The following is a 141734-nucleotide window of genomic DNA, read 5'->3' as shown; positions in this document are numbered from 1 at the left end:
CCTGTTCCTAAACTCCCCGAGACAAACGGGAAGGGCTGGAGGGATAGCCACCGTATACAAGCAGTCCTTGAACTGCCGCCAACTGTCCACCAGGGGGTACTCCAGCTTTGAGCTCCAAATGTTTGTATTGACTCTGCCCTGTCCCATTCTGTGTGCTGTCATTTATCGGCCACCTAAACTGAAAAAGGATTTCCTGAGTGAGTTTTCCGAGTTTCTAGCAGAGTTTATGCCAAAGTTTGATAACATCCTAATCTGTGGGGACTTTAACATCCATGTCTGCTGCCCCTCAGATGAGTTGGCCAATAACTTTAAATCTCTCCTAAACTCTCTGGATCTCACACAGTCTATATCTGGTCCCACTCACAGGTTAGGTCATACATTGGACTTAATTATCTCTCGGGGGATCACAGTATCAATCTGTGAGTTGTCAGCTCTTCCCATCACCGATCACTCTCTTATACAGTTTGGCATCTGCGCTGTTCCACCTGCGCCCACGCCAACTGCCCCCCAACGCCGCCGCATCTTTACCTCATCTGCTGTAAAGGACTTTTCGGCTGCCTTTTCTGCATCTGGCCTTTGCTCTGCTCCTGAACTGACATCTCCTTTATGTCCAGACCGCTTCCTTTCCGCCTTCCACTCCACCTGCTCCCAGATCCTGGACTCTGTAGCACCTTTTAAGACTGTGACTACTAGATCTACCTCTGTCCCCTGGCTCAATGACACAACTCGAGCCCTGAGGCGTCGGTGCAGACAAGCGGAGCGCAAATGGAAGAAAGACAGGTTACAGGTGTCACTGGACATTTTTAGGGACAGCCTCACCGCCTTTCAGAGGGCAGTAGGGGATTCTAAAAGGCAGTACCTCTCCAATCTCATCAGGAGCAATAGCCACCGCCCTGGAGTACTGTTCAAAACCATTAATTCTGTAATTAACCCTGTGTCTGTTGCTCTGAATGACGTTTCTGAACAAACCTGCAATGCTTTTAAGCAATATTTTTTGGACAAAGTTATGTCTATTAGGCAAGCGATTACACCTGTTCCTACAGCCTTCACATCCATTTCTGCTGCACAATGTGTGTTTGAGAGTTTTGACCCTGTTACTCTTGTGGACTTAAAAATAGCTGTCCAGGGGTTGAAGTCGACAACTTGTGCACTAGACACTGTCCCTACTCATATTATGAAGGAAGCTGTTGACATCTTAGGCCCATGCCTTGTTTCCTTCATAAACAGCTGTTTTAGTTTGGGCATTGTGCCAGCTGCTCTCAAGCACGCCATCGTAAAACCATTGCTTAAAAAACCCGGTCTGGATCCCTCCCTCTTATCTAACTTCCGTCCTATCTCTCACCTGCCTTTTTTGTCCAAACTGATGGAGAAGCTTGTTTTTTCGCAGCTTCTCTCTCACCTTAATTCTAATGGCATTGCGGACAAATTTCAATCAGGCTTCAGGTCGAGACATAGCACCGAGTCTGCGTTGTTGAGGGTCCATAATGATATATTGACAGCTCTAGACAACAGAAGTTCTGTTGTCTTGGTGTTATTAGATCTTACCGCTGCCTTTGATACCGTGGATCATTCCATCCTCATTTCCAGACTTCAACACACTGTAGGCCTGCAGGGTGCGGTTCTCAAGTGGTTTTCCTCCTATCTCTCAAACAGATCCTTCACGGTACATATAAATGAGTTTGCGTCTTCTGCTGCTCCTCTCTCGTCTGGAGTGCCTCAAGGCTCTATTCTTGGTCCCATTCTGTTTTCATTATATATGCTACCGCTTGGTCGACTTATCTCCAGTCACAACATCCAATTTCACTTTTATGCAGACGATCTCCAGATTTATCTTCCAGTTATCTATAATGATCGCTCTGCGTTAGATCCCCTCAATAACTGTCTCCACACCATCAAACAGTGGTTGTCACAGAATTTCCTTCATTTGAATGGGGAAAAGACTGAATATATCCACTTCAGTTCTGACCCAACCCACAGTTCCCCAGATTTTGGTTCATCCACCCCACAATTTGCTTCTGCTGTGAGGAATCTGGGTGTGATTTTTGACAATGAACTTAACTTTGAAAAGCAAATCAGTTCTGTTGTGAGGGCGGGCTTTTTCCAACTAAGGCTTCTGAGCAGAGTTAAGCCATTCTTGTCTCGGGCAGATTTAGAGAAGGCCGCTCATGCTCTCATCAGCTCAAGACTTGACTATTGTAACACCCTTTACGCTGGACTGAATCTCTCACTCCTCCATAAACTTCAGTTGGTTCAGAACGCAGCAGCTCGTCTCATCTCCAACTCCTCAAAATACTCACACATTACTCCGGTCCTTCAAGCTCTCCACTGGCTTCCGGTGCGGTTCCGAGTCCAGTACAAGATTCTGGTGTTTGTGTTTATGGCTACTAATGGGTATGCCCCCCCTTACATCTCAGAGCTGTTGCAAATTTATCAACCTGCCAGGACTCTACGCTCGTCAAGCCACACCTCCTTGGTTGTCCCCAGGGCGAGATATAGAAAGTTTGGTGACCGCTCTTTTGCTGTTCTTGGCCCGAAGCTCTGGAACTCTCTTCCTCTGGATTTAAAGTCTATCACTGCACTTAATGTTTTTAAATGTCATCTGAAAACGCACCTTTTTCATTTAGCGTTTGATGTTTAGCCCCTTTTAGTACTTTGTGTCTTAAAGTGTTTTTACTTATTTATTTTGTTTTACTCTGTTAAGCGCCTTGTGCTCCGTTTGGCAGTTGGAAGGCGCTTTAGAAATAAAATTTGATTGATTGATTGAAGCGTTTTACTTTTAGAGACTATGGATCAGCCTGTCTCCTGATCTCCTCCCATTGGAGGTTCACCAAACACGGATGGATGGAGAAATAGACTGATGGAGGGATGATGGAGGGACGGATTAATGACCACTGGACCAAACCACCACTCAGGACTCCTATAAATGGTTTGGACAGTTTCCTTAGGTTGATCAGGCAGAGTTTCTCCCAGTGAGATCAATCTGTAGCCAAAAGTGAAAATTATTAATATTTAAGATAATGGCTCATCAGACATCAGTCAGTAAATAGAGGGTTCAAAGATATATTAAAAGGCTGATTTAAATACGTATTTTTTGAGTTGTTCTCAACGTGTGTCTGAAAGTTCATGAGAATTTTTTTAAAATGCTTGAATGTGTTTTATTCCATTGATTCTGTGAAAGAAAAGTCCTTGAGACTCTCCTGGGGAAATGCAGGCGGTTTCATGTTAATTGGTTCAGGTGTGCGTGCACGCTGTGATTGCACGTGCTGATCTGGTGTGTGTGTGTGTGTGTGTGTGTGTGTGTGGGTGTGTGTGTGCGAGAGAGACACAGAGGATGGCGGAAGTTTTAATCTGAGCAGAGTGTGAGAACTGTGCCCTCACGTGTCTGAATTTACTGGTTTTAGAGGATGTGAACGAAGAGGTGACCGGTTAGCTGGTCAACCGCTCGTCCAGACTGTGTCATGCAAAATTCACTTTTTGTATGTTTTAACCTTGTTATATAGTTATATACTCACCAAAAACACCCCCAAAGCGTGTCTTCCCCCCCCCGGCAGGCCCTCGGAAATCAGCGTTGCCGCTCTTTCTAACTCCGATTACGGAGATAAACTTTAACCATCATCTGAAACAACAATCAAGCAAGAGCAAGAGTCTGAAGGGTCTGAAGAGTCTGAAGGGTCTGAAGGGTCTGCGCTTGGTGAGTTTCAAACAGGAAAAGACGTTTTTGCGTGTCTTTATGTGTAGAGAAGCTAGAGCTAAAGAGCTAAAGCTAGCTAGCGTATTTGTTTTGAAGCTCTGATTGGCTGAAGTCCACTGTCAGTCAAAGTCCACAGGGGGAGAGGTGGGATTTTCAGTGAAACAGAGCGTTTTCTCTTCCGGGTTTCAGAATTAGCCCCAGAAAATCTTTTATTTCACACAAAATGACTTTAACTTAGCGCCAAAAATAAACTATTATCATGTTAATGCCATTTCTAGGGTTTGGACTAGCTAAAAAAGCAGGACACAGCCCCTTTAACGTTTCCAACCTGAAAACAAGAAGCGTCCTGCAGATGGCGCTATGAGCCGCCGTGGATGATCAGACTCCTGCTGGACCTTCGCTCTCCACCTGCTGGGTGTCGCCGCTCCTCCTGCCTCCTGCTTCACCTCCAGCTCCAGCTCGATGGAGGAGTCGTCTCTTTCAACCACACGTCTCTGAAAAGGTACGGCCTGGATTTTAATTTGGAGAACGAGTGAATTTTGATGCTCTGAAGTCAACGTTCCTGAAACAGGGTCATTTAATTTAGAGAGCTTTATTAATTTTTCTTGTTAAAGTAGAAAATACTTGTTTGATCCAGTTTCTGTGTTAGTATTTGCAGAGGGATTTTACCAGGTTTAAAGGTCCGTATTCATATTAATCTTTCAGAAAATGCAGATAAAACAGTTTCCTGGTGTTTTCAGTTCATTTACATAATATTGCACTGAATTAATCTACCAAAATAAATCTGATAAAGAGCTCGGAGCCTTTTCTTCTCAGTCAGGTGGTAGATAGACTACTGAAGAAATCTGGGGTCAGGAAGAGGTCAGGGGCCAGGAGAGACAAACGACAGAAGGAGCCAGCTGAAAACAAAGAGACGAGACGGAGGACGGCTCATTCCATCACACGGTGCTAATCCAGAGGAAACACAAAGGGCGACAGACTGACGGAGTCGGACGGCTTCCTCTTATTGAGCAACACGTCTTCTGATAACGTTCTTGAGAAGTGGCTGCGCTCACTGATGGGTTTGTCCCGAATTGTTCCCGGGTGTTCGTCTCGGGTCACATCGACCTCTGAAATCTCCGCGGTGAGACCGAGCGTCTGTCTGGTCATATCAAACGACAGGCTTCAGGAACATGAATCCTGCAACATTATTCAACAGAGTATTTGTACTCTGAGCATCAGTGGCTTCAGTTATGTAAGATTTATGAATGTCAATATGTTTTTTTATTCAATAAAAAGGGACTGGAGAGTGCTCTGAACAAATGGAAGAAGAAAACTCGACTGCTGTGAAACGCTGATGCTTCGTTTACCCGGCGCTCCGTCCTCGATGGAGCCGGTGATGAATAAACTCTCTTCTCCGTGGCAGAGACGGATTTGTTCCTGCTTCCTATCTTCCTCCGCTCCTTCCTTTCCTCTTCACGTTGCTCTCGTCCCGCCGCGGTGTTTTGCTTGTCGTGGTCTTGAACGAGCGTTTCCCCATGATACCGGCAGTGACCCTGCGCCCTGCGTCACCTTCAGACTCCGTCGGTTTAGCTCCATTATGCTCAGAGTTGGCGTCAGTCCGGTAATGTTGGTCAGTATAAACTAATTCTTGACCCGGTGAGACAAACAGCCTGCTTGGGTCTAACTTCTTCCGTCCTTCCATTCTTTTCATTATATTCATTTGATACCATGAACAGCCTCGACTCGAGTCCAACGCTTTCGGGCGGCCATCTTGGAATACGTGCGTCATCATCACGATCAGACAAGAGAGCGAGATCGAGCTGAACAACCGAATGAATTTAAAGCGGCGTGAAGGTCTGCATGATGGACGACTCATAAACTGGGCTTTAAAATCAGAGGCTGTTCCCACTGAAGCGCAGGAAGAACCTGGAGACTCCGCATAGACGGGACCGCACGCCGCCTCGTGCGTCTGTAAAGAAAAGCCTGCCGGCCCTGTGAGCTCGGCTCGGCTCCGTCAGCAGGTTGAACTGAAGCAGGACTCTGAGGACAGAGAGAGACCGGAGGAGACGACAGGCAGACGGAGGGACGCCGGCCCGGGTATGGATGGGCGGAGGGCTGCGGAGCTGAGGTTATCTCAGTCTGTTATAAATCCAGGCAAGCTGTAGAAATCCAACACACGGACGTTCCTCCACTCTCATCAGTTCAGAGCCGCTCTCTCTGAGGGATGGAATTACAGCCAGATCTGATCCAAAGAGGAACAAGGCTGTTAGATCAACTTCAGTCGAGCTTTAAAACTAACAGCGAAGGTCGCAGAGCTCCTCAGTGACCGATACATTGAAGTCAGACGCTCTTCAGAGCATTATTATACTTGGATCGTGGATTTCAGTCGTTTGTCTGCACTGTGACTGTGACGTTAGAGACGGAGTGTTTCTCCCTGTCCAGAGTGGAACCGACATCAGAGGAAGTTTTGGTTTGCTTCTTTCACCCTGGAAGCTCCACAATAAAGCATCTTTATGTAGTGGCTCCAGAAATCTCACTTTTTGCACACAAGTGGAAAAGTCGGAATTGTCCAGCTTAACTTCAATCTTATTGAATTAACAAGTAATCCTTTTAAAAACACATTTAGGTGTAGCTCAGATATGCTCTTCGAGGCCTGATTCTGACTGCTCCTGACTCATAGTGTGAAGATTATGGCTTCAAACCCAGACCAGGCCTGAGTTTGCATGTTCATCGTGTTTATTCCGGTTGAGCAGATGATCTAAATCTATTTCCCAGGAAAGAATGACTTTGAATGCAGCTGGTCCATCCTCAAGTATGTCTGTTCGCTCTGATCGGCTCCAACCCGAACAAACGGGAAGGCCTGGAGCAAACCTGCCAAGGGAAAACATGCAAACTCCACACAGAAAGTCCCCGAAGCCCGGATTCAGCGAGCGGCAACAGCCTTCACATCGCAACACGAAGTTCAGTCGCCTGACGGCACTGAACTGCAAAGAGAGCAGGGAGCAGCTCATTAGGATTATTCATGAGGCGGTTTGGTGTTTGGTGTTTGGAGGTCGGCAGAAACACAACAAGAAAACAAACATTTCTTCTGGTCAATAAAGGAGGAAAGAAACCTAACCATGGAGGAGATAATAAAATCAGGGAAACTTCTGCAAAATGAGGAAAAGCAGAGAGAAACGCTCGCGAAGCAGAAGAGAAGTGTGATAAATTAGGGAAAACTCCTCCAGTTGTTTGAACACGGCAGCAGGACGCTGCTTTCCGAGGGGAAAGCGCTTCAGGCAACCCGGTAAACAATGGATGGCAGTGCTGCGCCGTGCACAGAAACATCCGGCCTGCATGTAGCAGGATTAGCTTTCATTCATATTCAGGTTGGCTTAAGCCCGAGCACAACGCCGCCTCAGCCTGTTAGCAATTTCAGAGAGAAACACTCGGTGTGGAGAAGATGCAAATTCAACTACAAAGTTTCTTCTGTCTTTTGTCAGGTGCTGAGAAAGTTGGAGCATAAACTTGTCTCGTATTTATGTTAATGTATCATTTAAGGGACATACGTTTGTGGGATGAACATGTTCAGCTGGTTTTCTCTGCAGATTTCCTACATTTTCTTCCAAGATGTTGTGTGTTTATGAAGATGACGCCAGACTCTTCAGTCACATTCGATCCGGATCAAGCTGACGAGATACCAGCGGCCACCAGAGGGCACCGCGTCATGGATTTCAGTAACGATTTCACCAATCACTGAAGAACAATATGATGAATGACGTGAAATTAAACCATCCGACGCCGTTTAATGGCTGCGGCGTTGCTATCCAGAATACTGGCTGAAACTGAGTGAAGAACCCCGCCTGAGAAATTTACCACCAGCTGGTGTTTCTGGTGTCTCTGCTGCTCCAGATGTGCTGCCACCTGAAAAACACACACTAACATTTCCAGTGGTGTCACATTCAGTAGTTAAAATGGACAATCGTCCAGAAAACACACTCCTGTGTCGTATGTGAGGGATTTTAGTAAACTACACACACACACACACACACACACACACACACACACACACACACACACACACACACACACACACACACACACACACAGAGTGGAAACAATTTGAAGACTCGCACCACAAACCTCATTTCACATCGCAGACTTTTTTTTCTCACCAAAATGTAAAACACTGAAAATCCCTGACAGACTTCTTCCTTTTCCTAATTAGCCTCGGCTTGTAGTTCTGCTTCCTCTCCTGTTGCTGTGGAGCAGATGAGGCAGTGGAAACCTGCATATTGGTAGTCTTATTCCTGTTCATATTCACTGTGCTGCGCGACTCACCGGAGCTGAAACCCGGAAGCTTGAGAGCAAAACAAAAGTCAGAAAAGTTCATTTTCATCGACGTGAAAAAGAGATTTTTCACGCCTGAGCCGAGTCGTCTGAAGTGAAAACTCATCGTTCGGGAATGTTTTGCGTTTACACAGCAAAGTTTGGAAACTGATGTCTGTTTCCATGGCAGCAGCAGAAACATTGAAAACCATGTAGTTTTTAGCATTTTGGGATATTTTCAAAAAGTTGCATTTTCACGGACTCTGAACAGCCTCGTCATGTTTCTGTTTCCGTCCCGCACCTGAATCGGTACCTTGGCATCCAGACTCGTCTCGTCTCTTTTCTTGTCATGCTGGACGTTTTGTTCTTGTGTCGTTGAGAGATTCTGACTCCGCCTCCAGCTTCAGACGCCTTGACTCCCCTCCTCCCGTCTGATCGCTGCTCTGAAGCTTCACCCCTCCGGAGTGTGTGATCGAAAGCAGCTCCCCAGGTGGAACTTCTTAAAACAGCTCAGCTCAGTCACAGTGTTAAAGGGTGAAAACGACACTTTCTGGAAACACTCGGCCTGTTGTCATGGAAACAGGGTCTCACGTTCACAGGACACTCAAACCACTGCACCACAGTGCGTCGCCGCGCACGACCACGGCCTTCACCTCCATGTTTATCCTCGTACCAAACCCAGGGAGAACATGCAAGCTGGCCCGGAATCAGACCAAGTGCTGTCATTGTGAGGCGAGCATTGCAAACCGCTGTAGCACCGTGCCGACCCAGTGACGCTGCAGTTTGAGGAGCAAGCAGGTTGGTATCATATCAGTTCAGCCGAGCCGATGAGGGCAAACGTTTCCCATAAAACATGAGCCGCTCTCCCAATGATGGTTTTTATCGCTCGCACAACGTTTGTGGATTAGAAGCCCTTTTGAAATGTTAATAATCCAGTCAAATGTCGGCGTAGCGCCCCGCCAGAGATGAAAACCTGATTAGCATCCCGGCGGCGGCGGGCTGGCGTGCCATGTGGCGGCAGTCAGGCGTGTGTTTCAGACAGGAGCTGCTTGACTCTGGATCGCTGCTCCCTCCACGCTCGGCCCGTCCTCATTGGCATGCGGCGGCGCTCCTCCCCCTCCAGAACCCCCGCCGACGTCCCGGCGAGGCCGCGCGGTCAAGTCATCGTTATGGAAACCGTGACAACGCCGATAACGGCGAGCCGGAGTGATCCGTCTGCTCGTTCAGCTTGAGTGAGATATTTCCACGGCGTTCAGATCGGAGGCAAAAAAGCTCGTTTGCACGGAGGAATGACTTCCTTCACCTTCTCCTCCCGCGGCCGCTTTGAGTGACGGATGGCGGCGAGACAATGTCACTTTTCAAACACGGCTCAACCGACAGGAAGTGAATTATCACTCCTGTTTCCCTCCGTCTGAGTCCAGACCCGATCACATGACGTTTTCAAGTGAAAAGAGAAAAGTTTTATTCTGTTTCCACCACAGTCGGACGACCAGAATCACTGAAAACACAACTTCTTTCAACTTTTGGAAAACGTTGCTGTGAAAACAAGTGAAAAAGTCAAAAATCTTCTGCACATCCAGATCCTGGTATCGGATCCGGAGCTTCCTCCTGAATCTCCTGAAACAACAGGGTAAGCTTTCCATGCTGTTTTCTGTCAGCGGCAGGTAGAGAAGAGACGACGGACCGTCTGCAGATTCTTTAATATTAATGAGACTGACTGAAGTCGGTCAGACTGGAAGTGATGTTCTGAGGAGAACGACGGTTGGTTCAACACCAGAAACTGACCCAGCAGAGACATTTGGAGCAGCGGAGCGAGAACGGTGCTAACTCCGAGCCGTGCTACATGCTACATGCTAAAGACTGTCGGGCTCACACACCAGCGATGCTTCATGCTAAACAGGATTCGAGTCTGGCTGATTCACTCGGTCTACAACACACTCGGCTGTTGGAGGTGACGTAGCGTCGCCTAGCGGCGGCTTGCTGTAGCGCACGGCCTTGACATGTCGCTTTATAGCATTAATAAGTACTCAGATCGTCTCGGTGCATCATGATGACAAACGGCTTTAATGGGAGCTGAAACCACTCAGGTGAGCTGTTCTCCGTCCAGAAGGTCCTCGGGTATTTTTAATGACTGAAGTAGTTCAGTGGAGCCGTGACAGCAGTACAAACCCTCCCTCTCTCACCCCCTCTCTCCTCTCTCACGTCACTCTCCTCTTCTCTCCTCTCTCTCCCCTCTCTGTCTCTCGCCCTCGCCTCTCTCTCCTCACTCGGCAGACTGCAGCTGAACAGGAAGCAGCTCCTGGATTCATCTCCGAGGAGTCGGGCTGATGTCGGCGAGCGCTGCGGTCGGACGAGAGCAGAATTCATCAGGATACCTGTGAGGGAGCGGAGGAGGAAGAGGAGGAGGAGGAAGAGGCAGACCTTCTCCCCTCCTTCAGGTGGCTTTTCCACAGCGTCGCTCACCTCATCATGGATCTCTGGAGTTTTAAAGTCCGGCGGATCACTGTCCAGGTCGCCCTGCTCGTCCTCGTCTCCTCGTGTTGGGAAACGGCGGCCGGTGAGTTGATCCCGTCCTAACGGTCTGGAGGGAAACCTTCCTCTTCTCGCGACAGACGGTGTTGAAGTTTCTCACCTCTTACAGGTTATTTCCAGTCGAAGATCATCTTTTGAAATGGTTTGTTTCATGTGGACGTTATTTCTCTGCCTGCTTCAGAAACGAGTCGCTGCAGGAGGTGTTTCTCACTGAAGGTTATTTTCAGTCAAACTTTTAACAGAGAAAATGAGCAGAACCCTATAAGACCCTCATTACCCCAACCGGACCGCTTTGTCAAACCACAACCCCAATTCCAGCCAGCTTCACACAAATGCAGCATTTAGTTACAGTGACGACTCGGAGCAGAATGTGAGCGAGACAGAAAAACAAACTGAAGATCCGGTAACCTGCGGGTTTAAACCAAAACTCCTCCTGTACTGGGAGGGAAGCTGGGGATGACCTGTGAACCTCCGGCTCGCTCACACAGAGCAGAAACCGTTAAACGAGGTTGAAAGCTGGATCTGACTGTAACTGTAACCCGAGGAAACTTTTGGCTCTCTGGTGTGTGAGATCTCCAACACACACTGAAATCAAACTGTCCTTCAGATCTGACTTCAGTTCAGTCTTTTCAGTTGGTTTAGGTTGATGTGTGAACCAGACAGAGCCCGTCTCCATCCGCAGAGCTCACAGCTGATAAAAGAACACCACGTTCAGTCCTTTCAGTCCTGTTTGAGCCATAATGAGAAAATGATTAAATTGAATGTGATATTACGTAAATGTAAAGTGGACAAGAAAAATGAAGGAAAATATCAACACAACACAAGTATTTACAGTAGTCCAAATCAAAACCTGATTGGACACGTGACAGAGTCCAGTTGGGCGACAGCCATCAAGGATGCAGTGGCTCGGCTCTTCACTCCTCCATCACAGACGTTCCTGCTCATTTACTTATTCGATCGCTTCGTTATTCTGACTCCGAGCAGCTCCTCCACCTGGTACACTGGTGTGTTCGTCTTCATGCGGTGTTGATGCCACGTGACTCGGCACTTTACACATCTGGTGATAATCAGGAACTGCTGCGCAATCTGGGGATCAAAAAACCACGTGTTTGTGCAGTAACTTTTTGAAAATGATATGTGTTTCTATGGAAACCACAAACACTGAAAACAATGTAGTTTTCATGTTGAGCCACTTGTTGGAGCTGTTGGTTGTTTTTGTAATGAAAACACACAATTCATGCAGACAAGAAATCACTCTAAACTCTAAACTACGGAGAACTCAGACATTCATATGGACAGACCTTCAAGCTGGATTGTTATTACGGTGACTGTCAACTCTAAAACTACCAAGTCCAGGAGATTCTAGACCAGGACCAGGAGAATCTGACCTGGGAGTCAAGACACTGGAGGAAGACGTTCTTGCTGTCCCTCTACTGAGCATGTCCAGAACTACTGTTCTCTGTGGTTGTAGGAATCATCAGGAGCAGCGCTTAAGGGAAGTTTTATTTTCCCACATTTTTCCAGACTAAGAGCATTTTCCAAAAGTTCCACCATCAGTTTGTAGAGAATTGGTTTTTCAGTTTCCAGCCCTGTTGCTCCTGATCTAAACTCTCCACTTCTACAGTGAAATATCAGAGAATGGAGGCTGGACTGAAGTGATTTGCATATTTCCACGGAAGAGTTCAATTGTTTTCAACAATCTGTGTTGCCACTTTTGCATTGCACTCCGGAGATGAAAACCCTGGCTTTCATTACACCGCAGGGACCCTGATTGCAGATTGTGTTGATGGAAATGCCCACAGACGGATCGTCTTACAGAGGAGCCGTTTGCATCCTCTGCACTCTCGGCTAAAGGGAAAGAAAAAAGTGGGTGTCGGAGGGTAAAGTTTGGTCTCAGAGGAGAGATGCTGTATTAAACCGCGGTTGGAGCTGACATGTCAGAGCAAACACGATAAACAAGACATTTCAGGAAACCAAGCGGCGTCCGGGGACGGCGTGGGGGCAGCGTGGAGCAGACAGATAAACGGCAGACATCACAGCGCCGGCTTTATTCTCCCCTCGACAGACAGCAGAGACAATCTGACATTATAGACTCTGAAGGAGCGAAATAAAAACAGATAAAAGATCTCTGCGGCCCGGAGGGATCGCTCAGGATTCCACACAAACGGGCACAAAAAGAGAAGAGAATGCAGCAGTCACTCTGGAATCAATACCTGGTTCTCGCAGCTCTTTTCCTCCCAGTTCATCATCCAGTGAAAACCCGGCTGCTGGGCCGCCGCTGCTCGTTGTGGAGCTTTGTGTTGATGCAGCAGAGCGGAGGGGAAAGATGACCCCAGACTCTCCAGGACCTCGAAACCCTTCAGGACCACACAATCCTGCATTAGAGCCTGCAGGACCGCGAGACCCTTTTGGACCCCACCTGGCACCCATCACAGTTTTCTTCGCTCCCATGGAGACGAAGTTGGAGAGTTTTCAGTGACTTTGGCTTCAGAAACATGACGAAAGTTTTCTGTTTTCTGATGAAAACACTCTCATATTGAACCGTTCTGAGACGACTGGAGTCTTTTCCTCTGAGAGCTTTTTAGAGTCAGTTGTTCTGGTTCAGGTTGTTTCTGGTTGTCGATCGGCTGCATCTCTTTAATGTTATAAGGGCTGAAAAAACTGTACAGCCTCAAACTTCTCCACTTTAAGTGTTTTCTAGCTTTTAATGCAGCAGGATTTCCAGAGAAAACCTTCAATATATTATATGTTTGACCTGTCAGGAGTGTTTGCAGCAGAAATACAGCTTGAGAGCTTTAAACACACTAATGGAGGGGATGTTGGTCACCTTTAGCTGCAGCGCTGAGAGAAGTAGTTTCTCGAGCACTTTGCTCTCAGACAGACTGAAGAACTCCGCAGCTTCTCTCTCTGAACCGTATGAAATGTAAAGTTCTCCTTCTGGATCGACACTCGCTCTGTGCGTCTCATTCGATTTGTGTAATTCGCCTCCGACACACTGAAGCAGCTGCTCATTTGAAGCCGGTGATTGCCTCTACGTGTGCTCCGGACGGCGGCGGCTTAGCGGCGGGATTTGTCGGGGATCTCCAGGGAATATTAGCCGCATAACGACGATCCTTAATGAAGCCGCGGAGCCGACATGGAAACCATCAACAGAGTAATGAGAAAGGCCCGCTGCGACTCTACGGCACAAACAGAGTGATCTGGTCTCACTCCACTCTGAGGATTCTTCCTATTTCCAATTTGCATGTTCTCCCTGTGCACAGGTAGCTTCTTCCCACAGTCCAGAATCTCTGAAGTTAAATCCTGAGCACACTGGATCGCTCAGACATGTGATCATCATGTTCAAACTTTGCTTTTGTGTCTTTATGTCAATTCATTCATTCATTTTCAGATGTGCGAGTGACTGCTCAGTCATATTTCCTTCTTCATGCCTTTAGTTTTTGGAGGAGTGAACTACAGTTTTGAGTTCACTTCAAACCCCGTCTGCACGACGTTTGAAGTGAAAACTCACTGGTTTGTTTCTGAAAAGTTTCCCGTTTACACAGCGACGTTTTGAAAAGAATATCAGTTTCTACAGAAACTAAAAAAAACACAAATGTAGTTTTCATGTCGGTCCACTGTGGTGCTGTTGCTTTTTTTGTAATGAAACCACACACACACACACACACACACACACACACACACACACACACACACACACACACTGATGCACACACCAGATTTTTCACGTCGGCCCATTTTTCTCCGCTTGCTTTACGATCATAACTTCCATTTGCAGCTTCAACACAGCAACTTTTCCACTTTTCTCTGATGACTCCAGCCAGACGCACAAAGCTCTTTATCTGCTCCAGTTATCTGCTCTGTTCTGGAGATAAGGAGGGCCGGTCTGTGGCGAGCTGAAGTCAGCTTCCAGCCTGCAGTGGCTTCACCCGCCGGAACCAGCCGTCTGATGGCAGGCCAAGCCGCTGTTCTGCTAACCTGTGTGTGTGTGTGTGTGTGTGTGTGTGTGTGTGTGTGTGTGTGTGTGTGTGTGTGTGTGTGTGTGTGTGTGTGTGTGTGTGTGTGTGTGACGATGGGAATGCCAAGCCCTTCTCTCCCTGCCTCCTCTCCGGTTGACCCGCTCATCCTTCGCTACGTCCGTCCGTCTCCTCTGAGGTCTTCCTCTCCTCCATCTCCAGAGTCCTTCATCTTCATCAGAAATCCCCCGTCTCTCCTCGCCTCGCGTCCAAATCGTCTCAACCTGGATCCTCTCCGGTCCAGCTCAGTGTTTTCAGGTGAAAAGTGAAATTCTTCATGACGTCGACGGACGGTCGAAGAGACGGAAAACACAACTTTTGGAAAATGTTGCGCCAGCATCAACTTGTGGAACAACATGAAAACTGCATTGTTAACAGTGTTTCTATCATTTCCATGGAAACGGACATGCAGTGCCTGGGACGTTTTATTCCCATTTTTAAATCTGAACAAATCTTAATTCTGCTCTAAAACGACCGGCTAAACGCCTGAAAACTTTGTTCAGAATTAAGTTTAAATCTGAATGATCCAGCCAGTTTATTCCCCTTCAGGAGCAGAATTATATGTAAATTAGCTTTGTTAGACTTTATTTCGTTTGTTCTGCTCTTCCGCCATGATGATGAAATATTCCAAAATGGCGGCCCGCAGTTCAACTCGTACGGAGGCGTTTGGATGTAATGAAAAGAGCAGAACAATGAGGACATTTTCAAAGCTGCAGCATCAAAGTTCATCCAGAAAGAAAGAGAGAAAAATGGCTGCTAACACGCTTTGTTTACTTCCTGAAGACGTCACTACATCCAATCGGAACACTCCACAGCCACCAGAGTTAAAGAGGATTTAATCCTTCATGTAAACACCAAGATCCAGAAGAGAATTAAACCAATTCTGAATTAGGAACACATTATTTTCAAAATGTCTAAATGTGAAAATGCAGAAACAAAGTTTTTACTTGAATCGTCGAGTCAAAAGTAATGGAAGTGAAAATGTGTGTTTCTGTTTCATGGTCCATTCAGACGGTTTTTCTGTGTTTCTGTGTCGTTCTACACCGTGAGACGGGGATCGAGCCGGGAGTTCGGTCTCGTCAGCAGGGACGTGCTGCCGGTTCTCCTCCGTCCTTGACGTGGCGACGATGAATGATTCATGAGACATCAGAGGAAGCGGAGACAGCCTCTTCTCCCCGCCGTATTTCCTCTTAGTGTCATTTATGAAAATATGTGTTCAGAGACGGGGGGGAGCCGCGAATGAGAGCCGATGGAGTCAAGGCTGCGCCGCGGCTCCGGCGGCCCGTCGGGGTAAACTTTGGGCCGTCGGCCGGGAATCTTGATTTATTAACCCGGAGACGAGTAGTTAAGTGATAAAACCGACGGCGGCCGCAGTCCATCCATCTAAAGTTGTGAGGCGCCGGTATTTCCCGGAGGCCGCTGGCTCCCCAAACACACACTCGTTCATCTCACGGTCCCGTCATCGCCTCGGACGCCTCGCGGGCCCGCAGGGACCCCGGCTCGTCAGGCCACTCTCAGGCTCCGGTGGCGGAGAGCGATCTCCGCACGACGGAAACGACAGGAGCGCTAAAGGCGAGCCGACAGGCAGGAAATCAGAGCGACGCAGAAATCACAGCCCGGCGCCTCCCTCTGTCAGCCGCAGGAAATACGCCCACTGTGCCAGGTAGTACTGCACAGACGAGTGTGTGTGTGTGTGTGTGTGTGTGTGTGGTAACCTTGTACCATCCAGGTAGACCCCACCCCCAAGTTCTTCCAGAAGATGAACAGTGATTGATTTACAATTTCTAACAATTTAAGAGGAAAACTGAAATCCTTCTTACGTTTGATTCATAATTTATTCAGTTCAGCTTTATTCACAGCTCCGGTTTCAACACAGTCACTTCTGGACACTTTTACGGAGAAAACGTTCAGATTCACCGACATTATTTCTTCACAGAACGATTCAAACTGAAGGTCATGAACTAAACAGAACTCCCCAGACACTCAGTCCAATCTGTTCCAATCCCGGATTCATAAATCTGCAAACTGTTGGTTAACCTCCACAGAACCGCTCCGCTCCCAGACACCTTCAGCTCTCCTGCCGGTCTTATCTTCCACGCCGGACGCCGGTCCTCCAGACGTCCATCCCGTCCCCTGAAAACAGTCTCACACATAGATCCTCACAGACAGCAGAGCTCTCACTCTCTCACAGATCTAGAAAGAGCAGAACAACGCCTCGGGCCGGGCGATGCGGCGCCGTCGGGAGTCTGGGTGTAAATCAGTTCCGCTGTGTGAGGATGTTCCGCCGCCTCCTCGCTCCTCCAGACTGTAAACGGCCATCTGTTCCCTCTCACGCCGCAGGACGCCACCAGGGAAGCTGTAATTAGATCAGATGCCACGTCTGGGCGAGTGTGAGCGCGGCCCAAAAGGCATCGGATTTAAAGACCGGAGCCGACATTGAACACTGCAGGACGCCGCCGAGGAGAACCCAGAACTTTGGGAGGCAGAGTGTCTGACGAGCGACTTAATGACGGAGTAAATGAGGCGGGGGAGGGGCGGGGGAGGGGCGGGCGCTCCCGCAGCTTGACGGAGAGAGCTTCCTGCTCGCCGGCTCAGGGTCAGTTTCAGAGCTGAATAACCAGCAGCTCAAACCTCTCATTTCAGTGGGGAAAACGGACGATTCGCGACAGTTTCCCTTTGCAGTTCCGTGTGTGTGTGTGTGTGTGTGTGTGTGTGTGTGTGTGTCTGGACCTCGCAGCAAAATCTGGGTTATGATTTAGATGCATGTCACACAAAACTCCTCTGACGGTGAAATGATTCAGGTTCAGAATTCACACCACATTTACTCGCCGTTCTGGTCATATTTACTCGACATTAGCAGGACACCGTCTCAACATTCCTCAGACAAGTCTTCTGTTTTATCCGTGCTCCTCGTGTCTGTGATGTTGTCTGCACATTCACGTGACATGCAGTAGAAAATTAACCAACACTTTGCTGAGATTTGGACTATTTTCCCTCCCAGTGTGAGCGGTGTGTGTTTATCGTGTGTTCAGTGCTCCTCCAGAAACACACAATTACATCACATTTGCACAATATCGGCTGTTAGTCCGGCGGTTAAAGCCTGGGACTGTCCCTCATGAGTCAGGAGGGGGAACCTTCCAGGACTGCAGCTTTGAGGGTTTCATTCCTCTGTCGGTGAAGAAGTGATGAAAGTTAAACCTGTGAAGGGGTTTGCAGCAGCGGCTCCTTTACTTTCGGTTATGAGAAGAAGATGTGATGATCTGAACAGTCCTGAGCTTCTTCTGTTTTCATTCCACTGCTGAGCTTTTCATTGTCGGCGTTTCCCAACAGCACAGATTCATGTCACTGATGGCTCTGGGTCTTGCAGTGCTCTGGTCTGGACTCGGTCTCAGCCCCTTAACATTTCATTCGCCAGGGTTCTGCATCCCCAGCCTTTCGTTTGGAGGTCCTGAAACCTTGAAGCCCCCCTCAGACTGGGCAGCTGCAGTTCTTGTTTCTGAACCAGCTCTTAATCTAAAATCCAGTAATTGTTTCTTTCTTTTTGCGAAACGTTGGCGCTGAAGAGAGCACTTGTCTGGCAGCAGGCTGTAAATGAGGAGAGACTCTCACCTGAGCGAGCGTCCCGAGGTGCTGCTCGTCTGTTTCCTCGTCCTTGTCCCAAATTTAATGTGTGTGAGGCAGCGGGTGCAGTAAAGCCATGCATCAGTGAGCGTCGGATCTGCATCAGGAAGAGCACCTCCACTGTCCTGCCGACTCAGGAGTGGCTTTAAAATTCTCCTCCCTGCTCGGGGTCAGGCCGTCCCAGCAGGGCGGCAGGCAGGACTCTCAATCGGAGGATTCTGTACCTGCACCTCACGGCCAGGAGCCTGGATAGAAACCTTCCCCTCTTCTCTAGCTGGGTTTTATGTGTTAACGCTTATTCATTCATCTCCTTTCCCTTTCATCCCACGTTGAGTCGTGTTGGGAATATGGAAAGCAGAGCAGAGCCGCTGCTGACGCCGTCATCTCGTTTCACTGTTCCAGTAGTGAGAAAAGAAGAAGAAGAAATATAATCTGCACATAACTTCTTTAGAGAGTTCCTTAGGTGAGGACCAGGAGATGCTGTGTGGTTCCCTGGTTTAGGAAAATGTTCTACATCGCTGAGGAAAGGTTCAGTTCAGGAAGTATCTTCATCTGAAAGCAGACAGCACTTGTTAAAATGTCGAACTCTGAGGAAAATGTTTTCGCTCAAATAAAACAACAGTGTGGGGATTAATTTAACACACACACATACACACACACACACGCACACACTCTCTCGCTCACAGATAAAATCAAAGTCCCATGAAAGAGAGACCAAAGTCAAACTCTCTCATTAAGTTCTCTTAACGGACAGAAATCCAATATGAAAGCACACAAAGGCCGAGTCTGATTAGATCCTGACTAAACAAAGCCAGGCAGCTGAAGATTCTTCATTAATATAATCTCACTCAGAGATATGTCTCCTACACACACACACACACACACACACACACACACACACACACACACACACACACACACACACACACACACACACAGCCCTGTGAGTTATTCAGCAGGTCGCTTAAGTTTGTTGAACCACCAAACTTTTTTTCACCAACCTAATAAATCATGAAATGGTCACATATTGAACACTGTGAGCGTGGAGCTCCGGGGGCGGGGGGAGGGGGGAGGGGGGAGGGGGTGGTATCTGTCCTGAAGTGAGTCTCTTCACAGCTGTGGGTGAAGAGTGAGAGCAGCAGTGGTCCCAGCACGCCGCCCTGGGGTGCGCCTGAAGCTCTGGGTTCTTTCACTTCCTGTTTACACCACGGCGTTTTCAAGTGAAAACCAGAAACTTCCATATTGTCTTGGGGTTCGTTCACACCAGTGGTGCCCAACTACCGGGCCGCGGACCGTCACCAGGCCGCAAAGACAGAACAAATTTTTATTTTGAAAGTCTACAGTTAACTTTTCGTTAGTCTGCGTTGAGCTTTGTTTTGACAAACGCTTCCGTTTCGCCACTGCCATGAGAAACGTTTTCAAAGCAGTGTCGGTGTGAAACTCTTCTCAGATAATAACACAAAAGCGATTTGTTTTCACGTGATTTGCTGTTAGCTGAACGGGAGCGCAGCGAGTTCGGTGCAGCTGGGTGCGGTGGAGCCGTCCTCCGGTCTCCGGTCCAGGCGATCAGCAGGCGGCTGGAGCTCACCTGGTCTTCCTTTCTGCCTCTCAGAGACGTGCCACGGCCCGCTGGTCTCCGCCTTACCGCCGTCGTCCTTCAGGAGCTCCTCCCAGCTGTCCAGCAGCCACGCGCCGGCCTTCGCCAAGCTCAACCGCAGAGAGGGTGAGTCTCGGTCCGCGGCTTCTCCAGACGGTCCTCTTCCAGTTCAAACTGTTGAAATGTGGAATTTCCCTCTCGAGGTCTCTGTCATGAGACCATTTGGCTTAAAGCTAATTTTTCTGCTTCACGATACCTTTTCTTATCAGACATCGTCCAGTTCTGATAAGTTTTGATGAGAAGATGAAAAGTTTGTCTGGTTAAAGTAAGATATGAGTAAGAGGTTGAGGCGGGGCCCAAATTATCTTAAAGGGGCTGTATTCTGCTTTTTTAGCTCGTCCAAACCCTAGAAATGGCATTAATATGGTAATAGTTTATTTTTGGTGCTAAGGAAAAGTAATTTTGTGTGAAATGAAAGATTTTCTGGGGCTAATTCTGAAGAGAAAACGCTCCGTTTCACTGAAATCCCGCCTCTCCCCCTGTGGACTTTGACTGACAGCTACTTCAACCAATCAGAGCTTCAAAACAAATACGCTGGCTAGCTTTAGCTCTTTAGCTCTAGCTTCTCTACACACAAAGACACGCGAAAACGTCTTTTCCTGTGAGAAACTCACCAAGCGCAGACCCTTCAGACCCTCCAGACCCTTCAGACCCTTCAGACCCTTCAGACCCTCCAGACCCTCCAGACCCTTCAGACCCTCCAGACCCTTCAGACTGTTCAGACCCTTCAGACTCTTGCTCTTGCTTGATTGTTGCTTTCAGACGATGGTCAAAGTTTATCCTCGAAATCGGAGTTACAAAAAGCAGCAACGCTGATTTCCGAGGGCCTGCGGGGGGGGGGGGGGGGGCGCTCAGGGGAGCCATCTTCTCCGTGTGACGTGAACGAGGGAAACAGAGTGTTTTCACGGTGCGGGAGGGGCTGCCTCTCTGAGCAGCAGAAAAGCGAGGAAAGCTCAAACACGCAGGCAAGAAGGAAAAAAATGCTTTGGGGTGTTTTTGGTGAGTACATAACTATATAACAAGGTTAAAACATACAAAAAGCGAATTTTGCATGATACAGCCCCTTTAAGGGGCCGCAGACAGTCCAGTTTGACTGTGAAACGTAAAATGACGGCTTAATAATCTATAATTTAATGCAGAACAGTCCAAACTGAATTTTGAAAAGTCACCATTTATTTCAGTAAGTTTTCAAAACACCTGAACAAATTTGAATGATTATAATTACATATAAGAGCACCTTTACAAATCTAATTGGATTTATTTTCTCTCAGCCAGCTCCTCCCACTGTGTGGACTGGACGGCCAGTTTTGGCTGACAGGCCTTATTTTTGACACCAGCGGGTTCAAAGTCTTTTTAAAGTTAATGTTCTGAAGGAAATGAAGCAGCGAGTTGACCTCTCTCAAGCTGCTGCTCAGGCCCCGCCCCCTTTCCCCCCATCAACCAGTCCCTGCAACGCCCAGGAAGATCCAGCTCTTTTAGGAGTCGGTTCTTCTCTCTGTTCACTGAAATCAATCGAATCCTTCTGCTCACAAGTTTTCTTGTCGGTTGAATTAATAATGTAAAATAATGTGTGGAAGGAAATAGTAAGATACGAAACTCAAAACCCTCATTTTAACATTATCAACTGAAAAAATGTCCACAGGAAGTTAAGGCTGTAATACGGCTCTGGGACTGTTTAAACACATTTCTATTAAAGTAACTTTCACCACCCTGCAGTTTAATTCAGTCCATCAAATCACATAACTTCACCTTGTGATATCTGAGCAGAGGAAACAGACCGGATGTGACTGGAAGTCACCGAGGCCATTTTTAACTCTGCTCCCCCAGCGGCTCTCCCCGTTTTCACATATAATATTCAGCAGACGAGCATCAATAAGTCATGGCTGCTCGCCTCCTTTACTTCTTTGTCTCCGGTGTTTTCAGTGTTGAAGGATTCTCCGTCTCTCAACGCCGCGTTAGAAGGGATATTCTGACTGCTGTCACATGTACATCACTTTATGGACGGGCTTTATATGTGCCGCGCGGTGGAGGAGTGGTGTGCACTGTCACCTCACCGAGTCACCATCTCCAGTTTGATTCCAGATGTTCTCTAGTTTGTCACATACTTTGAAGTTGCTGGTTGGATTTTGACACACTGCAGACGAGCACAAAGAAAGAGAAAAGTTTGCTACTTAGATATGTGTAGAATGGATATGGGTTTACATGTTTCTATAGATTCATACTCATGAATACACACACACACACCTCCTCCCAGCTCAGCTGCAGGACGGCTTCAGCTCGGTGTTTGGTGGTAAAACAGCCGCTGAGCTGGTCTCGCTGTCTGAGACCAGTTTGAAATGAAGGAACCAGGAAGTCTCCCTCAAACGCTGCTCAGCGCCAAAACACACTTTCTTTTTAACGGCTGATGAGAGGAGGAGCTGGAGCGGAACAACATGAGACTCGTTGATTAACAGATACTTAAAAGCTTTACAATTTAATTCAGGCATCATGTCATGGTGCTAGATTTTAAAGCCCCGTTTTCACAACGCTTACAGTGAAAACACCGTTTGTTTGAAAAACGATGTTCACTTCCGCCGAAAGAGCAGATATTCCAAAAAGAACCATGCAGTTAGTATACCGGGCCTGCTGTGAAGCAGCACAGTCCAGAAAATAAATAGGAAATTACCTAAGAGAAGTTTCTTGAAACTAAAAAAATGGCTTTTAATGTATTTAGGAGATATGTTTCCTTAGATTATACTGAAAAGTAGATAAAGATTAATTATATTTAGCCTTTACTCAAAGTTCAGATGAAGACGCACTGAAACAAAAGCATCATATCGTATTAAAACTTTTCTGCTTTGTGCTGTACTTGTGTTCAGTGTATTGATATTGGCTATTTAACGTTTCCACACGTTTGTCTCTCTGTGCTGAACTGCAGCACGTTTTAAATCCTGTTTTCTCAGCTCTGCTCCATGTTGGAGTTTACTGATCAGCTCTGAGTCGAACAGTGAAGCTTCACTTCATCTCTCACTGCTGAGTGTCATTAACACACACAGAGACGCTGGTGGGATTTTTATTTGAAAGTTATTTGACAGACTTGGTTCATTACAAAAACAAAAATCTTGTTTCTGTGATTCTTCATTACTGTAATTATAATGAATGCCTGAAGATTTGCTTCTTTATCATTTCAGATGGCCGCGTTTTTATGCTATAGCATCCAATAGAAAGCCAATATATTGTTAATTTAAATTTTAATTGATAAAGAAAATGAAAATGTCCTTAATCCTGAGCATTTTTATTCTGTGACCCTTTTTATTTAACTTAAAGGGAAAAAATACAGAATATGCTGAAATATTTCAAACTGCAAAAACAAAACACAGAAATCTGTGTCATAAAGAAAACTAGCTTAAATAACTGTTTCATTTATATGAAACGTGAGTTTAAGTTACTTCAAAGTGTATTTTCAAAAACTAAAACGTGGACTTGAAGTGTATAAATAATAATAAGCGCACTTTTCCCACTGATGTAGTACTTCTGATCAGCTAAGCGTGGGTCGACGCAGTCCCCAGTGTACTACCCCTATGTTGGTGTTGGTATCACTTATATATGAAGTATATTTGATAAAAAGGAACTTGTCTTGGAGTTGACTTCTTTCTTTATAAAAGCTTGTTCTCTACCAGGAAGACACCAAACTATTTCCTCTAAATGTCATTAGATCCCAAAGAGGAACGTGATGTTGCATTAACTTTGAAACATTAAAGGATCGTGAGCAGCTTTTTCCACTCATACTGTGTTTCTAAAGGACGAGTCAGCATGAATACGTCCACCTCCTCCATCGGCCGGTCGGTCTCCGGTACTCAGCGCCGTCGGTTCGTCCCGAGCTTGATCCGTCCCTGCATTGATTTTCTCCCACACTCCAGAAACAGTTTTAGACCGATTCCTCTCTAAACGTCCCGCGGATGAACGTTACCTCCGACTCCGTTAGATAAATGGATGCATAAGATGAACCGATGCTCTTTTTAGTCTGCACACAAAGATGCAGCTGATTTAAATTCAGAGTGTATAAATGAATTCAGGGTGTATAAATAATGAGAGAGCGGCGGTACGGAGGGAGGCCGCGGAGCGGCGCCCTCCGGACCGCTGCTCCTCTTCATTTCAGCACCGCGGACAGCTCCTCCTCACAGCAGCACGATGGGGCCTCTCCTCTGGATCTGGACTGGATGAAGCCCTGGAAACCTCAGCAGAGGAAGGGATTCTGTTCTGAAAAACGGCCCCGGCTTTCCAAATCCCAGCCGCTCCTCCAGAGAGCTCTGAATAAATTAACGGCCGGCGCTCGTTTACCTCCCCTCCAGCTGCCGCCGACACTCCTCACACCGTACGGCCGTCCTCCGAGGAGCGGCCCCGTTCAGAGCTCATTTACCACACACACACACACACACACGCACACACACCCCGCCGTTGTCCTCCTGCTCTCATGACCTGCACATGCACCTTTCAGAGCGCTTTGCTAAACATGCAGATTAATCCATCAGTGGGTTCTTATTAAAAACAGACCCGGAGCGCCGCCGTCTTTCAGTGAGATCCCGACAAGGTTTCGAGTGGAGACGCATCGCTTGTGTGCTTTTTGTTTCAGAAAACTTTTGTGTTTACATGTCGACACTTTGACAAACAGTGTCCGTTTCCATGGAAACAGCAGGAGCGCTGAAAACAATCGAAATGTTTCTTTTAGTAATGAAACCATAACTGCTGAGAACAACACACTGGAACATTAACAATGGAGAACACGGAGAACAATACACTCCAAGCATCGTTTCCACCAGTATTAATGTCGTCAGCAAAGAGAAAGACTGATGTAATACAACTTAAACCAGAGTTCTGCAGCCGCTATGACCAAAAGAGCCTTTTTAGTGACTTTCTGTCAAGTCAAGTAGCTCTGGAGCTAAAGAACATTTAGCCTTCAGAACGAGGCGAATGCAGCTCAGGAAGCTTCAGTCTTGGTTTTGATGAACCAACAAAAACAAGATCTTATGATGCGTTCAGGAAGTTTTAACTACAGTTCAGAACAGAGAACATTTTATTACACTGAACTTATTTTTGGACCTGATTTTAAGAGTTTTGTTCTTCTCAAACTTTTTTGACTGTTTTGAAATTTTAACTGTTTTATCCATTTTACCTCTTTTCAAAAAGTTTCCTCTGCTTTTTTTCTGCCATATTTCATTTTTTTCCCCCATTTCTTGTGGTTTTTACTATTTTTCCCAATTTTACTTTAACTTTTTTTTAACCCTTTTGAACGAAGAGTGACGAATCATATAATAATTTAAAAACAAGTTAAATCTTTATTCAGGTATCATGTGGTGAGGGCTTCATGGAGCCGCTACAGAGGGACTGAAGAGCCACATGTGGCTCCAGAGCCGCAGGATGAACACCCCTGACTTAAAGGTCCTGTAGGCAGGATTCGGCATCTCCGCCATCTTGCTTAGGTTTACCCTAGCAAGGATACTAAAGGATTATCAATGGATACGCTAACATTTAATCCAAAGAAAACACAGAAACATTAGCACTGACGAGCAAAATCCTGCCTACAGCAGCTTAGGGTTACCTAAGCAAGATGGCGATTTGACCCATCTAAGATGGCGATTTGAAACCCAGCACAGCCAATCCTGTCCTGTTTTCTCTGACATCACGCCTTTATGCAAATTAAGCCCCTCCCACAAGAACGTGCGACAAACGCCCCTCGACCAATCATGGTTAGAGCCTCAGGGGCTCTTCTGATTGGTCAAAGATACCTGGAGCTGTGGAGATTCCTTTTCAGCTCAGAACAGAGACAGATGGAAACGCTGCACCTTCACGGTAGTGCAATTATGCTACACTCCTAAAGGATTATCAATGGATACTCTAACAATTAATCCAAAGAAAACACAAAAAACTTAGCATTGACTAGCAAAATCCTGCCTACAGCAGCTTTAAATCAACAGATTAAAATAAGATAACAATATTAGGGTGGCATTTCTTTCCTCCATTTGCCCCACTCTAACATTTTTGTTTAACAAATGTTTTTTTGTAATAATCTTAAAAGAATTTCAATTTCCAAAAAGCTTTAAATACTTAAACAAACTGCTCACATGAAAAAGGTAATGTCTTCATTAAAATATGCTATAAAGTCTAACATAACTGCTTCTGGAATTATTGAACAGGTGTAATAAATGTGCAGCTCCAGTGTTTTATCAGAGTAATATTCGTATTCTGTCCTGCTCAAATCTACTGGAAGGCTAGAAAATTCAATACCCTTATTAAGAAAGAGGCTTAATCTGTTTTCGGTAAACATCTCGTTGGTTCACCAAGTGTCAAAAATGTTAATTAAAGAAAATGTCCTCGTTCTGTTACCAGAAGATTCTGAACTCTGAATAAAATACGGTTTCTCTGAGTCAGGGTCTGTGTGGTCGCCTGTGAGCTGCTCCAACAAAAACCAATCAATGAAAGCATTTCTGCTTCAGTCCTCGAGTTACAGAGGTCACCAAAAGAATTTAATTAACTTCAGAAATACATAAAAACAGCCAGAAAACTGTGATCAGTTGGAAAGAAAGTCCAAGAAGCAGGTGGTTTTCTAACAAGACATTGAGACTGAAAGCACAAACATGAGACATTAAAGCTACATTAAAGAGAAAAAACAAGGAGTAAAACATTCAAACATGTTACAAACATAATTGAAAAAGATGGTGTGGTAAACGGTGTAGTTAGCATGTTAGCGTGTAATGAAACGGTTTTCACTTCAAACAGGGTCTGAGTGCAGCTGTTTGTTCCTCTCAGGTTAAATATCCGAATCCTGCAGTCGTTCACAGCCAGACCCGGTGGAATCATGTCTTTTGGAAGCAGCCGTGAACAGAAAAATTGAACCTTAGTGCTTTAAGAGACTCATTTTTAGCTACTAATTGTGTGTATCCGTCCAGGCCTCATTGATTTTTGGGACGGCGGTGTGAGAGGACCTGATGGCGGGACTGGATGGTTCCTGCACTATAAGGAGGGCTAATGGCGTCCTAATGACCGCCATATGTTTGCTGTGGCAAAGGGAAACGGGTTTCCTGTTGTAAAGCGATAAAGTTATCAACAGACTAATGCCGTGTCTGTCGTCTTCCCGATATTCTCCCGAAAGTGTCCTGGAATAGTCCGAGCTCCTGACTCTGGTGGATTTCATGAAGAAGCTTGCGAGGGGGTCATGTGAGGTGTGTGTGTGTGTGTGTGTGTGTGTGTGTCTCGGTAGGGGCTGGAGGCTGGTCTCCTCTGACCTCGGACCAGTTCCAGTGGCTGGAGGTCGACCTGGCGGAGCGGACTCGGGTCACGGCGGTGGCGACGCAAGGCCGCTACGGCAGCTCGGACTGGCAGAGCAGCTACCTGCTGAGGTTCAGCGACACGGGACACAACTGGAGGCAGTACCGCCAGGAGGGCAGCACCGGGGTGAGCCACGCAGGTCAAAGGTCAAGTCCTGACTCTGATGAGTTCAGGGTTTAATGAGCAAATGCTGCGAAGCAGAGGAAGTGAGAGGTCACTGAACCAGGAAGAGGAAGTGTTGCTGAGGCAAAGAAAGACCTTTTACTTTGAGACCTGTGTTGGAAAAGTAGATTTTGAACAAATAAACATTAAAGAGTACAGGTGAAGAGTAAAAACTCAAACTTCCTGTTAATTCATCTGACTGTTCTTTGGCATCTTTCTGATCACAGATGTGAATCGTTCATGTTTCAGCCTCACATCAACCAAAAATCACCGTTGCTTGAACTAAGTCACTCTCCCCGAGTGAAACATCCACTTTACCTTCTCTGTTCTTTTTTTAATCCGAGCTGTGATTCCTCTTTCAATATTTTCCATTTGTCATCACATCAATTATTTCATTTCCCCTAAGACAGCACATGGTTTTTGCAGGCTGTTCACATCGAGTGAAGCTGTGAAATTCAGTGTAACACGTCGTTTAATGAGATTAGAGCTCTGCTGTTGCCTGTGGGATCTCCATTTTAATATGCTGTTTGATTTCTGATCACAGATTCATTCTCAACAGCAGGACAGAGCCCCGCATTCACACAAATCCACCAAACATAGTGATGCACTGATGCCGTGTTTTTAAAGGACGTGTACGTGTTGCAACCTTCAGCTATTTACCAATGCTGCGTTCTGACACAGGCGCTGATTAAATACCATTAAGCCTCTTTAATACTCCAAACACATTCCATGTTTGAAACCACCTCTGCTATGAATACTGGAGACCGAGAGACTGAGCTCGCTGCAGTACCAGGCCTGATCCCTGACTCTGGTATCGGAGCATCACCAGCAGATCTGATGGAATTAGCATCTCATTAGCATAGCTCTTCTATTTGTTTCTGTGTTAACAGCATCACACCTATCAGGTGAGGAAGAGAGAATCAGCTGGCAGCACCTGGTGCTCTCGGTACTGTGACGCTCTGACAAACAACCTTGTCTTAAAACGTCCACGTCGGTTCAGAGGCTCCTTCCGAACGAGAACACAAACGGCTGAAAAGCTTGTTCGCTTCACACTGAGGAGAAATCCTCAGCTTTCCTGGAAAGTGCCTGTAAAGCTGCTGCCGTTAGTCAGCCGGGTTTGTTCAGGCCTCCGGGGAGTCGGCAGCGGAGCCGCTTCATCAGCCGCTGTTCCTCCAGGACCAGGTTTCCTTTAAGCTCAGAGGACGGAGACAGCGAGGCCGAGGACGAGGACGGAGTGGACGCTCGCCTGCAGCTGCAGAGCTGCAGACCAGCCGCTGCTGCTGGATCCACGCTCCTCTGATCGGGAAATCCAGCGTCCTCAGGAGGGAATCCTGAACCGTCAGGACCGAGGAGTCCTCCAGGGAGAGGCGGACGGAAAGCTCTGCCGCAGGCGGCGTTAAACCCGCCACTCATCACAACTAAACTGAGAAACCTCGGCTGAAAGCTGACTGGAGCCATTCTGAACGGTCCGAACGCCAACCCTACAGCACGTCAGTTCCCATGTCTCGGTTCAGACGGCGTCGTTTCATCAAGTCGCTCACCTCCGTTTGGAAAAGTCACGCAGCGACTCGATTTTCTCCTCTTACTGCAGCCGACACACCAGGAAGTGGAGGAAGATCACTGAAAACATCCAAACTTTCACAACTAAAGCAGGTCCTCAGGTCTGTGACCCACATGGTTCAGTCACGGACTGCCGTCCAGAACAGGGCTGCGCATCATTAAAAACACTTTGTGAAAAGAAAAATATGCAACTAGTTCCCTACTGACCTATGACTTCCCTGAATGCTGCCGTGCAAACATGAAAATTTAATGAAAGGGAGTCGCTGAAACAATGCGTTTTCACTTGAAATGATGCCGTTCACCTTGGCTTTAGAGCGGAGGAAGAGGCCAGTTGAAGCTGGAGCTTTGTCCTTATTTTACACATTTTTATGAACACAAAACACCTTGATGTGCTGAAATACTGAGAGGCAATCAGAACGACTCCAAACGATCCAGCTTTATTCCAGAAACATCCAGTTTCACCACTGCTCTTTGTATTTCTGATAATTTCACGACTGTTTTCGCTGAAAACGTTTGTTAAAAGTCGCCTTCAAATTGGCATTTTCATTTTTTCCCTCGCTCTGGAATTGAAGTCTCGTTTGGGAGGGTTTTCTCCCTGGACACTGGTCGCACATCGCTCTGCACAGCAGGAAACAGTCGCACAGCGAGCTGGTGAGGCTGTTTCAAAGTAGTGAAACCACAGAGAATATAATAAACATGATCAACATTTCCATTCTTAAAACTGCTTTCAGTCACAAAGTGCTGCTGGAATTTATTTAGAGAGAAAAACACAGCATGAAAAAAATGGATGAGTAAAGCATGAAAGACTAAAATGAAAGAAGAATCATCATTAAATGGACGAACCAAATTAAAGAAGTGACATGAAGGCCAACAAACCACCACCCTCCAGTCCTCATGATCCCAGGTTTCTGGGAGGGTTTTTTAAACCAGGCTTTCAGAAAAAGCAGCTTCTGGGACCAGAAATAAAGGTTCCTCCAGACCACCTGGGAGGGGCTTGATGTCCCAGAGGAGCATTAACGTGTCCCGGCTGTAAATCATTCAAACCTTTCAGACTGGTCAGTTCTCCAGAAGCCAGGATGGGAACCTGCCACCTGGAGCCAGGTGTTTGGGAGACATCAGGACTTGAATGTGTCTGATGTTCTTCAGACGATTAGTCTGTTATTGTCTCAACTTCTAGTTTTAATACCACGGACGGCGAACATGTCCGTCCAGAAGTGTCAGTAGAGGACTGATAAAGCCTCCTGGCCGTGCAGCACTCGGCACGTCAGGAATGAGAGTGAAGTCAAACCTGAACTGGAGATCCTGTTTTCACCTCTTGTCCTCTGCTGGACTCGGATCCCCTCTGAGCGGCTGAGATCCGCTTCGCGTTTCCAGTGAAGGAAACAAAGATAAGCAGAACCAAATGGAGAAACGGTTGAGTTTTTATGACCTTTCAGATGAAGTCCAGACTCTGCAGAGGAACGCAGAGGTTAATAAACGCTCCTCTCTGAGGACGGGCTGTTTACCAAAGCGCCTCATACACGGAAAACTACAACTACTGCTTCACAAATCTAATTTTCTACCTGATTGAGAAGCCGTTCAGCGGGAACGGGACTCTGTCTCCGCCGCTCTCCCTTCATTAGGGGGGAAAATCAAACATATCACTTGGCTCTGACGCCGTGGGGATTTCAGTTCAGCCTCAGTGGAGAGATGAAGGAGCTGGTGAACTGCCTGCATGACTCAGAAACACTCCAGCTCGGCTCAATAGCAGGATTCTGATATTTTCTTTTTCTTTTTTCACCTTCTGTGTCTGAAGTCCTCGCCTTTCAGAAACACTAATGTTGCATTTTTTGCTCATTTTTCCTTAATGCAGGCCTCCAGGTTGGAATAATTACAGCTGTCAACAAGTTAGAATGGTTAAATTAGTTAATATCATAATATTACTGAATTAATTGGATTTTCTTCTCCCAAATTGAAAATCTGTTCTTTGTTTTCTTGAGGAGCCGTGAACAGAAACATCACCGATATTCTCATGAAGATAAATCGGCAAAATGCAGAAAACTGAAACTGCAGAATTAACCATCCAAGTCAAACCCAGCTGCTCTCAGAGAGAACATGCAGACTCCACAGCGGCGGCTTGGGTCACTCACGTTAGAAGCAAGTCCACATCCCGGTTTTAGCTTTGTTTCGGCTTCGTTTGCGGCCCGGCTGTAAATCAGGAGGGCTGATCCCTGTGAGAAGCGGGTCTGATGGTTGTCATTCTGTTTGTTTTTTCCAGGGTTTTCCAGGAAACAGCAATGCCGACGGCGTGGTGCAGCACCGGCTGCAGCACCCGGTCGTCGCCCGCTACGTCCGCCTCGTCCCGCTGGACTGGAATCCGTCCGGGAGGATCGGGCTCCGGCTGGAGGTCTACGGCTGCCCTTACAGTCAGTGCTGGTTTCTCTTTTCCTGAGTTTTAAAGTGAGATCAGTCTGTGGCCGACAACTAGAACTGCAACTGGACTCAACATGCAACATGAGCAGGAGACTGATTCACAGCAAACCGGCGTCTGTTTCAAGGTTAATGCCTGATAAACAGAGCGTGAGCGACCTGCTCCCGCTTCAGAGGGTGTGTGTGAAATATCACCTTTTTATTCTGTTTGCCTCAATAAACATCTGCATCTCATCAACGCAGGGGAAAATCTATTCAAGCAGAAAAGTAATAAATCCAAAAACGATGTAACATTTTCATCGACTCAGCTGGCCGAGCAATAAAAACACCCGATAGCAGCGCTTCGTGTTTTCAGCTCAGAGACGATTCAGATTTACACATCAGCGTTTTCAAAATGACGAAACAAGAGAAACGCTGAAAACGATGCAGGCAACGCGCCAGAAAAGATGGAAAACACAACTTATTAAAACAGTATGACTCCGTCTCCGTGGAAACGGGCGAAAATGCCACTTTTCAGAAACCCTGGTCCTGGTCCAGATTCTCCTTGTCCTGTTATGAGAGCTTAGTCTTGTTTAAATACCATCCGTGACCACTAGATGTCCCTATATGGCCACTGAAAGCAGCTACAGGATCACCTGAAAAAAAAAAACCTCCTATGTTAACATATTTCACTGAAAGAGCAAGAAAAAGGAGGAATGTCATACGTGTGCTTTTTCCTGGCAGACGGTCTGGAGTCTGTGGTAACCGGGATCAATCAGATACGCTGGTGAACTTTATTTTATTTCACACACCGGGGGTTTCATGTTGACTCTTTATTCATCTGGAATGTGTGTTTGTGGCATCCGCAGCCTCTCCTGGCAGCTCCGGAGGTTTCCACACACTGGGTGGAGGAACTGATTCCTCCAAGCCGACACGTCTAATTTGATGCTTCAGTAACGCCGCCGCCAGCCGGAGACGCGTCGGTGTCGGCTCCAGACTGAAAAGACGACAAAACGCTCGCATGTGGCGACATAAAAACTGGTGTCTGGGCTTTAATCTGCCTCCTGCAGTCATAAAAGGGACTGAAATGCTGGATTTAGTTTTTCGTGTTGCCTGTGCAGACGTTGAGCAGATGTGCAGAAACAGGATCGGTCTAGTTATTTTGAAGACGTCGGATCGGTCGATCGATACAAACGATCAGGGCTGAACTGCAGTCTGGCTCTAAACTTAAGGAAAAGCTTTGTTTGGGTTAAAATGTGACTTCTGCAGCCTCCCTGTTTCAGCGTTTTCAGATTCCAAATTTCATTTTCAACTTCCTGGATTTTCGCTCTACTTTCCCCCAACAGCCGATGAGAATTTTGCCTTCCAATTTTTGCCGATCAAAAAGGCTTGATTTAAAAAGTATGCACTTTTATTTTGAAAAACTAGGAGCACGTTGGGAAATAAACCGGGAACACAGATTCTGGGATTGTGCTGCGAATGGGAAACGGCCTACTTCCTGCTCCTCTCTGATCTCTGCCACACTTGGTACGTTCCGTTCAGATCAGCGTGAACAGACCGAGGAGCTGCTGCTTCCTGTTTGCTGGTCTGATCTTCATGTTCTTCCAACAGTTCCCACAAAAAATGATAATTTCATCTAATATCTGAACAGATATTTCCAATAATCTGAATATTTGGCAGAGTTCCGTTGGGATTCGTCCTTCGGTCGTTGCATTCAGAAGGTAAACGGCTCCCGTCTCGGTTGTCCAGGTTTGACCCTGTGTTGTTTTCCCTCGTTTTTTTTTTTTTTTTTTTTTTTTTCTAGATTCTAACGTGCTGAGCTTCAGCGGCCACAGCAGCCTCCTCTACAGGCTGAGTCCTCGGCCGAGGCTGACGCCCAGCGAGAGCTTCGGTCTGAATTTCAAGGCTCTGAGGAACTCCGGGATCCTGCTTCAGGCCGAGGGAGCGAGCGGCCACAGCCTCACTCTGCAGCTGGAGAGGGGGAAGCTGCTGCTGCTGCTCCGCAAAGGTACAGGCAAATACTCTTATTGATGTGACTTCTTGTAATTACAGCACAACATTACACAACATGTGCACAATAGTCGTACAAGACGGGGCAGTTTGGTGCAACAGCTGAAACATTTGTGCAAAAACGATGCAACATTGGTCTAACATGGTGCAACATGAGACCGAATCTGTTCTGTACCGGTGCAACTTGGTGCAAAAGTGGTCTTAACAGAAATGCAACAGTGGTGCAGCTCGGGGGAAATGTTGCTTGCAATGTTGGTGCAGCTTTTTCAACCCCAGCTCAACACTGTGGAGCATCGGTGCAACATTTGGTGAAACTCGAGTGGAACTCTGTTCTGACGCTCAGTGCCAGTGCAGCCAGTTTAGCATCAGGTTGATTAGGGTGACTTGGTGCAACAGCAGGGCAACTTGCTCCAAAACAGGGTGGAATGTTGGAGCAACCTTGTTGCAGCACTGGTATTAATTTGTTGCATTTTGTGCAACTTGGTGCAACTTTTGAGCAGTACTGGTACAGCATAGTTGAATTATTTGAAATTTGATTTACCTGTGGTTTGGCCGGATTGGAGCTTCTTACGGCCCATTTTTGGCTGACGGGCCTCATGTTTGAACTATTGGAAGCGACTTTCAGTCGACCTTTTGTTTCAGGTTTTTTTTTTTCACTCTCAACACTTTGTTCTTGACCCTCAGTTGAACTTTTGTTTTACAGTGTTTTTTAACAGCTTTTTAAAGTGGTTTTAATCCTCTTAATGACTTTATAGTGAATTATTTAATCTCTTTTGTTTGTTTTCATGTTCACATGCCAGTCAGTGAGCAGAATTCCAGAAAGCTCTGGAGAAAAGCATTATTTTCAGTGTGTCACATCCGAACTGTCACCCGGAGCACACCAGAGTGAAGTTTGTCTTTGACAGATTTCATTTTTACAGCGGGAACAGCCTCATCCTGGAGCGGCGGCGGCGAGGTTAATTACGCACCGTCATCATCATCATCATCATCTCCTCTGTCTTCGCCGTGACTCAGAAATGAGACTTTGCGTCTCTCCGGATCGGAGGAGTCGTGTCTGAAGCGCTCTCTCGTGATTTGTTTCTGAATTGTGGCCTGAAGCGAGTTTTGTTACAGAAAGTGTTTTTCTCTTGCTGCATCGCGTCGGATGGAGGAGTGCATGTAAATGCCACGTTCAGTCATTCAGCGTCATTCATCTTCCAGGGAGCATGAATAAACATCCGAGGCTCCCGGAGAAGCAGGTTTGGTTAAAGACGACGCTCCGGCTCCGATTGATCGACTTAGAGACGTCAGGAAACAATCAGAGGAGGCAGAGTTTGAAACGACAGAACTTTTTCAAGGTTTCTAAAATGCTGCTCTTCAGCAGCGCTTCTTCGGATTACATTTACTACGCCATCGTCTGGATCACATGCGGAGAAATATATTTAGTTTTGACGAACAGAAGCTGAGAGGATCGTGGTCCTCCCGCTGTCCTTCCTGCTCATGTAAACACAGATGATATTATAAAGAACCAGTCAAGCGTCAGATTGGAATATTTTGTCTCTTTATATTCAAAGTTCAAACATTCAAAGCTGTCAACATTAGTCATGAATAGGATGTTATTGGAATTTTCAGTGAGAACGAGGTCTGGGGAGTGAGTGGGTGGAGGGTGTGGCTGGGTGGAGAGTTGGTTTCAGTGTTGAATTCTATTGGGTAGAGGGCAGAACTGGGTGGAGGGTTTGGGGGGTCAGGTTGTCTGCATCGTCCCTGTTCCAGGCCGGACTTGTTCCAGCAGGGTCAGATCAACAGTCAGTCTCCTGGAAGCAGGATCCATACATCATAACCTCCTTTGTCATATAAAATACCCACAATCCCTTGAGGCGACGGTAACGTCTCATAATCTGTCTGGAGTTGGTTTCATGTTCAGTTCCAGTCTTTTCTCATCCAAGCTGCTGCTGCTCCGTTAAAATCCTCAGAAAGCCGAACCTTGATAACGACAGCAGAGTGAATCAGTAAATGAAGACCTGAATCCTGGTTCACTTCACTCTGTCCAGCGCTCACGCCGCTCAGCCTTCAGAGGACATTCCGCTCCGCTCCAGCCCTTCTGAATAAATACTCCGCCTTATTAAAACACGTGTTCGTCAGAAGCACTCCGCTGCCCTTTACCGCTGTACATTCATCAGAATGAGGGGTTCGGGCTCGGACTCGGTATCATCGCTCACTGACTGTTTGCCTTCTGGTCCGTCTTTTGTGAGCTGATGATTGAAGTCACAGTCAGAACAGCGGTTTGGAGGAAACTTTGCGTTTTCTCTCATGAAATCCAGAGACACAGCTCGCCAGATGTACTTCATGAACCACGGCGTGCTGATGGAGGCCGACGGCAGCGCAGCGGCGTCTCGTCTGGACAGAGACGCTTCGCTTCCTGCATCTGTGCTCATGTAGAGACGAACTCGAGCCTTTCAATGCACTCATTTCTATACTTACATTTACAAGGAGCGTCTCACTCTATCAAAATTAATGAGGGTTTTTTACACATTTGACAGATTTATGAATATTTATGCTGTTGTCGTGTGTTGACCGGGAACAACGGGCCTCAACTCAAGATCAATAATTTAGAAAAAGAGTCTTCAGTGTGAGCGTACGACACACGGTGTGTCTGACTCAGTTGTTTTCATGTGTGTGTGATGTTTTCAATTGAATTCAGTAGGTAAAGAGACATCCTCCACCTAAACAGGCTTCTGGTAAGAAGACGATTCTGTGTCAGGAGCGTCGAACACTGTTCAGGTCAGCGGGGAACAAACGCCACGGTGGGCCGGACCGGTAAAATAACCATACTAACCTTTAAATGTGAACTTTAACGTTATTTGTTGCAGTAGAGAGTAGACATGGTGAGAATGTTGATATTTTCACAAAATTAAACAATCACTTGTTTTATTAATGAACCATTCAGGCAGCGAGCACTCATGGCAGCATCACTGATCTCTCAGCTTGACTCTGTGTCCAGCTGTGTCGCTACGCTGAAGAAATTTGTATTTAGCAATCCTTTTTTTTTTTTTGAGATTTTGACAGTTTACTTGGAGGTTTGGCCAGACTGGCGCCTCCTGCAGGCCATTTTTGGCCCACGGGCCTTAAAGCAGACTTATTATGCTATTTTTCAGTCACGTCATGTAGGTCTCAGAAGCCCAAAAACATAATATATAAGTTTGTTTGCCCCAAATTCATCCTATGTTCGGCGTTTGAGCGGTCTAAAAAGTGGCTCTGAGGAGCCCTCCTCCGAGCAGCCTGATATTCACAGCCTACTTTACGGGATGCACTTGAACACATCTGGCCACGCCCACTCTCTCCCACATGGTGGGGGCACAGTCAGAGGCACGTCTCCTCGACCGTTTCAGCTTAAAGGAATACTCCGAAGATTTTGGACCCACGCCCTATCCCGATCATTTACAGAGTGACATAAACTCATAAATACCTTTTTGTGTCCGTTCGTCCAGTGCCTGGCTAACAGCTGTTAGCATCGTAGTTAGCTTAGCTCAACTACTGCAGGTGAAGAGGAGACAGAGCCAGACTGAGAAAGTGGACAAAATACTCCTTCCAGTGGTCCAGGAGACGGCGTATTAGCACGTGAAGTAAATCCGAATGGTTATAAAGCATTTTAAAAGACTTTTTTTTTTCAATCCGTTAAAATGATGTTTTGATCCACACAGACCTGCGCGTGCGCAGTGCTCCGCGGAAGGATATATCGGAGCACAGCAGTAGAAGCATAGACTCAGCCGTTGTGCGCCTGGTATATCCTTCCGCAGCACACTATGCTTGTTCAGTTTTGTGTGTATCAAAACGCTATTTTCAGGGATTGAAAAGAAAACACGTCTTTTAAAAAGTTTTATAACCATTCGGATTTACTTCGCCATTCCCTGGACCACTGGAAGGAGGATTTTGTCCACTTTCTCAGTCTGGCTCTGTTTCCTCTTCACCTGCCTTAGTTGAGCTAAGCTAACTACGATGCTAACAGCTGTTAGCCAGACACTGGACTAACGGACACAAAAAAAAAGGTATTTATGAGCTTATCTCACTTTGTAAACGATAGGGATAGGGCGTGGGTTCAAAATCTTCGGAGTATTCTTTTAAGTTTCAGTTTCATTTTCAAAAATGTGGTGTAGCAAGACAAGGAGGAAAAACACAATTTTCAAATGTGAACGTCTTAATGAGGCTACGGCAGCACATACTACTATAACCACCTATCCGGGCCCCCCGGAGGCTGGGTCCTCTTCCGGGGCGGGGAGTGGTGTTCCTCTTGTTGATGGAGACAAAAGTAAGATTTCAGAATCGCGTGTTTGAATGTATATTTCCTTAAAAGTGCAGTGCGCAATTGAGGGAGGTGACTGAATTTTTCACTCCTGGGGGATCAGAGGATACAGAGGCTCTGGGAGGCGATATGACTGTAAAGACACCTTTTTAAAGTGAATTTTGCATAATATGACTCCTTTAAATTTGACACCCGTGTTCGCTGCAGGACTGTTATGGACTCAAAAACAGCCTGAAAACTCCTTTAAGTACTGATTTCATCAGAGCTGTCACACATATTCCACTGGCGAAGCGGCAGTTTTTCAGATGAACAGTGTTGAGTGTCGGATGAACTCGGTGACCCCAAACAAAAAACAAAAACAAAAAAAAAAACGAAAAACAAAGAGCGTGAAGGAAATCCTGAGGACAAGGGACCATGCATAGAGAGGCACCAGTATCAGGTCTGAGTCATTCCTGGAAATGAGCAGGACTGTGCTGGACTGCAGGAGTCTGAAGGGCTGAATGGCTGAGCGATTAAATAATCATTCAGTTTCCGGTGTGTTGATTAAAAACATAGTTAAAAATGGCCGCTGGATTCCTGGTTGGCTGAGCGATAAGGGCTGTGATCTGCTCCCTGGTTCAGATGAAGAAGTGGAAGAAGTTCTTGAGGAACGAAGAAAACAAGACAATTTGAGTATCTCTGGATGTTTTGTGTCCAAAGTGGTGAAAGCAGAGGACCCAGGACGGAGCCCTGAGGCACACCACAGCCTCCTGATCCTCCTCCAACAGGCCGGCTGTGACGATGCCTGATCACACAGCATCTTTAATTCTCTCTCCCTCTCTTTTCCTCCTATAGAGACACAGAAGCATGTTTTCCAACAATATCTAATCCATATTTAATGAGTGAGCGCATTTACCTCCGTCTCTCTGAAAAAACTCTGCGCTGCGCCGACGCTTTGGGATCACAGAGAAGCGAGCTGTATTTCCCTCCTCATTTATTCATGGCGTCTTCCTCCCTTCTCACGGTTAATTACTGCTCCTGGTGTCACCTGCTCTCCGACTGCTGCTTCCCTCTCAGCCGCCGATCGATTCTGCGTCTGACAACGGGAGAAGGTTGTGTTTACACCACAGCGGAGCTCGGAGCCTCTGGAAACACGTCTTTGAAAACGCTCCGTCCTCACAGAAAGTTTCCCTGCATGGTTTTCAACCCTCACAGCGTGGAACGTGATCTGCTCCGTCTCCGGAGCAGATAACGTTATGATGTAAACATGACTTCGTCAAGCCGATTAAAAGGAAGTGTCGAGTTCGTTCATGTTCTTGGTTTGAAACCTGTTGCTGCAGCAGGTCCTCGGCGGAGGGAATGAAGTGAAAACACGAAAATGCAAAACCGGGCAAGGCTGTTGGAATTAGAATAAATAAAACATTTGTGCAAAGAGAAATGCTCTAATTAATGTAACAAAGGCAACAAGAACTGCTGTTAAAATGAAGATTAAACAGATTTAGAAGAGAAAACAAACATAACGGTAATGGGACAATGTAGCTGCTAATTAATGGGATAAAATGTTGAATTAAAATGCATCAAATTGTTTTCTTTTAAATGATAAAGAATTAAAGTGTGTTGCAGGTGGTTTTGTGAATAAAGCAGTGATTTTCGATGAGAGACAGCGTTACAGCTTTAAAAATCAATTCTCTAATGTTAGTTTTGACAAAAGAATCTGATTGAACCAGTGAAATACTTCATAAAAATAAAACCAGTGTTATAAAGCCACGATTCCTGTTAACCCTTTGATTCACTGACTGTCTGGTCATGATGGGTCACGACTGCTTTCTGACTGTTTTCTTCAGCCGTGAGCTTGTATGGATCCGACTGTTGGATGAATCTTGTTGCAGATAGAAATCGATCATCTCGTTTCACAGTCGGAGTGTTTAAAGTGAAATAAAGAGGAACCCGGCTTCTCCTCTGGCTGGACCTCACAGAGGACGGCGGTGAAACCTCCGGTCCCCGGCCCCCTGCAGCGCCGCTCCAGGTCTGACTCGGGATTTCACGCCTCCCCTCCTGCTGCTGGCCTCGGGCGGGTTCCTGCTCACACGGAGCACGCCATGCAGAAGGAGGCGTCGGCGAGCCCGGAGAGCACGGACTGCTCCTTCCCTCCACGGCGTCTCGCAGACTCCTCAGCTCGTTCATATGGACAGACCACCGCCTGGACCGGTATTACTGCCCACTCTAAAACCAAACCAGGAGAACATGGACCGGGACCAGGAAGATATGAACCGGGACCGGGACCAGGAGAATTTGGATTCGGCTTCCTGACCGTCGCCCTGGATCGTCGGTTGCAGGGAGGCTGTGCTGAACTCGTCTCTCGGTCCCGAGCTCGGCGCTTCAGTCTTTCACAGTCCGGGTGTCAGACTGACTTAGTGAAGCCTAAACGTGGTCGACCTCTCGCACCGGTGAGTGAGTCGCTGTAACGCGCTCACTTCGCCAAGAATTAAAGTCTAAATGAATTCAGAACGACTCGTCAGTCGTCTGGATCGACGCTTCATAAATCACAGCAGCACATCTTCAGGGTGGAGGAAGACTCGGAACAGGCCACTCCACTCACCCGCCTCCTCCTCCTCCTCCTCTCCAGGCAGGAGTGCGTCCGCCGCCGCCGCCCGGCTGGCGCTGTCCGTGGGGAGCCTGTTAGATGACCAGCACTGGCATCATGTGGCCCTGGAGCATCATGGGAGTCACCTCAACCTCACCGTGGACAAGAGCACCCTATGGGAGCAGATCCCGGCCGGCCTGAGCCGCTGGCAGCACCACACGGTGTGTGTGTGTGTGTGTGTGTGTGTGTGTGTGTGTGTGTGTGTGTGTGTGTGTGTGTGTGTGTGTGTGTGTGTGTGTGTGTCATGACTACATGTGTCTGGGTTGTTCTATGTTTAAATTCTCCTGCTCTGCTCCGTCTCTCCATGTCTTCCCTGATCCGTCTCGGCGCCGCCGCCACAGCTGAGCGTGGGATCGGACTCGTCCTCGGACCCCCTCACACATTTCCACGGCTGCCTGGAGAACCTGGTCTATAACGGCCTGAACCTGGTGGAGCTGGCGGAGCAGGGAGACCAGCGGGTTTCTGTCAAGGTGAGAGCTCTGCTCTCCCTGCAGTCCGGCTTCTCTCTGACCCTCTCCGTCTCCAGATTCCCTCTGTGACCTTCCGAAGCGTCTTCCTGACTCTTCTCCCTCAGTTTGACGCTCGCTCTGCTCATTATCGTTAGGGCGAGGCTCTCAGACTCGCTGATGGAAGCTTCCTCGCGCTGCGTCCTTGGCAGGCGGTGGCGTTTTCGCTGTAATCGCTGTTTCCTCCGTCTGTCTCGTCGCAGGGAGACGTGACCTTTTCGTGCACCGAGCCGGTCTCCGTCGCTCTGACGTTCCACAGCGCGCAGAGCTTCCTGCGGCTGCCGGTAGAGGCCGACATGGCGGCGGCGGCGGCGGGCCTCTCGGTGGGGCTGCAGTTTCGGACGTGGAACGAGGCGGGGCTCCTGCTGACCTTCGACCTGCGGGATGGGGGCGGCGCGGCCTGGCTGTACCTGGACGGAGCCAGGCTCCACCTCCAGGTCCACAAGCCTGGCAGGGCGCCGCTGGAGCTCAGCGCAGGTGAGTGCGACCCCTGACCCCTCCACACCCACCTCAGTCCGCTCCAGTAGACCCATCGAGGTCTGGAGGAACATCTGGAAGTTGAACAACATGAGAGACACAGTGGCTGTTTCCAGGATCCGACCTCTGAGTCCGGAGGGCGTCGCAGAGGTTTGATTAAAACAATGTCGGAACGGGACGAGGCCAGGCTGGAATGAACGCTTTCAAATCCAAGTGAAACTTGGATTTCACCGTGAATCATGAGTTTCAGACCGAAGAGTTAGAAAGTACCTCGGTTACACATTTTGAAGTGAAAATGGAAAACTTCTGTAGAGTTCTGGGTGTTTTTCCACCACCACATCGGTTGGAGCCACTAAAAACGCAACTTATTAAAAACACTCGGTTACCATGGAAACAGTTTCCCTCTCTCAGATCTAGACCTCATAGACCAAGAACAGACGGGAGCCAAAAGAAGAATGTTTTTTCCTGCCACTGCCGGGTCTCGTCTCTTGTTGATTGTTGAACTTTAGATGAAACGGTAACAAGAATCGAGACAAGATAAAAGAAACACAACCAACAGCTTCTACAATCAGAGGGAAGGCTGTCAGTGAGCTGTCAATGCCATGTAAACTAGGGGTGGAATGAGTTCATTATGATTAATTACAAAGCCTATTATTAATTAGATTAAGATTTTTATTGCATACCACCATTCATATGAATATCTGATTATACATAAAGGTTATGGATGTAGGTCACCGTGGTAAAGCAGATTCTCCCCCCAGGTTTGGCTGTGAATGACGGCCAGTGGCACTCTGTGGACCTGATCTCAGCACGGGGACGTCTGTCCATCGCTGTGGACGGAGAAGACGGAGGCAGCGCTCACGCCAGTCCCTCGTTTCCGATCACCGCAGGAGGCCAACTCTTCTTCGGTGGTAAGACAGTGATCCAATGAAGCTTTAAGCCGGTTTAAGTTTACGCTTCTGTTTTTGGCAGAAGGTAATATTCTGTCGGATAGAAGCGACGCAATACAATGAAAAGCTGTGGTCCACGATCCAAGCCGTGTGGAACACCAGAGGACATTTTGTCTATGAGAATGTGTGTTAGGTTAGAAAATATCAAGAAGAAGCAATGAAAAAGCAGGAACTTCCAGGGACTCGTCCGGTCTTTGACCTCGTGTTGACCCACCGTGTGACTTGCCCAGGAAGTCCGACCGGCTGCTTCCTGGTGTGCAGGTTGTCCTCCGGAGCAGAACCGTCAGGACTGCCTCAACCCTTTCCCGGCCTTCCGGGGCTGCATGCGTCTGCTGGCCGTGGCCGACCGGACCGTGGACCTCATCGCGGTGCAGCAGAGGATTCTGGGAAACTACAGTCACCTGCAGATCGACATGTGTGGCATCATTGACAGGTCAGACCCGAGGACGCGTTGCACCGCCGCCGTGTTTTAGATCTGCAGCGAGGTCGAGCGCTTGGAGCCGTGAACCTGAGTTTGACTCAATCAGAATCATCTTTTCTTAGAAATGTTTGTTTTTTGACACGATTGTTGAGCGACGGTCGCACTGCCTCGTTAAATGTGCGCCTCCAAATTAAAACTTTTTCTTCTGTCCTTCCGACCCTGTTTACTCTCACAGGCAGCGGCTGTTCAGTGTGATCGCCGCCACATTATTAATTAAAGGGATTTCCACAAAAGATTGATCATTTTTTATATTTTCGAAGCATGTTATCATGAAAAACCAAAAAGGAAGTCGTGATGAGAACACCGTTAGAGTGACGGATCAATAAACAGTGTTGAAAGAAATAGTAGCGCCGATAAACTCTGACCGATACCGATCCCTGTCAAGGAGCGACACTGAACAGTGATGTGGAAAATGTGACTGATGGAACAGGGTTTGGTTTAACCCTGGGGTCAGGGTTAAGGTTAGGGTCAGGGGTCAGGGTTAGGATTAGCCGTAAATCACATTTCCTCAGTAACTCATTACTTTCTGTTGTTGTAACATATAAAAAAGCTTCACTCACTCTCCTAATGCAGGATATTTTACTCTGAAATATCCATTATTGCCATCAGACCGGATCAATATCTCCTGATCAGAGAGCCGGTCGCCTCCTTTCTTTTTCCATCTGGCAGCGAAATGTCAGGTCAGCTCTGCTCAGCGGCTTTCAGGCAGCGTTGAGTCTGAGCAGCAACGCATCGATCCAGAACACGACTTCAGACCTTTCGCCCAATCATTAGAGGCCGCCGGTAAACACCACACCCGTTCTCCGCCCCCAGGGTTTGGTTTCAGTGAAATGTCGCCGTGGAGAACTGACTCCCATCCGTCCGACCCTTCCTCTCCGGCGCTCCGTCCATCACGTTTACCGCTGCGCTCCTGGAAAAGATGGCCGCAGGTTCCTTTCAGGAGACGAGCCGTTCATCGAGCATGAAGTGGTGTGGGAGCTTCTCTCAGCGGACAGAAGAGGGCGGGGCTTGTTTGACGGAGCAGGGATGGTATTGTGAAGAATTCACGTTCTCTCCGTTCTCGTCCTCCTCTCAGGTGTTCTCCGAGTCACTGTGAGCACGGCGGCCGCTGCGCTCAGTCCTGGAGCAGCTTCCACTGCAACTGCTCCCACACCGGCTACAGCGGCGCCACCTGCCACAGCCGTAAGCACAACACGCCACGCCCACGCTACAGCCACGCCCACACTCACTCCACGCTGCACTCATGCCCGTGCCACACCACACCACTCCACGCCACGCCGTTTAGAGGGAGTCAGAGAGGAACGTGGGCCTTTGAAGAAAGAAAAAAACTAATTCAAAACTAGGAAGTCAGTGCGATGTTTGGACTGAAGACTGTCAGGCTGTTGGAGGGGATTCTCTGCACTGCATAACCTTTCTGTATGGAGTATAGATCAGGCTACTCGTTAATGATAAGACATTAATGATTAGTTTAGTTAAACCAAAACGTCAGAAAAGTAACCAAATTTGATTTGATCAGTCCTTTATTCTGAAGTGCTGCTGGTCTTGCTGTTCGGTGGCTTCGGTCCTTCAGGACCACTGAAGAAGAAGAACTGCCCCCCCCCACCCCCCCAGTGCTCACCTGCACGGCTGCCCTGCATCTGTAATGAAGGTTAAGTAGGTTGGGTCAAATGCAGAGGAACCGTCTCCCCACGGGGATCAATAAAGAAACTTCCATTTTTAACCAGCGCCATCAATTAGCCATCAAGGTTAACCTGCAGGAAGTGAAGGAGACTGAAGCTAAATGAGGAGGAGCCGCTGCAGCCGGAGGCGGCGAGAACGGCTTGAGGAGCGAGTGCAGTGATGATAATGATGATGATGATGATGATGATGATGATGATGATGGCGGTGTTTTCTCTCAGCGATATATGAGCAGTCCTGTGAAGCGTACAAACACAAAGGCAACACGTCGGGCTTCTACCACGTTGACGTAGACGGGAGCGGCGCCATCAGACCACTGCTGGTGTACTGCAACATGACAGGTAACACACACACACACACACACACACACACACACACACACACACACACACACACCACCTCTCTCACTGGGACTGACGCTTCGTTACTCGTCAACTCAAAACTTTCACTGCGTTTTGTGTCTGTTTACACGACGATGATGCCCAGAGCCAATGGCTCAGAGCCAATGGCCAATGGAAATGTGGGAAAGAGAACTTTCCTGAGACTCTGCTCCGGGACCTGGACCTGGACCTGGACCTGGTCCTGGTCCTGGACCTGGACCTGCACTCCACAGCTGTAATATGCAGTAGTTCTGCACATGCTCAGTAAAGGGACAATAAGAACAAAGCTTTCCTCCAGAGAATCATGACTCCCAGTCCAGATCCCCCTGGTTCCAGTCCAGATCCTCGTGGTTCTGATCCAGATTTTCCTGGTCCACAACAACAGTCCTAACTGGTGTTCTGTCCACCTGAATGTCCTGTTCTCCCATTGCAGCACCACCTAGTGGCCCAAAAATGTACTGAAAACTACATGGTTTTCAGTGTTTGTTATTTCGGTGTCGTAGAACTTCGTCTTCTAATCATCGCCGTGTAAACATAAAAACTTTTCTGAAATGAAAACGCACTTGAACCGTTGTGGTGTGAATGGATCCTCACTGGGCAGGACCCGGGTCTCGTCCCTCCTCCAACAGAAGGCGGGACCTGGACGGTGATCCGGCACAGCGGCCCGGAGCTGACCAGAGTCCCGTCGTCTCCCGGAAGCTTCCGGCACCAGGCTCACTTCCAGTACGCGTCTGACGAGGAGCAGCTGGCCGCAATCATCGGCCAGTCGGAGCACTGCCAACAGGAAGTGGCGTACCACTGCCGGAAGTCCCGCCTCCTCAGCGCGGCGGGTGAGGCCGGACGGACGCGCCGCGATCCGGGAGCCGGACTGGGTGTTGGGATCACGGTGGGCTGATGTGTGTGTTCCAGACGGCTCCCTGCTCAGCTGGTGGGTCGGAGGTCCGGGTTCGGGCCAGATCCAGACTTTCTGGGGTGGGGCCGATCCAGGAAGTCAGCGGTGTGGCTGCAGCGTCGAGGGGAACTGCGTGGATCAGCGACACCACTGCAACTGTGACGCCGACCGGCCCGAGTGGTGAGAGAGGGGCGAGCAGCAGGAACCGCTCTTCATGTCGGATCTTCTGTTCGTTTTTAACAGTGGAAATCAGTCCTGTCTCACTTTGATCAGCTCCTTCTCCTCCTCTTCTCTCTGCTCTGTGATCTGATCCGTCCAGGCTGACGGACTCAGGCCTGCTGACCCATAAGGAGACGCTTCCCGTCCGGTCTCTGGTTCTGGGCGACGCCCAGCGGCCCGGCTCGGAGAGCGCCTACAGGGTGGGGCCTCTGCTCTGCCACGGAGACAGTGAGTCCCGGCCTGTCGGGGGTGTGTGTGTGTCTGTGTGTCTGTGTGTATGTATGTGTGTGTGTCCTGATGGCGGAGCTCCTCCGCATCACGCAGGAAACATCTGGAACTCGGCCTTCTTCCACAAGGAGACGTCGTACCTGCACTTCCCCACCTTCCAGGCGGAGCTGAGCGCCGACATCTCCTTCCTCTTCAAGACCGGCTCGTCGTCCGGCGTCTTCCTGGAGAACCTGGGCGTCAGGGACTTCATCCGGATCGAGCTCAGCTGTACGTGAAGCCGGTGCGATCACGCGGTGATCCAACCACAACGCTGAATCTTTCTTTTAAAGTTAAACTGGAAATACATCTGTGACGACATGTTTGACATCCGTCACCTTTCACTGGTCCACACTTCGTTATCTGTCTGCTTTTACAGGAGTGAAAACATGGAGGAGTTGTTCCACCCAGTCCTGACTTTCTCCTCTGCCTTCCACAGCTCCCACCGAGGTGGTCTTCTCCTTCGACGTGGGCAACGGTCCGCTGGAGGTCCGGGTCAAGGCCGACCTGCCGCTGAACGACGAGCGCTGGCACCGGGTCCGGGCGGAGCGCAACGTGAAGGAGGCCTCGCTCCGCCTGGACGGGCTGCACTCCGCCTCGCTGGAGGCTCCGGCCGAGGGACACATCCACCTGCAGCTCAACAGCCAGCTCTTCATCGGTCTGTGTGTGTGTGTGTGTGTGTGTGTCTGTGTGCGCGCGCACTGCACACCTTGAGCTTTACACACCATCAGAACAATAAGTTCATAGATAATCTGATCTGTCACAGCTTTAAACAGGGTGGAGGCAGACGCCGTCCTCACACACACCGACGCCTACAGGCGCTTTAAAGTCACCATTTAACCTTGTGAGCCGAAGATTAAAACCATGCAGGCTCAGGAAGAACATGCAAACTGCACCGGATTCAAATCAAAGGCCCCGTTTCCATGAGTCGTTCTTGGGTTTTCGTTTCGGTTAAGTTTTACATAGCGAGGTTTTAGAACCGATCTGTTTCCATGGAAACGACAGAAATGCTGTAAACGGTGGTAGTCGGCATGCTGGCCCGCCCGCTGGTGGACATTGCTGGATGTTTTTGCTCTGTTGTCATGGAAACAGAAACCCAAAACATAAAGATTTTCAGTTTTCACTTGAAAACCTGCATCTCTGTTTATGTTGACGACTCACCGCTCTCCTTGTTTCATACATGTATAGATATGAAAGAATACAGCTGAAAAATGTGTGCTGAGGAGGAATCAAAGCACGTTTCTGTGATTGTCTGATCAGATTCAGTCAGAATTATCAGACACATTTTAGTTTAGTTTAGTTTAATTTAGTTTAGTTTAGTTTAGTTTAGTTTAGTTTGTTTCTTTCATTTAAAGCAACAAAACAAAAACAAAAAATGATGAAAATAAATCAATGTCATCAGTTTGGACACAAAACAAACGAAAGAAAAGGAGCAGAAAGAAGAGCAATCTTATTATATCTGCCCCTTTACATACAAATTATTTAAACTGAAACAATTGACAATACTCAAAAACTCATTTTCGCTGAATCAAATAATTTTCTATTTCAATTTTCAAAATAATTTTAATTCAGTCTTTTTGTCTTGACTGGGCAGAATCGGTTAAACAGTGCCGTGATAAGGTTTCACTTTAATCTTTAAAGGTTTCCTCTGTTGTGGTGCGGAGTGTTGGTGATGAAAATGTCCATATTTTCACAAACTCAAATAACTCGAAACAGTACGAAACAGAACGGTGAAATATTGAGAACAAAAACCTTCTGACAGGATGGAGACTGGATCAGAGCCTCCAGCGGGTCAGATTTGGCCCACGCTCCTTATGTCCTGGTTTACATGATTAGTTGACTAATCTGACCCTGCTGAACCTGTAATAATCCAGTTTTTAGTGTGTGTGTGTGTGTGTGTGTGTGTGTGTGTGTGTGTGTAAGTGTTTGTGATGCTGCGAGCAGAAAGTCGCCTTAATTTAATGAAGCTTCAGTGGGAAAGCTGCTGCTTCCAGTCACCTTCAGTCACCTTGGCAGCGTTCGGGATGTTCAGGAAGTGGCTTCCCTGACAGTTCCTCATGGCTCTCTGCACCCCGATATGAGCATCATCCACTCTGCAGGGCTGGAAAGCTGTTTATCTGCTCATCAGAGGCTCCGGGCTGCAGCCAAACTGGCAGCCGCAGACAATTATAATGTTTCAGAGACTGAGCTCCGAGGACAGGCAGGCAGGCGGTGAGACTGCAGGAAGTTAGAAAACAATAACTTTTGGAGTTAAACCGGTGTCCTTCAGAGGAAACGTTTCCCCGTCACCGGACGGGACGAGCCGGCTGTCAGAGGGACTGACAGCCGTCCGACTGACGGCGCGGCGCGGCAGACAGCCAGACAGCCAGTCAGTCAGACGTCGACGCCAGCGACGCTTCTCCACCTGCCAGCCTGCGTTGCGTCACCTTTCATCACCGCGTCGTTTCAGAAATTCAGCCGGTGACAACTTCTTTGTTTCCGGCGGTGCGGAGCATGTCCGGCATTAGTAATGAAACCAGAGGTCAGTCAGTCCAGAGTCGGAGGCGTCGGTGAGTTCATGAAGGACGCCACAAAAACACCAGCCTCAGAAATACTGATGCGGTCAACACCTTTCATCCTGTGAACCGGAAATTCCTCTGGATCGTCAGTTTGTTGAGGCTCATTCCTCCATCTGATCACTCCGTCCAGCAAACAAGATTCTCTATAATCTGGATGTCGGAGGAGGAAGATGCTCTATAATGTATATAATCTAATAATTTCATTATTAATCTTATTAATTGGTTTCTGGCAGATCGCTGTCAGAAGTCGCAATGTGGGACTTTTGAACGATAGCTTTAACATATTCCTGGTTTTTCTGTCATCTGGAGTATTTCATGCAGAGACAGGATTTTAATAAAAGCCTCCGTCTGACTGCAGGAGGCACGGCGTCGCGGCAGCGGGGCTTCCGGGGCTGCCTGCGCTCCCTGCAGCTGAACGGCGTGACCCTCGACCTGGAGGAGCGGGCCCGGGTCACCCCGGGCGTGGAGGCCGGGTGTCCGGGCCACTGCAGCAGCTACGGCTCGCTGTGCCGGAACCGGGGCCGCTGCGTGGAGGCGGCCGGCGGCTTCTCCTGCGACTGCGGCCCGTCCGCCTTCACCGGCGCCTTCTGCGAGCGAGGTACACCTCACACTCCGACCACACACACCGCGTGTCGGAGGAAAGCTGCCGACTGTCCCTCTGGACGGAGCCGTTGCATTCTCAGATCTTCTCATGTTAATGGTGTTTTCTCGCTGACGTCGACGAAAAGAAAGATGGAAAAACTGACGGGCTGACTTCCCCGAAACACACGTTCCTCTGGGTGCCTTCAGAAAGAGAATCCACACAGAACCTGAGCAGTGAAACCCTCCGGGTCTCTGAGGACAGTGCAGTTTTAAAGATCCTCGTCCAAACGGTTTTCCAGCTAACTAACTACCCATTAAATGTCCATGGTGACTAGTTAGTAGCTCCACTGTCCAGAAGATGGAATAACGCAGGGCTCTAAGTTCAGCACCTTTCAAAGCACGTTAGGAGGAAGATGCTCTATAATCTGGGTGTTAGGTGGAAGATGCTCTATAATCTGGGTGTTAGGTGGAAGATGCTCTATAATCTGGGTTTTCGATGGTGGATTTTCATGCGTTCCCAGGTTCCAGTTTGTAATCTCCGTCATTTCCTGGCAGGAGTTTTTGCTCCATGTTTCTTCTTGACAGCTTCTCTGTCTTTTTGCTCAAACCGATATTCAATCCTCAAACTGCTGATCCTGAATGAGACTTACAGGCAGAGTGTGTTAAAGGGAGGGATGGTGAGTGTGTTTGCTCTGAGAGACATTTTGTGGCTCCGCTCGGAGACTTGTTGTCGTTATCGCAGGAGTGTTTCCTCGGCTCGGAAGCACGCCTTGCATGTCTTCAGTAATTACCGACCCCGGCTGAGAGTCGGCGACGCTCCGCGGCTTCGTTTGCTGCTCCAGTAACGAGACATTCAGATTCCTGTTGTGTTCCCTCACCTGTCAGCCAGTTTTGTTGTTTTTTGTCGACGAGCTCACTAATTAACCGTTGTCAGAGAAGCACATACGAGTGTGTGACTCATTGAGAACCCCCCCCCCAGTGAAACTAGACCCCCCCCAGTGAGAGCCTGGACTCCAGCAAAAGCTCCAGGACTCATTAAAATACAGATACAAACGAAAAACAACTGGAATGTGGGAAACGGAAATCAAGTTTCTTCACCCGTCTGAGTTCAGACGACGGCGTATAAACGTGAAACATTTCAGGAACCAGAACGCCAAACCGATGAGTTTATTTAACGCCGTGTTAAGAGGAGCCTTCACGTTCCAGAGGATTTGTGGATCACTGCTCAGTTCAGCTGTAAAACCAGCCCAGAAAACCAGTCTAACTCAGATCTTCACCTGGTTCAGTTGTTTTCACAGCACTTTGTTTTTGGTTGTATCCGGTGTTCCCCAGGGTTCTCTTCTGGGTCCTCTGTTATTTTCTCTACATTTGATTCTACTTTGTTGTATAAGTGTAAATATAAAGTCTTTTCACGAAACTTCTCTGGAATCTGGAAGCTCCTGAAGTTAAAGCAAAGTGTTGACCTGAAGAACCGAGTCCTGCTGTAACCTGAGACTAAACCCTGTGACTCTGCAGAGGTTTCAGTCAGCCTGAAGTCGGGGTCATCGATCAGCTACACCCTGGAGGAGCAGCAGGTGGATGAGATGAACCACAGCACCACCTCCTCCTCCTCCTCCTCCACCCTCAGAGCGGAAAACGTCTCCCTGAGCTTCAGCACCGGACAGAGTCCGGCTCTGCTCGTCTTCATCAGCTCCCACCGAGGACAGTACCTGGCTCTGCTGCTCAACAAGCGAGGTGAGCTCCGTCACACCTCCACCGGGGTCACTCGCTCCGTCACACCTCCACCGGGGTCACTCGCTCCGTCACACCTCCACCGGGGTCACTCGCTCCGTCACACCTCCACCCGGGGTCACTTGCTCCGTCACACCTCCACCGGGGTCACTCGCCCCATCACACCTCCACCCGGGGTCACTCGCCCCATCACACCTCCACCCGGGTCACTCACTCCGTCACACCTCCACCCGGGGTCACTCGCTCCATCACAAATCCACCGGGGTCACTCGTTCCATCACACCTCCACCGGGGTCACTCGCTCCGTCACACCTCCACCCGGGGTCACTCGCCCCATCACACCTCCACCCGGGGTCACTCGCTCCGTCACACCTCCACCGGGGTCACTCGCCCCATCACACCTCCACCCGGGTCACTCACTCCGTCACACCTCCACCCGGGGTCACTCGCTCCATCACAAATCCACCGGGGTCACTCGTTCCATCACACCTCCACCGGGGTCACTCGCTCCGTCACACCTCCACCGGGGTCACTCGCTCCGTCACACCTGCACCGGGGTCACTCGCTCCATCACACCTCCACCGGGGTCACTCGCTCCGTCACACCTCCACCGGGGTCACTCGCTCCATCACACCTCCACCGGGGTCACTCGTTCCACTACACCTCCACCGGGGTCACTCGTTCCATCACACCTCCACCCGGGGTCACTCGCTCCCTCACACCTCCACCGGGGTCACTCGCTCCCTCACACCTCCATCGGGGTCACTCGCTCCAAGATTTATCAGGAGCGTTTTTCCTTCCTTCCTTCCTCATAACCTGAAAGACAGACGTCACTCGGCTCTTTGTTTCAGTAGATTCCAGCAGATTCCAGTAGATTCAAGTAGATTTCAGTAGATCCATCAGATCAGGCTAAATCTGTCACAAATATCTGAACTGAAGAACATTAAACCACCATATGGGGAGAAGAAGCTTCTTCTCTGGATCCTCTGACCGGAACACTCCTTCATCCTGGGGGTGTAGTGGTTGGTTCCCTCACCTCACGGAGAGTCCAGGCTTCTTCCATGTGGAGTTTGCATGTTCTCCCAGCGTGAAACCAAACAGCTGGTTGGAGACTCATTGACACAATGACATTTCAAGTGAAACACATCGTTTTTGAGTTTCCATTTCAGAACAGTGTTGCATTTACACAGCAGCCATCCATCATCACCCCTCCATCCTCCTGTCCATCCATCCATTCATCCACCCATCCATCCATTCATCCACCCATCCATCGAGACAAGAGTATGAGAGAGAAAATGCCTTGGATTACAGCTTTTCTTAATTGTCTTTGTTTTTCTTGTCTTCTCTTGGTGTTTTCTTTATTTTCTTGGTGTTTTCTTTGTTTTTCCTGTCTTTTCTTTGTGTGCAGAGGAGCTGGAGGTCAGATACAGACTGGACGTTAACAAAGAAGCAGAAATACTGAAGAGTGAAGTGAAGAACCTCTCCGACCAGCAGCTGCACGCTGTTACTGTCAGCAGACTGGCAGACGCTGTGTCTGTGCAGGTAACACACACACACACACACACACACACACACACACACACACACACACACACACACCTGCCTGTCATCTCCATGATGTGTTTGCTGATTCTGTTTCATCATTGTCTTCCAGATCGACCAGAACCCCAGAGAGGGCCTGAACCTGACGTGTGATCTGGACTTTCTGGACTTCAGTGGTGTGAAGTCTCTGGTCCTCGGCCGGCTGCAGCGTGAGTCAGCCCAACATCCAGATATATATTAAAAAAAAAAACTAAACCAGAACAAACGAGGGCTCTCAGCCTTCACGGCTCTCAGACTGTCTTCACAGATGGTTTTTTTTTGGCGCGGATGTGACGGATTTCTGAGGCTTTGACACATTTCTGTCAGATCTGAGGTGTTAATCATGAGGCCTGTGGTTCTAAAGCGAAACACTAGAGGCTCCGATCCTGCAGAACCACCAAGAAGAAACCGAAAGTTTAGAAAGATCAGACTCTCAAAGAGCCGTCTGCGGACTGACTCCGGGGGTTTGATCGCCTTGGTGTTGTTCCCCTGCAGATTGGGGCGAGTTGGACCCCGGTCTGGCTCGTGTCGCCGCTCTGGGTTTCTCCGGCTGCCTCTCGGCTGTGCTCTTCAACTCCGTCAGCCCCCTGAAAGCCGCCCTGCTCCACCCGAACCCGCCCTCCGTCACCGTGACCGGACCCCTGCTCCGGTCCGCCTGCGGCTCCTCGGCTCCGAACGCCGACTCGCCGGAGACCGGGCACCACCCGTCAGGTCGGTCCTCCACCGCCGGCGCCACGCTCCACTCCGCCTCCGCCCGTTTCCCTCCACCCTCACCTGACTCTGTTCCTGCAGGTCAGTCCGGATCGGCGGAAACCGGCCGGCCTCTGGCGAACGCCGGGCGGCGGGACTCGGCTCTCATCGGAGGTACCGAACTCCTCTTCACCTCCGTTTTTCACCGTTTTCCACCAAACTGAGATTTATCTGCAGCCGCAAAACATTTTGATGATCTGAAACCAACAAAAAACATCCGAAACAAAAACACTGAGGATGTGTTCTTGAATTGTTGTTGCGACAGTTTGGACATATCTAAATATGTTTTTAGTTTTTGGAGTACTTTCACTTTAATTCAGTTTGTAGACCAGCAGATGGTCCACTCTGTTCGGATTATTGATCTACTGTCTTCTTCTACTAATGCTTCAATAGAGAATTTCTTCTCTGTTGCTGAAACTCAAGAAAAGTGTTTGATTTTTCTTAATTCCTGGATTTATCGTCCCGTCTTTTCACCAGTCCAGTCCTTCTCAGATCTAATGTGTTCTCTGAACTAACATGAATCATTTTGTTTGTTTCTCATGTTTTCCTCTTGTAATGCAGCTCCACTCAGAAAACTGAAGGCTAAATTCCAGCTAATGAATGCTCCAGTGTGTCTTTTCACACACAAGAACACACAGCTAATTAGAAAACAAATGGCTTCTCGCTCCGAACACAGAACCTGCCAGTTTTCAGTTTTTTTTTTTTAGATTGCTAACGTGTCTGTGGAGACCTTCTAATAGCTGAAATTGCCCGGGAGCCTGGAGAGAATTAGCGGCGCTCCGCAGCGCTAATGACGGAGCCGAAGCGGCCGGATGTTTCCTCCGAGCCCGCCGGACCCCTGACCGGCCGAGTTTCCATCTCCAGCTCGGTTCTTCGCTCCTAATTAGCCCCAACCCTGTGATTTTCTACCTTCATGTGAAAACCGACATTTAAAATTCAAGTTTTAACAAAGGCAAAAAAAAAAAAAAAAAATCCCAACAACAACAAGCACTCGACCGACCCATTTTACCACTAAAACGATGTAGGATCTGTCCTTTTCAACGTGTTCTGCGGTTGCTGTTACCTTTCAGTCTTCAGAGGAGAACCTGAGCTCCACATGGTCGTTAGCTTAGCTGCTAACAGCCTGAATGCAGCTACTGGCGTGAAATCACCTCAGATTAATGTTTGGGAAGGAGGCGGTTTTAGATATTCGGTAGTTTGGTAACTGGCACTGACTCACTGCTGGGTTAGCTAGTTTGGAAAACTAGTCAAACCCAAGCCCGGTTCCAGACAGTCGAGATTAGTCCCATATAAAGTCTAGATTAGATCCTGGGTCTTTCCAGTGTAGGTCCTTTTTGGGCCAAATTAGGTCCAGATTGAGTCTAGATGGATCCAGATTGAGTCCATATGAGATCCACATTAGATCTGGATTAGAGCCAGATTCAGGTTCAAATTAGATCCAGGTATAGATCCAGATTAGATCCAGATTTATGTCCACATTAGATCCAGATTGAGTCCAAAATGAATCCAGATTTCGGTCCAGATTAGATCCAGGTGAGATCCAGATTTAGGTTGAGATTTAGGTCCGGGGGTAAATGATTCAAAACTACTTGCTACAGCTGCAGCCCTTCTTCTGAGTGACTCTAAACACCATCTAGTGGTGAAAGCTGGTACTGCAGGACTCAATGAGCTGCAAAATTCAAGGTTGAGTTTGCATGTTTTCCCTGAGCGTTGCTGAGTTTTCCCCCTCAGTGTGAAGTGAACCGGCGTTTCAATTCAGCCTGACGGTTTGACCCAGTTATCCTATGTTCCAGTTCAATTCCTGAGTAAAAAGCATGGAAACGTTTTTCAGTGTGGACTTGGCGCCGGTTCCCTCCCGACCTGCTCCAACGGGATACAGTCGGGTCGGCACCAATCCAAGTCGGCCCTGGCCAACTCGGCACTGCCCCCGGGATACAGTCAAGTCGGCATCAAGCCAAGTCGGCCTCGTTGGGGGGGGGCACTCTCAAGTGGCCGAGTTGGTCGGTGCCGACTTGACTGTAAGCTGCTTACCAACTCGGCCAAAAGCCTCTTTTTTTTTTCAATCACGATGCGGCTGCGGCGCAACGATTTGCACAGTTTTTTGACGATCTCTTTGAACCGAGTAGCTTAGCTACGAGCGCTTAGCGGCTGTCTGGTCATGTGACCGGTCCCCACGGCATTCTGGGAATCGTAGTGCTACAATGCCGGCTGCAGCGCGACGATTTGCACAGTTTTTTTCGTGCCAGCTACGCCACTTCTCCTCATGTAGCAGGCGGGAGACTGGAGCACAAACTGTGATGATGGTGACTGACAGGTTAGAGGTGGATAATGTACCTGGAGCTTAATGTTTGACGTCTTGTTTGAACCGAGTAGCTTAGCTACGAGCACGCAGCGCGAGCGGCTGTCTGGTCATGTGACCACATCATGTGACCAGGCGGCGTTTGATCAAACCAGTCGCCTGCATTATAATTATAAAACTGTGCAAATCGTCGCACCACAGCTGCATTGTGATTAAAAAAAAAAAAGGCTTTAGGCCAAGCTGGTAAGCAGCTTACAGTCAAGTCGGCACCGACCAGCTCGGCCACTTGAGAGCCCCCCCGCCGCGAGGCCGACTTGGCTTGATGCCGACTTGACTGTATCTCGGGGGCGGTGCCGAGTTGGCCAGGGCCGACTTGGATTGGTGTAGACCCGACTGTAATCCGCTCCAACGCAGGTTCTTCTTCCGGGTGTCAGGTGTGGTTGCATGAGGTTCTCGCCGCTGTGACTCTGTCCTCCGTCCTCCTCCGTAGGTCTGATCGCCGTGGCGATCTTCCTCGCCGTGTCTGCGCTGGCCGTCCCAGCTCGATTGCTCTACCGGAGGAAAGGGACGAGCCGGAGCCCGGAGCTGAAGACGGCCAAACCGGAAGACGGACCGGAGCGGAACGGAACCACGGAGAACCAGAGGGAGTGTTTCATTTGAGAGGACGAGAGACGGAGACGGACAGGACAGGACTCCCTCCGGTCTCACGCTGGACTCAGACGGGGCTCGAACATGAGGTCCAGACAGGAGGCCTTGGTGGTTGACTCTTCTCCAGGAAGTGTGACGAGTGTCGGTGCAGGCTCTGCTCCGTCACTTCCTGTTTCCGCCTCTTGGTTCTTCTCTGCCAGACGTTTACCAAACACACTGATGCTTCCAGTCGTCCATCGTCTGAGGCTCCGTTCGCACGACGACGACGTTTTCAAGTGGAGACTGAAAACCTTTGTAGCATTTTGGACTCTGGAGTCACTGAAAACGCAACTTTTTGAAAACGTTCCGGCTCGGTCTGTGTGGAAACGGGAGGAAAACACAAACTGTCCAAGCTGTGGAGGACCGACCGCTCCACTGCACCACAGTCCCAAAGCCGCCAGAGAGAGAAGCCGTTTCTTTCTGTAAATAAATCAAATGTAAATATATCGTTTCTTTTCTTTTTTTTTTTTTTTAATGTCCAGTTTGACGCTGCCTCCATGGATTTTGGGAAAACTTGATCATAAACTGTATTTCTCATTTGGGGCCGGTAGCTGCCAGTTACACTGGAATAATTTGGCCCATTTTAAATGTACTAGAATAAAAAAAAAAAAAGTGTAATGACATATTTGAGCCCATCATTACCAGAATACCATTTTGATTATGTTACTAGAGTGGGATTTAAAATCCTGACGGGGATATAAAAAATGTACCAGTAAATCAAAGATAAAGAGTTTCTGGAAATCCAAGATCACTTTGTAGTGTTTGTGCAGTTTTGTTTGTTGTTTTTTTAATATAACACACACAGTTTTCAGGTTCAGGTCCAGACTGAGTCCAAATTAAAGCAATTTGGATCCAAATTACGTCCAGTTCAGTTTCGGTCCACTTGTTGAGGAAATAAAGTGGACAAGATTCTTTCATAATCATGAGAACTGATTTATTGTTTTAATGGTTTCATTACATCAAAAACGACCCTGTTTACAACACTGTTGATCGTTTGAAGAATCTTTCCCACCTTCCCAGTTCCTCATGACGGCACCAGAAGCCGTACTGTTAAAACTGCAATGTTTACAAACGTTGGTGGGGTGGGGTGGGGTTGGGGAAGGGGGGGGGGGGGGCATGTCGGAGCTGTCTGGAGGACGTTTCTCTTTCTTTGGACAAACCGCAGCCCAGTGATCTTCAGTTACGTCAACCGAACCGACTGAACTGCTGAGTCTCTGCAGTATTTTAGTTAAAAAAAAAAGAAAAATTTGTTCTGTCAAAATCAAAGTCTTTTCTGATGACGTGTGCTGATCAGTCTGATGCTGCTTCAGAGTCAATAATTTACCAAAACAGTGGAAGAAATGCGAGTTTCATCAGTGAACAGTTTTTTTTCTTCCAATCAAAGTAAATATATTTTCTGCTTTTTAATTGTTTTTCCACATTATTGATATAATTTGATAGTAAGACAGCAGACAACAACAGAAAACAGCTGATTGGGTGTCCGTTTCCATGACAACGGTCTCGGAGCCCGCTAGCACCCAACATGCTAACTACGTCATTTTCTGCCTTTTCCATGGAAACAGAAATGCAAAACCTTTCTGAAAATACATCTCCTTTTCTCCTGAAATGCCATCGTTAATGGTGAAGACTGCGGCGCCCTCGGTGGCGATCTGACGGCCTGCAGACGGGGAAGCCTTAAGAGGTCGGAGGTCATCAGGACGCCGGTTGGATTAAAACAAACTCCCACCGAGTTTCTCCCTGCAGAAGGAAGGTTACATCCCATCAGTCGCTGTTCAACCCCAGGAATGTTTCAAGCAGCTCGTTTTGTTTTTTTAATGTAATGCAGCCGTCTGCCACTAGTCGGAGCTGCAGAGTCGAACTACAGGAGTTCCAAAGTTAACGTCTAACAAGCTGGATTATAATAAGTCTACCGGAGAGAAGAAGAACTACCGTCTGAGTGTTTGGAAATGAATCTGCTGCTCCCCAATTTCTGTCTTGTGTCAGTCAGTCTGTCCCAACAGGTCGTCCCCCGGCTGCTGATAGGCCTCGATGTGTCTCCGAAGGGTCCAGAAGACGTTCAGATAATTGGTGAGTTCTTAAGAACCGTTCCGAAGGACTTTTTCTTTCCCAGAATTCCCTGAAGATGAGATTAACTCCATCTCTTTCTGTTTTTGAAAAACACCCTGTTGTGTTTCCATCTGTAACGAGGAACAAATAATTTCATCTGGATGAAGTTTCCTCTAATGAATCAAAAGAGACACTTCACCTGGAGAACCGTCCGCTGCCCTGCTTTGGTTCCGTCTTCCACTGTTTAGCTTCACTTTGAGCAAAGTGGAGACCGGAGGAGGTTCTCAGCTGTTCTTTAAAAATGTCCGAGAACCAAGTAGCCGAGGAGGATCTGTCCTCCAGATCCAGACCACTGTGGCCCGTCACTGGTTCAGGGCTCCGGTTTACAGCTCTATATATTTTGGACATTTTCCCTGTACATGAAGATCAAAGGAGGAAGTCATTGGCAGATTCTAGATTGAGGGGGTTCAGGGTTCAGGCTAGGATTGACAGGGCTAATTCTAAAGTTGGGGTTAGGGTTTAGGGCTATGGTTAATGCTTGGGTTGAAATTCAAATTAGATTTGGGTTTAGAGTCGGAACTGGGTTAATGCTGGGATTAAAGATGGGATTAGGAATGAGGTTAGGGTCAGGACTGGGTTCATCCTGAGGCTGGGTTTGGGTTTGGGTCTGGCTTCAGGGTCAGCACTAATCCTAACCCCTGACCTTAATCCACTGACTGCCACTGCTGGAAAGTGTGAGTCCGGCTCTGCTGCTGCTGCTGCTGCTGCTGCTCGGACGCTGCAGGTATTTCACTTCTCTCTCTGGTCAAACAGCCAGAAAAGGAAGCGAAGACATTTTTCTGGCAGTGGAAAACTGTATCGATTCAGAGTTATAGCAAATCTAATCCAGGGTTTGCATTGCTGCACTCAAAAAGCTGACAGCTGTTTTACTCCGACTGACATTTAAAATCCATTTTCTCCTCCGTGGTTTAACCCCGACACTGCTGAACTGTGAAAGAAGCACTTTTTTAAAAAAGGAGGGACGGAAGCTTCACACAAACAAACCTTTTGTTTTCATCCACAAAGACTTTCTGACAAATGAATTGATTGTTGAACAATGTTTTAAACAGATGAACATATAAGAAGTCACTTGTAAATTAGTCTGTTTGAAATTAATTTTATGAATTTGTGTCTGAAAATGACAACAGTGGAAGAACACAGAGTGAAACTGTTCATTTATTTCAGTGTTAGATGTGAAGAAAAACAATAATCTGTCTCAGGACCAACTCCTAGATTTAACATCCAGATTATAGAGCATCTTCTTCCTCTAACATCCAGATTATAGAGCATCTTCCTCCTATAATATCCAGATTGTCTTCCATTTCAGTTTCACTTTCCTTGTGTCATCCTAATATTTTGTTTTGTGTAATTGTCTTTTATGGTCTGGTCTCAGTATGGGTCGTCCCTGGTCGTCAGGCTAATGAAGTGTGTATCACACCCCGGGTCTGAGCTTCCGTCCCTCCTCGCCGTCACCCTCCCAGCTCTGTGTTTTCATTAAACTGTGTCTGGGAGTCCTGCCGCTGCCGCTCCACCTCGATCACCGCCCACACGCCGCTCCTCGCTCTGCATATAATCACGTTTGCCGCCGAAATCGCGCCTCTCCGTTCCATATTTATGGCGGTGGGGCGGCCGGCCGGGCCGTGCCGAGGCGTCCGCCGCCGCTCGCTGTGATTATTCCGTCTGAGTCGCTGTAATACATCAGTAATGCTGTTTACGGCTCAAGGTCAGCGCCAGACGTCCAGAGCGCCGAGGCGGTGATGGATCACCGGTTCCCGGAGTCTTGAACTCTGCAGGACAGTGACAGATCTCAGCAAATCAAGATGTTTTTTTTTCTTCTTCTTTTTTTGACAAGTGAGTTTTATTGACACCTCAGAGCTGCAGGAAGAGAAGCAGGGTTTCCCTGACGGGCCTCTTCCTGTCAGAGCTGGAATCTCTGAGGATCCACAGGAAGCTTCTCTCTCTGAGTCAAACGGCTTCGGCTCTCTGGCTTCATTTCATCCTGGTTCATACAGTAAACACACACTTCTTTCATCCACTCTCAATTTCAGTTCACTTTGGTGAGCTGCAGATTTGAGGATAAAGCTCTCACAGAACAAAACAGACAACTTTTTAAACGGAGATTTCACAAAAACGTTTGTTATTATTAAAGGAGAACTATGCAACTTCTGCTCTCGTGCCCCCCCTATTTTTGGTTCTGCCATCCGTGAGCACCTAAGGGTGGCGTTGCTAACGCTAGCGAGGGTTTAATGTTTGTTTTACCCGCTTTTATACTTGTCCTCCCGTATGAGCGCCGTAAAGCAGGTTTGTTCTCACCAGATGTAGTCGGGTTGGATCCTCTGAAAGTTGCCAGCACTGTTTTCAGGACACAGACCCCGGGGGGAGTGGAGGAAACGGCGAATCACCGTGACAAGTCTTTGTTTACCCCCACGGGGATTCTGAAAAACATTTATTGAGGTAAAAAAGTTGCATAGTTCTGCTTTAAAGGATAAATGAAATAACAGATTATTAAATTACCTCACATACAATTAGTACCAGTCCTTCCATCCAGATTACAAAGCATCTTCCTCCTCTGACATCCAGATTACAAAGCATCTTCCTCCTCTGACATCCAGATCATAGAGCATCTTCCTCCGTCTGATACCCAGATTATAGAGCATATTTAGTCAGCAGTCATTTTCTGAATGAATAATCCAATCAACCAATCGGTTATTCTTACATTGTTCCCATATGGTTCTCTCTCTCTCTCTCTCTCTCTCTCACTCTCTCTCTCTCTCTCTCTCTCTGCCTTACAGAGACAAACATAAAACCACTGATGATAATTACTTCGAGACATCTTCATTTCTTCAGTATTTAACAGTAAAACTTTTTTAAAAAAGCTCCTCTGTTCCCATTAAACAGCCTCAGTAAGCGTCTCCGGATAACGGATTGTTTTGGAGGAGCAGTGAGCGCTCTCTTTAATATATTCCTGTTTTTCTGAGAATGTCATTTGTTGCTTTTCACTTTGTTGTTCCTGCACTGATAAGAGGGACGAGTTCTGGATTCCTTCCAAGTTCTCTGCTGCCTGGCTTTAAAAATCCTGTCCTCACTTTCCTCTGAAGACTCCTGGACTTCCAGGACTTTTTTTTAACTGTCAGAACTAAAGCAAATTTGTTTTCACCTTTTCATTTATTTATTTTTTCAGTTATAGAAAAGCGGAATATGATTTTAACAAACCTAAAAATAATACCGAGCTTTGTAAATGATTGGATTTTAGTTGAATTCCAGCCAGTATTTCACACAGAAAATGAAAATTTTTTGGTTCAATTTTTGTATTTCAGTCAATGGATGTTGGATGTCGGCCATATTGGATGAGGATCCGTTTCATTTCAGTCAATGAAAACAGTCAGAACTGTGAATTTTGAGCTCATTTTTACAAGAGTTGGATTGTTAGGAATGACAGACATGAATTCAACCTGAAATATAAAATGAAGATAAATAACCCGGTCTGGTTATTTAATTTCCACAGACACACAGTGTCCAAGCCCCAGTCCTAATATTTAATAAAAATACACTTTTTAAATAATTCCAATAGTAATATTGAAATATCCAGTGGTTTTTAGGCTCTAAAAAGAAGTGTTTCAGGTTTCTAAAAGATGTTCTGGTGAAAGACTGAAGGAAAGAAACTCAGGTTTCAGTTGCATGTCGACCAGATTCCAAGTGACTGAAGGAAAGATGGCTTTACGAGGCTCTTCTGTCATGTCCTCCGCCTCAGCCATCACATAGGCGCAGCATTGCACTGTTTCTCCTCCCCCCCTCTTCTGTTCCTCAGGTGGGCGTGTCTTGGTGTGTGTGGGCAGGAGCGACTGGGCCAGTGCAATCAGCGGATGAGCTTCACCTGTGGCCTGATCACCTGCACCTGGTCTTCCCCCTATTTAACCTGGCGGGTGGTGCCACTCGATGCCGGACTGTCTTTTCACCGCAGTTAGTCGCTGTCCAGAGAACATGTTCAGCTCCTGTTTTTTTGCTGCCTTTTTGCACTTCACTAACTCCGCTCTCCCCTTCTCCAGTCTCAGCCAGCCTCTCTAGACCGCTTCCGAGACCCACCTTGACCGCCCACCGCTCCGCTCGACGCCTCGTTGGGAACCTTCCTCCCCGCTGCCGCTTTACTGCGAACTCTGAAGCTCTTCAGCTGGATTACTCCTGTTGCAGTGGAACTGCTACCCTCAAGATTTCTGTAAATAAACTTCATCCTAATCTGCCAACCTGCTTCTGCTTGCTTTCCTGCAGTTGAGCCTCAGATCCACGCCCCGTGACATCTTCAGACGGACGTTGACTTGGTTTCATTCATCACAGATTAGACATTTTCTCTGCAGGTAATCAGATCTGTCTTTGATGAGTTCCTCAATAGCTGATCAAAAACTGCAGTCATGTCAGATTTTTCATCCATCTGCAATGTTTTAAAGCCCTCCAGATTCAGCAATCAGGACGTGAAAGACTCATTAGAGACCCGAGGCATGGCCGCCTTCACGTTCCCACCATTCACATCCGCTCCGCTGAAGTAGAGAACAGATGTCTGAATACCAGTCGTTCATCTGATCACTCCTTCCTCACTCTGCTTCTGGCAGCTGTTATATTATTGCTCCTAATTCCTTCGTCTGTCGTTACAACCTGTTAACATCGTGTGACGGTTGTAGCCGGTCAGTTTATTGAGTGTGATTGGTCAGATTTCGGCACACTTTATCAGACGTCCTCTCAGAAATAACACAGTCCCACTTGACCGAAGATGAAATGAATCATTATCAGATGCCCTGACGTGACTTTCTCTTTCTACGGATATATTCTGAGGCAAGTTTGACACTAAAAACATACAAAGTGTCTGATCAGCAAACAAACAGCCTCCCGCCACGCCGGTCGTCAACAGTCCGCTCGAAGGGGAAAAGTTCAGACGTTCTTCAAAGGTTGAGGTGAAGCATCTGAAGGAAACTGAGATCTGCGTCTTTGTTCCACTTCCAGAGAGTTTCTGCTTCCGCTGGTTTTCTGTTCACGACCGAGGAAACAGAGTGTTGCTTTTGGCTCGGAGCCAATCACAGCTGTGATTACAGCCTGAGAACGAGGAGCGTTTCACTCCTCGGCTGATGAGAGAGACCTGGTGTTTTCGTGATGGGTCCCATTACCCACAATCCCCCTGACCGCCAGAGCGGCCGCAGCAGCAGAGCAGTCTGAACTTGGCGGCGGTGGCGGCAAAGCGTCCGACGGGACTCTGAGCCCTGAACCTCCGTCCAGGTCCAACATCTCACACCGCAGCCGTCTGCATCGAGGTGTGTGAGTCTTGGTCAACGGCTCCCAATGTGGAACTTTTTGAAAATGTTCCGACTCCGTCTCCATGGAAACGGGTACAAATCCTACTGTTCTTCAGTGTTTCTGCCATTTCTGTCATTTCCATGGAAACAGGCATCATTTTGAAAAACATCTGAACATGAAAATGGTCTAAAATGAAAATGTGAAAATGTTGAGACTCATCTGAAAATTACCACCGGTACCTTTACCGTACTCGTGGTCTTGGACGTGGACGTGGTCTTTATTATCCAAATCAGAATTTTCTGGTTTTAACATGAGTTTCTACAGCGATTGAGATCTGGGCTGGTTTTTGTTGAGTTGGGCTGGAAACGGTGAGTCCGATCTGGCAACCCTGATCACTGGTGTATGAGCCATGAAACATTAGCATTTAGCATGTAGCACGGCTCGGAGCAGGTAACGTGACGCTGCTGGACTGAAGCTGAGCCCGTATAGAAACACTCAGACTTCAGCGTGTCGGTTGGCGCTAACATGAGTCACTGGGTTTGATTTGTCTTCGATCGCGTCTGTTTTTGACGTGTTTGTAGAAGACAGAGACGTTTCCTCTCCTGGCCCCCCACAGCTTTTAGGCCCCATTTACACCATGTTGTTCTCAAGTGAAAACGGGAAAATGTCTGTTTCCAAGACAACGGTGCTCTGAGTCTCTGAAAATACAGTTTTTTGAAAACGTCTGCCAAGGTGGAACTTTTTGAAAATGCTCGGGCTCAAGCAGAGTGTTTGAATGGAGCATCAAGCTAGCACTGAAATAAATATAACTGATGTTGTCAAACGTATCAGACCATTACAGGAAATCAATCCACATGGAAGGTATGGCGTTTTAAAGTCTGCAAATAGTTATACGTTCACAACACAACATTTTGAAAATGATGGTGTGCCTGGCATTGTTTTAATATGAAGATCCGCCTATAAGCGTCGTCCGTCCCTGCGCTCCTGTTTGTTCATGAGAAGCATCGTGTTAACGGGTCTCAGTCTTGTGCCTGTTTTCACATCAAGATGTCATCGGCGTCTTTTTCCACGTTCTGTTGTGAAATCAGGAGCTCGAGTCCCAGCAGCTGTCTGAACGCTCCACTTTACCTCCGGACTGGAAAACTCCTCCTGTCGGTGTTTGTGGAAACTTTTCGGAAAGGGGAACGAGAGCAGGAGCCCTGCTGCGTCCAGCAGGTGAGGGGCGGCGGCCGCAGCCGGGAGTCGAGCCGGGCTCCTTTTGATGTGAGGCCGCGCCGCTCGGTGTTTCCCTCATTGTTTTGGTTTGGGAGCAGCTGGGTTTCTGTGTTTGATGCCTGCTGCTCCGCCCGCCGCCCCGCCCGCCAGGCCTCCTCCGCCCGACGCTCTTTAATGAACGGCCTGATGGCGGCGGAGGTGGTGGGAGCGGCGGCGCTTTGGGCGGGATCGCTCTCCACCTGCTCCGCCATATGCTGTGTTTGCTCTCAGTCGCTGGCCTGCTTTCTCTGCTTTCCATCTGTCTCAGGGTTTCACACACACACACACACACACACACACACACACACACACAGTGTGTCCAATGAGACTCCGTTTATTTATTTATCTTATTGTATTTAACCAGGGAAATAAAATCCCTGCTGAGACCTGAAGCTCTTTTCCAGGAAGAACCTGGTCCGCCGCTCGCCGCACAGCGCGTTTAAAAACCAACACATTTAGCAGGAAATGAGAGTTAAACTGATCAAATGCAGATTTCTGTAAACAGTGGTTAATATGAGTGCAGATCAGCTGGACTGAGTTTACAGGACGGCAGTTGTTAGAGCCACAGAAAGAGACTCGAACTTTGGGAAAAGCTTTTCTGAATACCACTGCTGGTCCTGGTCCTGGTCCTGGTCCTGGTCCTGGTCCACATTGAAAACTGGGCCTCAGCGGTGAATGGGAGGTTGTGTGACCCTCTCTATCTCTGTCCCTCTCTGAAAAGAAAACACTAAAATACCCATTTGCCTTTGAAACCTGCTGTGAACGGAGCCTGAGAAATTCGGACAGAATTGTTTCAGTCTTTATTAACAGTTCAACAGACAGAATATTGTGGATTGTTGATGTTTCTTTGATCCATATATCTGACCATCATTCAGGAATCACACATTCCAGTTTTCACTATAAACCCCTGACAAAAGGTGAATTACTCAGGTTATTCTTGACATTTCGTTTACAGAGAGAAAGGAAATAAAAATCCAGTAAACTCTTGGAAATCCTCCCACAGTCAGACGTTTTCGTTCTCCATCACTTTAGAGGGCCGAAAAATAAATAAATAAAACCCTCAATAATCTCTTTATCCAGCCTGAACTCCAAACGGCGGCGATGAAAACAACACGGTATGGAAATCAGGACGCTTTTGATGAGATTTCAAAGATCAGCCTTCTTCTCACGAAGATCAAATAACACAAAGCACGTTTTATTTCTCACAACAAAGAGTGAGAGAGCCGAAGGGATGAGCTCTGCTCCCAAACAGATGGCGGCCCGGAGCTCGGCCCGGCGCTCAGAGCCGCTCAGGGGCGGCCCGGGCCCGGGTCCGGGTCCGGGTCCGGATCGGGATGTTTGGGAACGACAGACCGACGCATCATCTCCCAAATCTGCAGTCGGAAATCTAAATATCTCAGCCTATGGAAAAGCTGTGCGTAGTGGATGAGAATCTGAAACATTGAGAATGAGAAGCAGGTTGGCGTGAGAAGAGGAAGTCCTCTTGGTCGGGAGCCCACGCCACGCCACGCTCCGCTCCGCCACGCCACGCCACGCCACGCCCTACCACGCTCCGCCACGCCAAGCCGCGCCCCACCACGCCACGCCACGCCCCACCACACTCCACCACGCCACGCCACGCCACGCCCTACCACGCTCCACCACACCACGCCACGCCCCACCACGCCACGCCACGCCACGCTCCGCCACGCTCCGCTCCGCCACGCCACGCCACGCCACGCTCCGCCACGCCACGCCACGCCACGCCACGCCACGCTCCGCTACGCCCCACCACGCCCTGCCACGCTACGCTCCGCCACACTATGCTCCGCCATGCTACGCCCCGCCACGCCCCACCACGCTACGCCACGCCACGCCCCACCACGCTCTGCCACGCCACATCGGGTCTCCTCTTTCATTGTGCTCCTTGCTGCTGTCGCTCCTCCTGACGCCACAGCGTGTGAAAATCCGCTCGTCTGCTGTTTTCTGTGTTTTCCCTCTTGACGACGCGACGACGTCTGCAGGTTTTGGTTTTTATTCACATCCTCTTCTCTGGAGCTGAGCGGAGGATGAGCAAAGCTATGAGTGGAAAAAACCAAACCCTGGATCCTGAGTGAGCTTTGATGAGTGAACTTTACCAAACCGGCCGCCGACTCGGCTGAACGCTACACGGCTGAAGATAATCTGAACTGAAGATAATCTGAACTGACTGGTCTGTCTGTTGGGATTAATTCACACATCAGGTCTGACTCCAGCTGGAGAACCGAACGGTGGGCTGGAGAACCACGATTTTGGTCTCATCTTGAGACACTGTGTAGCTATTTTACCCATTTTAACTGTTTTGACTGTCTTTTTTCTTTTTTTTTGTGTATTTCAAGCTGCTTTCCCCGTTCTCTCTAGTTTTTCGGCTCTGAGTTGTTTTGACTGGAAGCACAGAGGTGGAAGAAGCACACAGCTGGAAGAAGTGGCAGAAAAGGTTGCAGACCCTGCATGAAATCCGTGATTTTTCACATTGGACGCCTCCAACAGGAGCTTCTCCTGGACGTTCTTGCACCAGGTTGCACTTGTCAGCAGTAATTACGGCCGTGGACCAAACCCAGCTGACAGTCAGCCGGCGTCTAACTGCACGTTTAGCACCGGCGTCCCGCGTCCCGGCTGATCACAGGACGGCGTCCCGTCAGCTCCAGTGAAGGGTCGCCGTCCCCGGAGCGCCTCATTAGGCTGAGTCCTCCAGAATCAGCTCATCTAATGAGGGGAAACGTGCACGAAGCCACAGCGAGGAAGCCGACCTGCCAGGAAACAGGACAGCATGACGACAGTGATCCGTTCACTGGATCAGCGTCTCCTGGAGGCTCCGACTGGCTGCAACTCATTAGGACATTTAGAAAAAATGTTTGTTTTTGTGTTTCTATAAATATCTCACATAGTCACAATTTCCAAAATATGATTTGATAGAAAAATATGTCAGAAACAAATCTGCTTTGGTTCAGACCTGATTTCTGTTATGAAATCAGTAACAACACTTACTGAAGAGTGAGTGACTCGATCTGGACCTCTTAAAGGGATACTTCAACATTTTGGCAAACTGGCCCATTTAGCGCAATTCCTTAGTCATTTCGAACAGCATACTTACTTTTTTTGTGAGGGCGAGCTGTTGTTTGTCCAGAGGTGAGTCGGGGAAGGTTTTCGGGACGGACACAATGGAAGTGGATGGTATTTTTGTTCCCCCTCGTCAAACTCATCAAATACAAAATCCAACAACCCCAAAACACTTTGGTGGACACGTTATAATCCACACATTCACTACGCTGTGAAATATTAATGCAAAATTACCAGATTGAGTTGTTTATGCGAAGATTGCTCAGACAGAACTACCTACTAAACATGGCGTCTGGGCGTAGTGATTTCAAAAGAAAAAGTAGTTCCCAGTATTTGCTTCAGTGCCGTAACGCTACAATATTATTTGTTGGTGTTCCACAGCGTAGTGAATGTGCCGATCATAACGTGTCCACCAAAGTGTTTTGGGGTTGTTGGATTGTGTATTTGATGAGTTTGACGAGCTGAACCAAAAATACCATTCAATTCCATTGTGTCCGTCCTGAAAACCTTCCCCAACTCACCTCTGAATAAACAACAGCTCGCCCTCACAAAAAAGGTAAGTATGCTGTTCGAAATGACTAAGGAATTGCACTAAATGGGCCAATTTGCCAAAATGTTCAAGTATCCCTTTAAAAGCTTTTTGGTCTTAACCCCAGGTTAGGTGGTCTTGACTCAGTCCTGACTCGGTCCCAGGTTAGGTGGTCTTGACTCGAACTCCATGAACGGCTTTGTCTCCTTTTTAAGTTCCTGACAGCAACGTGACAGATTTACAGGCTAATAGTAGCATCAACATTAGCTGTGATTTACTGTTAGCTAAGCTGTTTGAAACGACTGCCGCCTGCATGTCAACAGTTTTTTTTCTCAGCTGTTTTATTACTAGGTTTTGTTCGTTATCAATACTTACCGGTAAATCTGTTTATTTCATAAAGTGATAACTTTTTGACAGTTCTGCAACCACAAAATCTGAAGAAATCCAGTCAACAGTCAGAACAAGAGAGAACAAGGCTGCGTCTGCTCTGGAAGTGCAATGCCAGTGTGGTCCTGTAGGTGGTGCAAGTGGGAGGAGTTAGGGAAGAGTGGGCGGAGTTAGTCAATTTCACATGAAGAAAAAAATAAGAAAGTAGCAGTTTTATTACAGATATGGAGGTATTAATGTCAAAAAATAACAACTGGCTGAAAAATCTGTGAGAAAAAAGCTATGAACTGTCAAAAGGCCCGTTTACACAACGGCGTTCCCAGTGAAAACACACAACACCCAGTGAATCAAACATGAAGTGAAAACACACCGTTTACGACAGTGGTCGACATCTGGCCCGCCTGATGATTTAGAGAATCTGAGGCACCTGCTTCACGGAGGCAGTAACACCGTCCATTAACCTGTCGGTATCACCTCCTCCTAAACCTCCTTCATTACCTGTGAAACACCTGAAACCCTCTGATTCAGCACCGTGATGTGTTCAGGGACACTTCGTAAAAGTAGCCTGCTGATAGACACCGGTGTCTCAGTCAGCTGTTAGCTTAGCTGTTAGCCACCGACGAACTAGCTGGCTTTGAACGATTCCTTCGTGCTTCAACATCAGTCGACGGGAGACGATCTCAACTTCTGAGACGATTGAAAGAAGATTTAAACGCTGAGCGTCTCGGACAGAACAGGAAAGGTTGCTGTTGACGGACAGTTCTGAGCAGCGTAGCGGCGGCCTGGAGAGAAGGAGGGAAACATTGTTCCGGTAGGTTTAATTTCTGGGTTTAGCGTGGCTGTTTCCTGTTCTGATGTAGTTTTATCTTCGTGTTGTTCAGTGATCATCGTGTTGTTCTCAGGAATGAAGGACCCTCAGCTGTGAGGCGTTCAGGGTCCACAGTCACAAACAGGTGTTCTGTCAGATTTTGCTACCGTTGCATTTTCTGATAGACGCTTCTATAAATTTTTGCTACCGTGTCAAATTTTGCTGCCGCTGTTTTGTCCTATAGCTTCGTCCATTACAGTTGTTTATCTAATTACAATGACGTTATCATGTTAAAAAACAAATCTTCTTGCGTCTTCCTCTATTTTTTTTATTTTTTTTTACCAACATTGTAGGGGAGCATATTTTGATAATAACCCCCCCCCCCCCCAATCAAATAATGCTCCCAGTACTCGGTGCATGAATAAATCATTAGTATTCATCCCAATAGCCTTGTGTCATTATTTTATATGTACTTCGGGGCAGGAGCATATTTTGATAGTTCACTTGCACCCCATCAAACAATGCTCCCCTCAAATGTCTGAAGCAGGCCTCGGCTCTGCCATGCAAACTTGGCCCGATCCACTGCAATCCTACAGCATCTGGACGACGGTAGGGCACAATCTCTGTCTTGAAGGATGAGTCAGCCGTCACAACGAAGGGGTAGAGTCCAGCAGAGCAGAGAGGGCATTACAGCAGCTGAATCCTTGCACAGATGTGAAGCAAATTCATGGTCACATGATGGCTCGGTACACTCTCAGCACACACTTCGCAAAGACAGTTGGAATTGAAGAGTCCAATATGCAACATGCATTACAACAGCATGGCTTCAAGGCGTAGGTCCTGGACTGGCCTGCTTGCATTTCAATACAAAGACAAAGGACTTGATAAGAAAGTATTTTTAATTCTTTCTCTATTTTGGGCACAAATATGTTTTCCCATTGGCATCCTCATATTGAGCATGATTCAGACTGCACCTGTAAATAAACAAACAAAAGAAATGTGGTTTGTAACCAAACTGCACAATTGTGTTTATTATTTTAGAACAAGCAGTTGTGATCAAATCAATAAGCACACATTTCATTTTTCTTTACCATTTCTATCATGGTCTTCTCGCAGTCTGCTTCAAGGAAGGAGCAAACCAAGCAATAATCTTCCACATTCCCTAAAAAAAATATCCAAAAGATTTTGAACTTAACATACAAAGCACACTGAGGTTTTCCAACCCGCTGGCACTTGTCACATTCCAGAACCTAAAAGAAAATCATATAGCTTTCAGAGCTGTTGCAAGACAAGGAATAGAGAATACAACCAGAGGAAAAAACCTTATAGAGACCTTCAAAAACACACCCAGTTCTCAATGTCTGTACTCATGCCTTTCCAATAAAACCTCGAGGAAATGGCGTTCCTCGTGTTCATGATGCCAGAGGCTCCACCCACTGGGGTGTAATAAGACTCATTGAAAAGTTTCCTGGCATCCTCCTTTTTTTAATCGCCCTTCGCCCTCCAACAAAGAGCTCACCACCTACAATAACAGTTCATGAAAGAAATTAAATCTTTGTACATTTGCCCAACCTATCGATGGCAGATTACACTGCAGATACTTTCCCTTTACAGTGAATTTTTCTGAGTGCCTTCGGAGGTTTAGTTTTCGGGATTTATCAAACCCAGAAGGGTATGCTCCTTTGCCAAGTGAATTGAAGACTTCCTCCCACTTATTCTCCATTTTTCAAACTGTAAGGAAACACAGAAGAGTGCTTGTATTGAAAGCAATTGGTGATTGACTTTCAATCCTACAGGGTGATGAGGGAAAAATACCTGACAGTAGGTTTCACAAAAGGAGTCCAAAAAAGAAGTCCAGTTGCACCTAATTCCACTCATCTGACGGTTCAGGTGAACTATCAAAATATGCTCCTGCACTGAAGTACATATGAAACACATCAAAAATAACTGGGGTTAATAATACAGGGGTATTATGGTGAATATTAATGATTTATTCATGTACTGGGAGCATGATTTGATGGGGTGCACGTGAACAATTGTAGCACTAAAGAGAAGGAGTCGGAGGCGGAGTGTGGAACACAGGAGCTAACCTCTTTACTGACATTAAAAGAATTAATACAAACACGTGAAAGCACTCACAACCGGAAGTGCAACAACCTAAACCATCCGTGCGGAAACCCACCACGCTATTAAAATATGCTCCCGCTTAAATCAGACAGAACAATTGAACCATCAAAATACACTCCTGCCCCGAAGTACATATAAAACACGTCAAAACTACCTGCTGGGATTAATAATACAGGGGTGTTGTGGGGAATAGTAATGATTTATTCGTGCACTGAGTACTGGGAGCATTATCTGATGGCGTGCAAGTAAACTATCAAAATTTGCTCCTGCGTAAAAGTACCGATAAACCATTAAAACAAACTGGGATACTTACACAGGCCTATGATATGGATATGGATGCTGGGACATATAAATTCCAGTTTTACAACACAAAGTACTCAGCAGTTCTCCGAGAGCTCTCCTGTCCTGGTCATGACGCTCACTCTCACAGGGCGCGACCTCCGACAGGGAGCAAACAATTATGGGCGTGATTTTAATGACGTGGAACGCCTGCGCACAGCCGCAAAGCAGCAATTATCGATGGGTAGCCAAGTCTGACAGGACACCGGCTCTTTTCATATCAGAGGTCTCGTCAAACATTTGTAAATACTCACAGTCGGCGCTTCTATGTGTTCGTTTCTCGGCGCTTCTATGTGTTCGTTTCTAAGGAAAAGTGATCATTCACCACATTGAAATGGTCCTAAATTGTCGGCAATATAGAAATATAACTACTTATTATAACGTACTTTCCACATTTCACACACATTCTTGTAAAAGACAGTTTGTTTAACAAGTTGGTGAGTGAAGACAGCAGCCACAGTAACTCCAGGCTGCTGCTGTCATATTCAGCCTTTTTTTTTTTTTTTCTTTGACTCTACGGAGTGAAACAGTAGACACTGACGTTACCAGCAGCGGTCTGTACATTTCTGACATCACTGTTTTAACGTTCAAGATTAGATCGCTGTTTAGATTGGAATAAAAGCATCTTCCATTATGGGCTCCACGTGCTCCTGTTAGCTGAACTTCTGTGAGACGTTGTGGGTTTTATTCCACCGCCGTCCCGTTTCAGCGGCCCGTGCTTCGCCTCATCCTGAACACTTCACTCCATAAAAGATGATCGGTCCTTGAAAACCATTCACCGAGCGACTCTGAACTCTTTGCTGTGAGCAGCTGAACTCCTCAAGGTGTGAAGAGACGGGGTCCCGAATGAAGCGGTGTCACAGGAAGACTCTGCTGGTTCACCGTGACGGTGCTGCAGTGGGACGCTTTGGTCTGACCGCTGTTTTTGCCACCGTGTTCACAGCATTACTGCCTCATGATTTATCAAGTCGACATCTGGTGTGTTTGTGGAATCTGAACTGAACTGACATGTGCTGCACATCCTGAGCTGAAGCTTTCATGAGCAGACTGAACCCGCCGCTGTTGGTTCCTGCTGTGTTCGGCCTCTGGTGTTGGACTTCACTGATTCTTCTGACTTAACTGGTCTTTTTCTACAATACAGTCACTGTCTGGGAAAGAAAACCTGGAGAAGCTGACGATAAGTGATGGATGGTGGACTGCCGTGTTCTGGACTGGTTTTATCGCCGATCTGTCTTCTGGACACACTTTCAGAAACTCATGTTTATTAGCAGATGTCTGCTGACAGGATGGAAGGAACAAGAATGAACAGAAATTACATTAAATCTGATTTGTTTTAAATAGTCAAACATGCTTAGGAAATGAATCTCAGCCCATTTTGATTTGAAGCAGAAATTCAGTTCTGACATGAAAACGAACAACGACCCTGTGTGAGGCTGTAAACACACACACACACACACACACAGGCACACACACACACACGGGAGGCAGCAGATGGCAGATTGTAGAGATTTGCAATAATAATTCTTTGCCATATGTTATAGTAAAGGTTCCTCTTTCCGATCATCTACAGCCGATCGGAGGACGAAACACTGAAAACACATTCGTCATGAAGATTAACGGCGGAGCAGCTTTTCCTGGAAATGCGACACGCCGCAGTCTTTGTAATGGATTGTGTTTTCCCGCCTGTCGTCACCGTTGTTTTCTTTAAAGTGAGTTTTAGTCTCTCAGAGAAGGAACAGGAAGTTACAGGAAACTTGTTTGAATACGTTTACAGCTCAGACTTCATGGTTTTAAAATTCATAATGATAACATGAAGGCAGCTGGAGAAAGCGTCACAATTTAAGAGGGAAAGATAAAAATGAAATTAAATTAGAACAGAGAGCAAACAGGCAAACACACCTGAGTCCATTCTCTCATTATGCTCGGCTGTGCTTCTGCACTGTCCTCAGTGACAGAGCTAGAAAACTATCTCCCCCAATCTGATCCAGATCGTGCAGGAAGCCTCCCCCGAGTCCGGTTCTGGTTCTGCAGGTTTCCTCCTGGTTTCCTTCCTCCGTCTCCTCTGCTGGAGTTGTTGGTTTTTCTCTTTAAACACGAGGATGACTTTTCATTTGCCTCCTGATTCCTCGCCACTGACCTCGTCTGGAGGAGACCGGAGGGCCTCGTGAGGCTCGTCATGCAGTCCTCAGGAGCACCACAGAAGAAGTCCTGAGTCATCCCCGCTCTCACTCTGAGCGTGTTTACAGTTGTGGAGATGTGAAACGTTCTCTGCTCTGTTCTCCGATGAGCACTCGTCCTTGGCGGAGTCCAGTAAACCCTCCAGCCTTTTGGTTCCTGACTGACAGGATTACCGTCTGCCTTCGGTGTGTGGAAACACACACACACACACACACACACACACACTGTCGCTCGCAGGCATACTCTGGCGGTAAATACACAAATGAATCTTGCACGTGCACGGACGGCGTGTGAGCTGCAGGCGTGAGGACTGAATCAGGTCGGGTCGTGATGGGAGGACATGTCTCCGCTGCTCCAGTTCCAGCCCACCGGCTTCCTGATGGGAGGGGACCCCTTCCTCTGTCCCTCCACCTGGTCCTCCAGCCGCCGCTGCTGCCGCCGTGACGCACCACGGGCTTCACCTTGCTTCTCTGAATCCTTGAAAGTTAGCTCGATTCTACAGGAAGAACCTAACAGCTGCTGTTGGGTGGTTGGCTCATGTCTCTCAGTTCTCACCAGAGGGGAGAAAGTTACTGAAAAAACTGTTGGATTAAAGTCACCAGATGTTTAAAAGTAGCAGAAGAACTGGAAATGTCTTAACAGGGAAGATGCTCCATAATCTGGAGGTTAGAGGAGGAAGATGCTCTATCCTCTGGATGTTCCCAGAGTCTTTGTTTGTTGTTGAAGATAACACTGTGAAGTTTGAGCCTCAGCTTGTTTGGCCTCTGAGGGGAAAGTCTGCTGCTCCGGCCGGTAAATGATCAGTCTGAAATGGCTTTCGATCAGCAGATTGGCCTTTCTGGATAAATCTCATTAAGCGGAGAACATGCCCCCACCCCCACCCCCACGCCCACCCCCCTCTCATCAAGACAAAATGTCACAGAAAATTGGCACCTTTGCTCCGAGAGCAGCGAGGACTCATGGGAGCCCCGGAGGCGTTCGGCCTGCTGTGAACCACCCTAAAGGTCTGCCGCCTCGTTCGTCTCATCTGGAGCTAATCCTGCCGAAAGGCCTGATTAACCTTCACCACTGTAACTACGGGACAGATCACCCGCTCATCCATCACTGCCTCTGTTATGCAAATCACTGGAAATTACAGGTACTACCTACTCCTTCAAAAAGACATGAAATGACCAAGAAAAGAGTCGAAACAGCCGCGATCCACGGAGATAAAGAAGGCTTCAACAGCTGAGAATGGAAGAGTTAATTCAGGCTTGATGAGAAGCTCCGCCTCCAGTAAACAGGAGTTCAATACAACAGTCAAGGAACGGTTCAAACGCTAACGTCTGCTGGTGAAAAGAGTCAAGAGACTGGGAGTCAATCCTGGAAGTGTTCGAAGGAATTTATTAACTGACGGCTCAGTAACTGGTCTGCCTCTTGAGTCATAATCCTCAGTCTCTGGATTCTTCTTCTCCTCGGGCGCACGGCGGCGCAGTGGTTAGCGCTCTTGCCTCACTTAGAGGGGGTTTAGAGGGAAGGATGCGAAAGGAAGAAGAATAGAACTTCCAAAGAAGGAAATGAAGGGTTTGTGTGGATGGATGGATGACTGCATTGATGAATGGATGAGCAGATGGATGGATTATGGACTGATGGACCAACAGAAAAACGTTTCAAATACGAAGCACAGAACCTGCAAAAAACAAAGTAAGAACTTTCAGAGATAGACGGACATTAACAGGAAGTACATATGGAACACCGTGATGCTGCTGAGGCCTGCAGAGAAGTGATGCATGATGGGAGTGGTGCGTGTTGGGATGAGCTGCTCCGCGAACACAAAAAGCCAAACAGAGCAGGAGCGTCCGACCTTTGTTCTAATGGAGCCTATAAATAGAGAGCGTCTCGGGGTTTGATTGGGTCTCCGGCTCCAGAATGTTATTAAAGACGGAGCTCTTAACGCCTGCAGTCACTCAGCCGTATCTTAATAGAGATCTCCCGCTCAGACCCGGCAATCTGCTGGATCTCATCACTCAGGCGGCGAATGCCACCGAGAAACAAAAGACACTGAGGAGTTAGTACCTGGAGAGGGGGGGGGGGGCACAAACAAAGACTCTCAGCTACTGTCTCCTTTTATACATTTCAGGCTTTTGTTTTTCTCTCCGAAACCTTATTCTGACCAGGCTGTGTTTCCGTGACAGTGTTTGAAAAGAAAACACAGTTTTTGCGCTATCGTTTCAGGAAAGTTTTGCGTTTACACGCCGTTTTTGAAACCAAGTCTGTTTCCACAGAATCTGGACTGGGAGCCGCGAGTCTCTGGAAGAGAACGTTGTTTGGAAGAGTTGCAGAGCTGCTGTCTCTGCCTCTCTCTCGCTCTCTCTCTGTGAATTAAAGATGTTTCAAGGCATCATGGGCTGGATTAACTGAGGTCCTGCGTAAATTCCGCTCAACTGCACAACGAAAAACACCAAAGAGACTTTTCAAATGTTTTTTTTTTGTTTTTTTTTTTACACAAGACTGACCGGAAACCACAGCGAACTTTAAATTGGAGCCAATTAAAGAAAGACGAACTCAATACGGGAGATTTGGGTCTGAGATGAAACGACGCTGAGGGATGAACGACGTTTCAATCAGATTATCAGGACTGCACCGAATGAGGAGGCATCGATCAGACTGATCAGTGTAATCAGTCGTGTGTGTGTGTGTGTGTGTGTGTCTGAACATCATCAGTCACTCGGTCCACTCCATTCTGATGAACGTCGTCTTCTGTGAGATAAACGTCGATGAAACCTTTTGAATGTGATTAAAGATTAGAATAAAACACACTGGGTGTGTGAACATCAGCCGAGAGGAAGAAACTTGAAGGCAGCTTCTTAATCCAGCTGAAACGTTCAAATGTGTTTTAATTTAATGATGTTAAATATTAGATTACACATCAATAAATCTATAAAATATCTGTAATCATATCTCTTCTTCTCAGACGTGCCTCTGCTTTTAATCTTTGTCCAGTTAGTCACTAAAGTCCTAATCTGTCTCGATGAGATGGCGCCAGATGGATTCTCGATATTTAGTCATTTATTTTGGCCTGTTTATGCCACTTTTTTTCCTTTTTCTAATACCTGGAGCGACAGAGTCCAGTGTGTCTTCCAGCAGAGTTGCGGTTGAACCCCTGCAGGTGATATTTTCCTGGTAAAAAGCTGCTCCAGCTTCCTGCTGGTGGGAACAGAGAATAAACTACTTTTATTTTCCTGTGGAAGCGCTTCAGATTGATGCCCCGGCTCTCGCTCGCCGTTTCTCAGATTGATCGTGAGACATTTGCACGGCCGAAAGCCAGGTTTTCTGCCGTCTTTGTTGTTTCTGCAGAAACATTTCACAGCAGTTCTCTTTGGTCTGACATTAAAAAAAAAAAGAAGTGGTTTTGTGTTTATTTGCAGGAAGATGTGTGTGGTGAAAGGCTCTGCTTCACTCCAGTACGTATGAATAAAAGGCAGAATTTGGTATTTATCTTTCTGGGAAAAACACACATACACACACACACACACACACACACACACACACACACACACACACACACACACAGACACTTTGTATACAGCGCCACTTCCAAAAAGACATAATGGAATCTGTCTGATTGATCCTGGGGTTGTTTTATTTGATCAAAGTGTCTTCAATCACAACTACAAAAAGCAATAAAATGTAAAAAGCATTAAAGCGTCATCCAGAGCGAGAGAACCCGGTGATGGAAGAAAACGCAGAGAACAAACACAAACACCCTCGTCCTGCCAGCAGAAAATCTGCTTTTAGTTCTGACTTTAATATTAATCATCATCATTATTTAAGTATTTAAAAGTAGAATGGAAATGACAGCATGTTGGACTCCAGACCCGGTCCTGGTCTTGAGGTGACGTTTGCACGATGCTGGTCTTGACTCAGTCCTGGGAGGCTCTGGTGCTCTTTTCGACTCGGTCTCGGCTCCTGAGGGTCTTGGTCTTTGTCTGAGGACTCTCCGGTCTGGGTCTCTGTTGGACGAGATGTAGAAGATCCCCCATGAAGTAAATCCAAACGGTGAAACTTCCCCAGCCTCTCTCTCTTGGAGGTTTGAGGAGAACTTTCCGTTGGTCAGTTGCTCGCTGCAGATCTGAGGATTTCCAGCTGAATCGTGATTCCTGCAGCTTCATACTGTAAATGAGCAGAATTCTTTCGTGGCCCTGAGAGTAGCGCTCTCTTTGTTCTGATCCGAACCGGTGGAATGAATCACTGCTCCGCCTGTTTTTTCTTTGGTTTTTGTTTTGCTGCCAGTTTCTGTCTCCTCTTGTGAAGAAATGCCAGCGTTTGATGTTCGGAGGAGATGTCAATACCGGCAAATGAAACATTGATGTGCACTTCATGCATGTGTGATTTTTTTTTTTTTTTTTTTTTTTTCATGTGAGCGTCCTGTCGTGCACATCGGAGCGCACGTGAAGGCGGGTTCAGTCAGCTCCACTACCACCGGCTGCAGACTGGGGTGGAGAAATGTTTGTTTACACCAAACTGTGAGTGGATCTTCTTCTGCCAGAGCTTCTCCGGCATCCCAGTTCATCCAGGATCAAGGTTCTCCTCTCGACCCCCCACAGCCAGGGTCCGGTTTTTTATTTTTCATAAGCAGCGGTGAATACGGCAGCAGGCTCTGCTCTGAACGGGGGAGTTTTCTCTGACTTTGTTTATGCTCCCTCCATCCGTCCTGCACACAGAATGATTTAAATTATTGAAAAAAAATCAACTAATTAGGAAAATAAAAGCTATAGAAAATAGCTATAAGAAAATAAAAGTGAAAAGGCTTTTAAACAACAACACACAGGCTGTGTGCAAGGGTTACCATGGCAACGGCAGACTGCATGTGTATGCAGTCTGCTGTTGCCATGGTAACCCTTACTTTCATCATAGGCTGGGCTTTCATCTTTTTCCCATATAAAAGCTGCTCTACTGAGCAGAACTCACTGCCATCTGAACGTCAGAGAGGGCAGTCACAACACAGCAGCTCAGTGAAATAATTCCAGACAAGATGGATTTGAACAGCGAGGTCAGTGTCTCCAGCGTCACCATGACAAACTATGAGGGAGAGATCGCAAAGATGCAGGCAGAATTTAGGGAAAAGGAATCCGAGTGGAACCAGAAATGTAGAGCTCTGAAAGAAGAGCTGGACAATGAGATCTGCAGCAGGAAGAAACTGCAGAAGCAGGCCACAGAGGCACAGCAGGCCATGGTCATGAAGGAGGCCCAATGGTTGGAGGACCAGAGAAGAACATATGAAACCATTGAGGATCTGCTGACGGAAATTAAAAGATTGGAGAGCATTGTGTCCACAGCTGACGCAGGAAACCCCAAGGTCAACAAGGCAGAGGCGAAGTGGAGAAAAGCAGAGGAAAAGATTAAAAAGGAAGCAAAGAAAGCCAAAAGAGAAGACAAAAAATGGGAGCAAGCACAGGACTACCTAAACCTCTGTCTCACAACAGTGGTTGACGTTGAAGCCAAAGTGGGATCAATCATGGGTCAATTCACGCAGATGCAAAAGGACTATGATGGTCTGAGACAGGATCTGCAGGAGCAGAGTCAGGAAACCACAGCCGTCAAGGCAAAAATGGAGCTTCTGACCACCCGGGTCCAAATGTTGGAGGATGAACAACAAGACTTGAATTCTGAGCTCCAGCAGAAGGCCATACAACTGAAGGACAAAGAGGACCGGATTCAGTTTCTTGAAATCCATCTCCAGCCTCAAAGTGAAGAAACTGAAGAATGTGTGCAGACCGACTCTGACCAAGACCAAGAGGTACAGTCAGCTTGTGTGAGTCAGCCTGACGCAAACACTTGCTGCCTCGTATCAGAAGTCGAACCCCTCTCAGGTGTCTCAGAGTCAGCTGACCTTATGAAGAAAATGGAGGAACAGACGGACGGCATCAAAGACATCTCAGAAAACAATAATTTCATCCACAGAGTCAGAGCAGTGATGTCTGATCTCCAAGAGACAAGCCAGGATGGAATCGTTGAAGAAAACAGTCCCCGGTCTCAAATTGATGGAGCTGAGCAGGAGTCGCTGACGAAATCTGTCCAAGTGGATGAGTCACAGTCTGCCTGGTTGGGTCAGCTCAATGAGTATCGGGAGCACCTGGCCTTCTGTGAGACAAACATTTCCCAACTGGAACAAGAAGTGAATACGCTCAAACGTGCACTGAACGCTGAAGAGAGGGAGTCCAATAATCTAAGACTTGAACTCCTGGAACAGATGAGCAAGGTCAGAGCCGTCGTCTCAGAAAATGAGAATCTGATGGGTCAGGTCATTGCTCTGACCTGTGAGAACACTGAGGGAACGTTGCAGACAGAAGGAGACGAAGCCGGTCAGCTTTTCGAAGCCTGGAACGATCAGGTGGAAAAGCACCAGGATCACCTGGCCACCTGCCAACTAATGACCCGCGACTTTGAACTTAAAATAGAAAGCTTGCAAACGGATTTGGGTGTGAAGGATTCCAAGATTGGCGATTTGGAAAGGCTCCTGGTGGAAAAGGATGAGAAAGTTGCAGCCGTCAGGATCAGCCTGGAAGGTCTAATGCTCACCAGACTGCAGGAGGCAGCAGAAGAGATATCTGAACTGCAGTCTGAGTACCAGCAGAAAGTTAACCAGCTCAGTTCAGAGGTCACCACCCTGACACAGCAAGTCTGCTCACTCCAGCAAGCCCTTGAAGATTCAATTCAATCGAAGGATGAGGAGATCCGAAACAAGTTCAGGCTCCTCAACTCGCGAACTCACAAGATCAACACCAGGGCTCAAAAGAACATTGACTCCATGAGAAAGCTCAGGACAGAAATGATCCAAAAAGAGGCTGAGTGGAAAAGGAAATGTGAAATCCTGGAGGAGCAGCTGCAGAGTGAGACCGGGGCCAAAGAGCAGCTGCTGATGGATGGCATCCAAGACATCATCTCAGAAAACAAATATTTGATCGACAGACTCAGAGCAGTGATGTCTGATCTCCAAGAGACAGACCTTGACCTGACAGACCAGGATGGAATCGTTGAAGAAAACAGTCCCCAGTCTCAAATCAATGGCGCTGAGCAGGAGTCGCGGACGAAATCTCTCCAAGTAAACGAGTCACAGTCTGCTCAGTTGGGTCAATTCGATGAGTACCAGGAGCACCTGGCCTTCTGTGAGACAAACATTTCCCAACTGGAACAAGAGGTGAATACTCTCAAACGTGCACTGAACGCTGAACGGACGGAGTCCAATAATCTAAGACTTGAACTTTTGGAACACATGAGCACTTTCAGTGCCATCGTCTTAGACAGTGACATTCTGGTGGGTCAGGTCAGTGCTCTGACCTGTGAGAACACTGAGGGAACGTTGCAAACAGAAGGCGACGAAGACAGTCAGCTTTTCGAAGCCTGGAATGATCAGATGGAAAAGCACCAGGATCACCTGGCCAACTGCCAATCACTGAATCGCGACTTTGAACTGAAAATAGAAAGCTTGCAGACGGATTTGGGCCTGAGGGACTACAAGATTGGCGATTTGGAAAGGCTCCTGTTGGAAAAGGACGAGGATGTCGCAGCCGTCAGGATCAGCCTGGAAGATCTAAAGCTCACCAGACTGCAGGAGGCAGCAGAAGAGACAACTGAACTGCAGTCTGAGTACCAGCAGAAAGTTAACCAGCTCAGTTCAGAGGTCACCACCCTGACACAGCAAGTCTGCTCACTCCAGCAAGCCCTTGAAGATTCCTTGAAGGAACGGGAGGTGGAGAAAGAGCAGATGGCTGCAACAATTCAATCAAAGGATGAGGAGACCCAAAACAAGTTCAGGCTCCTCAACTCGCTAACTCACAGGATCACCGCCAAGGCTCAAAAGAACATTGACTCCACGAGAAAGGTCAGGACAGAAATGATCCAAAGGGAGGCTGAGTGGAAAAGGAAATGTGAAATCCTGGAGGAACAACTGCAGAGTGAGACCAGGGCCAAAGAGCAGCTGCTGATGGACGGCATCCAAGACATCATCTCAGAAAACAAATACTTGATCGACAGAGTCAGAGCAGTGATGTCTGATCTCCAAGAGACAAGTCAGGATGGAATCGTTGAAGAAAAAAGTCAGCTCAATGACTGCTGGAAGCACCTGGCCTTCTGTGAGATAAACACTTCCCAACTGGAACAAGAAGTGAATAGTCTCAAACGTGCAATGAACGCTGAAGAGAGGCAGTTCAATAATCGAGGACTAGAACTCCTGGAACAGATGAGCAAGGTCAGAGCCGTCGTCTCAGAAAATGACAATCTGGTAGGTCAGGTCAGCGCTCTGACCTGTGAGAACACTGAGGGAACGTTGCAGACAGAAGGAGACGAAGCCGGTCAGCTTTTCGAAGCTTGGAACGATCAGGTGGAAAAGCACCAGGATCACCCTGCCAACTGCCAATTAATGAATCGCGACTTTGAACTGAAAATAGAAAGCTTGCAGACGGATTTGGGCCTGAGGGACTCCAAGATTGGTGATTTGGAAAAGCTCCTGTTGGAAAAGTACGAGGATGTTGCAGCCATCAGGATCAGCCTGGAAGATCTAATGCTCACCAGACTGCAGGAGGCAGTAGAAGAGATATCTGAACTGCAGTGTGAGTACCAGCAGAAAGTTAACCAGCTCAGTTCAGAGGTCACAACCCTGACACAGCAAGTCTGCTCACTCCAGCAAGCCCTTGAAGATTCCTTGAAGGAACGGGAGGTGGAGAAAGAGCAGATGGCTGCAACAATTCAATCGAAAGATGAGGAGACCCAAAACAAGTTCAGGCTCCTCAACTCGCTAACTCACAGGATCACCGCCAAGGCTCAAAAGAACATTGACTCCACGAGAAAGGTCAGGACAGAAATGATCCAAAAGGAGGCTGAGTGGAAAAGGAAATGTGAAATCCTGGAGGAGCAGCTGCAGAGTGAGACCAGGGCCAAAGAGCAGCTGCTGAAACAGTCCAGAGAGGCAGAGGAGGCCTGGTTTGCTCAGGAGAAGAAATGGCTGGAAGAGTCCAACAACACCACTCTAGAAATCCAGGATCTTCTCCAGAGGATCACCGAACTGGACCTGCTGGCTGCCATGACGGACAGGCAGAAGGCCAAGATGAAGAGGGCGGAGAAGAAAGCCAGGAACGAGGCTGAAAGGAAACAAGAGAAGGAGAGGAAGGAGAAAGCAAAAGGAGTGAGCATCTTCAGAATGAGGGGGACGATCGTCTGAGAAGAGGAAAGAAAGAGACTCTAAACATCACCCCTTAAAGTGGCAGACCTTCAAAGTCAAAGAGAAAAAGGAACCTGTAACCCCAAACTGGAGGACTGAGGACAAATAAGATCCAGAAGGAAGAAAAGAAACCCAAACAGCTAAAGACAGGAAGAAAAAAAATGTTGTGAGGTGAAACATGCTAGAAAAAGTAAGTGAAAGACGATAACTTATGTAAACTTTCGAACACAAAAAACAGGAGGAAAAAGTTCTCAAAGAAAAAGCGATGCTGGCCCCCAACAAGCAACAAGTGGACTGTTCAGCAGAGAAATCTTCAACAAAAGTCAATCACTGAGGGCCCAACATGGAGGTTCACACTGCCTGAGTCCGGCTGGGAGTCGGCCTGGTCCCATCAGCAGCGCCCTCCCCAGGCAGGGAGGGGAAAATACAAACACAGACAGGTGGGGAAAGATACACAAAGAAAAAAAAGTATCAACGAAATTTGCGTCAGAAGAATAAGCTGATTAATAGCCATAAAGAAAAAATGATTAGAAAAAGAAAAAAGGAAAATAAAATAATATTAAAATTTTAAAATAATTATAAAAAGAAAAAATGAATAATAAAAACAAAAAGAAAAAATTATAAAAAGAAAAAAGCATAATAAAAGTATAAAAAATGTCAAAACATTGATGCTTTGTGATTCGGTTTTCTTGCATTGTAGTTGTGCTTATTGATTTTGATTCTGTTTGATGCATTTTCTCACAGACTGCTTTCTCTGTGTTGAACTTCAGCATGTGCTGAATCCTACTTTCTGCTCTCTGCTGCTTTCGCTCAACTTTGAGGTGAACAGTGGTTCAACTTAACTTGATCTTTCACTGCAGTGTTATTAACCCACAGAAAGACAAATAAACATATTTGATATTTATTTGAAATAATAAATCTGTCAGACAGGATTCATACTGCCATTACTGTAAGTCTAATGAATGTCTGTGGTTTCATTTCATGATTTTAGTTTTTATTTTAATTTGTACTTGAGATAGTTGTGTTTTTATACTTTTTGCATTCAAGATATTGAGGATTTGAATATTGATAAAGAAAATTAATATACTACGTGATGTCCTGAGCATTTTTTTATTTTGAGAACCCTTACCTTCATATTTAACTGAAAGAGAAAGAAAACATCCATTTCATCCTTATGTCGACTTAAAAAAGAGAACATGCAGGAATAGTTTAAAATGCAAACACAAAAAGCTCTGCGATAAACAGCAGTGGTTTAGAAGGATATTACCAGTAGCATATTGATGATATACTGCGCCTATACTTAAATTGAACTGACTGTGAAGTTTTGACAAAATAAAAGTGGTAAATTGAAGTCTCAGGAAGTAGGAACATATTCCAAGTTTGCAGTCTGTAAGTATTGGTCGACTTGATAAAATGAAGTGGCAGTGAACTTGTCTTTGGTCAGGGTTTCCTCACTGTGCACTGAATGGAACTGAGTAACAGACTTGCCGATAACTTCTCTTACTTATCCAGATAATCTGTCGTCATCATCACCTGACGTGACTTCCCTCTTCATCACCTCTGCTTCTGGAACAGAGTTCTCTCATGACCATCTACAGACGCTCGTGTGTGTGTGTTTCAGCTGCTGCTCGGAACACACTCATGGGGGGTGGGGGGGAGTCTGGCACACTCACGCTCTCATATGTTTGGCAGAGGAACATCTTGAATGTGCTCGAGGACGGCTGGAAAAGACGTCACGCAGTGGAGTCTGGGGGTGAACTTCTCAGGTGGGACGTCCCACCATGCCAAGCCCGCTCCTCTGAGTCTGGTTCTGCAGGTTTCTTTCTTCACCGTCGCTCTAAAACGTATTTAACAGTCCGATTCTTTGCTCGAAGTCTATATTTGGTAAAAAGTGAAAGTTACCCATCAAATAACTAGTTCAGTAAAAGTGTTAAAGTTTCTCATGTGAAATGTTCTGAAGTATTAGAACAAAAGAACAAAGACATCAAAACGTTTCAAATCCTATCTGCTTCTTTCTCCCTCCGTCTCTCGGCTCCTTTCACCTCTCCCTCCGTTACTGAATTAAGTCCATCAGTGTTTTGTCTTCAGCTGGAGGATTTCCCACTGTCTCACCTGAGTGGGTTCTTCATGGTGTTCCACAGCGAGGGACGGCGATGGTGTTGACTGAAGGAGTGTTGACTGAAGGAGTGTGGACAGGAGAGGGCTTCCTTGGTACCATATCTTCTGAGCATGAAGCTAGTGCAGTGTGTCGCTCACTGGGCTCACACACACACAGAAGCACACACACACACACACACACATCTGGCATCTGGAAAAACAAAAAAAAAAATTAAAACATGATTTACATTATTTAGTACAAATGGCAGTAAGCATAGAAAACAACGTCCAAAAGAGGAGTAAAAACGCTAAACCTGTAATTGTAGCTCATGTTTTCTCATCACCTGAGCAGAAATAATGTGCTTGAAATCTTTGGACGCAGGCATGTGGGTGTCCGGTCCACTCACTGGCAGCTGTATTAATTTCCAGTGAAAAGCCATAAACCAACAGCCTGCGACGAACCTGCTCCCTCTTCAGTGAATATTTCAAATGAGTAACGTTTTGTGCTTCTTCTCACTCTGAACATTTCCTCAAACCCTCGTTAGTTTCTCGGTTTAGCCAGGCTGTCGGATGTTTAATTCAGCAAAACATAAATGATGGAGAGCGACTCGCTTTCTACGGCAAAGCGTGCGATATATTCTGGCAACTTCTCCGGCAGCCAAAAAGCTGCAGTATGAAAGTCTCCGTGGAGTTAATTAAACAAAGACTCGTGCAAACCAAAGCTGCCGGTTTGAAAAATCTGACTCTCAAATGTTTTTTGTGGCAGTGAATTCAGCATCGCAGAGAGAAAAGCTCCTCGCCGACGCGACGCGGCCTTGAGGCAGCGCAGGCGACTGCAGGCCGGATTCCTCTTTTGTTTACCTCCTGCTGGGGTTTGGATCTGCACACACTTCATGAATACAGCCTCACTGTGAGAACATCTGAACTGGTTTCTGTCTTTCTGTGTGAAGTTTGCATGTTCTTCCCATTTCCTGCAGAATTCGCCTTCCTGTTCACTCTTCTCTTTTGTAACGGCGCACTTCTCTCTGTTACCTGCTGGTGAAAAGATCTCATGTCCTTTCAGGTGATGAAAAGTGCTCAGAAGAAGCAGTCAGTTAGATTTGTCGGGTCAGTTTGAAGTTTTGTGGACCACAGTGGAAAAACATTTTCCTGGCTGACTGCTGTGAAGCAGTGGCAGCGACATTCATCACAGCACGACCTTTACATGAGCATTTTTTTAGGACTAAATTAAAAGTGCGGCTGTCTGCAGTTCATCGAAGTCTGACAGAATGGATTTACTGCCTTGATGCTGAGAAAAACTTAGAATAGACTGAATCTGCCATCTGCAGGACAGAAGAAGGAAACACAAGCAGCCTGTGGCGGGAGATTATAATCTGAAATGTTCAAAACATTAAGTTTTATGGCGAGTTAATTTACTACTACAACTAATAATAATAATAATAATAATAATAATGATGATAATTTTAGACTGAATATTTCATAACATCCAGCGCGTAGGTAAACTGCTCCTCAAGTAAATTTCGCGCACAGCATTTTTGGTTTCTCCGGGCTTCCGTCCATCCCGGAAGTGCTCGGCCTCTGCGTGTTTACTGTGCACCACATTAAATAATCTCGTTTTCTGACGAAAGCTTCGCAGACAGCGGTGAAACATGTCGGCGGGGAGCCGTCTGGAGAACGCGAACCCGGTGATCTTCCAGCGGTCCGGGGAGCGGTTATTGACGGCTTCAGAGGAAGACGAAGACATCCACGACCCCATCGACGACCGAGAAATCTTCGATATCCTGTTTAATCCTGCTGGTTTAGACCTTATCTTTCGTTTATATCTGCATGTCTAAGCTCTTTCCATGCTGTAAGTGAATGCTAATGAAGAGGGTACTCCTTAAAACGGAAACTCTTAAAGTCAGAGATATTTTGTGTCGACTGGTGTTTCAAAATAACTGGTTTCCCTCTTAACTGATGACACTTCGTTAAGAAAACTAGCAACAGCGGGTGTTGGAAAGAGAATCGCAAACTGTTTGAACTTTTTTTTTAATGCAGATAACAGGTGTTTAAAAATTGTCTGTTGAGATAAGTAATACGTGAGCGCGAAATAAAACTGGTCACCAGTGAACAGGGGAACCAGTTATTCCGTAACACCACTTGTTTATGATTCGGTCTTAATTTTAACACTAATATATCCACAGAATATTTAGAAAACGGTCCAGTTTCAAGCAGACAGGATATTGGACAGATATCTTGTGAACAAGCACATTTTAGAGATTATCACAGTAGTCTGATTACATTGTATTGGTGGCTACACAAAACAGTGTCTAATTTATTAATTTTTCACCCAGTATGGTGTGAAAGGGTTGATGTGATATTGCAGTGTGCAGCGCTTTGGGCTCTGTCAAGCAGGGTAAAAAGCACAATACAAGTGTAGTCCATTTACCATTTATTCAGTAATGGAATCAAACTATCAGATTATGGAGTCGGATACGGTGGGTTTAATTTTTTTATCAGAATGATCTAGGTGGGGTAGTGATTGACAGCATCAATCTCACAGTGAGAGGTCCCCTGGTTCGATTCCAATGGCATTTCTGTGTGTTTTCAGATTGGTGTGTGTGTGTGTGTGTGTGTGTGTGTGTTCTTGTATTTCTATCCTTGTCGGGGCCAAATGTCCCCACAAGGATAGCAAAACGTGGAACGACGTGCCTTGTGGGGACCTTTTTCCGGTCCTAAGTAGGAGAAACAGTGTTTTCTTGACCATGTTGTTGTTACTGAAAAAAGTAAAAGTGCAAAAACATTTCTTTAGGGTTAGGCTTTGTTGTGGTGTGGGTTAGGGTCAGGGTAAGGGTCAGGGTCAGGGGCTAGACATGAATGGGAGTCAATGGACGGTCCCCACAAGGATAGAAATACAAGACTGTGTGTGTATGTGTGTGTGTGTGTGTGTGTGTTTGAGCGCGCGCGTCCTGTGATGGAAGCTCTGATTGGTTCCCTGTGTCTATGTATTCATGTTTCTAACCTCCTTAACTGGAGCCACATCTGATTCGATCCATCAACGACCCGGAGCACCCGCTGTCCCTGGAGGAGCTCAACGTGGTGGAGCAGGTCCGGGTCAAGGTTCGTCAAGAGGGGTGTTAAAACTGGGACCACTGAGTGCCGTGCCACCTCAGACTGTGGCCAGCGTGTCGTCGTCGTGCAGCCCTCCTCTGATCTGCTTCCTGTTTCTTTAAGATCCTGGACGAGGAGAACTCTGTCTCCGTGGAGTTCACTCCCACAATCCCCCACTGCAGCATGGCCACGCTCATCGGGCTGTCCATCAAAGTCAAGCTGCTGCGCTCCCTGCCAGACAGGTTCAAGGTGTGTGTGTGTGTGTGTGTGTGTGTGTGTGTGTGTGTGTGTGTGTTCCTCATGTTGTCATCTCTGTGTTTCAGATCGATGTTCACATCACTCCAGGGACTCACGCCTCAGAGGAAGCAGGTGTGTATTTCCTGGTGTAGTACTTCCTCTGGGCCACTGGGGGCAGTGTGGGGTCAGTGGCTGCTCGGTCAGCTCAGGTGTGTTTTGTGAATGAAGCAAACGCTCTTCAGTGGCCTGCAGTTTCAGTAAATACATTCACACACGGTAAATGGATGTTTCTAAAATGAGAACTGGTTTCAGTGAACAAGCAGCTGGCCGATAAAGAGCGAGTCGCAGCCGCTCTGGAGAACTCGTCTCTGCTGGAGGTCGTCAACCAGTGTCTGTCCGCCAGAACCGTCTGAGGGTCCGTCCAGTGGCTCCTGTCCTGCTGTCCGTCTGCCATAAAGGTTTCCATCTTTTTGTGAAGTTCTGATAAAGGTCACACTTTTCCAGATGTCCAAACACATTTTATGTGTGGACAGTTTTGACACATCGTAGTTTTCATGCATTCAAACAGTATTAAAAGATCTTAATTCTTTTTATATAAGAATAAAGTTTGCATACAGCTGTTTGCAGAGTCTGCAGCAACTTATGTGATATGTATATATTTAAAAATGGTTTTTGAAATATTATTAAAGAAACATGAATCTGAATTGAAAGAGTTTCTTTCTTTATATTTCTCTCAAACTTGGTGCAGTTGAAGAAACAGGCCAACTGAATTTTTACCTCAGAAGGTTAAAGTTAAGCTCGGTTTACACTTGAATGATTCTGTGGCACGCATTGCCACGAATCGAGTCGCAAACTACTCGTACAGTGGCTTGAAGTGTGCGTAAACCCATCGTGACTGCGTGCCATGTTGGGACGAGAATTTTGAAATGTTCAAAATTTTGGTCACGACAAAATATTGGGAACGGCCCGTAAACTATGCGCCAGCTGTCCGTGAACGCGTTGGGACGATGCGGGAGAATGCGTGCCAGTCGTGGCCACCGGCGAGTACCCGGAAAAGGGCCCCATGCGGGGGATTTTCGACACACTGTTATTGCAGCATCAAGTGTAGCGCCTTTAATTTGTCATTGAAATTGGCTGATGTCAGCCGTCCGTCGGGGCCCCCTTCAGCTCGGGGCCCCAGGCAGCGCCTTTTCTCCTGCTCTTCAACACAGAGCAGCTGCAGGTACAGGATCTTCTCTTCTCCGCAGTGACGGTGTCTCCGGCATTCAGCATGTTGTCTGTTCCACAGCAAATCCAAAAATGACCCGGGGCTGGGGAAGCCCCCTTTTTACTCATATATGACGTGCGTAATTACACACGCAACCACATCTTGCCAATGCGGGAAGCTCGTAAACTATGCGCAAACAATGCGTGAATGTGTCGTGAATGCGTCGTGCCACTTCGCGACACTGACAGGCGCATTCGTGAACTGTCCGTGAACTAGTCGTGAACAGTGCGGGAGCCTGCCGGTTCGTGACTCCAGATCGGCACACCTTGCCACGACAACATCATGGCAAAAAGTCGTGCAAGTGTAAACTTAGCTTAAAGGTGCTGTAGGCAGGATTCGGCATCTCCGCCATCTTGCTTAGGGTTACCTAAGCAAGATGGCGATTTGACCCATCTAAGATAGCAATTTGAAACCCAGCACAGCCAATCCTGTCCTGTTTTCTCTGACATCTCGCCCTTACGCAAGTTAAGCCCCTCCCACAAGATGAATGTCCCTCGACCAATCACAGTTAGAGCCTCAGGGGCTCTTCTGATTGGTCAAAGATACCTGGAGCTGTCGAGATTCCTTTTCAGCTCAGAACAGAGACAGATGGAAACACTGCGCCCTCGCGGTAGTGCAATTATGCTACACTCCTAAAGGATTATCAATGGATACTCTAACATTTAAACCAAAGAAAACACAGAAAAATTAGCATTGACTAGCAAAATCCTGCCTACAGCACCTTTAAGGTGCACATTCCTCCCCCAGGGGGCGACAGCCTCGATCTGCAGATTCAACAGCAGCTCAAATGTCCAGAAATGGAAGTAACTCATAATAAATATTCACATGACTGATGTTAAACATAATGATACACCAGAGTGTGTCTGAACTCATACTGGAGTGCATCTTACACTCCTGCGTTTATGTAATCTTCAAAATGTGCATGTGAGTGTGTGCCGCTCGCCGCTGACCAGTGAGGAGCCCAGACGACCTGAAGGTGCAGCAGCACGGAGGAGGCATCATCATGGAGAAACGGCTGCTGGAGCTGGGGACCCGTCGGCATGGCAACCGCAAAACTTCCAATGCATTGTGGGGTCTGTTTACACGACGGCAGCAGTCTGTCTCTGAGAACCATTTTCAGAAACGTGGTGGAACTTTTTGAAAATACTCAGGCTCCATCGCCATATAAATGGGGAAAAATGGCACTTTTTGAAAACTCCTGGGCTCCATCCACATTTCAGCCGGAGAAAACGACACTTTGTGGAATTCCGTTGGGCTTCGTGACATTGCAGGGTGTGTGTGTGGTATTGTGTCATCTTGTGGTCCAACATGCTAACTACATCTTTTTCATTAGACCGGGGTTCTGCAGACCTAAATGGCCATTTTTGTGACTTTCAGCCAAGTCCAGTAGTTCTGGAGCCATAAAGAGTTTAAAATGAGGCGAATGCAGCTCAGGAAGCTTCACAAACAAAGACTAGATCTTATGATGGACATTATTTATGAAGTTCGGGTTCAGAATAGTGAACATTTTATTAAATTTAACTTACAGTTTTGCTCCTTTTTTCAAGTAGTTTTTTTTGTTGAAATTTTAGCTGTTTCAACCATTTTGCCTCCTTTTAAGCAGTTCTGCATGCTTCCTGCCAACCATATTTATGTTCCTCTTTTAGAAATTCTAAACATTTCATGTTTTTTTGACATTCTATCACTTTTTTCCCAATTTCTTGTGCTTTCAGCTCTTTTACTTGCACCTTTTTGTTGAATCCCTTTTGAACCCAGACTGACAAATCATTCTGAGCAGTACTGTGGTGTAACTATAATAAAAATAAGATCAGTGTTCATTCACGTTTCATGTTGTGAAGGCTTCCTGGAGCCGCTGCAGAGGGAGTGAAGAGCCACATGTGGCTCCAGAGCCGCAGGTTGAACACCCCTGGTGTAGGTGGACGTCTTTTTTGAAATGTTGCCCGGTAAATACAGAGCTGTCCTGAAACGATGCGTTTTCACGTGAAGCGCTGTCGTGTAAATGCTTTATCTGTGATTCAAGCAGTGCAGCAGAAGTTTCCCTGAATCCTCACAAACACACCGAATCCTTCAAACAGGTGGCTGAATAATCGGTTTTCTCCAGAAGCAGCAGCTGGGGAATATATATTTAAATATTGGTGGAAAATAACTGTTGTTCCTGGGGACGGATGGACGGAGATATTTTCCCCTTCACTCTTGTTCCACATCTGGAAACATTGCATCAGAGCTGCAGAGCACAGCTGCGCAGGAGGCCAGAGCCCTCACCGCCCGGGTTGAGTCGACTCTTAAAGAGAGAGGCTCCTCAAGTCAGGCCTGAACGAAACCCATCAGGCAGCGGGGTCTGACAAAAAGAACATCCTGAAAACAAAAGACCATTCATCAAAAACAGTCAGGAAAAATACTTCTGGGATCTGTTCCTTTCTTTTGTTATGATTTTAAGAGCTCATATACTTTACTCTGCTATACTTTACTACATTATGCTGCTGCACCAAAAAAAATATTTTTTTTTCCATATTACTATATATTACAGTTCCTGTTATATTTGAAGATTTATGTTGTTCATGCAGTTAGATCTTCTTTGTTTTAGTTTTCTATTACCGGGATTATCCGGTGTACCAGTTGCACTATTACTTGTTCTTTATGTGCACCTTTCATTACACCCCCCCCCCCCCACCCCCACCCCCACCCCGTGTTCTACGAGCCTCTTTTACCTGTAAATGTATCTACTGTGAAACGAATGAAGTCTATTCTCTTCTATATAAATCTTATCAACTTAATATTAATAAAGTGACACGATTTAAAAAAAATGCTCATAAAGTACCACACTATGTTCACACTGTATTTCCTCATTTTTCCCGCTTTTTCCAGCGTATTTCATCATTACTCTTCAAATAAAATCAAACGTTTGGTGTATTTCTGGTGTTTTTCCCTGTTTCCTAAGCATTTACCTCCAGGAGGACTGCTGCACCTCCGCACCGCCACCCCCCCCCCCCCCCCCCCCCCCCCCCCCCCGCCGCCCTCTAGCCTCCCGGTGTTGCGGATCAACTGGTTCCCCTGTTAACTGGTGACTGAGTTCTGTGAACACATGCTGGCTACAGCGGATGTTGAAGTTGGGCAAACGGGAAACGGAAACAACTCAAAAGTTTACTTTAACTTCAAATAATCGACATTCGCCAGAACAGCTTCGAGTTTCGCTCGGGTTTTCAACATCTGTTGGTCACCAGTTAACACGGACACCAGTTAATCCGAAACACCGGCCCTGCCGTAACCCTCCCCGCGTGCGGCTCTGCTCCCGCCGCGGCCCCCGGCCCCCGGCGCTCCGCCTGCCCGCCTCCCTGCGCCCCTCCTGCGGACTCCCGGGTCGGCTGCTCGGCGCCGCTCCGCTCCATGGCCGAGCTGTAACGGGACAGCGGGACAGCGGGACCGAGCTGCTCAGGTAGGACCGAGCGCCGCGCCCTCCTCTCCGGGGACTCTGCTCTCCGCGTTCCGGGGCTCGCCGTGCGGAGAAGAAGCGGAAACCGGGACTTGGAGGGTTTTTTCGGGACTCGTTTCCAGGCGGCAGAGACTTCATTCCTCCATCCGAGGAGAAGTTTAGTCCTCCAGAAAACTCCGGTCCGGATCGGACGGAGGTTTTGGCTCCAGGCCAGCAGTTGTTTCTCACACCCACTAATAATAATAGTGCGTGCGTGTGCGTGCGTGCGCGTGCGTATTCGTATTTGATACATAGTTCAAAATATACAGGAAACAGAATGAGTGTTAGACCAGGGTCCGTCCTGGTCCTGGAGGTCCTGGTGGGTCTCTGTACTGGAGTTCCTGTAGGGTCTCTGTCCTGGTCCTGGAGGTCCTGGAGGGTCCCAGTCCTGGTCCTGGAGGGTCCCAGTCCTGGTCCTGGAGGTCCTGGAGGGTCTCTGTTCTGGTCCTGGAGGTCCTGGAGGGTCCCAGTCCTGGTCCTGGAGGGTCCCAGTCCTGGTCCTGGAGGTCCTGGAGGGTCTCTGTTCAGGGTTTCCTGCTTCTGCACACTTGAACCTAATGAGGTTTTCATTGAGCTCATAACAAAGCCTGGTCAGGTACTAACATGTAGGCCAGAGAACCTCCAGGATCAGGACCGGGGACCCCTGATAGGCCGGAGAACCTCCAGGACCAGGGACCCCTGATAGGCCAGAGAACCTCCAGGACCAGGACCGGGGACCCCTGATAGGCCGGAGAACCTCCAGGACCAGGGACCCCTGATAGGCCAGAGAACCTCCAGGACCAGGACCAGGGACCCCTGATAGGCCGGAGAACCTCCAGGACCAGGACCAGGGACCCCTGATAGGCCGGAGAACCTCCAGGACCAGGGACCCCTGATAGGCCAGAGAACCTCCAGGACCAGGACCAGGGACCCCTGATAGGCCGGAGAACCTCCAGGACCAGGGACCCCTGATAGGCCAGAGAACCTCCAGGACCAGGACCGGGGACCCCTGATAGGCCGGAGAACCTCCAGGACCAGGGACCCCTGATAGGCCAGAGAACCTCCAGGACCAGGACCAGGGACCCCTGATAGGCCGGAGAACCTCCAGGTGGTTTAAATCTGAAAACTGAACACAGATCCATGTTCACTGGTTAAAAAAAAAAAAAAAAAAAAAAAAAAGTTGACTGTTGCCGTGGTGCGCATGTGCAGTGGGACTAGTTTTATAACGTTACCATGGAGACGGACGGAGTTGTAGCGTTTTCAGTAACTCCGCGCTCTGTCGTCGTGGAAACGCACCGTTCGCTCGGAACGTCGTGCAAACCGGGAGAAGCTGGACAGAGCGGCAGTGTTTTAACACCGGCCTGTGCACAACCTGTCTGACTGAGTGCTGCTTTGGAATGCACACACACACACACACACACACACACACACACACACACACACACACACACAGCCTCTGTAAACATGTGGTTTATGGAGCTGCTTGCTGGAGTAAACACATGTGGACATGAAGGGGATCGGGGTCGTAAAGCTGCCCCGGCGGCTCGGAGGCTTCACTGTTCCCCCTGAGCTTGTTGCCCCTCTGAGCTTGTTGCCCCTCAGCGCTTGTTGCCCCTCTGCGCCTGTTGCCCCTCAGCGCTTGTTGCCCCTCTGCGCCTGTTGCCCCTCAGCGCTTGTTGCCCCTCTGTGTGACTCCTCATCAGATTGTGTAGCCGATCATCTTATTTCCAGCGGGACATTTTGAGATGCTCGGCCAGGACTCGGTCAGTTCAGGGATTAGCGAGGCTCTTCTCTTCCATTTAGCAGGAGTTTTATAAAACTAGAGAGAAAAACTGTGAAGATGGTCGAGCGGCTTTAGGCAGATGAGAAAAATCATTACGTTTTTCAAAGTAAATGATTCAGGAACCAGGGTTTCCTCCAGAAAACTTGCTAAGCCTGGTGGTTGGACTGCTAGAGAAGCCCACCGTGTTTATGTAAAAAAAAAAAAAAAAAAAGTTAAAAGTTGACAGAAATTTTGAAATTATGACTTTTTGTTGTTGCTCGCTGAGCATCTGGCGGAGTAATGGCGGGCAAAACGAAACCTAGGGATGTCAGGCCAGCGGGAGGCGCATTACGTCACATCCTCTAAAATTGTCAGCAAAAACAATTCTGGTGCCGGACCGGCACCGCAACTTTCAACTGACAATTTAACGCTGTTAGCGGTACTTACAATGAATATATCAGGGCACATTGTACACATCATTGAATATTTGTAACATATTTATGGTGGAAAATACGTATTTTTAAAGTTGAAAAACTCCTTAACCTTTAAGTATTTGTTGTTTCTATGGAGTTCACAGCAGTGCAGAAGTCCAGCAGTGCCTCCTTCAGTCCAGCAGAGGGCGCAGTGTTACTGTTAGATGTATAGATGTATAAGCAGTAGAAGAAGAAAGTGTATGAATGGAATCCTCCAGACTGAGGAAGCATGTTGTTCGCGGTTCATTAAACAGAAGCACCGCAGTTCCACCGTCTGGACAGTGAATCATTCTGAGGATAAAACACAAAACATTTTGGATTAAATCCACTAGTTTGATGTTTCCCAACGTTTGATGTCCAACGTTTTTTGACCCTTACTGCGTGACATGTCGCGTAAAAGTTGTTAGCATGCAGACAGGTGAAGACAGGCAGTGGTTGTAGGGGTCAGGTGATGAAAATAGACCTGACCTCTGACCCCTGTGTGTTCACGTATCGACCATAAGGTGTCGCCATTGCACCTTCAACCGTATCACCAGATGCAATTAAGAGCTCTAGAGACCGTCTTTGGTATTGCTGTTTTGGTGCATAATAAAAACATTTACAATAAATAAACTAGTAATGCTTAGCCTGGCGGGGGGGTCTGGGGGGGGGGGGGGGGGCCGCCAGGCCTATAAAGCACTGAGGGAAACCCTGAGGAACCGAGTGAAATGTTTGCTATTCAAACTTGAATGTATCTGAATTTTTCAGTTAGTGGAGGAAGATGCTTTAATCTGGTTAGTGTCGTCTCTTTGCTGCCCCCCGTGGTCCTCAGTGGTACTGCAGGTCTGTATCCATCATGATTATGATGATTCTGGTTTGTTTCGGCGCCGCTGAGCCGTTGTCAGCGCTGTCCTCGGCCTGACGGAGCGGGACGTGGCGTCCCGGAGCAGAGTTCGGGCTGAAGGGTGACGGAGCCGCGGAGTCTCTCCAGACGCCTCGGGCGGAGCGTCTCCGTCACTGAACCGGTTTCAGCTCCTGCAGGGTTTTGGAGTTCTCGGCATTCCTTAGCAGCGTGGCGGGACGGACGGGGAAACGGAGCGCCCGGTGAATCCGCTCAGCTCGTCCTGCTCCCTCCCAGAGACAGCAGCCGTCTCCGTCTCCCAGCGTGTCGTCCGTCCATCCGTCCGTCCGTCCGTCCGTCCGTCCGTCCGTCCGTCCGTCCGTCCGTCCGTTGGACGCCGTGGCTCAGGACTGCAGGCCTCATGTGGCGAACGGCGCCGAGGCGTCAGCGGCCTCCGTCACAAATACAACAACGTGTTCAGGAAATACCAGAGAGCGGGAAGAGCCACATGGACCGGGATCTCAGTCTGAGCTCGGTCCGGGTTCTGGACGTCTTCTGCTTGTTATCTGAGGAAAACTCGAAACCTGAGTTGGTGGAGCGACATCATTTCTCAACTGCAACTTCTTTAAAACGTAGTGAAGCAAACCAGCGTGTTAGTGTCTGAGTTTGAGGTTCTTACATGTTAATGAGAACGACGTTCTGAGAAAACAGCGGGAGCAGAGAGACGGCTGGCGCAACACCAGAAACCGAAATCACAACTTCATTACGTTTTATAGTTTTTTCACATTCATATCATTATTTTCAAAGTAAAGTACTTTTATCATCTGTATGAGACTCCATATGTGAAAACAGCTGAGAGTTTTTCACATGTGCAGCTTAAATCATCTGTTCTTCACTGATTTTTAAGTATGAACTACTTTGTAAACTTGATCTATTTTCTGTTTTTATGGTTCACTTCAGTGTTTCTGTTTTTCCTCCGTCCATATAAAGAAACCGTATGTAAAGTCTGGTTGAATCAGTTTCCCAAACCGAAGCCGCAGAAGTAATCAGATTACATCAAGAAGGAGTTTTCTTATTCAAAACTGTGATAGGAGTTGAGTCCTGATCGGCAGGTTGTCTTATAAAGACTGTTTCCTGTAATTCACATCGGACCGCGAGCGTTTTTAGCGTCTCTAATGTTTTCAGTCTGTGACTCAGAGTGAAACTTCTTGATTAATCTGGTCTAAAACTGGCAAATCAAGTCAGAAAAAAACCTTCTGGGAAGCGAGACTCGGTGTCTCCGAGCATCGACGCCCAGAACGCCGCCAGAGATCTGCTCGAAACGGCGGAGAATCCAGCTCGTCCGGCACTGCGTGCCACCGTCACATGAGCCTGCAGGCGGCCCGGCCATCACACTTCACACCACAGTGACTCACACACACACACACACACACACACACACACACACACACACACACACACACACACACACACACCAAAACCCCCTGACAGTTTGTGACTGCACTGAATCAGACCGTACCGCTGTCTCGGATCCAGCTGCAGCTGATCTGATCAGATCATCCAGATTATTAAAAGGAACCAAATCAGAGGGACTTTCTCATGTTCTGGTTTTAGACGTTCTTTTACATTTCAAGTATTTATTACGAGTGAATACTCAAATATTCTACATACTTGTACAAATAGATCACATACAGATGTGTGCAGTATCGGTGTCTGTGGAGCACATGCACACACATGCATGCACACACACACACACACACACTTCTATATTTTGGTGAAAGTTTGCAGATATTTAAAGTAAATGCATAAACTTTTGCATCAGGAGGGACTTTAACGTGAAAATTTTGATGAATTTGTTACAGAATAAGTGACATGAATGTCTTTGACAGTGAACTGGAACATGTGCAGCACACAGCTAGCTCCGTTTTACCACCTTTAGTATGTAGCATCACGGGTGTATGAGCCATGAATCTCTTTAGCATGTAGCATGCATTATCACTGGTGAGTGAGCCCTGAAACTCTTTAGCATGTAGCATGTAGCATGACTGGTGTGTGACATTGAAACTCTTTAGCATGTAGCACGGTTAAGCGTTAACAACACCGTGCCAAGTTTCCTGCTCCAAATGTCAGCTGATTGCTGATACTTTTATTTGTCTGCCACATTTTAAAATAGTTACAAAGTGTTTTAAAGGTGTAATGGACGATGTTTTAGCCAATGAATTGCATGATGAGAATCTCAACATGTCAATCACGCTGGAGAAATGCTTGTGTAACGCCGTCGAGTGGCTCGTAGGAGCAGCAGAGCAGGTTGGATGGTCTGGCGCATGCGTGTTTTTCAAAAAGCGAGTAACAGACGTTTGGCTTTGACTTTTTCAAGAAGATCGTCCATTACACCTTTAATGTCTAATATAAACTGACAGCAATAAAACAAGGAGCGTCCAATTTAATATAGAGAGATTAAAACAACAGAACCTGAGCTCAGTAAAGCCAGGAGATGAAAACTCAGCTTGAGGAAGAGAATTAAAAGAAGATGCTGAATTTGCTCGTCTGAGATAAAAACAGGTATTTGTGTAAAAATGCGCTTAATTCTTTTTAGAAGATTCTTGAGTCAGAACTCTCAGAATGAAGTCCGACTTGTTAAAGTTTTGATCGTTTCCTGCTGCGCCTCAGGCGCTTCTTTCTTCAGCTGAGTTCGCTGCAGCGGCTCAGCGCGACTCTTTCAGGCTGGAAACGGCGTTCTGAAGAGCGGCGTGTCGGCAGGAAGTGCAACACAGGAAGTGGCTGCCGCGCCGCCGGACGCCGTGCCTCTGAGCTCCGCTCGCCCCATCGCGCCACTTCCTGCCGCTGCAGCGTCTCCCGCCGTGTGCTTTCGCCTCTCGGGGCCTAATTTGCTCCACGTGGACGCCACCGCTCCACCTCTCCACCTCTCCACCGCTCCACCGCTCCACCTCTCCACCTCTCCACCGCTCCACCGCTCCACCGCTCCACCTCTCCACCGCTCCACCGCTCCACCTCTCCACCTCTCCACCTCTCCACCTCTCCACCGCTCCACCTCTCCACCGCTCCACCTCTCCACCGCTCCACCTCTCCACCTCTCCACCGCTCCACCGCTCCACCTCTCCACCTCTCCACCTCTCCACCGCTCCACCGCTCCACCTCTCCACCTCTCCACCTCTCCACCGCTCCACCGCTCCACCTCTCCACCGCTCCACCTCTCCACCGCTCCACCGCTCCACCTCTCCACCTCTCCACCGCTCCACCTCTCCACCTCTCCACCGCTCCACCGCTCCACCTCTCCACCGCTCCACCTCTCCACCGCTCCACCTCTCCACCGCTCCACCTCTCCACCTCTCCACCTCTCCACCGCTCCACCTCTCCACCTCTCCACCGCTCCACCGCTCCACCTCTCCACCGCTCCACCGCTCCACCTCTCCACCTCTCCACCTCTCCACCGCTCCACCTCTCCACCTCTCCACCGCTCCACCGCTCCACCGCTCCACCTCTCCACCTCTCCACCGCTCCACCGCTCCACCTCTCCACCTCTCCACCGCTCCACCTCTCCACCTCTCCACCGCTCCACCGCTCCACGGCTCCACCTCTCCACCGCTCCACCGCTCCACCTCTCCACCGCTCCACCTCTCCACCGCTCCACCGCTCCACCTCTCCACCGCTCCACCTCTCCACCTCTCCACCGCTCCACCTCTCCACCTCTCCACCTCTCCACCGCTCCACCTCTCCACCTCTCCACCGCTCCACCGCTCCACCGCTCCACCTCTCCACCGCTCCACCTCTCCACCTCTCCACCTCTCCACCGCTCCACCTCTCCACCGCTCCACCTCTCCACCTCTCCACCGCTCCACCTCTCCACCGCTCCACCTCTCCACCGCTCCACCTCTCCACCGCTCCACCTCTCCACCTCTCCACCTCTCCACCGCTCCACCGCTCCACCTCTGTAGCTTACCACCACCAAGTATGGTGTGAAAGGGTGATGTGATATTGCAGTGTGAAGCGCTTTGGGCTCTGTCATGCAGGGTAAAAAGCGCTATACAAGTGTAGTCCATTTACCATTTTAGTGGATTATAGTCTTCTTTTACGTGTGGTTTTATTACAAAAACAGACAACAGCGCCAACTCGTGGCCTGGAATAGTAACTACACTGCAAAACCTCCAAATTTTAAGTATTTTTAGACTTGTTTTTAGTCAAAATATCTGAGTCCACTTGATTTAAGATAAATTCACTTCAAAGTCTATTTTAGCAACACAAAGAGAATTATTGGGACAAATGCATCTGAAATCTTGTTTCAAATTTCGGTACTTTTACTTTGAAATAAGTGGAAAATTCTGCCAGTAGGAGAACTACGACAGTCTTACAGCAGAATGCAGGAAAGCAGCAAAGTCAACGATGAGGGACATGAAGGCAGGTGGTTTCGACCTGTTGACCTTTGACCTGTGGACTCGGGAATGTTCAGAAACGCTGAGGTGAACCGGTGAACTGGTCGTTTCATCAGCAGACGATGTCCTCGGCTCTCCGGTCTGATTTCACGCTCACATCTCCCCCACCCCCAGGTGGGGAACTTGAAAAGAGGAAGTGCTGTGTGTGTGTGTGTGTGTGTGTGTGTGTGTGTGTGTGTGTGTGTGTGTGTGTGTGTGTGTGTGTGTGTGTGTGTGTGTGTGTGTGTGTGTGTGTGTGTGTGTGTGTGAGCACTGCACTGTGAGCTGTGTGTTTTTAGAGGAAGAGGAATCGAGAAGTTGCGTGCGGCCGTTTTTAGACGCCGCTGATGGTTCCTCTGTTCCTGTTCTCAGCTCTTCGCCTCGAGGCCGCTCTGTGAGGAATGAGCTGCGGCGCTTCTCCACCTTCTCCTCGTTCTTCTATGGACTCGGACTGAGTGAGTAGCCCGTCTCCTCCACCCTGTCCACCGTCTCCTCCGCCCTGTCCACCGTCTCCTCCACGCTGTCCACCGTCTCCTCCGCCCTGTCCACCGTCTCCTCCGCCCTGTCCACCGTCTCCTCCACGCTGTCCACCGTCTCCTCCACCCTGTCCACCGTCTCCTCCACGCTGTCCACCGTCTCCTCCACGCTGTCCACCGTCTCCTCCGCCCTGTCCACCGTCTCCTCCGCCCTGTCCACCGTCTCCTCCACGCTGTCCACCGTCTCCTCCACCCTGTCCACCGTCTCCTCCGCCCTGTCCACCGTCTCCTCCACGCTGTCCACCGTCTCCTCCACGCTGTCCACCGTCTCCTCCACCCTGTCCACCGTCTCCTCCACGCTGTCCACCGTCTCCTTCGCCCTGTCCACCGTCTCCTCCACCCTGTCCACCGTCTCCTCCACCCTGTCCACCGTCTCCTCCACGCTGTCCACCGTCTCCTCCACCCTGTCCACCGTCTCCTCCACGCTGTCCACCGTCTCCTCCACCCTGTCCACCGTCTCCTCCACCCTGTCCACCGTCTCCTCCACCCTGTCCACCGTCTCCTCCACGCTGTCCACCGTCTCCTTCGCCCTGTCCACCGTCTCCTCCACGCTGTCCACCGTCTCCTCCACCCTGTCCACCGTCTCCTCCACCCTGTCCACCATCTCCTCCACCCTGTCCACCGTCTCCTCCACGCTGTCCACCGTCTCCTCCACCCTGTCCACCATCTCCTCCACCCTGTCCACCATCTCCTCCACGCTGTCCACCGTCTCCTCCACGCTGTCCACCGTCTCCTTCGCCCTGTCCACCGTCTCCTTCGCCCTGTCCACCGTCTCCTCCACCCTGTCCACCGTCTCCTCCGCCCTGTCCACCGTCTCCTCCACGCTGTCCACCGCCTCCTCCTCGCTGTCCTCCTCCACCTCCTCCTCGGGTCGGTTCGCTTCCTGCCTTTTCCAGAAAAGCGTGTTTGTCTCTCGTCTCTTCTTCTGCTGTTTCACCTTTAACTGACTTTAACTGCTGCTAAAATACAACTTCCTGAGACTGTGAACCAGGGGTGTCAAACATACAGCCCGCTGGCCAAAACCGGCCCACAGGAGGCTCCAATCCGGCCCACCAAACCACCAAGCTAATTTATAAACTCTCTGATCTTCAATTTTTCTTTTTTAACAAATTCAAACAGGAAACATCCTTCATGTCAACAGAGGCTCAGTGGGCGCAGCGGATTGTTGTTCATTCCCAGGGTTGGTGGTTCGAATCCCCTCGCTGGGCAAGACACTGAATCCGAGGTGGTTCCCAGTGGAGGTCGTGATCGTTTAGGAGCTGCTGAGTGAGAATGAAGGATTTCATAAATAAAAAACGTCCTCATGGCAGAATGAGATCAAAGTTCTCGCTGAAGTAGATCAGTTCTGTCAAGTTCTGTTCAGGTGGAACAGTGGATTTCATTTAAAACGTCTGTTTTAGAATATGATTCAGTTTGAGTCAGTAACTGCCGACAGTCAGATTCAGTGTGTGTGTGTGTGTGTGTGTGTGTGTGTGTGTGTGTGTGTGTGTGTGTGTGTGTGTGTGTGTGTGTGTGTGTGGACACACCACAGGATGTTAGCTTACCCACTCAGCACCGCTCCTGCAGCCTCAGCCTCATTTCCGAAGCGCTGCGAAGGTTAAATTCTCTCCTGGAGGTGCGTTTGATGCGTCCGCCTGCTCCTCCTGCCCGGGCGGGGCGGAGCGGGCTCCTCTTCACGGTGCGTCCATCGGTTTGGCGTTTTTCACGGCAGCTTTCTGAAAACGGCGTGTGTGTTTAAGGAAACAGAAGAAACACCTGAAGGAGACGATAGGACTTCTGTCTGAGTGTGTGTGTGTGTGTGTGTGTGTGTGTGTGTGTGTGTGTGTGTGTGTGTGTGTGTGTGTGTGTGTGTGTGTGTGTGTGTGTGTGAGGTCGTGGAGTTTGAAGTCAGTTTAGTGACAGGATGAAGAATTCTTTTTATGGTGGTTTGTAAACTGAAACATGTGTCAGCCATGTTGTGTGTGTGTGTGTGTGTGTGTGTGTGTGTGTGTGTGTGTGTGTGTGTGTGTGTGTGTGTGTGTGTGTGAGAGACACACTTTCTTCAAAGGGTTCTCGGCTTTTAGTCCCTCATGTCTTCAGACTCGCTTCTCTCTCTGTCAAAGGAGCCATTGTGGACGCTTCACTAATATTAGCCCGTGTGTGTGTGTGTGTGTGTGTGTGTGTGTGTGTGTGTGTGTGTGTGTGTGTGTGAGAATATGAAGTTTCATCACCGTTTCCTGCTGCGGAAGTCGATCCTCGCTTCATTCGTCTCTGCTGGTTTGAAACATCTGAAACATCTGTATACTGCATGTGTTCTGAAGGGCCGGGGGTCACGGGGTCACGGGGTCACGGGGGTCAGGGAACCGTTCCGCGGCTGCAGAAGGTTCTACGGCGTGGAGCCAACACAGAAAAGCAGGAGGAGGTGAAGAACGGGCCTTGAGCTCAGATCTTCCAGTTTCGGGGGAAGTGACGACGTTTCTCAGGAGGATTAAATGTTCAAGGCCAGGGGGGTCAAACATAAGGCCTGCGGGCCAAGACCGGCCCACAGGAGGCTCCAGTCCGGCCAAACCACCAAGAAAATAGAAGAAATTCTGAAGAAAATGAACTGAAATGAGTTTGACGCCGCTGGAGCAGAGACAGTTGTGGTGCAGTGGGGTAGTGGTTAGTCCTCCTGCCTCACAGCAGGAGTACCCTGGTTTGATGCTGTACTCGAGGAACGTTCCCTGTGGTGTTTTTGGAAATCTGTAAAGTTAGACTACCTCAGCATTCTCCACTTTTAAAACAGGAAGTTTGACTTTGTTCAGATGTTTTCCGTTTTCCCGGCTGCTCCTGAATGCACCGTCAGACCCTCCCACTGGGAAGGTTGATCTCCCTCTTTAAAACTTTCCCAGTGGGAATGTCCGAGTCGGACGCCGTGCTCGTGGGTTCTGCTGCGGCTCGCCGGAGCTCTGTGGACGAGGCTGCGAGCGGCGCCGCGTTGGAACCGAGCGGAGGGACCGGTTCTGAGGAAACGCCGAGCTGAGTTGGAGCACGGCGAGGAGGACTGACACGGCGCGATGCGGAGGCGTCTTCACGGTGGCTGCGGCCTCAGATGCGTGTGGTCGACTTCCTGTTTGTCAGCGGCGTGCAGGAAGTCAGAGGCCTGGAGGGGACGCTCTGATAAACTGCATGACTTGGTGGGGGGGTGGGGGGGGGTGGGGGGGGTGTTCTGCGTGAGCGTTTCTGAGACGAGGGACTCGAGGCGGTGTGAGCAGTGACTTGCTGCTCAGGATCACCTGATCCCCTTCATTCTCACAACAGTCCACTTGCTGCTTTTTGCTCGTGTCACCACCGACCTGAACCTGGGTTCGATTCCCTCCTCACAGTCCGTCTGTCCGTCCCATCGGCTTCTGTCTTCTTATCCTCCAACCCCAACGGGGACAGCAGGACGTGTCCTCTGCGTCTCTCGGTTGTCGTCTCGGTTCAGTAGATCTTGGAGACGTCCACCTTCCTCATTGTGTGTGTGTGTGTGTGTGTGTGTGTGTGTGTGTGTGTGTGTGTGTGTGTGTGTGTGTGTGTTCTGTCCACCCCCCTCTACAAGGTGCAGCGTCCAGTGCAGACAGAGTGAAGTGGCGATCAGAAGATGCCGGCCCCGCCTCCCCCGCCTCCCCCGGGTCCCCCCCCTCCCCCCACCCTCTCTGTTGTAAGTCTGACGGTTTAATCGACTTGTTCACACTTCACATCCACGACGCTCTAACTGTGTGTGTGTGTGTGTGTGTGTGTGTGTGTGTGTGTGTGTGTGTGTGTGTGTGTGTGTGTGTGTGTGTGTGTGTGTGTGTGTGTGTGTGTGTGTGTGTGTGTGTGTGTGTGTGTGTGTGTCAGGCCAACACAGAGAAGCCGTCTCTGAACCGTTCGGAGCAGCAGGGCAGAAACGCTCTTCTGTCCGACATCTGCAAAGGTTCCAGACTCAAGAAAACGGTGACGAATGACCGCAGCGGACCGCAGCTGGACAGTAAGTCCAGACCGTCGTCTCCGCAGTGGACACGCCCAACGCTTCCAATCCGTTTACACAACAATGTCGCTCAATGCCTTAAAGTACTGGAACAATACCGATACATTTTCTTCAGCTGGTTTATCAGTCCATGACTTTCACCTTCATCACGTCCAGCATCATCATCATCAAGTAGAAACAAACGGTTTTTATTTTATTTCTTCTCAGAACCTAAAGGAGGAGGAGGAGGAGGAGGAGGAGGAGGGGGTGGAGGAGGAGGAGGAGGGGGTGGAGGAGGTTTTGGTGGGGGGTCTCCTGCTGGTCTGGGAGGCCTGTTCGCAGGAGGGATGCCAAAGCTGAGGTCTGCAGCCAACAGAGAGTCCTCCGGTGAGTCCACTGACGGACATGTGGAATCGTCCGCCGCCGAGACAGATCTGACCATTCTGCTCTTCTCTGCAGACTCGGGACCGAGCCGAGGACCCATTCTGCCCCCCGGGGGCCGCTCCGGTGGTCCCACGCCGTTCGGCGGCGGCGGCGGCTCCTCCGGCCCCCCGAAGCTCCCCGGAGCCCGGAACAGCGTTCCCGATCTGCCCAAAGGCCGCCCGGGGTTCTCCCCCCGACAGGACACTCCCGGAGGACCGCCTCCGCCCGTTCCCAACACGCCCCGGCCGTCCCGGGGGGGCCCCTCCCCGCCGTCCCTCCCCACGGGGCCCAGGCCCGGCCACGCCTCCATAGCTCCCCCGCCGAGTGTCCCCCCCGGCCGCCACGGACCTCTGCCCCCCCCACCGGGAGGCGGCGCCTCGCCAGGGCCGCGACCGGGCTCCTCCGCATTTCCACCCCCTCCGCCCAACACCAACAGACCCCCGCTGCCCCTGGCCCCCGGGGGGAGACCCCCCCTCCCCGACGACCGGCCGCCGCCTCCTCCGCCCGCCTCCGGGGGGCATCGGCCCTCCATGCCGCGGGACATGCCGCCTCCGCCCCCTCCCTCCAACAACTCCAAGCCTTCCCCGCCCGTCGGCTTCTCTTCTCGTTCCTCGACCGGTGGGGGCGCCCCTCCCCTCCCCCCGGGACGACCGGGCCCCCCGCCCATCCCCCCCAGCCCGGCCGGGGGCGACGACCACAGCACGCCTCGCCTGCCCCAAAGAAACACCTCGCTCAACAGGTACCGCTTCACCAGGGGGTGGAGGAGAGGGGGGGGTTTAACTGCTCAGCGTGGAGCTCAGCCATGCTACATGCTACATGCTACATGCTACATGCTAAAGAGCTTCAGGCTCACACACCGGTGATGCTACATGCTAAACCTGGTTAAACTCTCTGACTCTCTCAGTCTCTCGCTCTGCTGAAGTTTCCTCACGCTGCAGATTAACTCGTCCTCCTCCGCTCACAGCCACGCTCCATCACCCGCTCACGCCCGGTCCGGCCCGCTGCCTCCTCCCCCCAACGAAAGACCCCCGTCTCTTGGGCGCAGCCAGCCGTCAGTACGCAGCGGTGAGTGACTGACCGGAGGATGAGAATCTGAGCGGGAAATGTTTGGGAGGGAATCGTAACTGTTTTTTATTTCCCCTTCAAGGCCCCCTGCCTCCGCCGCCTCCGTCAGGTCGCAGCATGGGCGGCGGGGGAAGCGTGAGGGTGTCCCCCGCCCCGTCTCCGATCGGCCGGCCGGGCCCGGAGCCCCCCCGGGGAGGACCCGGCGGTCGACCTCCGCCGCCTCCGGACCGGCCGGGCCTGGGTGGGGCTCCTCCGCCTCCTCCGCCATCCATGGGCAACGGCTTCCAGAACTCCCACCACAACCAGGCACAAGGTGGGGCACGTTCTCCAGCCGCCGCCGCCGCCGCCACCTGCTCTTCTGCGCACGCCGTTCACATCCAACAGCTGAATCCTTTCTCTCTTTTCATTTATGGGGGCAGACGAATGGGAGAGTCGCTTCACCTTCCACCCGCTGGCCGACCTGCCTCCACCCGAACCCTACGTGAACTCAGCCAAGACCTACCCCAGCAGGATCGCCAAGGGCGACGGGAGAGGTGGGAGACACACACACACACACACACACACACACACACACACACACACACACACACACACACACACACACACACACACACACCAGTCTTGGTTGAATAAAACTCGGACTGCATGACGGTTAGCTGTTTGACCGGAGAGCAGGGTCCCTGAACGCTGTGATCTGGCCGGACCTTGAACTCCACCTCCGAGCCGACTTTTACCAGTTTTCATTGGTTTCTGCTGGAATGGAATTCCTCCAGTTTCATTTCTGTCTGTTCTTCTCTGTGTTTTTCTCTTTGTAACTATTAAACAATTAAACAGGTGTAAAAAATTCATTTTCAGTCCATTAGAAACAGTCAAACTGTTTGAAATGTTTCCCCTGGACTGTAGCGCCACCTGGTGGAGAACCACATCCTGCAAGACTCAGAATTTACCGTGATAAGATGAATGAGCTGCTTGTCAAAGGGATTAATACTTTTGAAACTAAGGAATCAGGCAAATGCTGTATGGAGTTTTGAAGGTGTTGAAGTGTGTCTGGGTGGTTTGACCTTTGACCTCTCCTGTCTCCAGGTTCTGGTAAGAAGGAGCGAGGCGCCCCTCCTCTTCCTCCAGTGCCCAGGTGAGGCGGCGGCGGACGCCCCCCCTCCCCTCCTCTCCCCCGCTCCTTTATGCTTCGACCTGCGGCGAGCGCCGAGGGCCGCCGGATCCCGAAGGAGACGCAGCCGAAGCGCTTCACCAAGTAGAGGAGGGCCGGACTCGCCGCGGCGGTACACCGTGTTCACAGCACCGTGCGCACTCCTTTCACCGATCCATAGACTGCATGAACCGCTTCGCTCCGTATCGTTTTACCCGCCTTTAAAAACTCCGTTTACACATTGAGACAACGTTGTGGCGCCGTCTGGCAGCGGTGCAGCCTGGGAGCGCTCCCGGAAGACGGGCCGCTCTCTCCTTCTATCGTGCCTTTGTTTTTTTTCTATTCAGGATTGCACTTCTGAAGATTTAAGGGAACAAGCCAGCATCGCCTGTCGTGTTTACGCTTTTCGTTCGTCCAGCTGGATTTGATTCATTCTGACGATACAAATGGAAAACGACAATAATAATAATAATGATAATAATAGACTAGTAAGTCATGAGATAAACCTGAGGTTTTTAAAGTGTGGAGAGAATCTGGAGGTCGGTGGGGAAAAGCCTCTTGTTTGGGAAAGAAATCCAGATTAAATTCTACATTTTACCAGAATTCCACAGTACATCTCACCAAAGACAAGAAATCAGTCCAGTTTCTGAATAACTCTGAAGTGGAAAAGCTCGGTTTGAGGTGGGAAGAATATGTTTGAGAAACTCAGATATTCAAGTGGATGTGTTTTTTTACTCAGAAGACAGATTTTAGTTCAGATTTCATCTTCAGTAGGAAAGACGTGAAAGAAAAACTGCACTTAAGCCTGTCAGACTCCCTCTGGGAAAGACTGAAATCCTGCGTACGCAGTTTGTTGCGTAGTTTGTTCGGTGCGTCTTCGGCTGGGCGGTTATTCAAAGTGTGAGGAAGGCCTTTTGGCTGCCTCGTGTTTCTGCTCAGAATTTTAAAGATTACAGTGGAGAATAAAACCATTCATGAATCGTTCCTGACTGAAGATGAATCAGAACGTTCGGTGCAGACGTGGCTGATTCTGGATACGCATCTCATGTTTTTGCTTTGGGGTTAAAAGCGACTTCTCTGGCTCAATACTTGGATTTGGATTAAATGAAAATGTTCCTCAGAAAAGATCTGATTCATGAGAAAAGAGAAAGTGGGAAAGTTAGTATTTTAGAAAGAGACTTCCTGCTGTGAAGCTGAGAAACATGCCGGGTTTAAAAAAAGCTTCTGTGTGAATTAAAGTAAAATGTTGTTTTTTTAATCGTGATTTCTTCCATCAATTAAAAGCCAGTGAGGATAAAAGTATCTGGACGCTCTCCCGCTCCACACCTTGAAAACCAGCTGGTCGATGGGAGCTCTCAGCCTGGCGGCGTGCCAAAGCCTCGTGTGCCTCGACGGCCTGGATGTAGATGAAGACGTTTGTGTTTCAGCCTTTTGAAACGGTACCTGTCTCCCTTCTTTGTTTACGGCTACATGTGAGGGCTACTTTAACGGTTCGGTGCCCGTTCGTGTCGCTCCACCATGAAGGACCTGTTGTCTCCGACTGTTCCAGCGGTCTTGCTGTAACTTATCTCAGTATTAGGTTTGGGCTTCAGGCGGCGCCGCTCTGAGGAGACGCCGTGTAGTTTGATCACGTGTTTTTGTGCCAAAGAAGCATTTTCTGAAAGACAATCATGAGGAAGTTAAAGGCTTCCTTCAGACTCTGCTTTGTTTTAATCCGATTCTTCTCGGTGAACTGTAGCGTCAGCATCCACACGAAGTCCTGTGTTTTGTATCCTGTAACAGTATGTTATCCTTTTTACATTTTTGTGCAATAAAATCAGGCAATAAACCGACACGTGTGTCAAAATGCAGTTTCATTCAATTCAACGTTATTTCAAAAACCCCAAAACAGAGCAGTCACACTGTCACAGAGGAAAACATGAAGAAGCAGAAGAGCAGTGGAAAGGAAAAACTAAACCGGGAAACCTGCAGAACCAGGGTCAGAGGAGGAGACTTTCACAAGTACACAAATCGAGAACCTTGACCTTTATCTGGATACATTAGAATCCAATGAAAATATATTTTTTACATTTCCCATGCTTCTTGTTTTTAAAAATTTATAGTAATACACTAAATAATAATAACTGATAGCCAAGGTCAGTGTTATCAATGAACATGCACAGTTTAAAAAATGACAAGTAGAAAACAAAGTAACAACATTCAAAGACTTTGGAGGATTTGTCGCAGACATGAATATGTTTTAAATCTTGAATTAAAAGTTTTGAGAGATTTATTTTTTGGGACGTTGGGAAGCAGTGAGTTTGACAGCGGAGTGTCGTCCACACAGCAGTGAAACTGAATATTAATATCTGCTGGAAATCTGGGAAAGCTAGAGGAGAAAGAGGAAGAGAATGTGGGCCGAGGACAGAGCCGTGGGGGACGCCGGAGGATGGGATGGATTTTAACTGGATGAACTGACCTTCAGTAATACAGCATCATCAAATGTGAGCATTTTCCACAGAACGACATGCCAGATGATGAAATTATACTTGGAAACATTGAGTTTATTCTTTATAAATGACAAAACTTTTAACTTTCCAATGATATTCTAGCTGTGTGAACGTTGTGATAAGCTGCCATATTGCGGCAAAATGCTGCAGATTTAAAATGTGTTAAAACTATTTTAAAATGATCTCAGGCCTTTTGTTGATCTAGTTGTTTCTGTTGTTTCAGCACTTTCCATTGTAAATTCACATTTCAAGAGGATTTATTATGTTGTTCTTTGGTTATGCTAACCCTGTGAATGAAACCCAATCATCAAATCATCTGATGACCTGATTTAAACTATTCATTTGATATGTGATCATGTGTTTATTATCAACATAAAAAAAATATATAAAATAAATTAAACATGTAACCAAAACAAGGAAGGAAATGAAAGACAGCAAATGAAGAAAAGAAGTATTTGAAAACTTGATCTTGACTTGACTGTGATCACCAACTTTGTTTCTTGCATTTTTCAAGCCAGTAGAAAAAAAAAGAAAATGAAAAATTATACAATAGAATACAAAAAAACTTTATCAATTCCAGAGGAGAGATCTATTAATGGGCCACTCCACAAAGAATAGAATAATAAATAGAGCACAATGAATACATGAAAAGAAAAACATAATGCTTTATGATGAACAGGATAAAAAAAAGAGTGAAGCTTGAGAAAAATGTATTTAAAAAATTGCACGAAAACTAGACAAAATGAAATATTAAAATGTTGAAAAAAATAGAGAAAGACAAACTGAAGCTTATAAAATTAATATGTAAGTTTAGAGTATAAATAAAAGTAGGAGAACAAATTTGGTAAAATAAAGCTGTGCAGTATGGTCTTCCTTTTATATAAATCAAGAAAACATATGAGAGATTTCTCTAAATCTTTTTTCCCAGATAAGATACGAAAAGGTGAATTTGATAAGTTAACATTATTTTACTTAAACGAAATATCTGATTAAACATGTATTTGTTGATTTCCAAGCCTTCTAGCAGAGTAAACCATAAAAAACTGATTCCACTCTGTCGTAGTGATTTAAAATGATCTTTTTTAGAGAACGAATTTGATACGTTGATATTTATTTCGAGTATAATTGTTATTATTCCATCAGATCCCCTCCTGATGTTATGATACAGCATGTTTTTCATCCAATCACATTTCGAATTGGATGAAGCTCTGAGCGCTGATTGGCTGCCTCGCCTGTCAATCACATCTGAGGGCGTCGCTGCCGTGCAGCTGTGAGACTGCGGCGTAAACAGCCACGAAAACTCAACATTTATCGGCTCTTTTTCCGGATAAATATGATCCTATAAGGTAGGCAGCCTTTCAATTTAACTCCCCGGCGAGTCGTTCTGTGTGTTAGCATCACCGTGGGTGTGTTAGATAGAGGTCACCGCGCCCCGGGCTCTGTTATTGAGTTGCATTCATGCTAGCGGTGCTCGCCGTTAGCTCCTCAACTCACCGCGTTTCCTCCACTTTAATGTGTTTAAAGATCGTAGAAATCAGCTGTTTATCAGGGAGTTCATGCGGCTGACGCGCGCAAACAGCTGTGCAGGTGCTTCTTCCGTGATATCGAGCCGCAAATCAGGGTCTGTTCTGTGTCATGATGGATGAATCTTTAATTAAAGAGAGATTGGAGCGCAGTTTGTTGTTATTCTGCTGGAAATCACATCGTGTCTCTTTGCTCTCTTCTCAGTGTCCCCTGTGTCTGTCTCCATCCGTCCATCCGTCCTCCCTGCAGGCCCTCCTCCTCTGCACCATGGAGACGGTCAGCAGCTTCGTGCTGATCCACGGGAAGAACATCTCCCACGGGCCCCCGGCCGGCTCCCCGGCGGGGCCCCACATGTCCATCGATAAGCTGTTCCCGGCCCTGCTGGAGTGCTTCGGCATCATCCTGTGTGGATACATCGCTGGCAGGTGCGGCTCACCTGTCCTCCTCCTCCTCCCTCTCTCTTGTAGTTCTGGGGACCAGACAGCGGTTGGTCAGTGGATATTCCATGTACATGGTGTTTTTCCACCATTGGAGTAGCTCACAAAGCGCTTTACAGGGTCGAAGTGATCCATGTAATCCCAGCCTCACCCGGACCGGCACCACAGCTGTTTATGGTCGAATGAATCTCAGGAATCTCAGTTTCCCACGTGCCCCTGTCTTACATCCTGACGTGTTTCAGTCCGGCTGCTTCCCCCTGCAGGGCGGACATCATCACGGAGAGCCAGGCCAAGGGTTTGGGGAACTTCGTGTCCAAGTTCGCTCTTCCGGCGCTGCTCTTCAAGAACATGGTGCTGCTGGACTTCGAGAACGTGAAGTGGGTGTTCCTCTGGAGCATCCTCATCGCCAAGGTGCCGATCCGAGCGGGATCTCAGAACAGATGGATGAGTTGGTAAATTGGTGTGAGTGAACTCACTAACCCCTCCCCCCCCCGCAGGTGGCCGTGTTCGTGGTGGTCTGCGTGGTCACGCTGGGCGTCATTCTCCCTAAAAGCAGATACAGCAAGGCCGGTCTGTACGCCATCTTCGCCACCCAGAGCAACGACTTCGCCCTGGGATACCCCATCGGTAACGTCCGCACTCAGAGGAGGATGAAACATAAACCGGAGCTTTCGGTGAGTCTTTTTTGTCTCCGTCTGTCCTGCAGTGGACGCCCTGTACAGGAACACGTACCCGGAGTACCTGCAGTACGTCTACCTGGTGGCGCCGGTCTCCCTCATGCTGCTGAACCCCATCGGCTTCGCGCTGTGCGAGGTGCAGCGCTGGAAGGACCGGGGCGACGCGCAGCACAGCACGCTGGGCATCCTGGGCGTGGTCGTCCTGCAGGTGATGAAGAACCCCATCGTCTTCATGGTGGTGGTGGGCATCGTGTCGCACTTCGCCCTGGAGCAGCAGATCCCCGCCGTGCTGTCCGAGTTCATCGACGGCCTGGCCAACTCGTTCGGAGGCGCGGCCCTGTTCTACCTCGGCCTCACCATGGTGAGGCTCCACATTCTGCTTTTTTCTGAAGGAAGTTAAGATTCTTACAGCATCTGAAAAATTCGATTTACAAGAACTATATACCTCCAAAGGAACAGCAGTAAAGAATAGATTTGGGACGATGTGCTTCTGTCCTGATTCAATTTTTAAAGATTTTTTGGCTGCTGAGTTGATTTAAAATGCGATTCTTCAATTCTGATGATTTTTTTCTGGGTTTTTTTGAGTTGGCTTTAACGCCAGACCATGAGAAAAAGTCTAATGGTGATAACTAGAAACTATAGTTGGAGCTATGTTTCCTCAAGTGCCCGTCACATCTGAGTCTCATTTTCTTTTACCTTTGAACTTTCGTTTCAGAAGCTTTGACTGTGTAGAAAATGCAAAAATAACACCTTAAAAATGTAGTTTTCTTTAAAGCCAGTCATCTCATCCTCATGTCTTCTTAAAGCTCGTGTCCGGAGTTTCCATTGTTTCCAATGTATGTTTCATTTTTCAACAGAGCTTAAAGGTGCATTAAGGAGTTTTACAACCTTAAAAATACTTATTTTCCACCATAAATATGTTACACATCTTTAATGATGTGTACAATGTGCCCTGACATATTCATTACAAGTACCTCTAACAGCGCTAAATTGTCACTTGAAAGTCGCAGTGCCGGTCCGGCACCAGAGTTTTTTTGGGGAGAATTTGAAAGGAATGATGTAATGCACGCTCTTTCTGGTTAAGTGTCATTTTGTCCACCATTACTCCGCCAGATGCTTAGTGAGCAACAACTGAGCAGGAGCTTCCAGAAAGTCAGAACAGACTGGCTTCTAGCACTGCCACAGCTCCACACAGACTCCACCAGGCAGAAGAAACTGACATCTTACTTGAGCGCTACTAAACGAGCGAGGAAGGAGTTCCTGTCTTCCGTGCACACGAGCCACAGGCACAAGTTTTTCACTAAGCTGCATTACGCCCAAGGCCTGCAGGGGGCGCTGTTTCGGATAAAACGTGCAAACTCCTTAATGCACCTTTAAATGTGTCAGTCTGGTTCGATACTATAATATAATATCAGCATAAAGCAATATAAACATTTATTTATGAGCCCCGCCTTCGTCTCATAGACCCCCATGTTATCCGAAAAAGCGCCGGTCAGCTTCAGCCAATAGATTTCGAGCTTCCACCTTGTTGTGATGTCAATCAACGCCAGAGAGCACGGCCACTCGCCCAGCAGAGGAGAGTTAGCTACACAGCAGCTGCCGCGCTCACCTCGGATATATCCACTGTCTGCTGAACATCCACCGTGAACAGATCAACATGGAGGATGCTGTAGGACTCAGAGGCTCTCATTTTCACTCCACGGGTAATGAGCGTGCACAATCAAAGGGGAGTGGCTTGGTCGCTCACTAAAGCAGAGGGAGGGCAGAACCTCGAGACGTTTTCCCACTGCAAGTAAAGAATCAAAGAGATGAATCAATGAAGAAAAATTTTCTTCAGAAGAGCAAAACTGATGGATTTTCCCTTGCAACACCATGTTAGCCTGTACTCCACTGAAAGCTAGCGCTGCGCCGCGGAGTGAAGAACGACCCTGTTCTAGTCAGGACGCGATTCAGTGCGCTGCGAGTCGATTCTCTCTGCTTACTGCGGCCGACAAGCGAGGAAGTGGAGGAAGAGCCGGAAAAACATGCAGTTTTAAAACAACCTCGGCTGCTTGATTCACTGTTAAAACCAGGGCCGGGTCTACGCGGGGGCGAGAGGGGGCCTGGCCCCCGCAAATAAATGTCGTGCCCCCTCAAACGAAATCCCCCAAAATATATTAGCACGAGCATTCACCGCACCATTCTCGCTCCGACGCTACATGCGGACCCCCCCCCCCACCCGCCCCCACCCCATTGAACGCACATTTGTGCCCCCCAATACACTTGATATGCCCCCCTGAGACTGATGTCGGGCGACGGGTCTGGTTAAAACACTGACTCCAGTGAACAGTGAACATTTTATTACATTGAACCTATTTTTGTACCTGATTTTAACAGTTTTGTTCTTTTCAAGCTTTTTTGTTGACAGTTTTGAAATTTTAGGTGTTTTATCCATTTGACCTCTTTTTAAACAGTTTTCTACGCTTTTTTCTGCCATGTTTCATTTTCTTATGTTAGAAATTGGAGACAAATCAAGTTTTTTAAGCTTTTCTGTCATTTTTTTCTCCATTTCTTGTGGTTTTTGCCATTTTTTCCAATTTTACTGGAACTTTTTTTTGCATCCCTTTTGAACCAAGAGTGACAAATCATATAATTCAAAAATAAGTTGAATGTTTATTCAGGTATGTCGTGGTGAAGGCTTCATGGAGCCGCTACAGAGGGACTGAAGAGCCACATGTGGCTCCAGAGCCGCAGGTTGAACACCCCTGCTCTCAAGTGTCCGGGCAGCGACACGGAACCGGAGAACCCCGGTTGCTGGGTCCTGGTCGGTCTCACTTCTTGGCGCTTCTCCTTCAGGTGGGCCAGATGGGGAAACTGACCCGCGACACCGGCGTGGCCTTGATTTTACTCATCACCGCCAAACTGTGAGTGGAAACCGCTTCGTCTCAGCCGTCTCAGAGCTCTGGGGGATTTTCAGAGTAAAAGCGCGTCGGTTTGCTCCGTCTCTTGGCAGCCTGCTGATGCCGGTGGTGTGTAAGACGATGGTGAACGTCCTGGACGTGGGCGTCAACAGCACCAACACCAACCACAGCAGCCTGTCCAACTTCGCCTTCCTGTACGGCGTGTTCCCCACGGCGCCCAGCGTGGCCATCTACGCCGCCCACTACGCCATGGAGCTGGAGGTGGTGAGTGTCTGACTCCGAGCCCCGCCCCCTCGCTGGATCGCGCCGCCGTCCGCTGACCCGGTCGTCCTGCAGGTGGCGGCGGGGATGGTGATCAGCACGCTGCTGTCGGCGCCCATCATGTACGTCTCCGCCTGGCTGCTGACCATCCCCCAGATGGACCCCACCCCCCTGCTGACGGAGCTGGAGAACGTCAGCTTCAACATCAGCATCGTCAGCCTGGTGGCGCTGGTGAGTGGGGGGGGGGTGGAGGAGGGGCTGGAGTTAATCCCCACGGCAGTCCAGGTGAACCCGGCCGCTCTCTCTCAGGTGTGGACCGTCGCCGTGACGATCCTCGGCAGGAAATGCAGCAGTCTTCCTCACGTCTTCGTCCTGAACCTCTTCGTGGCTCAGGTCGGTGTGAAAACTCTTCCCATCTCCTCCCTCCATTCTTCCCTCTATTCTTCACCTGTATCCATCTTCTGGATAATGATGATAATATTTATTATCCTAGCATTCCTTATTTTTTTTTATCCCGCTCAGCACACTTCTCATATCTTTTATTCAACAACATTTCTCATGTCCTTAATTTTACTCTTTTGGCTGAACTCTTTGTGTGTGTGTGTATTTATGCATATATGAGTTTGTGTATATGGGCATGTATATATATATATATATATATATTTGCTATCTGATGATGTTGTAACAGCAGAATTTCCCAGTCTGGGATTAATACAGTAACACTCTACTCCACTGATGGGCCGCCTCCCTCCGCAGCTCCTCGTCTGCGTCGGGATGATCTCCTGGAACGTTTCCACCAACCTGCTGGCCAAAACGCTGTCCTTCACCGTCCTGTACGGCTCGCTGTACAGCACCTACATCTGGACCGGTACGGCTCGGTTCGGTTCGGTTCTTCAGAGCTCTGAGCTGAGCGTTCTGTCCTCAGCGGTTCCCCTCTCTGCGTTCCCAGGGTTGATCCCGCTGTGCCTGGCTCTGACCAGCAGAGACGACCTGCTGAGGCTCAGGGCAGAGGTCTTCTTGGTTCTGGGTTGGGGGTGAGTCGGCCAAAAGGTCCCGTTCTGCGTCATTGAGTAAATTAATGATTGTCGTCAGACTCACGAGCATGAGGCGTGTGTGTGTTTGTGTGTTCTGGTGTGTGTGCAGCGTTCCCTTCCTGATGGTGGGAGGTCTGCTGATATCGGGCGAACGGACCGACACCATGGACTCGGCCTTCTTCTACGGCAGGATGCAGGTCGCTGCTCGGCCACGTCTCGCCGATGCCTGTATCATCTGTGTCTTTATGGCCAACTTGCGTTAAATCCTCCGTCTCGCCGCAGATAATCAGCAGCGCGGCGGTGCTGGCGGTCAGCCTGCTGCTGGGCGCCGTCTCCCTGATGGGCCTGAGCCAGGGCGAGGCGGATCAGAGTGGCTACCAGGCCCTGAGCCGGGCGGCGGTGACGGGGCTGGGCGACGAGCCGAGGCCCCCCGCTGGTCTGGAGGAGCCGCAGCAGCAGCAGGCGGACATGGCGGACTTGGCGGCCCTCTCCCCGTCCGGCAGCATCAACTCAGGTGGTCTGAGGGTCGGGGTTCAGAGGGTCGGGGTTCAGAGGGTCGGGGTTCAGAGGGTCGGGGTTCAGAGGGTTCGGGTCAGGCGCTGTCTCCCCTGCTGTGCTGACGGCTCTGTGTGGCGTCGCTCTGCAGACCTCCACGGCTTCTCTCCGCTCCAGACCATCCCCGACATCATGGCGAGCACGCAGCGGGAGCACCGGCCCGGCGCAGGTCGCAGACCGCCGCACCCGCAGCCCCGTTTGAACGCTGGAGAACGTCTGTCTGGAGGGTGTCCTCTCTGTGTTCCCCATCCAGGCCACAGCGGGGCGCCGCCGTCCGAGGGCCGGCCGCAGAGCTCCTCCCCCTCCTCGGAGCAGCCCCTCAACCTGCCCCCGCCCGGACCCCCGCCCCCCGAGGAGAACCGCACGATCCGATACGTCCTGCTGTGCCTGCTGCTCATCGTCAGCCTGCTGGCGGTAACGGACGGCTGCTCCTTCCAGAGTGGCGAGAATAGATGTTATTGATCGGCCAACGAGCTCCTTGAAATACTTGATATCTGAAAGTTTAAAAGAAAAATCTCTGCGTTTTGTCGGATGAAGGATGAAGACTCCCGCTGACCGACGGTCGTCTTCTCTCCTTTCCAGAACCTGTCCAGCTGCCTGTGGTGGCTCTTCAACAAGGACCCGGGAAGACTCTACCTGGAGCTGCAGTTCTTCTGCGCCGTGGCGAACTATGGACAGGTAGCCGCTCGCCTCCCGGATGATCTCGGTCACCGTGGTGTTTCTCACGGCTCCCGTGTTTCCCAGGGTTTCTTGTCCTTCGGGGTCTTCGGCCTGGACCGACACCTCGTCGTCTACCCGTTCAAGAAGAGGTGAGTTGAGCCTTTTCCCGGCTGTCTTCATCCCACCGGGTGGAGTAAATGAAACCCGCCTCGCCTCCTGCAGGCTCCTGGGTCTGCTGCAGGGCCGCCACGGCGAGGATCTGAGTCCCGCGGGGGGGCCCGAGGAGGTCCGGCTCACCTGCACGCAGTTCGTCCGCTACCACAAGGAGCAGTGTGTCCAGGACATCGTGCACACGCGCAGGTGAGAGATCAAAATGAAAAAGGCCCAAGGCGGGAGCCCTGAGGAACCCCACAGGCCCTTTTCAGATGCTCACACTCAGAACGACCCGTCGAACCTGAGCCGCTCCCGTCCAGCTAGTCGGGTTCAAACCAGATTAATGCAGCGGCTGAGGTTCCGTCCAGCGGCGCGTTGTAGAAGTCATCATCTGATTATCTATCTGCAGACCTCAGAACCCGGTTCTGCTCCACATGATAAAGATATCAATCCATAAATGCCACAAATAAAGTGAAATCAGCAGGTATGATGAGCTGAGATATGTAATTTATACAGTGAAAATAGTAATTTATTTAGTGAAATAAGCCAGTATAATCTTCTATAAGGAGTTGCTGATTATTGAAATGTAATGTTTTACTTTCACTTCATTTTTCCTTCAAATAATTTTAAGCTTGATGATTTTTTCCCCTTTATTTTGGTATTTTGGTCTGAATCTTTTCTTTTCATTCCGTCTGGTTATTAACCGTCTCTCTGAACGCCGCTCTGCTGCCGTTCTCTGCGACATCGCCAATAAAACGCTGCATGTCGAATTTATGTCAGAAGAGAATTGATTTTTCTTTGCCTCTTTTCCAACGCTCCACACAAACGATGCCCTGGTGCTGCTTTTTAAAAGGACTAACTGTTCGCTGCTTGCTAAAGCCTCATTTATTCTCCAATTTTCCAAATAAATTGTGATTGAAATCTCTTCTTATTTCTGTCTAATCCAATTCTGTGTTTTCTCGTCTTGTATCTGATATAAGACGAGAAAATACTGTCAAATGAAGCTTTATTTTACCGAGTTCGCTGCAGGAACCAACCGGAAGGCTCCGCCTGAGGCAGGTTCACTTTTCCTTGTAGAAGAAAAACTAAAACTAGGATTTGTTTCAACAGGGAACAAATAAATGAACTGGATTAGAAATTGAACTTCACATAAAGGAAATCTGCACCGACCGTCTCGCCACTCTGAGTTTTGCATCCCTGAGTTCTGTAGAGCGACGGACTGAGCTCGCCGTGTTCCGCCGCTCGGCTGACAGGTGACAAGGCGTGAAAGTGGCAGAGCCGTTTGGCGGTAGTTGGTTTAGGTTTCTGGTAGTTGGTTTCCCGGTAGCTGTTTCCAGTAGTAGTTGTTTCCCGGGAACTGTGTAGTTGTTTCCTGGTCGCTGTTTCTGGCCGTTGTTTTCCGGTAGTTGTTTTCTGCATGACCGCCCCTCTTCTTTTGCCTTCCTTCTCTTCATTAATCTGCTTCTCGCTTCCTCTCTTCTTTCCCGCTGCTTTTCCTCCACCTGTGCTCTGCTTTCGGGACGCCGCCCCCTAGTGGCTCGGGGGAAAGTGTGAACGCTCCGACAGGTGAATCCTTCCTCTGATAGCGACAGGTGTGACGGAGGAGTGGAGGAGGAGGAGGAGGAGGAGGAGGAGGGGGTGGGTGGAGCTCTGCGGCGCCCCCCTCCCTGCTGGCCGCACACAGATCAGGATCTTCAGGGACGACTTGACCTGAACCGCGACCCGTCTCACCCCGAGCGCAGCCCGCCCCCTCCCATCCAGTCTGGCCCCGCCCATCCGCCCCCTCCCGCCGCCCCCCAGCAGCTGGCGTTTCGAGGCGGCGACCTGGTGGCCTGGCTGGTGGAGCGGGGCCTGTGCTCCGGGCGAGACGGCGCCCTGGTCTACGGCCTCCGGCTGCAGCGGGGCGGAGTCATACAGCGCCTGGAGGGCGGGGGGCCGGGCTTCGGGGACGAGCCCGCCCTGCTGTACTGCTTCACAGAAGACGGCGCCGTGCGGACGTAGGCGTGACAGTGCCTTGGTGGGTGGAGGTCGGGTGGGCGGGGCCGCTGGATTCACTGCATGCTTCCCTCAGATGAGCCAATTCAGACTCACCTGATACAAACACAAAAAATAAAGGACTGACACTGGAACAGTGATGATCCGGTTCAAACCGGATCAGGACACGTGGGATCCACGTTTCAATGTTTGACATTTCCCCTGAAGACGTTCTGGATTACCTTCACCGGTGGATTACTGGCTGAAAGCCCTGCTTGTCTTTCATCGTTGCGTTACGTTTCCCGGGCCGGGTTTTCTCTCGGCCCGTTACTTTTTTGCACGCCAGATCTTCCGATCAGTGGAAGTACCACTCACTTGCACGACGGCGGATTTCCGCTCGCCGCCGACCGACGGACGTCCTCCATCGTCTGTGGACGCTCCTCTCCTGGAGACGCTGTCCATGCTGATGTCCTCTCACTGCAGGATGGGTGGATTCCAGAGTGTTGGCCGTGCAGGAAACACACCCGTCACTCAACACGAACACACACCGACACCACACTCCTGACTCGGCTTGTGTCCGGTCAGCTCGCCGTCTCCTGTCCACAGCGCTGACCGGCGGTCCTCGGCGGTCCCGACGCTGCTGGTTGAAGTTTACAGTGTGTTGAAGTTGGACGTCTGGAGATATTTGCACAAAATGCCTCCAGACCGGTGGAGTCGGCAACTTTCACTGTGTGTGGAAGGTTCAGTGTTTCGTTGAGTCGCACTTAATGAGTAAGGTGTGTGTCTCCACGTTTCTGTCCCCACCCGAGTACCATGTGACTTATTTCTCAGCCACTGTGAATACGTGTGTGTGTGTGTGTGTGTGTCTGCATGAGCAAAATGTATTTTCTATGTTGTGTGTGTGTGTGTGTGTGTGTGTGTGATGAGGTGTGACCGTGTCGGAGAGAATCGGTGGAGCTGTGACGCTTCAGACTGTGTGAACCAGCGAAGGCACAAATAAAACACGACTTGCATCCGAGATCCGGAAGCGTTCACTCTGTCACTCGTCCTGCGTGTTCACCACACCATAAACCAGGAGCTCCAACAGCGAGGAGGAATCATCGACTTTATTGCAGCTCAGGCACAACAGCAGGTTTTACTCCCAATCACATAGGGAAATTCCACGTTTTTTTAATCGACTTGGTCAAAGAACAGCTGAGCAGAAATCTCTCCTGAGCCTGAAGTTCTGCGACTCATACGGCTCCTGCAGTCCCAGCATGCTTTGCATGAGGAGTGAGATCTGGGATCAGACCCACTGAGCCGAGCTCCTCACGGACGGATCGATGGAAGTGAGCGAGCGGCGAACCGTTTCAGTGGACCAGGAGGCCGACGCGGCGCCGCATCGGATGAACGTGCTTTCGTCCACATGGGGGCGCCGTGGCAGCATGAAGAGCTCAGAGCTCAGACATCCTCAGCCAGAGCTTCTCCCCTCAGCCCAAACTCTCCCCCGGACCATCGCGTCCAGCAGTTGGTCGACCTCGGGGCCTCCTAAAGCTTCCTGTGATCAACTTTAGGTTCAGGCGACACTCTGACGCTTTTACCGTCTTCTCTACCTGCGTGAAGCGCAGCGCCGGAGCTCCTTAAAGGGATAAAGCCTGCTTGACTGAAAAGACCAAAAACCAGGTGTAGTGACCGTTAACTGAACTATCTCAGAGGAACATGGTGATAAATGTTCTCAAGTTTCCAGATCCCATGTTGACCTGAAGGTCCGGTTCCTCCCGATGACCTTTGACCGTTGTCCCAGGACCGGGACAGCAACGGCGCTCGGAGTTACTGAAAACGCAACTTTTTGAGAACGACTCCCATGGCCAACATGCCCCGTCTCCATGGAAACGGGGGGAAAAAAGGATCTTTTCCGAAAGATTCCGAAACGTCCCCAAAAGCTGGTCCACTGAGACGGTCCACTGCTCACGTCCACCGTGTCCTCCGCGTCACGGTGACCCTTCTGGGCCGCCGTGGTTCAGAGCTGAAAACCACACACACACACACACACACACACACACACACAAACACCCGTCACTGCGTTAATAAGACTGGTTGTACGGACCTGTGTATCTTTAAGAACAGCCATCCAAATAATCAGTTTGACATTTGAGTGTTTGTCGACTGGACTCCTGGAAAAACACAGCATGTGTATAAAAATAGAGGCTCTCGTCCCGGAGATGGAAGTGATCCAATCTTTGTAAACTATCACAGAAATCCAGATTCATAGAAACAGTTATTTTGTTGTCAGGCTGAGATTTCAGCAGCAGACGATCAGCACCGCAGGTTTTAAGACTATTCTCTAAAGACTCTGCTCGGCTTGGAAAGTCAGAGCACGCTTATATAAAAGTCACGTTTAAAAGAAACGTTACACAAAATCCTAACAAGAGTTTTCAGGCCTGAAGAGTGAAGGTAGTTTCAGAGTGCTCTACAGCGACACGGTTCACGTTTGGACTCAAGACCCTGTTTGGGAGCTGATTGATCTGGAAAGACTCACTGCAGCTGGAAGACACTCCGTGTCCGATGGGGGAAATCACATTTCCACCGAGTTCTGCTGAGGTTTCAGAGTGTGGACCGGGTCTGGCCCGGGTTCAGGGAGGACCGGGTCTGGCCCGGGTTCAGGGAGGACCGGGCCTGGCCCGGGTTCAGGGAGGACCGGGTCTGGCCCGGGTTCAGGGAGGACCGGGCCTGGCCCGGGTTCAGGGAGGACCGGGTCTGGCCCGGGTTCAGGAGGGAGCGTTTTCCTTTCAGAGCTTAATTACAATTATAAAATAAGCTTTAAAGGACCCCTAACATGAAAATGGACTTTAATGAGCTTTTAACACCGTTAGTCTGTGATTCACCTAATAAAAAAATAGCTAGAATTCCTAATATTCTGTAAGATAAAAGTTCTCCATCGTGCTCAGGGTGCTAAAGTATCTTTTTATGGCAGGATCCAGGTTCTTTAATGCTGCTACAGCTCGGTACCGTTCTGTCTCTGTTGACTCTGATTTCCTTAATATCTTTTTACAAACACCTGGAAGTTCAGCATGCAGCCAAAAATTCAGACTCAATGTGTGAAAAAGCTGCAGAAAAAAATCTTATTTAGAGAAAAATAAAAATCAGTAAAACTAAATTAGTAAATTTGTCAATTTTTTTTTTTTTTTGAGGATTTGTTGCTTTTCATTGGGATTTTCTGGTTACATTTAGAGGTTTTGAAGCACCTCTTACAGAAAATAAGCTCTTCTGTTATTTCCATTACTGGGAAAATGCCTGCATTTTTACAGTTCAGCATTTTCTCCCGTTTTAAAGACAGAACGACAGAACAGAGGCAGCCTCGTGCTTCAGAGGTAGCTTCTTTTACACCCATTGATCTAATTTCCGTGGTTTCAGAGCGTGTTTCTGTCACACGGTCAGTCTTTTTCAGTATTTCTAAGGTTTTAAAGCGGAGATGTTGTTGGGAAAGCGGTGCAACCCGATCAGGAGGCCAGTTCAGAACAGGTCGTTCCAAACGGGCGGCGAGCCGCGGTGTGACCTTACTGAAATCACAAGACCGGAGCGGGTGAAAGGTCACACGCCTGCCGGCCGACCCGCCTCCCTCCGGCTCAGCTCTGGAAGTCCTCGCTCTTCCTCCCGCCGTCACCGCCTCTTCCGGTGGCGCCCCGCCTGGTCCCGGCCGTCGCCGTCCAGGCCGTCCACCTTCAGGTGGGCGTGGCCGTAGCGCTTGATGAGCGCGCCGGGCAGCAGGGCCACAAGGGCGATGGCCAGCAGCTGGGCCAGCGTGCCCCACGAGAAGATGTCGTCCAGGGAGGAGATCTCCGACAGGATGGAGCCCGTCCGGACGCAGATGAAGTTATAGGGGATCAACCCTGAGGGGAGAGAGAGAGGAGGCTCAGCCAGTCGGCACCCGGCTCGCCCTTCGGCCGGCCTTCACGTGCTTGGTCTCACCGATGAAGACGGAGGAGAAGAAAATGGGCATGGGGATGTTGAGGACAGGACAGGTGATGTTTAGGAACCAGTTAGGAGTCATTGGGAAGAATCGGAGGAAAAGGAGGAAGAAAAACAAACTGCTGCGGTTCTCCTCCGCCTGACGGCGAGCAGAGAGAGCGAGGGAGAGGGAGAGAGAGAGGAAAATGAAGAGAGGAGGCAGGAAAACAAGGAGAAGGTCAAGGAAGCAGTCAGAAATTTAAAGAGGTGAAAATAATTACCATCGTCAGTCCAAACTCGTTAATTATGCTCTTTATGGTGTTGATTTTAGATTTTTTGGCACTAAAAAGCTACAATTTCCCCTTTTTGTTTTCAAAACTCGGTGTGGAACATGGAGTTTTTGTTCTGTTAATCTCTCACTTCAGTCCGTGCTGATTCATTCCGACTCTGACGGAAAGTTTTTAACCGTTTTGGAATCCGTTTCCACGACAACGGTGCCCGGAGTCACTGAAAACACAACTTTGAGAAAAGGAACCAGAGCCGTTGTGACGGTGACTGTTGGGTTCGGCCAGTTTTACTCCAGCAGTTGTCTCTGTACGGGTTATTTCCGCCGTTACTGACCGTGGTAAAACATCGGCGCCATCAGAACGTGGAACTGAGGCAGCAGGCCTGGATGCTGCTCAGGAAGAGTTGTTGATCATGCGGTTGAGGTGTCTGAAGCTCCTATAGAGTAAAATCCAGACTCTCATGCCGCATAGCGAGGTTTAACTTACTAGGTGTAAAATAAGCTTTTTGAGAAATACAGCATCAAGTAATATACAGAACTTGTGATATGAGGCTTCAAACATGCGCGACTGAACACTTGTCTGACCAAACAAATGGCGCCTGTTACGTCACCCTCACTACACAGCTCTGTGTGGAACTTTTTGAGAAGATTCCAACTCTGTCACGGAGGAAAACGCTGCTCCTGGTCCTGCGCTCCACGGCCGTCTTAAGCAGTAGTTCTGCACATGCTCAGTAGACGGAAAATAAGAACAATCTTTTCTTCCGAGGGTCATGACTCCCAGTCCAGACTGTCCTGGTTCTGGTCCTGGTCCCAGTCCAGACTCTCCGGGACTAGTGTTAGAGTTGACAGTCACAACCCAACTTGGTGTTCTGTCCATATGAATGTCCGTGTGGCCTTTCATTGCTTCATGCTACTTGCTATTCAGCGTTTCACAAGTCAAATGCAAAACTTTCCTGAAATGATGCATTTTCACCTAAACGTTGTGTGAACAGGACTTTAGAGGCGCCATAAACATGTAGAACTATCCTCCACAGAGAGGAATGACGTACTGAATTGTTAAGGAACAGAAATTAGGAAAATGTAAGAAAAAGTAAAACTCTTCACAGCTGTTCTTCAGCTGTCAGGAGGAGAAGGGACTTCTAGAGCAGTCCCAGCGACTTGTCCGGGCTCCGGCGCCTACCTTCCTCTGCAGCAGCGCCACCTTCTCCGGGAAGAAGTGAACCACGTACTGTTTTCCAAAGGCTCTGGACAGCAGGAAGCAGAAGGTGGAGCCCGACGTGGTCAGCAGGCAGGCCAGGAAGAGGCCCTCCCAGGGCCCGAAGATGGCCCCGGCCAGCATGTTCTGGAAGGCAGGAGCAGAGCGCAGCGTCTGTCAGTCTGCGGTCACGTCTCTTCTGCCTGGTGGACGAGGTCGAACGACCGTATCCAGTGAGGCATGCCGAGAGCTGCTGGAGCCGAGCGCAGCCGGGAGGCGGCTCCTCCCGTCTCACCAGTAAGGAGGATCCAGGTATGGCGAAGGACTGCTTGTACAGGTAGGCGCTGCAGTACAGCAGCAGAACGTAGCCGTAATGTTCCTGCTTGTAAAACTTGAGCGTCTCTGCCAGCTCCCGCAGTTCGTCCAGATCCGACGGGAACTTCAGCCTGGACAGACACAGAGACAGGAACAGCTGTGGACCCGGTCTGAACGGACAGGGTTTTCCACCTGGCTCACTTCACCCTGGACCGCTTCATGTAGCTGCTCTCGGTTTAGGTCGTTTCTCTGCTTTCCTTCTCTTCCACTGAATGTGATTTCTTCTTCACCACTGTTTCCTGTTTTTTCTCCGTAGTAAATCGTTCAGCACGTGTGCGAGAAGGATTCATTCATAGCAGCGGATGTGGTGGTTCACTCTTTAAAGATAACCGATATTTACAGCTGATATTAATTTCCAGTAAAACTGAAAATATTGGTGTCAATTTTTTTAATTGTACAAAGCCTCTGGGGCTTCGGTAGCTACTTCCTGTTTGTGTTTTGAAGGCTGACAGCAGTTTTCAGAGTTTTTCATCGTTGTTCATCTTTTTCTGACTGAAGGAAATATCTGCCTGTTAGTACTGAAATAATTAGCGTTTGTGTTTTGGATTTAGTCAGTGAAATTTTGCTCAGTTTAATTTGTTCCAGCAAGTTTCGTAACTATTGCGCTAACTGTTAGCACGTCAATGGGTTTCCCCATATCAGTTAGCATTAAGCTGACTTTTTTTCTTGATGCATGTTGTGATTTACTGAGTTTTACGGCGTCTCGTCTGGAAAGCAGAATTCAGCCTTTAATGATCGATCTGCCAGTCAGGAGAGAGCTCTCTTCTCTCCAGAGCTCGTTTCTCCTCTCCTCTATGCACATGCATCCATGGCTGTGCAGGCACTGTGCATGCAGCTTTCACTGCTGATTGGCTGTTAGTCCTGCAGTCTGTGAGTGTAGCCAATCAGACGCTGCTGTGGGCGGGACGATGCTGGAGGCAGAGTCGACTCCAGGCAGAGAGAGGAGGCTGCGTCTGAGCCAAAATGAGCCGATGATCGGTCGATCCCTGATCAAAGCGACCGAGAAAGGTGGCTGTGTGTGTAAAGGAAGCAGATTTTATGAGATTAAAACAGCACCGCCTAGTGGCCCGGCATGCTAACTGCATCGTTTTCAAAACGTCGCCGTGAGAACGCAACACTTCGCTGAAACTGAGCACGTAAACAGTGCTTGTTACAGTTGAAACGTTGGCGTGTAGACGGAGTCTTAGCCAGCTGAGGAGTGTGAGGTCAGAGGTCAATTTGTGCTTTTCAAGGTCGAGTTAAAGGAAAACTTTATTGAGAAAAACAGACATGAAAAAAAACCTCAAGTTAAGGCAGGTGGGAGGAAACGGGATACATGTGATTTGAAGACAGAAATAGGGAGCTGAGAAAGGAAAAGTACGCTTATCCACACACACACACACACACACACACACACACACACACACACACTGATGAAGACGAGGATGAGGATGATGTGTCAGCACTTGCGTGATACATGAAGCTGCAGTATTCGGAGGGGAAATGTGTGGAGGTGGACACTTTTTATTCCCCCATGAGGAACATGTTTCTGCACATGCACAGACACAAATAACACACTCCCGGGGCGGGGGGCGAGCGAGGGGCGAGCGAGCTGCGAGGGGGGGGGCATTAAGTAATGGAGACTCCTCCTGGAGAGGGGGCTTTACGTCTCAACTCGCCACACACAGTTAACCCTTTCACCACCACATCCACTCATTCATTCACATTTAATCACTGCAGAAATCTTTAAGATGCACGATTGTGAAAATTGTTAAGATGAAGACAAGTAATTATGAAAAAATTGTTTAAAAAAAAAAAAGCCCAAAACCCACTGTGCTGCTCAACAATGTATTTAAAACTAATGATTAGCCTCGATGTTCACTTTAAAACATTAAATCTGCTTGTTTAGCACAGATATCAGCTCCGTTTACACCAGTAAATGAAGATACAGCTAAAAACTGCCTGTTTTGTGCAGTTATTGACGTTACATTGTAATAAATGTTTTAAAATAGATTATTTTAAAAAAGAAAGGAGGGTCATTCATATGTCTTTAACTCAGACATTCATCTTCCTTCATGTATGAATGTTCAAAGAAGCAGCATGATGTACCATGAGATTAGATTACAGACACACACACACACACACACACACACACGTTTGTATTTCTATCCTTGTGAGGACACTCATTGACATAATGCATTTACCCTGCATCTAACCCTGACCCAGCCTGTGTGTGGGGCTCAGAAATAGCGTTTATATGACTGAATCTGACATGTGCACGACACACACACACACACGCAATGAAAGTGCTATCCTTGTGGGGCCTTCTCATTGACGTAATGCAGTCCCGTGCCCCCCCACCCCCACCCCAACCTTTATCACTGTGTGTGTGTGTGTGTGTGTGTGTGTGTGTGTGTGTGTGTGTGTGTGTGTGTGTGTGTGTGTGTGTGTGTGTGTGTGTGTGTGTGTGTGTGTGTGTGTGTGTGTGTGTGTGTGTGTGTGTGTGTGTGTGTGTGTGTGTGTGTGTGGTGCACATGTCAGATTCAGTCATATAAACCCTATTTTTGAGCCCCACACACATTTCATTCAAAACAAAAACACCAACACAGGTTTATGTCTTACAGTGCACGAACCAACCTCAATCACAAATTAAGTAACCATAAACCTCACTGCACCTCGAAACGTCCCTGTCCTCATGGGTCAGTGTGTGTTCAGGATGAGGACCCCACGAGTATAGCAGGATGAGGTCAGACACACACGAACGCAGAGTTCCTGCACTTGGCCTGAGAGTGTCTTGGTCGGCGTTATTCTATCATCTCAAGACGACCGCACACTCGCCCATCTGGCACATTGCAACATACTAGTTAGAAAGCGCACACGCACACACACACACACACACACACACACACACACACACACACACACACACACACACACACACACACACACACACACTGGGGGGTAATGTGACCACGCCGCTCTTAGAGAAAGATGAAGGAAGAAGCAAAGTGCTCATCAAACCACAGTATTTCAGGCCACAGACGCCGTTATTACCCAGGGTTCTTTGTGACCCCAGAGGCTCCAGTCACAGGAAGCTTCGTCTGTCACCTGTGATTCCTCCTCCACCCAGGAGGACGGAGGCCTCAGGGCGGCTCCACGCACCACATTGTGTTCACTTTGTGTGCGTTTCTCATGTTTCTGTTGAACTTTATGAGGCTCGGTGACGACAGCTGATAACCGGACAGTGATTCACCGCTTTTCCAAGTCGTTTCCTGACTTTGAAATGTGACACAGTTCTTCTTTAAAACTGATCAGAATGATCGGCATCTTGGATGAAGAGTGGAATGTATTAAAACAGTATAAAAAAAAGTATAATCATTTTTTAGGCTTTTAGGTTTGGGCTTAGGTGAAAAAAAATTAACCGATTGTACAAATATTCTGATATTTTAAGAGCATTTGTTTGATTTTGTTTTATGGACCTCAAAATATAAATATTACACAGAAATAGTTTTATTGTTTATGCCATTCAAATTTAGATTGAAATCACATGTCACTGCTTAAATGAGGCGAATAAGGAACATGACACCTACTATTTATTTTGCATTGTATTCAATGATAATTTTATCTGTAGAGCACAATTTAAAAAGATAATTTAGTCCGGACTTTGAAAACGTCTTGAAAATAATATATATTTTAGTTTGTACCGTTTAAAAAAATAAAAACATAAAATGAATGAACTTATGTAATATAATCTAATTAAACGCAGTTATGTAATGTTAAAACTGTAATGTTTACCTGAACTGCCGGGGCTCCGCGTCCTGCCCCCCCGGCTGGAGGCGCTCTGACCCCGGCGGGAGGCTCTCCGGTGGCCCCGGGGAAAGGCGCTCTGACCCGGGGGGAAGGTCCTCCGGCGGCCCCGGGGAAAGGCGCTCTGACCCCGGCACGAGGCGCCCCGGCGGCGGCGGGAGGTGCGTGGACAGCAGGTAGAGGTAGACGGTCGCGGCCGCCACGATGGCAGCGAGCCCCGCCACGGAGCGCATGTCGGCGGCCGGCGGAGGCTGTCCGTCCTCCGGGCGGTCGGGATGGAGTGAAGCGGAGGGGGAAACCCGCCGCGGGGCAGCAGGCCGACGTGTCGCGCCTCCGTTGGGGGGCGGAGGTGTCGCTTTACCCGGGAACAGGACACGGATGACGGGTGACATTCTGTCCGGGGCTCGGCCCGGATCACATGGCGCACCCCGGACTTTTACACTTTTAGAGGCTTTAATGCGCAAGTCTACTCCGTTTCCTTTAGAGAAAGACAATTATTGGTACCAAAAAAATTAAGAAATTAATAAATAAAAACTTTCTTCGGTGTAGTTTGTGGTTGTAGTTCCACGATATGACCGCCAGATGGCGCTGTCATAAAGTCCATGATCAGTTAAAAATAGTCACCATTATTACATTGTGTTTTTTTTACTCGTATTAAGTAGGTAAACAAAGACATTTATTTTCTTTGTCAGGATGCAATTCGTGTAGGATTCTTATCATTTTTTAATTTTTTAATCTGTCATTTTCTAAAGGATCAATTATATTATTTTGTAATTATAATTTTGCATTTCTTCTGCAGAATGGTTATTACAATTATACAAATATTGTATTTATTTAAATGAATTATTTACTACCCTACAAAATTATATCTAAAAAGCAGAATTGTACACCAAACTATCTCAAATGAAAAATGTAATGATTATTCAAGTCAACTTCATGATAAAGCACATTTTAAAAAACCAACACTGGCCGAAGTGAAAGAAGAAAAATAACAATGTGTGAATATGTATTTATTAAAATAATGCCAGAAAATAAGAGGACAAATTAAATAAAATATAACTTAAACATTTAAATGACAAATTTCAACATGTTTTATATTGGTGCATCTCAAAAAATTAGATTATCTTTGAGAAGTTTTTTTTATTCAGTGTTTTTTTTATTCAGTTAATTTTATAAAAACTGAAGTTTAAATTATTTGAAAAATGTATTTGGGAATATTTTGTTAGACTATTGATAACAAGTTTTTTTTATATAAAATAACTACTGATACAGAATTTTTTTCATTTCATGATTCAAAAAATTGTAAAAAAAAAAAAAAAAAAAATGTCCAGAATGAAGAGCCTTAATTTCTGGAGATGCACCTGTACACTCAGAAAGACGTCACATCATATGCCAATGAATAATTTTTTGATCTATGAATTTAATTTGAAGTTGTCGATCAGTTCCCGGCTGGTTCCGTCCTGCCGTCGCTGCTGCCTCTCCGGGTTTCCTGCAGCAGAATTAAAATGAGTTCCAGACAGGATAGACGGCATGTTTTCACATCTCTGTCTCACGGGGACGTTTTTACTTTCATTATACCGGAACAAAACTTTGGCTTCATAAATAAACTGCTGTGTGAGATAGCAGCGAGCAGGAAGTCTCACGTTGGCTATGAGAGGTTATGTAAGAGGAGTCAGTAGATACTGAATAATACACCACAAACCACCAGCATGTGCAGAATATCAGTTTAAATTCACTAAAATTACCCTGAATACCACAAAATAACATCTTCATATGTAAATGTCCACAACGATTAGTTAATGGAGGGCCGTCAACGTTTATTTTTTAAATTTGTGATCGATCACATCATTAGTGAGTTTGGAATCAAGCTTTAAAGGAAGAACCTAATCCTCATAATTCAACCGAACTGTACAGTGAGGAAAGAACATGAAGTCTCAACCACAGGAAAATGACTTTTATCCTCTATTTCTCTTTTCTTTGAGCCAGTTGCGCAATTTTAAAAAATGTATAGTTGACACCACTAAAATCCATATATACTACACTCACCAATATAACAACAATATATACTTTATTATAACATAACACCAGCTTTGGCAACAGTGTATGAAAATAAATGTACCTGAGAATAAAGTAGAATAAAAAATATATATCCGTTCAGAATAATGAGGACTAAACATTGTTCCCAGCTCTAAAACACTTGAACTTTGTGGTTTTGCATGAGTTCAGATTGTAAGGCAGGGTCTGACCTCTGACCTCTCGCTGACCTCTGGCCGACCTCTGCCAGTCTCCGTACTGGCTGTTTGAGGTGAAGCTCAGTCCGTCTTCCCGCCGGAGCTTCGGCACGGCGGTTTCTCCTGGAATGACTGAGACAGACAGCAGTGAGGGTCTGACCCTAACCCGTCCAGGGGTCAGAGGTCACGAGACTCACCTTTCCGATCCCGGTAGTGAAGGACGGGCGTCGCCGCCGTCAGCGCCAGGAGCAGCAAGAAAATCAGACGTCTCATCTTCTGGAAGAGGAAAACTCTCGTTTTAGTTCATGACAGCGAGAAACATGGAAACACCATGAAAGGAAAAAGGTTTTCTTATTGAAAAAAGAAATCGGACACATTTTACCATTTACAGCTTTAAAATCTTTGCGGCAGGTCAGAAATTCTGGTTTGTTCTCAGGATAAATCCAGGGGCTCCAGGTTAAGACTTCATTTTAATCTGCTGGGAGCAGATGTGACGTCAGGATGGTTTGTTTGTTTATGTGCCATAAAATGTCGTATTTCTACTGTTTTCCCAGAATAATCCGATCAGCTGAGCTTTAAATGCCCAGATTGAATCATGAATTAAAACCAAAAAAAAAAAAAATTGAATCATGAATTAAAACCAAAAAAAAAACCCCAAAAAAACAAAATAACTGTTGCAATATTTAAAGGTATGATGGACGATTTTCTCGAAAAAGTCGAAGCCAAACGTCTGTTACTTGCTTTTTGAAAACGCGCATGCGCCCGACCGTCCTACCTGCTCTGCTGCTCCTACGAGCGCGCTTAAAGCGATACTTCAACATTTTGGCAAATTGGCCCATCTAGGGCAATTCGGTAGTCATTTAGAACAGCATACTTACTTTTTTTGTGAGGGCGAGCTGTTGTTTATTCAGCGGTGAGTCTGAGGAGAGCTTCACGGCGGACATAATGGAAGTGGACGGTACAGTAGCTTCCCTCGTCAAACTCATCAATCCAACACAATCCAACAACCCCAAAACACACTTTGGTGGACACGTTATAATCCCCACATTCACTACGCTGTGAAATATTAATGCAAAATTACGAGATTGAGTGTTTTTTTGCGAAGATTGCTAAGACGGAACTACTTACTAAACATGGCGTCTGGGCGTAGTGATCTCAAAAGAAAAAGTAGTTCCCAATATTTGCTTCAATGTCGTAATGCTACAATATTATTTGTTGGTGTTTCACAGCGTAGTGAATGTGCGGATTATAACGTGTCCACCAAAGTGTGTTTTGGGGTTGTTGGATTGTGTATTTGATGAGTTTGACGAGGGAAGCAACTGTACCGTCCACTTCCATTATGTCCGCCGTGAAGCTCTCCTCAGACGCACCGCTGAATAAACAACAGATCGCCCTCACAAAAAAAGTAAGTATGCCGTTCTAAATGACTACCGAATTGCCCTAGATGGGCCAGTTTGCCAAAATGTTGAAGTATCGCTTTAACGGCGTGACGCAAGCATTTCTTCAGCGTGATGGACATGTCGGAGGACCAATAGTTGACGCTATCATTACGCCATTCATTGTCTAAAACATCGTCCATTATACCTGTAAGAAGTTATTGCATAATTCGGTGCTGCAGACCTTTCAATGTGTTCCGTTCCTTTGTACCCTTTCCTTTTTTTTTTCTTTTTTTTTTTTTTGACATTTTGAAGTGAAAAACATCAACCAGAAGTAATGGCTTCATCATCTTTTCAAATAGAATAGAATATACTTTATTAATTTACAGTTACAGAGAATGTAGAACCCAGGAGGGAAGCAAAAAGTGATCAAAGGTGCAAAAAGAATAAGTAATAGTGCAAATAATAATAAATAATAATAATCCAAAAAAGAAAAGATCTAACTTTTTGTGCAACATAAATCTTAAAACATAACAGGAACTATAACGTCTACAGACATGTTTTCAGTGCAGCTGAATGAGTGGTTTATAAAGTGTCAGTCACTAAACGGCCCACAGCACCAGAGTTTAAAACTAATGATGAAAACAGACAGAAACAGACATTCTATAAAGACATGAGGTACAATTTAAACTTTCATTTCCATTTTCACAACCCAAATATTAAAATCCTACTATTGTGAAAATATTCACAGGAGACTAATTTCGTCCTGATCCGTTTCAAAGTGATGTGACGATATGCAGACGATGCCACGTCGTGACAGGCAGAATAAAAACGGGGTTTAAAGGATGAAATGATGGAGAGACGCTCACCTGGCCGGCCGTGCAGCGAGTGGAATGATCTGAGCAGCAGCGGCTGATTCCTTCCTTCCCGGCTGCAGGGCGTGTGCCGGCAGACATCTCAGCAATCCGACCCGATAACATTCCCCATCGCCGTCAACACAGCTGGTCTGAGCGGGACTCGGCCGCCCACAACGTCTTCAGGGATGAAACCGTGGAAGAGAAGCGGTGAAGGCAGCCTGACCTCCTCAGAATCCGTTCGGATCGGAAGTGCTTAAAAGTTCCCAAAGCCTCGATCCTCGAAGTGGGAATTCCCAGTTTGACCGGGGCCAGTTTCAGAGAGGCGACGGCTTTTCCCGAGTTCTGACGACCGGAACCCACAGGTCGTCCGTGAGGATACCTGACGCTGGTGTCGGTAGCTGCGCGTGTGTGTGTGTGTGTGTGTGTAGATGAAAAGCAGCCATGAGGTTCATGTCAGAGTTGAAGATTTATTCACTCTTTTCTACAGAAGAACATGAAGACAGGTGTTTTCGGTTTGTTCTGGACGGAGCTACACACTGTTTGACGTTTACAGAGAACCGGCCGACAGATCAGTGATACGCTAACCTGAGCAAACAGACGAGGGAAAGACGGAACGATGAACATCAGAGCGGACAACGGGTGACGGTTCTGTGTAGCGCCCTCTGGTGGTCCGTATGAGGAACAACAGGTTTCTCTCACAATCCGGAAAATATTCTGATAATTTGTGATTCAGAAACTCAGATTATAAATTGAAGAGAGCCCAAAGTTTTCGGTTCTTGTGTATTAAATTGAAAATCTGCGGTATTGAACCTCCTAGTTGTAAAAGATGAACATGTGTATAGAAACGTATGAAGCTTCCGATTTTTATAAAAAGATCAGCAAGAGCTCATACAAAGGCAATTAAAAGCAAATTATCATTATTTTTATGTTTCTACTTTTTCTAAACCGTTCTTTTGCTCATCGTGATTTAAGGATCTTCACATTTTTTCTGTTCTTTCTAATTTTTTCAAACAAACACTGAAATAACCTTTCATTTCATTTTTCCTGACTTGTTTCTGAACTATTGGTGACAGTAGAAGGTTTTAGTTTCATATTAAAACCAAAATAACCAGGTACAGGTTTTTACCTCAACACTTCAAGTTCTAACTCCAAGATATTACCTATTCTTTAAATATGTGGTATTTCCTTTAATTCAACTTCATACTGTATTTTTCAAACTCCTCTATTTGTCCACACCACCGCGGTCTAATGCTATAGAGACATGAACTATACACAGATAGTACTGTCTACACGGCCAACATGTGCTATTTATGACATAAATACCAAAAGACATCAGATGAGAAGACTCTACTTTTTAACACACTGTACATACAAACCATTTATTTGTTGAAATAGACGTTTTATGAAAGAGAAAGCTGGTGTAAATAATAATAATAGTAATAATAATAATATACACATTAACTTTTTTGTATTTTCTATTGAAATAGAGAAAAAAGCCAAGTTAAAACAGATAAATATAAATATAAAAAAAATTAGGAAATGGACAAAAATGCTTATTTCAATATATTATGTGGTTATGGACAGGAGTTTGCTCCATGTGGTGAAAATATAACATGTAACACAATAAAGACAAATTAGAAAAGAGAGATTTTAGTGGATAGCACATCTAAATTATCATTTGACTTCCTGCGTTTCCTCCTCTCCTCGGTCGGTCTTCATCACATCCAGCAGCTCGGAGTTAGTTTGCATTGCGGTCTTCGTATCATGGCTACAGCGTTTCGAGCTAACAGTCTCGGGGGGCTAATAGGCACAAGTCTGGGGAAAAAAAAATCCTAAAAACACATAAAACACTCAGTCACGATTGGAGATGAAGGAGGGCGTCTACAGGTGTCAGTGTCTCCAGGTTCACACAGAACTCCAGATCCGGGGGGGTGGAGGGGGGGTTCCAGGCCCCGTTTACACCTCCACAAGGCTAAACAACAAAGTGAGGGATCGTTTACACGACAACGTGCCACTGGAAACGAAACTTTCTAACAGCGGCTCTGTCACCATGGAAACAGGGGAGAAAACTTCCATTTCTGGGCTCCGTTGTCATGGAGACGTCCCAAACACTGTTACTGTACGTGTGCACCACAAATAGTAGTTCTGCACACGCTCAGTAGACGGATGATAAGATCAATGATGTCCTCCAGAGGGTCCTGATTCCCAGTCCACATTCTCCTGGTCCCGGTCCAGATTCTCCTCCTGGTTCTGGTCCCGGTCCCGAGTCTCCTGGTTTTTTCTGCTGTCACAGATCTTCAGTTTCTCCACTACCTCATTATTTCCTCTGTTCACACTGAACTGCTCTGTCAATCCTATTCAGTGTTTCGCTGCAGGAAGGCGTTTCCTTCATTATTCTGTTTCACACCAATCTCTTTTGCATTTTAAATTCAAATATTAAATCTAGTAAGTATGTTTAGATACTTGGTGGCTTTATTAGTGAAATTGAACTAAAAACTTTAAGTTAATCAACTATTTATCGGACAAAAACCTAAAGTCTTGTACATTTCCTGATAGTTTGAAAATAAGAAAATAATCATTATAGTAACATTGCCAATGCAGCCTGATCATGCTGATCGTGTTGTCTAGAAACCTTCATGATATGTTTGTGTTGAATTTCTTGCGTTACTAATCTGCTCTAAGCCCCGCCCCCTTTCACAAGACGGCATTTTCAAGTGAAAACAGAAAACTTTTTGGGTGTCCGTTTCCATGACGACGGTGCTTGGAGTCATTGAAAATGTTTCCGTCGCCATGGAAACGGGGGAAAATGTGACTTTTCGAAATCAATCAGATGACTCACAAAAAAGCAAAAGAACAGCAGCGCCCACCGGTGGTCCAACACGAAAACTACATCGTTTTCTGTGTTTCTGCCATTTCCAGACACAGAAACCGTTTTCAAAAACCCTCACATGTAAATGCAAAACTTTTCTGAAATGAAATCTCACAAACAATTCAGTGTAAAATGTTGTGTAAACGGGGCCTCGGTGTAACTCACCCAAACAGCGAGGTGAAATATCTCATGTCCAGGATGAGTTTAGGAAGAAACCAGGTGAAAATGTTGTTTCTGAACAGATTTTGAATCATTTCCTGAAATCCTCCAGCTCTTTACAAGAAACCAAAATTTTGAAAAGGAGATAAGAGAAGTTCAAAACTAATGTTTGTCATTAAAAGGGACTGAATTTAGTGGAAATCCAAACAAGACTCGATCAAATGAGTAAATATATAAGTGTAACAGGTACTGCAGGTTGACATGAGGACATAAAAACACGACTTTCACTCTTGATAGCGAACAGATTCATGAAGAGCCCCCACACCCCTCCCCAACCCAACCCCCCCTTCTCCACAAATCAGCCCGAGTCCGGCCCAGTCCCAGGTGAGATTAGCAGACACGTGTAGTCTGAGTGCACAATGAAATCTACAGTTTTCTGTGTTATTTCTCTGCTTGCATCAAGCCGACCTCGTCAGGAGGGGGAGGGGTCGGCGGAGTGGGGAGGGGGAGTGGGAGGGGGAGGGGGAGGAGGGCTCCAAGCTACATTTTGCTGCTTGGGTCCAGTAACAGCATCGATAATAATAAAACCAGAGCCCTTAATCAGGAAGAGTTACGACGTTTGGTTTTGTTTTGTTTTGGACGGCACGCGACGAGCTGAGCCAAAAGACATGCTGCGAATTTTTAACATAACACCGCGACTCTTAACAAGGCAGAACAGACGTACCAGGAAGCAGTGTCAGTGGCCTCCGTCTTCCCGTCAGGGTTCGTTCCTGGTGAACCTGCCCGTCCCGTTAATTGCCCGGTTACACACTGGAGGAACGGCAACGCTGCCTTCATTCCAGAGAGTCCAGGCAGGTTTGAACGTAGGAGTCCTCCAGGGTCGACACGGACTGTAACTGTGGGATCAGTTCTAAACCTCAGAGACATGAACAGTCCAAACAAACCAGCGTGTGAAGGAGACAGCAGCCAGAGCACAGACAGGCAGGGAGCGGTGCTTCCTGTGGTCGTTTAGTGCTTGTTGCGATGCGTCTTGGTAATAGTTGGAAAGCTTCTTTCATGCGGTAAAAACATGCATCTGTGAAGTCAAGTCTTAGTTCTGCCTCTGTTCCAAACAACAGTCTCCACCTCCACTCTGTCCAGAACCGGTGCTGGTTGCAGAACCGGTGCTGGGTACAGAACCGGTGCTGGGTACAGAACGGTACTGACCCCACAGCAGTGTGTCAGCAGGCAGGTTGCGGTCACCACTGGAGATTCCTTCTCCGTCAAGATGCTGGTGCTTTGGAGAGACCACGAGAAGCTCTCAGTGAAACAGTAAAATCCTTTTGGCCCTGCCCACCAGAAATCACTCTGGAAGTCTTAAGAAGCTCTCGGGTATGAAGACGGACTGATGGAGCCCACCCAGTGTTGAGCTGTCTGGACACGGTGGCGTTCAGACCACGTTCGTCTTTTGGTACCAGTGTTGTTGGACGATGCGTTTTCACTTCTACTTTGCTTTGCGAACGCAGCCTGAGTCTGAAGGTCCGACCAATGCTTTGTGGACCAATGCATGGTCCTTTAGTGACTTTCAGACACTGTTTTGTTGCTCATAGCTGTTATTAGCGGTTGACCGGTGCTCATCCCACAGATGCATGTCTTTTACAGTCGTGGTGCCATGAATGAGACTTTCCAACAGCATTGAGCCGTATCTACTGACAACTGCTTTAATCTGTGCTCCGCTGGACCTGGGACACATCATTTGGTCGTTAAAACATCTGATAAATTCAACCTGGACTCTTGAATCTTTGATAAAACCAATAAATGGCAGATTCAGCACACATTTCCTGACTTTCTCTGCTCTGTATGAAACACAGGGTGAAGAGCTTCATCGAAGGGAGCATCATAAACATCATTTATGTGACAAAGTTGTTTCTTGGTGCAGTTTTTTTTTCATATTGTCCATTTAAAAACATGGTTGAAAAGTGGGCGGAGTCTCAGTTTCGCCAGAGTCCCCCTGCGGCGTTCCCGCCTTATTGGGTGGAGCATGTCTCCAGCTCATGTCTATCGTCTGGCGTCACAGCTGCTCCCGGCGTCCAGCCCCGCCCGTCCTCTTCAGATTAACTGTCCAGCAGGATCTGGTCCGCCGGGGACGGCTGCGAGCGTCCGTCGTCCCCCTGCTGGGACTGGTGTTTATCAAGGTCACATGGCATGAGGGGGAGGGGCTGTCCCTGCTCCGCCAGCACCGCCTCGTACGGCGGCGCCGCCTCCACGGGGAAGGAGATGGACGCGACGCCCCGACCCTCCTGCTCCGGCAGTCCCGGCGGCTGGTGGGAGGGGGAGAACCGGGCGGCGCCGGCCGAGGCCCCCGGGGGGGCGTGGCCCGGCCGCGCCTCCTGCTCCGCTCGGCAGGGGTCCAGGAGGGAGTAAGGAGGCGGGTCGTCTGTAGGGATGTAGATCTGGGTGGATCCGGGGCCAACGCACTCATCGTAACTGAAAGACAAGCATGGAGGAGTCAGCGCCGTGGACGCTCCAGCAACACCAGCGCCAAGCTTTAGCTACTGCTGACAGTGCTGTGTGTGTGTGTGTGTGCGTGTGTGTGTGTGTGTGTGTGTGTGTGTGTGTGTGTGTGTGTGTGTGTGTGTGTGTGTGTGTGTGTGTGTGTGTGTGTGTGTGCGCGTGCACAATTCAGTTCTCTGATGATCACACACTTTAATGAGTTCATTATAGTCGTTCATTCATCTAAACAAACCAGATGGAATGAGCTTTCCTCGGTTCAGAGAGCTGCACCCCCCTCCGTTGGAATCAAACCCGCTTCGATTCATGCGCAGTAACCCAGAGTAACTCACGAGGAGGCTCGGCTTGACCCGACCCGATACTGGACACCAGTATCTGTACACCGCCAGCAGGTTCATCAGGACCTGGACCAGCAGATCAGCTCGATGTCGCTCATCTGCTGAGCATTTGACTCCAAGCTGTGCTTCATGCTACATGCTACATGCTAAATACGATTGAAGTCTGAGATGACACTGACAGCGAGCCCAGTCCTTCGGTCTACGGCAGTACAGTGGTTGGACGGACGCTACACACTGCGATATGAGTACTTTAGACCAGGGTTCTCAAACCACAGGTTTGGAGATAACTTGGTACTGGGCCGCAAAGACAGAATTAAAAGTTTTCATTTGAAAACGTATATTTAAATTTTCGGTAACACTTTACTTGAAGCACCCGGTGTAACCCACTATGCAGCATGGGATTAGGGTTAGGGTTAGGGTTGGGCTAGGGTTAGGTCCTGATGTTATAAAGCATATGATCATTTATGAGTGTTTATAACTACAGTTATACAGTGCTATAATGTACTTATAATGTGTTATACAGGGGTTCTTCAAGTAAAGTGTTACCAAATTTTCTTTAGTCTGCATTAAGTTTGATTTTGAAAGCCCTTCTCTTCTCTGCTGAACTCCATGAGTTTAGGCGTTACACACCGTTCACCCAGTTTGTGGAAAGATGCATTAAAACTGGTCTGCAAAAAGGTTTGGGAGCGTTGCTGAAGACTGTTAATTCTCCGAGAGGAGGAAGAAATAGCTTATGAACGGAGAAGTGACGCAACTTTTTCATTCAGCTCCGTTTGTCAGAAGAATTTCGCCTGCCTGGAAAACTTTCTTCTTCTGGCTGGTTCACCAAATGTTGAGTGATTGGTCAGATTTTCCTTGTTTTCTTCCACATTTCACCAACATTATTCATTTATTTATTTATTTATTGATTTGAGATTGGATCCCCATTAGTTGCCACCAGGGTTGACAACTAGTCTTCCTGGGGTCCATAACTACTTAAAACAATCAGAAAATGTAGTACTACAC

The 141734-nt window shown here is 48.0% G+C and overlaps 5 protein-coding genes and 1 pseudogene across 9 annotated transcripts in view; 4 read left to right on the top strand and 2 right to left on the bottom strand.

The window, feature by feature from the left end:
* Positions 1-10450: 10450 nt before the first annotated feature.
* Positions 10451-56142, top strand: LOC115399088 (contactin-associated protein-like 4; annotated as a pseudogene).
* A 12141-nt stretch (positions 56143-68283) lies between these two features.
* Positions 68284-89554, top strand: ciao2b (cytosolic iron-sulfur assembly component 2B). 2 transcript variants are annotated; one of them, XM_030106296.1, is made up of 8 exons: positions 68284-68295; positions 70585-70591; positions 82824-82828; positions 87166-87305; positions 88549-88628; positions 88743-88868; positions 88943-88988; positions 89169-89554. In XM_030106296.1, exons 4-8 carry the CDS (start codon positions 87179-87181, stop codon positions 89267-89269), a joined length of 480 nt encoding a protein of 159 aa, XP_029962156.1. In that variant the 5' UTR covers positions 68284-68295; positions 70585-70591; positions 82824-82828; positions 87166-87178; the 3' UTR covers positions 89270-89554. The 2 variants fall into 2 exon arrangements, with proteins under 2 accessions (XP_029962156.1, XP_029962155.1); XM_030106295.1 differs by lacking the exons at positions 68284-68295; positions 70585-70591; positions 82824-82828 and having other exon boundaries at positions 87085-87305.
* A 3743-nt stretch (positions 89555-93297) lies between these two features.
* Positions 93298-110008, top strand: wipf1b (WAS/WASL interacting protein family, member 1b). Of its 4 annotated transcripts, none has more exons than XM_030106282.1 (10): positions 93298-93556; positions 101429-101511; positions 105158-105253; positions 105433-105562; positions 105770-105928; positions 106001-106703; positions 106929-107029; positions 107112-107342; positions 107449-107562; positions 108113-110008. In XM_030106282.1, the coding sequence occupies exons 3-10, from the start codon at positions 105194-105196 to the stop codon at positions 108163-108165; spliced, it is 1551 nt and encodes a 516-aa protein (XP_029962142.1). In that variant the 5' UTR covers positions 93298-93556; positions 101429-101511; positions 105158-105193; the 3' UTR covers positions 108166-110008. The 4 variants fall into 4 exon arrangements, with proteins under 4 accessions (XP_029962142.1, XP_029962140.1, XP_029962143.1 ...); XM_030106280.1 differs by having other exon boundaries at positions 105152-105253; XM_030106283.1 differs by lacking the exon at positions 93298-93556 and adding an exon at positions 100887-101191.
* Positions 110009-111907: 1899 nt separating this feature from the next.
* gpr155b (G protein-coupled receptor 155b) lies at positions 111908-120490 on the top strand. Its single transcript, XM_030106279.1, has 19 exons — positions 111908-112011; positions 112394-112614; positions 112890-113037; positions 113124-113253; positions 113333-113664; positions 116139-116206; positions 116296-116467; positions 116540-116695; positions 116774-116857; positions 117221-117332; positions 117414-117498; positions 117608-117695; positions 117781-118012; positions 118145-118222; positions 118307-118467; positions 118636-118731; positions 118798-118862; positions 118936-119073; positions 120401-120490. The coding sequence occupies exons 2-19, from the start codon at positions 112457-112459 to the stop codon at positions 120447-120449; spliced, it is 2352 nt and encodes a 783-aa protein (XP_029962139.1). The 5' UTR covers positions 111908-112011; positions 112394-112456; the 3' UTR covers positions 120450-120490.
* Positions 120491-124479: 3989 nt separating this feature from the next.
* On the bottom strand, positions 124480-130774 carry LOC115399093 (transmembrane protein 41A-B-like). Its single transcript, XM_030106285.1, has 5 exons — positions 130398-130774; positions 126544-126694; positions 126234-126395; positions 124789-124927; positions 124480-124709 (listed from the first exon to the last, which is right to left on the bottom strand). Exons 1-5 carry the CDS (start codon positions 130640-130642, stop codon positions 124480-124482), a joined length of 927 nt encoding a protein of 308 aa, XP_029962145.1. The 5' UTR covers positions 130643-130774.
* Positions 130775-139955: 9181 nt separating this feature from the next.
* Positions 139956-141734, bottom strand: part of bean1 (brain expressed, associated with NEDD4, 1) — a 36301-nt gene continuing 34522 nt past the window's right edge. The window contains exon 5 of the mRNA XM_030106293.1: positions 139956-140367. Coding sequence (XP_029962153.1) covers positions 139995-140367 — 373 coding nt within the window. The 3' untranslated portion in view covers positions 139956-139994. The remainder of the gene's footprint in view (positions 140368-141734) is intronic.

Source organism: Salarias fasciatus, chromosome 13, assembly GCF_902148845.1.
Source record: "Salarias fasciatus chromosome 13, fSalaFa1.1, whole genome shotgun sequence".
In the NCBI taxonomy this organism is placed as follows: domain Eukaryota; kingdom Metazoa; phylum Chordata; class Actinopteri; order Blenniiformes; family Blenniidae; genus Salarias; species Salarias fasciatus.
Note: the sequence above shows the minus strand (reverse complement) of the source record. Positions and strands in the feature narration are given on the sequence as shown.

Coding starts and splice junctions, on each gene's coding strand:
- ciao2b (XM_030106296.1), top strand. CDS start 87,179: ATGTCGGCGGGGAGCCGTCTGGAGAACGCGAACCCGGTGATCTTCCAG. Junction 87,306..88,548: donor CGACGACCGAGAAATCTTCG/ATATCCTGTTTA, acceptor AACTGGAGCCAC/ATCTGATTCGATCCATCAAC. Junction 88,629..88,742: donor TGGAGCAGGTCCGGGTCAAG/GTTCGTCAAGAG, acceptor TGTTTCTTTAAG/ATCCTGGACGAGGAGAACTC.
- wipf1b (XM_030106282.1), top strand. CDS start 105,194: ATGCCGGCCCCGCCTCCCCCGCCTCCCCCGGGTCCCCCCCCTCCCCCC. Junction 105,254..105,432: donor CTCCCCCCACCCTCTCTGTT/GTAAGTCTGACG, acceptor TGTGTGTGTCAG/GCCAACACAGAGAAGCCGTC. Junction 105,563..105,769: donor CAGCGGACCGCAGCTGGACA/GTAAGTCCAGAC, acceptor ATTTCTTCTCAG/AACCTAAAGGAGGAGGAGGA.
- gpr155b (XM_030106279.1), top strand. CDS start 112,457: ATGGAGACGGTCAGCAGCTTCGTGCTGATCCACGGGAAGAACATCTCC. Junction 116,858..117,220: donor TGAACCTCTTCGTGGCTCAG/GTCGGTGTGAAA, acceptor CTCCCTCCGCAG/CTCCTCGTCTGCGTCGGGAT. Junction 117,499..117,607: donor TTCTTGGTTCTGGGTTGGGG/GTGAGTCGGCCA, acceptor GTGTGTGTGCAG/CGTTCCCTTCCTGATGGTGG.
- LOC115399093 (XM_030106285.1), bottom strand. CDS start 130,642: ATGCGCTCCGTGGCGGGGCTCGCTGCCATCGTGGCGGCCGCGACCGTC. Junction 126,695..130,397: donor GCGGAGCCCCGGCAGTTCAG/GTAAACATTACA, acceptor GTGTCTGTCCAG/GCTGAAGTTCCCGTCGGATC. Junction 124,928..126,233: donor TGGCGCTGCTGCAGAGGAAG/GTAGGCGCCGGA, acceptor GCTCGCCGTCAG/GCGGAGGAGAACCGCAGCAG.